Source organism: Anopheles maculipalpis, chromosome 2RL (assembly GCF_943734695.1).
Source record: "Anopheles maculipalpis chromosome 2RL, idAnoMacuDA_375_x, whole genome shotgun sequence".
In the NCBI taxonomy this organism is placed as follows: domain Eukaryota; kingdom Metazoa; phylum Arthropoda; class Insecta; order Diptera; family Culicidae; genus Anopheles; species Anopheles maculipalpis.
Window position 1 is genome coordinate 33,872,342 of NC_064871.1, and position 126,990 is coordinate 33,999,331.

Here is a 126,990-nt window from a genome sequence, read left to right on the forward strand (position 1 = left end):
TTTTTCAAAACATTGCAGGCCCTATTTCGGAAGCTTAAGGAGCCCTGTTGGTAAACAGGGCTTCGCGAATAAGGCACAAAAAACCATGCAACAACAACCAAACGGCAAAAACTGTATGCTTTGAAGAGGGATTTCAGTTTGGAAGCGCTTAAACCAGCTTGCACCGGAGGGAAAAAGGTCACCACCACCGAAGGCCCAAGCAAAGAAATGCGTGTGCGTTGCGAGGCGTGTATTGCAACCATTTATCTTCCGCTTTTCGTGCAACGGTGTGTCATCCTAGCGGAGAAACTTACATCCAAAACGGTTGGAAGTCTAGAAAAATGCACTCGCCGCGCCGCTGTATTTGGCCGACAGATGCATCGCGCGATGCCCGTTTACTGCTCTGCTACGCCATGCGCACAGTGATGCGTGGGCTAAGGTTGTGCACACTTATAGCCGCCGGTGAGCAATGTATGCGCGCATGTGCAGTGAGCAATGAATAATAGAAACAATTTGCATCGTTAATTCACGAACGCGCCGAGAGGTCGCGTCCATTCGCGCACTAAACCGTCACGGGAATGATTTTCTTTGGCCCAGAGGTGGTGCAACAGCGTGTTATACAGTGCAGCCGCGGAGTCGCATCAAGGCCGACTGGCCAACGGCAGCTTTGTACAAGATGAGGGGGGGGGGGGGGGGGGTCGTATGTGTCAAAAATGACATCGACTTATCCTCCCTCCCGACGTCACACTTTCGTCGGTGGACTTGTCGTCACGGGCAGCAGGAATTTGATTTATGTAACATGCGAGCAGAACTGACAATTCTCCCCCTCTCTCAATCACCCGGTGCGCCGCAGCGTCACAGTGCCACTACTGTTAGAATTTATTTGTTCAATGAAGTTTAAGCACAGTTTTATTGTTTTTGCTCATTAGGCGTCTGGTTGTTGGGCAAGAAATCCTAACGTATTAGATCACCTTTTCCTTTCTGTTCGGAGATTCGAGGAGGTGTGCTTCATTCGTCACAATAGAAGTACTTGAAAATAGGAGGCATTTGCATTTAAAATTGGAATGAGTCTTTCAATCAATCTGAGGAGGCATTCATTGACATCAGCTTTTACTGTATGAGGTGGGATATCCCTGGATGTTTTAATTAACTTATTGATTATTCATTGCCAAGCTGAGTTTTAATATTGAGGGAGTACTTATTTTAAGTGCAAAAGAATGCCGTCCGGGATTATGAAACAAGGACAAGGCCACTGCAGCATTCCGAAATAAGCTTAGAGACGAAAAAGCGATACCGAGGCCTCAGTAAGTTCGTCTTTTTCATTGAGCTTCGGTTTGTGCGGATATGGATGATATTTAAAAATGTTTTTCGCAATATATTACTGTTGCTGCTGCTGCTGTTACTGTTATAGCTCCTTCAGGAAGACTTTAACATTTTACCCTCACAAAGCATTTACTTATTGTATTTCGTTTTTCTATCCCTTCGATGGATCTACCCTTATATTCTTCAGGTGTTTGTAGCAACCGAGAAATAGTAGCAACCTCCACATCAAAGCATACATCAATACCCTACAGTGTCCGCTGAAGTTTGTAGAATTGATCCGGTGAACTACTCGCATCAAGCAGAACCGGGTAACGTCGGGACCGGATATTTATAACCTATTCCACAACTCGACAAACGGAAACCCGAGCATTGATTGCATCTGTTAAGTGATTTAATTGTGATTAGAATCTTGCTAAGTGTGGTGATTAAAGTGCAAACCCGTTAGTGTGTATGTTGATAAATGGTGTGCACGTTGAGCGTTTTGCCATTGCAAAAAGTGAATGAAATACATCGATAGCGTTTTTGTGAGTGTGCTCGTGAGTGTAAAGTAAAGGTTGCAGATTGCAAGACGTGCTCTCTGGGTGAAATTGGTCCTTCGTGCAATCGACATAGTGATTCAGTGCAGTTTAGCAAAAAATCAAGCAAGAATTTGCAGGAAACGAAAGCAAAAGCAAAAAAAAACCTCCGGACAGTGATTTGTCCGTCCGTCTGTCGCTGGTGGAAAAGTGGAAAAAAATCAAAAAAATCAAATTTAAAAAATTGATCCTGTCGTAACAGAAAAAAAAAAACACCCGGTCCGTACCGTGCCAAAATACGTTCCTTCGATTGTGGAAGGGTGTGGGAGTGATTTGCTGCAGTCACTTCCGGCGGATTTTCGTACGCGTACTACTGAGCGCGAAACTCCCGCTACCGAAGGCATCGTAAATCCAGCGGTCCAGCCGTTTTCCTGCATCATCGGTTTCGCCAACCGGAACACGCGCCAGATTTTTCATCCGCCCCCTCCCCGAAACCAAGACAAGATAGTTTCGCTCAGCATGAACGGATACATTCGTGGCCAGGCGTCCTTTGAGCATCTTTCTTTTTCTGCCGGTAAGAATTCGCGCTGCTTTCACCCATGCCTTTTCCACGCGTTCTTTCTTCTATTTTCTTCGTTCGGATTTTTTTCGAGCATCACCATTGGAACTTTTGGATATTTTATTGGATTTCGCAAAGTCTCCCGTCGTTGTGATCTTTCTTGTTGAACTTTCCAATCGACGACTTTGAATCGTATCGATTCTGGACCCGGCTACTAGTTTCGTTTGACTTTTCGGGAAAATTGTTTTTGGGCAGCCCAAGAATAGAAGACAGCTGACCGGATATCTGTGTACCACCGCAAGCAAACAGTCGTGCAAAAGTCGACAATAACAGTGCACATTTTAGTAGCTTTTCAGAACCAAGAATCTTGAGCTGGTGTGCACACTCTGGGTGTGTGAACAAAAAGCTACGAAGCTGTGAGACACATTTGATTCCAGCAGCAGTTGAAGTTGTTTTCCGATTTTCTGCACAAGTGCTCCAAACCAGAGATTCAATCCAATTTCATTTTTTCCTGAAGCAAGACTGTTTTCCCAGCGTTCCATTTTATTGCTCTGTCCTGTGGAGTTTGCCAGGATCGGTTGTTTGGCTTTTATTTCACCTTGCGCTACTGAAATACACCAGGCATCATTTGCAATCAATTGACGGGACGACATAATCCTTTTCCTGAGTGAGCGTACTTTTCATCCCCCTCGATTGTATATATGACCGGGGTTCCGGCTATTTGCATGGGGCGGTTTCGGGAACACAACTGGTCCCTTTCTAAATACAAAGACTTCAATTCTTCGATCATCTTCTATGGAAACCTTCGTGGCCCGGGGCAAATAAAACACCTTCTTCATCCCCTCTGTGGCGCAATAAAGAAAAGGAGGAGTCGTTATGCTTTTGTTGTCCAGATGGTCGTCGTCGTCGTCGTCGTCGTCGTACATTTCTCCCCCCCCCCCCACGGAACTGGAGGGATAAAGAGAAGGGCTTTAAACGACGTGACAATTGAGCAATCTTTTTCCAAGAAACCCGCTCTTCCCGTTTGCTCAAAAGCGAGATATCATTCTATCGCCGAACAAGATGAAAGCTTCTTCCTGTGCAGGAGGTCTTCCCAATGCTTCGATGTTTAGTCTGGCATTAGTCTTGTATTTCAGGCGAAGGTATCCAATGTATTGTATCTCTTGGAGCGGGACAAAACATTCTGCACGAGGCAGGGCAAAACAAAACCACAAATATATAACAACACCGATTACCTGGATGAATCCTACCGGGTCAAATACCAGCCAATCGTCCCACGCTTAATCCGTTGCCATGCTGCTTTCCGGTGGACTATTGAATTTTGTGACCCATGTCCTTTCTGCACCCTCCTGGTCCCCCTTCTCTGCAATATTTACGTGTTATTTTTTTGCTCAAACGCTTGTTTGCTAAATAGGATTTTAGGCAGGTCTATAATTGATCAATTTTATTGTGCCTGTGATTACCAGCTTCTGATGATAGACCACAAATTACGTCCCCTCTTCACCACCATCACCCGAATCTGAGCAAAAGTGTACAGATGTGTCATTTTCGGCAAGCTTGGCATGAAAATTAAACATCAACATGATTCACAGCTTTTGGGGCCGTCGCCTTTACAGCACAGCGACGAACCCATTAGCCGATCTTGCGGAGAAGCTGAATGCAGGAGTCCATCTGCCGGGATGATAGTACTTTACTAACAGGCCAATCGTCGCTCGGTAGAGTCAATTTTGGACTTATGCCCGTTAATTTGAACTTCGTTCCGTTTCATTATCCGTTCGTAGACAGTTGCAGAAAATTGGACAGATGTTCACTGTTCTGGCACGTTTACCGGAAAGTCCGGGAATTGTTGGAAAGAGGCAAAAATAAAAAACACACATTTTCATCACATTATTATGATTATGAACGATTAGAAGTGCATACTCCGGCGGAACACACAGCACAGCTTTTGCAAACTTTCAGCGCGATTTTGTGCCTCATTACGGGACGGTCTCTAATCGTTATGAACCGATAGAATGATGTTGTAGGCAAATATACTTTTTCGCTTTCATTGCTAACAGCGAATGGTGTTTTGCTTCTTCCATTTTCTTCGCGAACAGAGCAGTATTCGAAGAAAAAAAAAAAAGGTTCGTGTCGAGTATTAGGTTTCGTTCCCGGGGCAGACTCTTGCAGGTTGTTGATGGAATTTTTATGGACACTTTAAGAAACTTGTTTTGCTTTTGACATTTGATTTTACAAAGATACTGTGAAGCTTCCATCCCTTAAGGCCCTGGCGGTAGGAAACAATGCTGAAACCCTCGGCAAGTCGGAACGGGATTTTTGCGAATCAAAATTCTTTTCTTATTTGCAGCTAAGTGTTGTGTTTTTGCCTTTAACGAACAGCTGAAGCTTTTAGCTTAATGGCTGTCGAATGCTGAAGGAATTGTTTTATTAAGCGAACTAGTACGCGCGCGCTCTCTCTAGTGTCATTCGCGTTTTGGAGGGGTTTTTTTTGGGAAAGACTTCGCCAAAGACTTCGGCGTCGAAATGAATAATGCAATTCCTGAGTTATTTCCCGCCAGACGTACAGTGCGTTCTCAACTGTACACATGTTTGGAAGAAATGGTCCTGCGCGGTCTGATAATGGATGGAAGAATTTATGTTTATTTCTCTTCTGGACGCATTGAATATTCTACGACCGTAATTGATGTGCTTCTTTACGCTTCAATCACTTTACGCTTCACCTACGCTCGCGTCCATTTCCTCCCAACTCCCCCCACCCTAAAGGTCTGCCAAACCCGAACCCTGTTCGATCACTTTCCATGCAATCTAATAGCGATTTAAGCATCACTCTCCGCCATAAAACCATAATCAGTATTACAAAATCAACTTATCTGCCCGTACAGCTATGCGCTTCAGGCCTAGCCCAATGCTAGGGACCAACTGGGGAGTTGGGGAGGGGGGATAAAACATGGAAAACCCGGGAGAGCAAAAGAGACGGAGCAGAAAATGAGAAACAGCAAAGGGCAGCAGCAGCAGCAACATCAACAAAAACTATGTCGAGTCATTCGTTCCTTCGGAATTCACACCGTATACTATAGCGTGGCAGTCGTTCTTGTTGTTGTTGTGCATGCTCAACGCATTGCCAAGGCACGGAAACTCGGCTCAGCACACGCGAAGGGAAGACCCCGAAAGAAGAAGAAATATATACATATAGGAAGAGTGAAAATAAAAAAAAAAACGCCAAGAAAAACATAACAAAATAAAATTGCTAGGCAACCGTGGCTCGAATTTCGAGAGGTTAACTTTTTATTGCCTCCCGCATGGATACACTCCCGTACTACCTACCACCGGTTGGGGGTAGCTAGTCCCACCCGACCGCCCGTTAGATCGTCGGTTTCGTCGTCGTCGCCGTTTGCGCCCGACAAGAAGTAACCCCTTCTGGAACCTGTTTTATGCTGCTGCTTGTTCGGGTTGCTTATGCTGCATCCATCGTCGTAATGTTGATTTCGTTCTCTTCTTATTCAGATGTTATTGTTTTCTTCGGCTCCTCCGCTTGCCCTTTACTTTGCCCAAAAACGGTGACGCGCAAGTCTTGCTTAAAGTTTTTTTTTCCGTGGCGCGTGTGTTTTTCTTAAGACACCATACCACCAGGAAGATCTGTGGCGAGACTCGTTCTCGTATCGCGAGCCCGCTGCTCTGGAGCCGGGTGCGAGCCGTGTGAATTTACCCGAACTATCTTTTCTACTTGACATCGAGCTCCCCAGCGTGGTTCATGGGTTTGAGATAGCAATTCATTTTGGTGTTCTACTGTTCGGCAAAAGTTCCGAAGGTTTGTATATCCTGGTGTGCAAAAGTTTTTGAAGTTATTAAATCATAAAGGTGTAGTTTTCTAATTCATTTATCTCAATTCGTAATTCTTAAAAGTTCTACAATAAATATAGTAAATATAACTTAATTAGCCGGTTAGTTGTTCAACAATAAATCCATTGCATAAATATGAAAATAAATTAAACAGCTATTCACTAGATTTGCTTCTGTGCGTAAATGGAAGCTCAGCTTTCATGCTCTAGCTACCAAAGCACAGTTACATTAAAAGCACTGTGTAAGAAAGGGATTTATGGTCAAAATGTGGAACCGTACCAGAAAGATTTGCCGCCTTTAGACGAGCAGGAAGCAAGCGGCTCACTTCAGGAGACATAAAGTTTTTGAAGCATTTGACCGGCGGCAGAACTAATGCTGTTCTTGACGAATTTATTTCCCGAAACGTTAATCGGCTTACCACATGGAAAGAGTTACCCGGGAAGAGTTCGGTTAGTTGACGTGTCGACATGCGATGACATGGCTGGTCTGTCGCAGGGTGGTTGGAGCACAAGGATACCGACCGATACCCCCGACGTTAATAATAATGTTTTTCATCCTGTGCTACTGGACCGGCGACATGTCATGGTGCTGCTGTCACTACCAGCGAACGAAGGATTTACCCCGAGACCTCAGAGCTAATACCCGTATTACTTATCCAAGAAGCGGTGTAACAAGAGCATGGCACTCTATCCCTTGCATTATGGTCACTCATCTGCCGTAACACTCGAGACAGCTCGTGACAGCTATGGTCCTCGTGTTCAAGTTTCATCCCTTCCGTTGACCGTGGGATTGGGCGGAGAATGGAGTGGAGCCTTTTTGCAGGATGGATGTGTTTTGAAAGTTTTCTATCTTTTGTTTTTGAGCTTCCTTTTGCAGCACAACTTTTTGGAAGCCAGAAGTCCTTCATCTTCCGCTATGACAGCGCGTGACACAAAAACCACAAACCATCGGACAAGGTCGGATTTTGTCGTTTTCGTTGGCATTTTGGAGGTTGGCTGTATAAATTCGTACCGCTTGTTTTGACGAATTAATTAAGCCAACCCTCTGGTGGTGCCAGTAAGGTGGAGCTTATACCTGGGAAAGCTAGTCCGGTTGCGATCGAACCGGTTGCTGGCGAACAGGCTGACTAGCAATATGGACCTTCGTCCACCAATAATGTATGCCGCTGTCTGGGAGCGAGTGGTAAACTTTCTTCTTCGCGCGATAGATCTCTCACGCATACGACTGTGCCAGTCGCGCAAAACCTCCCTCCGTCCCTCTGATTCGTATCTTTTTCATACGTGCGTGTAGGCCTTAGCTTTCGTCCACCGTCTGCCGAGGTACGTCGCAACGATTCAAAACAGTCGTAAAACTCCAACACAGCGGCGATACGGGACGAGCACAAATCATTATAGGGTCTTGGTGGGGCTTTCACACTCTCTGCATTTTAGCTAGGTGCTGATTAAGGACCATAAAAGCAAAAATTTAGGACCACAAAACTAACGAAAACGTACGAAAGGAACAAGCCAAGGGAGGCAAATAAGATGGAAGAAAAGGAGAGACGACGTCGGCCCGGGCTTCGGTGGTGCATAAGCGCTTGGCGTCTGCACATTCTAAGCTCGCCCCAAATACAATCGTGGCCAAGTCAATAGACTTAAGGTTTTGAGATAAATTTCATTGCTGGAGCCAGAATTTTACTGCGCAATGGGAGAAAAGGAAACCAAAACTAGAGTAAAAAATGTCTACCAACATGGATACATGCATTGGGTTTTAGGCTGCACAATGTTTTAACTTGATGTGATGTTTAGGGAGCTTTAAAACGAAATCGCCTCCTGCTCGTTTTATGTTTCATAGCCGTTTGGCTTAAAAGCGATGAAGAAAATACTTCAATTTATTTTCTTGTTTCAAGTTTGTACTTCTATTTATTCAATGCTTTTCAAAAATTACTAAAAGTAGTTTTCGTCATAAACACTCGGTAACGTTGAAGATTTTCAGCTGGAAAAAAAATTACCCATATTCAAATTTGATCCCAGCCCACATGCGTCTCGGCTGAAGATTTATGATCGACCTTCATCAGCTTTCGAACTGCTCTTAATGATTTGCGAATGTTAGCCGGGAAACGCACTAGTGGTGCTCCTTCCTGGGTAACTACAGCCGGCCGGTCCCGTCTACTCTCGTCACCCTATCACGAGCATTATAAGCTTCCCCACCCGATACATCAATCATGTTCCGTGATGTATTGAGAACGTAAAAGAACATCCTATCTAATATCGCCATAACCATCATCCGCCACGGCGCTGTCCTTGAACCGGGATTGGACTTTGGCTTAGCATGCTGATGTTACTGATCATCGTAGCTTCATATTTCGTGCTTGATGATTCTCACATTTTCCTACTTAAAAGTAGCGATTCTTACTACCAATGAACTAACTATAATCTGTATAAAATCGAATTATATGATGGAAAATGAATTTCCTTCTTTAAACGAATCAAATTGATGATTCAACCAGCGTTTTTTTATGCACACTCTGAACTATAGTGGCTCTCATCAATTTACCAAACTTTAGCGACCGGTGGATGCTTACGCACACACACACACAAGCACACAGCACCAGCACCCGTGGCATGCAAGAATCGATCTATTTAAGAAGATAAAGATAAAATAAATATGATTAATTGCACGCTATAAATCATTCAGCCACCAGCGCAAAGCGTGTGCCTTTTGTCGCGTTTGTTGGTAGGGTGAATTCGCTGAGCCCTGGTATCGGTCGAGCGAAAAGCAGGGCACACGCGGGGGAGAGCAAATAAGGAAGTAAAACGAGGGGTCGGTTTTCGCTGGGCCAAATGTGGTAATGGTAATGGAAGAGCGTTTTCGGTGTGCGTGTGGTGGTTGTTTCACAGGAAAAACGTTGCCCGTTGCACGATGCACTTTCCCCCAGATGCTTCGTAGATGCGACGGTGGACAAGATCACATTCTGAGTGTTTTGTAAGTTGAAGCAAAAAGTTAGCAATACAGGTTCGTACTGCAAACAGGCATTAAAATTGTTGCTTCAAAGCCGTATAACATAGTGCGCTCTTTGTCACTGTAGATCTTTTGGAGAAAACAAAAAATACAATCAAAACAAAGCCATGTAAACAAGACACCTTATAAATATTGTTTTACATATTGATTAGCTAGTAAGTAAGGTGCTTTATTAGCTCATCTGTCAGCCAAGAACGATGTGTGGTGTGCGTATGTTGCTTACCGTCGTATATCTATCCGTTGCCTGTCACACTACATTAATCGTGCCTTCAAAGCACTCAACAACTCTAACGAAATTTTTTCCCAATCCCAACCTTCGCCAGTGTTATCTGATCCTGCTGTCTACTCGTAGGTGCTTGGATTGTTCTTTAATTCGTAAAAGAAAGTAAACTGTCGCCTTTTTTTTATCAAAATATCGCCTTACTGTTCTCTACCGAACTTCAGACTGCGCTGGCTGGGGTCGGTGAGTCGTGAGATGAATATTCAGTCATCCAGCCATAAGACAAACGGCACATGAATTACAAGGGCAGAACAGAAGAGAAGATGATGACACCACCGGTCCGTTCGGAAGCGCGCACGTCTTGCTTTTGAATGTTGTTGGGTGCGATCATTTCTTTAAAGTTGACGGTCGTGTCGTTTCTGTTGCTCGTTCTCGAACGCGTCGTGGTCGATGGGAAAACAAAACCCAACAAAAAAAAGAGGAGCTGTTGGTTTCTCCTGCCGGTGGGGCTTGTGGCGCGTTTATGTTGCATCGACGATTACGGGGAGTGCATAAATTTCCGGCTTTTATCATCCCCGAAACTGCTCACGAGATAGCGGAATGAATCTTTTGCCCCTCATAATGACGATAATTCCATTCGCTTCCCCATGCTCACTACCGGGCACGGACACAGCTAGGACACAGGGTTGGGTAGCAGAAGAGTTGGAGTTAGGGGAGAATAAAACAAAAGAAAATTGATGACGCTATATTATCGGCAGGCGCTTGCCGCCGGTATTCCATTAGACGTCGTTAGACGCTATTGGAACGCTGAGAGACGCATGCCAAGTACGGAAGGGGACCGGAAGGAAGGATGATATAGGGCTTTGGAGCGAGAAAAAAGGATACGGCACCGAACTGGATCGATGGATGGATGGCTAGGTTTTCTTTTTTTGCTTCCGCTTAAAGAATTGCCCAAAATAAATCCATATTACTTTACAGCGTGCACACAACACGCTTCCGTGCGTGATCTCGAGATCAATTGAACAGTGCTGCTCCGAAATCGAAGTGCGAGAGTCCCGCTGAAAGCTTAACCATGTTTGTAACACGTGCTATTATTCGCCAAATGTTATTAAGCGCGTGAAAAATACAATCACCCTACTGTGTGGAGGGTTAACATGGGGGATGTTAGCTACGTGAGGCACCTCTACAACAATGATGTTTATGGAGTGCAAAGCGCGTACCCCGGGATTGATATTTTCCTGCTTCACAGAACCCTAGCGATAGCGAGTTGTGTGACACGCAACAAACAGTGTGCCACACTGGGAAGCACAAGTGTGTGTTTTGTCTCTTTTACCGTGTGCCCAGTGTGCAGCATCCGTGTGAAGCTTCGGCGAGAATTGGTGCGAACAATTTATATTAATTGATTTATCATTTTCATTTTATGGTGTGCGATGTGTTGCTGCCCTTCGCGCGTTTCGATGGCGATGGCACCTCGCCACTCTAAATTTTAGTCATTACGACACGCGGGGAGGAGGTTAGATTGGGATGTTTTTAGACTTAACCCCGTGCTTTTGCTACCGTTCGCCGACTTCCTCCTGGCGCCCTTCTCGGGGGTGGGGGGAGGGTTATCCCTTAACGTCAAACTGGACGATAATGACGTACCGCATACCGCAGCGGAAATGCATGGATCGAATACGCGCTTTTCCCAGCACGCCCAGCGCGAAGGTTGGGCGCCACACAACAAACAGCGGATCAGACGAACCTTTCCTGTCAGTTAAGCAATCTGACAGCACATCCCCGTAGTGACAGTTTGCCATCGAATGATGGTGATTGATTTTTCGGACGGTATGTGTATGTGTGCGTGTATTTTAAGAGCTGGCTGAAAATGTGTATATTATGTTGGTAAGAATTGTACGTGTGCAGGAGGGCCCGTGAACCAGCGCGGGTGTGTAATGAAATTATTTAGTCAACGAGCCTTTTAAGCTCTAACAGCCAAGTTCCTGCAGCATTCTCTCGTGCGTGCGTACCCAGCATTGGGGTCCCCGGACACTATCGGGCTAATCAATCACTTTGGAAAATGCGTTGGACGCTTTGAAGAAAAAAAAAAGCGTACACAACCGACCGCTCGTTATCGCGTTTTCCCGCAGCCTGGAGGTTTAAGGGGCCTCTGTGTGCCATCATTAGGCAGGATGGTGTGGTGGCCAGGTGGCCCGGAACGGAAATGAGCCTTAGAACCTCTCGTATCCGGTGGGATTTCTGTGCGCGATTAGCCATGATACGAAGGCTTGCGGTAAAGTGGTGATGTGGTATTAAAGCTTCCTTTTTTTTCTTTCTTGCTGCTACTGCCAACAAAACAGATTAAACATAGCTAGAAATTTGAGTGGTTTAAAGGTTGCAGGCAGGCCGTCAATGTTTGCTTTAAGAGCTAGGTTTTTATGCCTACGAAGTGGAAAGAAGGGTTTTCTTGACGTCCGTCCTTCGTCCCTAAAATGCAAACAAGAAAGATTGGAAAAGCAAATTAAATTATTTTTCTCTTGACCTGATTGTACCACGCCGGAAGTAAACTATTTTACACAATCTGCATTGCAAACAATAAGCCCACATAGGTTGGAATTCCGTTTGATATTAGGAGGCACGAATTCGACCTTAAAATATGGGCAAAAGATGAAGAATTCTATTGTGAATGTATAATCCGACGTATCTTGGCGTAGAAATCTTTTACCTGGAAGTGCGAAATGAACGAACGACTCAAATATTCCGTTCGATTGGTTCCAAGGGTCCCCATCAGGATTGCTGGAACGCAAACGTAGCTCTCGCCATGCGTGTTGCCTTCAGCAGTTTCACGGTGAGCATGATTTTCCTTCTAGTCGACTAGATGACCCAGCATAAAAAAGACGCATACACACACACATACACACACACACACACACACACACACACACACACACACACACACACACACAAACACATGTATCTCATCGATTGGAAATCCGGTTTTTGTTTTGTCACTTGGCGTCGAGGTTTTGTCCGTTTCGGTGAGATCTACTCACGCAAAGCTGGCAACATTGTCGTGCTGGTTCAGTTATCTTGCAGGCGCTGCTCATCTGCAGTCCTCACTGGTTGCTTGCCGAAACATTTCGGACGGTCGGTCGATTGGTCATCAATTTAATGAAAGTCGTATATTTTTTTATCACGATTCTTAAAGACTGGTTAAAGGTCCCGGAGTTGGCGGAAGAGCAGAGAATCTGATCGGGTCAGCAAATGGCCATCGTGGGCCATCCGAATCAACAGGCGACGCGATTTGCAATAAATCACCGAAATTTGACAGTTTCGATTTTGTGACGCACCGTGGCTGCGGGGTGTGTCAGAGGTGAAGATTTCCTTCCCGGAGCGTAAATTTCATTCGAGAGATATACACCCGGAGTTCGTCTGCGCGTGCTTGTGAAGATGATTGTATCATGGGTGTACCTTTAGTTGATGAATGTTTTCGGAGATAAGTGCTTCGATTACTAGAAATAATGCTTTTCAATTTATTTCAGAAGATCCCGGGCCTGTACTTAATTGTGTCCAATATTTTAACTCGAATCATAAATTCTTTGCGGCTTAAAAACGAATACAAAATAAAATGACAAAATGATAAACTATCAGCACCAATTAACAGCGGCATATTACTGCATCACGCATTGACAGAGAGCAGCAGCGTGGAAAGCAACTGTAACACAGAGTATTTGCATTATGGTCATGCAGATGGCACTTGCATTGAATTATAATGGTTTTGAACAATTTATTACCATTCTTGATTCCCATAAATTTACTCTTTGGTTTCTGGTTCGTCCATCCCCACCACACCTCTCCACGCTTTTCTAGCTTTCTAGCTTGCCGTAGTTCCCCCCAGGGAACCTTTGCTGCTAAATGCTCCCGGAGACTCGGAAAACATGTAAAGCTAGCGAAAATTTACGATCGAAATAGGCAAAGGCATTAAAACTAAATTTACTGTCCATTCGTTCTTGCGCCGTTGACAATCGGGGGCTGCTTCGTCCCTTGAACGGTGGTCGGCGCTAGCAAATCGCATCCCCATTTCCATCCAAATGGAGCTGCAATGAATTGACGCCATCATTGTGTCGCCCTTCTCATCATCATTATCGACCGCTGCTGGGTGTATATTGCACTTTCGGGTTGCTATCTCGAAACAATTTCTACCATGCATCAGTAAGCATCTCAAAATTTGGGATATAAATTCTGTCCCGAAAAAAAAACTTTACACCCTTTTCTAAAGAACATCTAGGAGACCTTTCCCCGTGTGGCCGTACACTAGAAAGGGGGCGACTCCCTTGGCGTATAAAAAGGCCGACATGATGGCCATCATCATAATTCACTCAACTGAAATGTGCCAAACGGGATGGCCAAGATATGGCGGAACCGCCGGTACGTGACGTGTCGGAACGAGGGCAAGACCTTTGGCTATTTTCGCACTCCGTGCGAGACGGAACTGCATTCGGGTAGCGTATGACCGTGTCTCGAGTTTAAGGCTGTCTTTCTCCCCAGCGTAATGCAAGCGAGTTTGGTGTATTTCTTCGTTTCGCGCGAGAGCAGGAACTATTCTAACAAAACAACAAGCAGCACATTTGTAATGGTGCCTGGTACCGAGTACTGGCAGGATCCAATCCGTCAGGTGGACGCAGTATTGGGTGGCAACAGTTACTTAAGCACTTTCAAGACTGATGTATTTATTGACGCCCATCGGTACGTCCGCTTGAAAGCAACCATTGTAACCATATTTATGGCGTCAGGCTGCAGAGCAATATTTACAGCGCCACTATCTGTACCGGGCTTGACCCGGCACGCCACAAAACCTCCGGAACGCTAGCCGCATCGGATCGAGTGACGGGCATTAATCATGTTGATTAGATATCAAGCCGATTGCAACGTCTGGAGGAAGAAACGGATGGAGTGTGGTAGTATGGGGCGGGCCAGGTTTAGATTTTATGGCTTCAAAAGTAAAAAAAAAAAGCATCGCTCCCCCATCGCACTCAACAGGCACGAACCAATTTCTTCCAGATCATCCGACACTCAGCCGGGTCTTGTGCTTATTCACGCCACAAGCGCACGCCATTACGCATGGGAAGTTGTGTACTAAATTTGAAATCTGATCCCATCGGCAGCACGACGCGCGCTCTGACCAAGAACACTCGGGAGAAACAGAGAACCTCATTTGATAGACATCCATGGCTCGAAAAGTCATACCGGCGGAGCGCGCCACGCTGCCAATCGGTCGGTCGGTCGGGGTAAAACTTTGACAACTGAAGGACCGTTCCAGGCTGGCTCATCAGCACCCACCATAAAAGTCTCCCGGAATGTCTCAATTCTATCATATCTCATGCATTTCTGCCGTGCATCATGCAAAAGGCAAAGAGATCGACATGCAGACATTCAATTGTACTTGTTGTGTGCGGAGGAGAGGAAAGGTGGAACATTTGTGGAAATGTTTGTATCGTGTCTTTCGTTTGAGTTTTGGTGCTTACATTGTGTGTGGACGAATGCTGTACAGTTATGCACTGCACACAACATATCAAGGCAGCGACGTGTCATTTTGCTTGTTTAGGTCGTTTTTCAAATGTGTTTTCCGAGAAAAACAGATCCGTTTTGACAGGTGTTAGTTTCAACATATTCTTTACTATCGCCCCAGCGTGTGCCCGCCTTACTTTTGCTCCTTCGTCAGTGTTTGTCATGGATTGTTTTCCGACACTGTGTTTTTTGGGTGTTTTATTTTTACTTACTCCGTTTTGTGAGTCTCCAACTTTCACAGCACTGCAGTGCGGGGTGAAATGTGTGCCTTTTTCTCCAGCTGATGACGTTTTTCATCGTTTTTATTATGCTTACGATCAACTCGGGTGGACACCAGTTGTTCTATCCAGCATCAGTAATAGCCAAACGTAAACTTGTTGCTCTTCCGAAACTGTATCTTGTTTATTTGCCCAGCACAATGTTATCGGGCTAATAGAGACTGAGTGAAAGGCTTGGCAGTGTTGGGTTCGATCTGTGTTTGTACATTAAGGTTAGTATATTTGTGTGTACCTTTTTAAACTGCTACACACAGCGTGTAGCATGTTTGGTGGATAAGTTTTTGGTGCATTTGGAGTTGATCCATGTAAATATTGAATTCGTATCTGTCACTCTATTTTATGATCTACGAGGCTGGCGAGATAATATAATTTTTCAAAAACAAAGAACCATTATTACAATATAGATTTCTGTTGAAAACTTTTGGCAAAGAAATTATTGTAAGAGATTTTTGTTCACTCTGCTACCTCGATAACTATGTTTTGCGTCGTAATCAAAGCATAGTTTTCATTTGTTTACTCCCTAGACGCCCTTCTAATGCGTTCCATATGGCGCAGAAAAGAACTGTGAAAGATCATTCCACCAACCGCAACATCGTTTGGCCTCTTTCCCCGTTGGCAATTATCAAAGGCATCGTCGGAGTACCATATGTAAACGCTCGCACTTTAAGGATGTAATTAGTGAAAAGTGTTGCCAAGACGTTAAGAGCATTTCAGAGCAAAAATGAAACTGTTCAAACATTCCTGGTTCTATACATCCATAAGCCGTGCAGTGAGCGTATTCCTTAAACAAAAGGTCTAATATGAAGTAGGAAGCTAGCAAAAAGGCAAGCAAAAAATATTAAGGATCTTAACAGTTTCTGCACCGAAGCATATTTCATGTGGCCAGTGCAATTTCGTACGTACGTACTACGCAACTTTGCACGAATTACGCACTTGAAAAGTTTTTGCACCGTATTTTATCGTTTACATCGCTTTGTGGAATGGGTTTTTTTTGTTGTTGTTTCTCTTTCTATTACATGCCTCACAATGTGAAGGGGGAATTTTGATTTTCCTTTTGTTTTTGCCTGTTGTAAGCCCCTTGTCCTGTGACCTGTTTTTTTTTCTTGTGGGTTCTTTTTGATTTTTGCGTTCTGGTTGTCCAAAAAGTAACAAAAAAGCTCTTATCATCGTACGACAGACGAGTGAAAAATTATTCACCCAATCATGAAGTTAAGCGCATGATTGTGGACGTATGCGCTTCCTCCGGCCAACGTTTTGTTCGATGATTTACAGTTAATTTGAGTTTCGCAAACTTTTACGCCGTTTCATCATGTCGATCATGCGATGTGTTTTTTTTTTGTTGTTGTGTGGCTTCATCTTCTTTTTTATCAGCACTTGAAGCTTGTTGGCGCACATGCGCACAACGCGTAAGATCTTTAAAGTTTGATGACAGCAGCGTGTAGAACGTGCGAAAGATTGAAAGGCATTTAAAGGCAACTTCAGTTCAGTAGCAGTTCTTGCTCAACTTGAATTCTGTGCCTTGTACTTATGTTCCGGAATTGGTGATGCCTGTTCAATGCTGGTAATTCGGAAAGGGCGAGTACTTGCGGTACAATACGATAGACCGTCGGAAGGAACAGCAATGCATAACAAAACGTCGTCACCGGAAGCCGGACGGCTTGTCGGACTGTGACGATATGATGACTGTTGACGAGTGTGTGAGGATTTATGTTTCAAACTCCCGGATCGGGCGGACATTTCGCCGTTTCCGTTTCTGTGCGAGCGCCACAGGACATACGGATTTTCAGCAACAGTAGCATCGTAATGGGGGGGTGGATTGAGAAGCATGGGTGTGTTTGTGTGTGTATAATTAAATCAGAAAGTTGTGCGATTAAATTTCTTTTCCGGACCATTAATTTCGAACGCGCTATCTCCGTGATGGCGGTGGCTATATTTTGAAACCTACTGGGAACTGAAGCTCCAACATCCGTTTATATTGCGACACATTCCCCCATATCTTCTCTGCTTGCCGAGTGAATCCTTTAATCTCGGAATTTTCGCCTTTCGCGCCTGGCAACTCGGCGGTGGCGGTGTTGTACATTCGTTCAAGGGCTTGAGCTTTAATTGCTGTGACGCAGTATGACAGTGGTTGCGACAAAATAAGCGCTCGCGACGGAGCCAGTAATTGGAAAATAATATCCAAAGTTATTTTTTTGCTCCCGTTTTCGCGTGCTATCTTTTGAAACGGTGTGATTTATGTTTTGCTCTCTACTGTTTTGTTTCAAGTTGCTACTCGTTAAAGAGGTTTAACTTTTGGGACTTTTAATATAATTTTTTTTTAATTTCTTAAATATGTTCTATATAAATACGACATAGGAATTCTTTATGAATAACAAAAAATTCCCAGAGCAAGATGCTGTTTACAATTGTTTTAGTTGACTTTTATTTATTTAAATTCATTTCATTCCATTTTCCCAGTATTGAATGCATTTCGCAACCTTTATTGGATTTACGTTCCATTTTTTTTTTGTTCGGCTTTTCTTTCATTATTGAGATGGATCAGATCAAGTTGCGTTGCCGTACCAATATTGCACTGAGCGAATGTAGCTCGGTAGATCGTGATCCAGCCTCGATTCCACTCGCAGGGAAACTCGCACGTGCCCACACACTGACCACCATGGGTAATGCAAAAAAAAAAAATGAACGGGCAAAAAATGGAAACCAAAGGACAGGAACAGGATAAGAGGGCGTACAAATGCTGATGAGGCAAAGGTGGTAGCAAAAGGGCGTTTGGGTACAATTTTGATAATTGGAAAAAAGCTGGTTACTGCTGCGACAGAAGCCATTCGCTGATGACCATCGTTGGATTTTATTCCTCGTGTGTGTGTGTGTGTGTCCCTTCACCGTGTGTTACAGACCGTGGAGGTTTTTTGTTTATTCTTAGTCTTGGGGCAACTCAGCATCCCCATTGAAGTGGCGTTGATTTTTTTTTCGCCTTTATTTGCTTTATATTTTTGTACACCCATGCTTCTTGCCTTTATTTTCATCACTCACTTCTTTCGCAGCTTCTTTCGCATTATCATTGTGATCATAGTTACAAACAGATATTTTGGAGTCTCTTTTTTTGCGGGCAGAGCACATACGACAAAAATGGAGAATGTAGTTATATTTTAATACATTTAAAAAGGCTTTTTAGTTTATTTGTTTTAGCGCTTTATTTTATTGCGTGGTGACCCGGAGCGGTTGTAAGAGATGTCTTCAACTACATAGCATTTTTGTTCAGGTGTAGTTTTGTACCGGAGTGTGCCCATTGGGATTAAAAAGCACTTGGTACAAGTTGTTACACCTATTGGCTGTAGATTCGATGGATATTTGATATTGAGAGGCTTCAGCAAATATCAACAAAAATGAAAACTAATTATAGTTTTGTGTGTATACAAGATTCTACATGGCAGATACTTGTTGTCGTATTTCCTATTTCATTATACATCATCAATTAATTGATTTTTATCCTCTCATTCTGCATCTTCGCAAGAAAGTTGACCATATAATGAAAGATTTATTTCCTCATAGTCTTCCGACGCTATCAATTACTCCCCCTTAACACATGCCATAGATTTTCTCACCAGCATTGCGGTGAATTTGTCATAAAAGTCAAACATTGTGAAAAAGTATCGGTATGCTACGCCCACTCACACCTTCTGTAGTCTTCCCCAGCGTTCTTTCATTAGCGAAGGACAAGCGTCGAATGTGGCGTGGAAAATTGATTTCATCCGCAACGCACCGGATCGCATCCAAACGGGGTCGATTTGGTTGAAGGTTTTGCAGCAAAACTGTGCGCGACAAACAAGCGCAACTTTCCGGTCCTCCGGTGTGAGGAATCGCTAGATACCCGTTTCTGCATCCGGAAGGAAACGGTCGGAAATAGTCGAAAAATTGGTGGAAAAAAAACCGCTCTAGCATCACCGGGCGAGTCTGGTAGCTCTGGCCGTGACATGGATGAATTATCTCATTCCCCTGAACAGCTCTATCGGGCTGTCCTATGCTTTAAGGAAAGTGTTGTAACACACGAAAAAAGAGAACAGACAGTACAAGCGTGCAAAAACGAGGCAACCCCATTTGCAGGGCTGCACAGAGTTCTGAAAACCTCGAATTGAGAAGTTTTATGCTGGTACCGACCACGGCCCCGGTAATCCATCGTTGCAAGGGTTATCTTGGGCTAGTGATTCGGAAGCCAATTCTCTTAGCTTTCCTGAATTCTTGTGATCCAACGATCAAGCGAACCAATCGTTCTAATTTTGACCAAAACCAGTAGAACTCTGTTTTAGCCTTTGTTTTTTTTAGAATTGCCCTTTGCTTCATCTTTAGCTTTTGCTTCCTGCTTTTGCGTTAGGTTTCATCTGGATACAAGAAGGAAAAAAAGGAAAGCGTTAGTGAAACTGTTACGGAATCAATTTGTCCTAGTGCCACCTACTTCCGCCACTTGCGTATAGCTCCGCATGGTTCTTGGCTTTAGCTTTTACTGGTTGTTTGATGCATCGCCAGAACCATCGTCGGGTGGGCGATGTAAGAACACCGGATAAAGTCACATACGCTGTAATAGGCCATTTGTAACAGTTACCGTGGTCTGCTATGCTATTATTACGGTATGAGGCCGGCACATTCTCGATCCATGGAATCTCACATTTGCTCACACAGGTCTCCCGATCATGTCCAACATAATCTCGTTCTTTATGATACTGCCGGCCGTGATGGTGCAGATTGAACTAAAAATGCTCGGCAAATCAGCTAGGCAAAGCCTTGATATCAGGAAGAAGATAACAGAAAACCGTAATCCTGCAACGGCTCGTGTAGAATCACGTCTCTCGGAGGAAAGCAAGATGTGCTTTATTTTTTGTTTACCATATCCTGATCTACTTTTTTTTGTTGTTGCTGCCAGCCATTATGTTGTTCTCCCTTATTAGGCGAGTAAGTCGGGCGTGCAAGCACCGAGACTATAAATATGGGCAAATGTTTGTACATCACGGTCCGTCCATTCCATATCCATTCCAGCAATCGTGCACTACCACTGCTCTACAGAATACGCCCCTCCATTATCCTGTTTCGATCCTGCGATGGGACTCTGTGTTCTTGTAGGCGGCCACTGCTGGCACTGACAGCCATTAATTTGTGATACTTTTGAGATCATTATATTCCACCGGGTTTGGTACAAATATTTTCGCAAATATGAACCAACGATGTGTGGTTGCTTCGTACGTCCCTCGCCGGTTCCGGCGTGTTTGTTTTCTTGGTAAGTTTGCTGCTTTTTTTGTGTACTGTCTCGTCCACTTATTCGTCCTTTATGCGAACTCGTTATAAGCGACTGCCCTGCCATATGGAAAATGAAGGGTCGATCTTATCATGCTCTACGGATTCAACTTCTGTCGATAGCAATAAAACAACAAGAATAAATTCTCTTCCCCTTTTCCTAGCGCTCGATGTACAGGACACGGGGCTATACACTGATTCTGTCCTCATTTATGTCATGTCGTGTGTGTCCTCTGTGCTTCTATTGCTCCTCCATCGGGCAGCATTTTTTTGTATCCCGGTTTTTGTTGTATTGCTTGAATAGTTCTTCTTGGTTTCGCATCTTCTAAGGCAGCAAATTTACATATACTTTTGTCCCAAAAATTGATTAATGAACCTTTTTCTTGGCAACAAAAAGCAGAACCGCCTTCTAGAAAATTATCCAAAACACACCCAAAACCCGCCGTTTGATGTTGCGACGAAATCTGACGATACCTTCCGGTCTTCATATCCGGCGAATGCTTGAACGGTTGAATTTTTCATCATTCCTGCATCCTGCATTGATAGTATTTGCTCTGAACTCTTCCACAGCGATGACACCTGTTGTTTGATCGCAAACCGTCGACTGTAGGCAGCAGGGGAACGTCCGATTTGTGACAGCAAACGAAACCGTACCTACCGCTGCCTCACAGGACAACACTCGTCAGGATATCCGGGTTCGATGATAACGGAAGAACGGTTCACACGGAGAGAGCGAAAAAAAGAAGCTGGCAAACATGGTTGGGCGTGGGTGATTTTGTATGTCCCCTTCTGTCCTAGGCGCTCACGTTCAAATACGGTCGGTCCCCAACATACTGCGCTTCCACCTCACCTCTCTCTCTTTCTCTCTGGACCGGAAACTTTTTCGATCTCAATTTTATTTGTTTTTGATGTCGATTGTGTTGATTGCGAGCGAATTGTGTTGATGCTGCCGTCGGTTGTAAAGTGTTATCACTCGGCCCATGCCTCACTGCAAATGGAGCTCGCAAACCGTATCCGGAGGAAATATCGGATATAAACGAACGAACCTGCCGGTGAGAAAAGGTGGAGATGAAGGTGAGGAAGGGTGTGGTCGCGTGAGTGGAAAATAATTTCCATTCCCATTTACACGTCATTGTGTTTGTTGCTGCTGCTCGGTAGCCGAGTCCTGCCTGCGTCCTGTGGTGTGATGTTTGCCTACCAATTGGCAGCGGCAGTAGCAGCAGTAACAACACGGTAAATATGAGGATTAAATGATGTGATCGTTTTGAGGTAATGGAGAGTGTGTGTTTGTATCCTTTATTTTCGCTTTAGCCATTTCGAACGGTTCCTTTATCAAAATGTCTGCATCTTAATACACACACACACACACGTGATATGCCCGATGATAAATCGTCTAATGATGAACCATCAAGTAAGTTTAGCGTTCCGCTATTGCTGCTCGGTCTATTAAAACTTCCTCCTTTTATGCAGTTTGCTATCATACTGATCGCGTTGTTTTTGCAGTCAGCCTGTATGGGAAAGGCTTATAAGGGTCGCTTTGTTGGTATGGAAAAAAAAGAAATAAATACACGCACACCTAAATAACCCATCCATTTCCTTCGACGGTGGTTCGAAAGTTCGTGAGCGTTCTTGCATGTTTTGGCGTCTGATGAGACATCAAGTTTTTGTCTCTGAAATCATTTTGTACCGTCAATGAATGGACAGTTTTACAGTATGCTGGTAGATGACACAATACTTTTGGAACGGACGTGTAGTCCGTGGCTCGGTAAGGAAACAAAAAGGCATCAGAAATAAGGGATATAATTTGGGGACAAATTCGCTTTTGACGATGACAAGTGGATACAAATTGCAGGGTTCGACGGCGTGTAAATAGTTGATAAGCAGGACGGAGCCGGAGGCGTATAAGGAATTCAAATTAAACATATCTTCTTCCTGTGTAAATACGTTTTTTTTTGCTGAATGTGTGTATTCTCTAGTGACTGTACACTTTCTTTCGTTTTTCACGTACTTCAATGTCCACCTGTATATTGTCCTTTTTTCAGTTCCAAATGTTTTCTTCACCTTCGTTCTTCTTTTACCTTTTTTTGTGTTTTAGTTTTGTTTTTAACATCCCACAATGTTTTTCTTTCCACATGTTTTTCACAGATATTTCACGCGTTCGCGGATAAATCCTTGTGTTCTAGCTATGTAAATGCTGGTAAGCATTTTATTTACGTTTCGCTCTATTTTTTTTATTCTTCCTTTCTTTCTGGAACTCTACTGAACGGACTGTTGTAGCTTGTGGTTTGATTTGCCGTGGTGTTTGTGGTTGGAATATGTTTTGTGAACTAATTCTCTTCCTATTCTATCGTATATTAATAATTAGCTACTTCATGATTAAGTTTAGAACAATCTAATGAAATATTCAAGCATAATCTTTTTCCAGCATTTAATGTTTTTACGGTTTTAGCTATTATCAAATTATTGCTTCGCACGACACTGTATCATCTGTAATTAATGAAAAAATTCGTTTATTTGTTCAATATTTGATTTATTTGTTTGACTTTGTGAAACGAGTACACTGGAAATTTTATTTGCTTCAAAAATCGATAAAACAAACATCCAACGAATATGTAAATCGATTTTTTATATTTTTCAAATTCACCTGACAGTATTTTTTTAGTCTGCGTTGAAAATAGGCAGACACACATTCGCGTTTACTAGAACAATTGAAGCCATCAGTTCAGCTGCAACAATTGACATGGCGTCACGCGGCAAATGTGCAACGAGCACTACAAATCATACCATTCAGCCATTTAGACAAACAAATGCATAAATAAAATGGTCAATCTCTCAGCAGCAGTCACACACCGCTATTGCAAGCAGCAGCGAAATGGTTGTTGATTTTGGGCCGGAAAGCTTTAAACACGGCATAGGTGCACCGAAATGCACTTTTATGTTTTTTTTTTTTTGTGTATTATTTGCTTCACTCCTAATACATGCAAGTTTTCATTTCATGTTGCTGTGTCACAAACATACAAAAAAAAGTAGCTTTCCATTCGGCCATATGTTTGCTCGGCTGAAGATTGCGCACACCAGGCACAAACCGTCAGGCACGCGTTTTATGCTGCCCGGTTGCATTTATGTGGATTTGCCAATTCGCCATGCAATGGGGAGCAGCAACCTGGCTGCTGGCTGGCTTTTTGCCAGGCGTAAATAAATAATTCATATTTCAATTCCATACCGGTATGGACGGTGGCCTCCGTGCACTTCTGATGATGAAAATGGGAACAAACATGAAAGACAGTGACAACCGATGGGAGTGAAAAACAAATTTGAAAACACACCTCAAGGGGACGGGATGTGAAAGGCTGCCCGAAAACAGGGTATAGTCTATTTTTATATGCTTCATTCTGTGCCTTTAAGCCTTCCGCCCCATTTGGACTGAGCGGATAGAAGCGATAAAATGTATGCTGAACTAAGCGCGAAGAATCACAGTACGCAAAAAATAGGAAAGATGAGTTAGAACGGCTTGAAGTGAATTTTACAAATTTTAGAACTTCCTCTTCTCTTAAAGCATTTTTTTAACAATATATCAAATCGGTTCTTTTCGATGTAGCTTGTCTTCCTATTTTCAAATATTTTTATAAAGTTTCTCGTTGGACATGTTGTTTGGAGAAAATTAATTCATTCTATGATCAACATAACCTCGGCTTTGTGAAGCAAAAACTTCAAAAACGACAGAGCAAAGCAATCGCAAATAACCAAGAAAAAGCTAGCGAACGAAGCACAAGCTAGCCAGTATTGCACATTTCGACACACAACATGCTAAATGACGGACGACAGCGCGTGTAAATTTTCGGTAGTATCTGTTTTGCCGGCCACCACCACTACTACCCAACCATATTTGCACCCAAGTTATCTTCAAGTGGCAGCAAGCTTCCCGCGGGACTGATTACTTGCTGGGGAGGTACTTGTACAGCAAAGAACGCAAACGACTACAGGAAGCGTCAAGATAGCCCCCGTCATCATCAGCATGCCATTATGTCTGGAACATTACGTGCTACCCCTGGCGGGCGATAAAGGGCGAAGCATTAGCGAAAGAATGGCACACTCCCCGACAAGTAGATGAGACGAGAGACCGGTTGTTCGGTGAAAATAAGGACATTTGCCTCGAGACTGTGCCCGTGTTCTCTCTGGTGGCGATGGTAGCGAAACATGGGACATCATGTGACTAGGATGCCGTGTACTGTTTGTAGGGCGGAAGTAGTTTACTGCACAGTACGGAGGAAGAAGGTTCTGCTCCGGACATGACGCACCGTCGTATGTGACAAGCGTTGTGTCGGACATGTTCGCCTTGTGCCATGTTCTGTTGTTGCGTTTGAATTTTCTGCTGACGCACAATCACCTCCACAGCATTGATCTTTCATTGAAGGCTTCGATTATTGGTAAGGAACAGTGCCAAAAGAAGTCACCCTCTGCAGCCTAGTGAAGATAGGACATTTTCTGTATAGGGAGTACTTCAACCAAACGAAGTTATTGCTTTCTGATGCGCCAGGAAATGAGAATGCTAGGTTTTGATGAGGTTATTTCTACTGCTCTTCATGCAGTGCTTCTTGGTGTTACATGAAAAAGGCTGGACTTTAACGTGTGTTCTTAGTTGTTTGTGTTTATACTATATAGGTGAGTGTATGCCAATGATGTGGAGAGCTAGAATTTAGTATAATGGATGCGAATTACACAACTTAGACGCAAAGAGCAAAATGAAGAACAAATACGTTTAGAAATTGTAGATGTAATGTCCGTTTTTCGTAACTCCAAAACGTCACAGAATGTCGTCACAGAATGCAGTTCTACTTTCCTTCAGCATATTATTACAAGTATGCCTCAATTATGCCGATCTACCGATGTTTTAATTCGTTGATTTCATTATAATTGACTGTTTTGTAACATTCTCGCTACTTTAGATTTCCCTTTTCCGCAGAATCAAAGGCTGCTAATAACACACATTGACATTGGTAACAAATAGTGTAATGCTATGATGCTAATTTATGCTCCAACCCACACACAACCACCTTCTCCTTGCCCTTCCCCATCCCTTCTTCAAATGCACAACTTTACTGCGCTGGATGGAGCAAGCAAAACTAATGAATAAATATAATGGGAAGTACTTCAAGCGCATTAGAGCTGTTTTGCACATTGCGTGATTATTGGAAAACATTCACTATTTGCGTTTCAACTGCGAATGAATGAAGCGCAACTATGTTGAACCATAAGCCGATGATGATGATGATGATGATGATGAGGATAGCGTTTGTTGTTCTTGTTGTGGCTAATAAGATACCATTGAATGCAATTAGCAGAAGGGCCGTAAAATGTTGCATGCGATTACGATTGTGTATTACAATGCGTTGTGTATCTATTGGCTATTGAAGCGATAAACACAGTGTTTCCATTGGTTTAGTTGTTATACTTTTCCACGCTTGATTTCATTGGAATTGTTCAAAATGTCAAGGTTCAATTGAGTTATTGGTACCAACGAGCAAGTCAAAATTCTGCCATATCGAAATCAATACACCCTGCCCAGCTATCCACAGTTAGCCGGATCGGTAGTGCACCTTGACAAACTTTTCTCAAAGTTCTTTTTTGTTTGTTGCTGCTAAAGCTCTCAGTTCAAAGGTTTGCGGTTGAAAGTTGAAGCAAAACTGTTTGAAGTTCCGACCATTTTTGCTGTTTCCAGCTAACCCGCTGCTCCAGTGCTTTTGGCGTCGGAAGATACCATTTCTGCCCATACCGTGGAGGTGGGATTTTGGAATTTGCATTTCACCCGCTGCGGTCACGGTCCCGGGTTGTGCTGCCAACCTATAAAAGCAACAACAATAAACAGTGAAAAAGGGCACTCGCTCCGGCATGGCGAGCATGCCCAGTTTTTAAAGGCTACCAAGCCAGGGAGCTTTTTTCTTTCTTCCTCCATTTGGCGTTCCATCACCTCTACCTCACTGAAACACCCTTTGGTAGTGGTGGCAGTACTTGGTACGAAAATTGTGCACCCACTGGAAAAGAAAGCAAACATAAATTTCAGTGCTAACCATTATGCAAAAAAAGATAACGGCCCCCAGGGAAGGGAAAGCGAATTTAATGGTCCTCTGTCCCTCCGACTCTCCGAAAGGGTGAATCGTTGTTCTAGGGAGTGGAACAAACAGGGCAATGTGGTTTAGTCACGATTTTCTGCAGTGAATGGCAGGCCGTAGGTAGTGAGAAGATGGTTGAAAGTTCTGGCCTGGGACACTACCAAAGTAGTGTCCCGCACACCGAAGCATATTGGTTTGAAACCGCAAATTTTTGCCATCAGTCTTGAGATTAGTCTGTGGCTTGTGCAATAGCGTGCACAGCTAAGTTGCTTTTGGGCACTGTGTGTTTAATTTACTAATTAAATTAGCTCACATCGTATCGTGCTGTGTTACTCGTAGATAAATTTATGTTAATCATAAATTTATTTTTAAACTAGTTCCACATACTTTATATTACAATCAGCCCAACAACATGGTGCTTTGCTATCGATTCAGATCTTTACATGGAACAATTAACTGTCACGCATCTTTGTGTAGGAAGATTATCAAAAATCCAACCCCAAAGTTTTTCATTGAAGCAAGCGGCATACGAGATGCACCTAAGTTAATACTTTTAATCCTCAACCGTGTCCATGTGTCCTATAGGGGCGAAACAATAAAAAATGCATCCATTGTTTTTAACCTTTTGTGGACAGGATCTCCATCTCCGAACCTAGTACAACAGCCAGCTCGGTTTTGCTTGCTAAAAGGCGAAACCGAAACACCGCGATTGCATCGCACCGTATGGCATCCCGAGGCAATGTTTTGCTTTATTTTCTGTCCGTGTTTTTGTTGTTGTAAGTGCTTGACAGTGCTTTTCCTTGCTGCAGCAGCGCCAGATGATGAAGATGATGATGATTGCAGATAATTCGCAAACATCGCAACAGACGACCGTACGCCCGCACACCCACGACGTTGATGAGCTTATCTACCGTCCTACTTGACCGGCCGCCGCCTCGAATGCAATGGAATTGGGGGAAAGCATGTTGTACGCGGTGGGGGCCGCAAACATTTTCATCCCCGGCAACACCCAGTCGAACGAAAATAAAAGGGTAAAAAACCTGGATTGTTTTCTTCCCCGAGCTCCAATTAAACCTGTCTTGTTCTGCTGCAGTGCAAAATAAAAGGTGTGACGATGGTGGTGGGGCAAACGGTGGGGCTTTTCCCTGTCAGCATAATGCGTGAGTGGGTGGAACTTTTCTTTGAATTTTCATTATAATCCCTAACCTCAACCAGAAAGCCCAGTGTTGCCGCCCATGTCTATACGAGGTGTGCTGTATGTCGCTCGGGAAGGAGTTACCAGAACAGATGGTTGGAAAAACCTTGGCGAAGCACGATTTTGCACGACGTTTCACTAACGAACCTCATCCTCCACCTCCAGCAATCGGGCCACCCTTAGGGCATCAAGCTGCAGGCTATTCTTGGCAGGAAATTGCTTGCAACAGTTTGTTTGACTTTCTACCGGGTTTCTTTGTGGTTAGTGGTGGTGATTAAAAACACGAACCGTAGTCGGCTCAAGAAAGAAACTTGGCCCGTCGTCAGAAAGCCCCGCTTTCTGTAGCTCTGCTGGATGTGTCGTGGACAGGGTTCGATTATTAAAACAAATAATTGATTGATTGTGGGAATTAGTGCACACGTGTTTATGCTTCCTGCAGGTAGAATCTTGAGTTCTCTAGGTAATAATATCAACAGCTCAGCAGAGTTTAGTGTTGATTTGCAGCTATATCGCTGGGGAAGTCATTTACCTTGCCTGGAAAGCAAATGTGTGTCTGGTGCTGAATTATAACTTACTGTTCTGACAGACATGTTGGCGGCGCTGTGTGTAACCTCACTCTTTCGACAGCTGAATCCGGCTGGAACGTTAATGATCGAATTATGTCATTTCCACTGGCTTTGGTAGTAGTAGTAGGTAGCGGCAACAGCAGTCTCCTGGCCAGAGCGTAATTGTCGTTGCATCCAGCTGTTTTTGCAATCAATTTTCTTCCCCCAGGAATGGGTTTCAATCACAGATTTCGGTTTCGCTCGAAGAAAGAGTTCAATGAAAGTACCGAGCAGTTCGCTGCTGACAGTTCCAGTCACCGTGAGAAGCCGGATAACGAGCGTCAGAAATGGTGGTTAACCAACAAAACCCAACGGTTCAGCATGAGCATTCGGACAGGCGACGGACTAAGAAGGTTCCAGATAATGATGGTGGCTTTGTTGTGCGTTTTTTTTTTATTTGTTTGCCTCATTCATTGTTCAGTGTTTTTTCTGTGTTTTTGAATTGTTTCTAGAAGTGCTATCTTTGTGGTTAGCAGAACCATTTTTTATTCTTTGTTCCCCTTTTGTCAATCATTTTCAACGATTTTTTTGTATATTTACTTATGTCGATTGATTATGGATGTGTACCGTTTCACTTATATTTTTGAAGACTTTACACGGAAGTCAGCGTCAGATGAAGCATCACCATGGGGGGGTTGTGCACCGTATCAAGAAATATAGTTCAAGCTAAAGTATTCCGAGTTGTTGGCAAAACCTTTCCAATACAGACGTCACCGACAGGCACTGAGGCAGACTTTTCTTTCTCCCTTTATTGAGCATGATGAATAAATCCTGCACTGAGACGGATTCAATATTGAACGCACAGCCCATCGGTTAACTAAATAATCAAAGTAATGAATTTTGGAGATTTTTTTTCTCCTGTTCGTCAAAACGTATGCTGCCTGTCCTTAGATATATTACACTTCATTTAGTAAATGATGTTTTTTCTTCCCCACCTTCACAACTCCTTTTTTAATGCAATATGAAAGTGTGTCCGCTTTCACGCACTATTCGCTTGATATATTTGTCAGCTCCTTCAGTACGCTTCCCACATTACTTTGAGTGGTGTTTAGCTTAAGTAAAATAGCTTTCGGTAGCTTGCAATCACCCTACTACGGTGGTCATCCAAACTGTCCCCAGGAATATCGTCTTTGTTCCGCCAGGCACTGTTCGTCGTTTCCCTGTCTTTCCTCTTTTTCTATTACCGTCCGTCGGTTCCGCTCGTTAAGCGATCCATTACTTTAATTAAATGTTAAAACTACCCCCCAGGACAGTGTCCAGTGGGGTCTGCTTGGAGTATCAGAATGTTTTTCTCTTTCGCTTAAAGGTGAGTTTGTTGCGAAGGCAAACAGAGCGTCATGTTCCCTTTGTTTCGATGGCAAGAAAATGGGGGGGAAAAAACGATTCGACTGAAGGTGCTCTTGCTCTACTACTAGAACATGCCGAAAATGTCCTAGTCGGACGAGAAAGTGTTTGAATACATTTTCTTAAATGATCGTTATCATATGCAATATTCATCATACTAAAACATAATGAACCTCCTTCTACTTTGCCTGTGTACCCATGTACCCGGGAAACTTTTTAACCCTTCCTGCTGTAAATGCCGTCCAACCCAGAATTAAACAGGCAATAGTATGCTTGTGTTTCTTAGGCCTCATACCCGGGAAACTCGCGCTCTCGGGGTGGGCAAATGGAAAAATTTGTGATAAACTCACGTTCACGCGTGCAAGAAAAACTTTATGCCTCCCAACACCTTTTTTCCTGAGATGCTGAGCTGTGTTTGTTGCTTGCGAAGACATAAATTTCTTTGTCAAGAAAAGAATCCCATCGGCGGCAGGTTCCTATCTTAAGGCACAGCCGTGCCAGCTTAAGTATAACTTCAAATATTTGCACCCAGCGTTAGAAACGGTCGACAAAATGTTGGCTAAAAAGTGCACTCACGCTCCTGGGACACTACGTCTGCGTCTCGGCTGTTGGATGAGAATATTTTGGGAGGGTTATATATATTATCCAACATCGCTGTAACGATATAACTTTCAAGATGTATTACTGTCGTACTCAAACACGTACTTTAAACGATTGCGGGATGGAGTTTAGTGGTGTAAATGTCTAGTAACTAACAAATGGATTGTAGCTAATGTACCCATAAAAGATATTTTGTATTTTAATGACAGTTTTTTCTTTACCCGACATCCAGTTTTGATGAAGTATTTCTCTTTCGATATCGATTTCAGTGTGCCTTGCAGAGGCATGTTGGGCTCTACTGCTAATGGTCGTTTAATGGGCCCTGGTGTTGGTTCATCAACGTCGTCGTCTTCGTCGTCCTCGTCGTCGTCGTCGTCGTCCGCACTGCAACAGCAGTCGCACACGTCCCAACAGCAACACCAGCTTGCCCACCACCCATACTCGGGTCTGTCATCGCACCACCATTATCCGCTGCAGCCGCAACATCCTGCACTTGCTGCTGCCCATCATCATCGGAGCATATGGCCATCGTTAGGTGCAGCCACCGGCAGATCCGCATTCGAACTACAAACCGCAACCAATGGCGAAGGTACGTACATTCTTAATGCAAATTTAACCACCGCTCTTTACCGAGCGCAATAAGATTTTATTGTTCGTGAGTTGAATTTAAAAAAAAAATTAAAAATATAATTGAAGCTTTTGTTGCATCCTTTTTTACAATTCCTTGAGCTTCAACAATGACTATTAATTTTATTTCAGAAAAAAAGGATTTTGAGGTAGTATATCAAAAGTCGATCCAACGTTGGGGTAGAAATTAACTGCCCACATAGTTCAACTGACCTCTGTAATCTCTCAAGGAGATGAGACTTCAAGCTTGAGATGTCTTTAGAAGCTATGTGAGTGCTTCACAATGACTACAAATATTAAACCATTGCTCTTTTCCTAGATGTGTTTTGACTCGCGATACAATCCGACCACCCCAGTCACGATGCATTCGAAGTGCGGCGGATGTACCGGTGTGGGTACAAAAATTTGAATAATTGTACCGCTTATGGCCACACCAGGTGCTAACTTTCACGCCATTCCGCTAGATTTCGACCTTCGCCCGTATCTAAATGGCGGTTATTTTCTTCTTTTTTTATTCGTTTCGTTTCTTCCGATGGGCGAGTGGTGCGAGTTAGATCGAGCGAGGTGAAGGTTTGGCTGCAGGCCACACACCGGCTTTAACCTGTCCAGTTTTTTTTTCCAATGTTCGATGCTCTCGATCCTTTTTGCATCAGCGGCATCATTTCCGTCGAGAATTGCATTCCGTTCATACACGAACCATAACGAATGGACGCTTATTTTCCCTTCCATTTTGCTGTTTTGTGATAGGTTTTTTACTTGTTTTGTTTTGGGCAGTGTGTCGATCGATTGCCTAGGACTTGTTGTAATAGTTCGTTTTTATATTTTTCCCCACCCCAAGTTGGTGTGTAGGGCAAAGTATGTTTTCACCCTCCGCCCCAAGGGTTAAGGCAAATTCGACGCGCGATGATGCAGCAGGACATTTACGGTCCGCTGCATGTTCATTGATGGAAGAAACGAGCGCAGGAAACACTTTGTGCGAGGGTGTAGACAGATTGGAACATTTATCATGGTCTGTTTGATGGGCTGTATGTGAGAAATGGTTCCCCTGCCGCCGCCTGATGGATACTCACAGTCGAATGTACTTTCGATCTTTTTTTTCCAACGGCTGGGACGTTTGGAGTCAGATCGGGTTGGTCTAGTTGCAGCATTTTGCATGTTTATTAATAGTTGCATTAGAAAAGCCTAATTTTTTGGCATAAATGTATTTGTTAAACTGATTTGCATTTACATTATTTACTGAAAGGTGTATATTTCATTTACCTTTCCAATATTTTTATCTGTATTGATGCTGTTCTATTCAAGGTTGTTCTTCAAACTTATTGACCTATTCAGATTCTGATCTTTGTATTATTCAGCAGTTTTTCCCCTTCTTTCGAGGCATTAGAAATGTAACCCAAGGATCATTTGTGTTTTGTGCCGTTGCTAGCTGTAACCTCTGCCCCAAAAGGGAAGTAGCTTCCCAATGGTATGACAGTTTGTAAATTAAAAGTAATAAAACGTGCGTCAAAAGAACGATTGATGGATGGAACTATCATCGGTCATCCTTTTTCTCCCGTAAATCGTTGCATCGGAGACGATTTTTTTTCCTCCCTAGTTCCGTCATGTGAAGGTGCGTGAGATGCGTCCCGGCGATTGAACGAAATTTGTCCAAAGCGAACCATTGCGGGAAGGTATTGGACGAAACGGGCAAGGCTTACGATTAAAGTGATTAGAATGACTGTGATGTTTTCCTGCTCGTTTTGCATGCCACTTCCATTAATCTGCCTGTCGAGTGTGAATCCCGTAGGGTAGTGCGGCGATTCCGACAGATGACTGCGCTTTCTTGGAAGATCCGTCGAAGAGACTGTGGGAAGTCCTTCCGGCGTTACTTTGGCAGCATACATCACCAAACTCGACCGAATCTCTTTCAAGAGGGGCTTTTTTTTCACTCGCTCTCTCCTCTACTTTAGTCACACTTCCGTGCACACGGTACTACAACGATAGATATTCGTATATTCAATCGGCGTAAATGTTGGCGGCAACGTTCGTGCGAGTTCATAAATCAAACACTCTCTTGGGTTAGAGTTAGAGCGACAATATGTACTGTATGTTTCTGGGACGAGGGATCCACTCTCGTGGTGGGGCTGTGTTGTCAGCTTTCTTTTAACGAATGCTAACAGTATGATGAAGAGAAATTCTGTTTTAGCATCGGCAGGCTTTGCGAAAATGAATATTGATGATCTAGACCCAGAAAAGCACTCAACCAAGTCCGGGAGACACACCAGCCCTTGCTAGCTAGTCTGTTGTCACCGATCGTTGTATTTACGGTGCGAGTGCTGGAAGCATTCCACAGCATTTTTTTTGCAGTCATACCGAGCTGCAAGAATACTGCCTCGTTCCCAAACCTCAGCGTACCAGACAACGTCCCTCAAGAGTCATCGATTACTGTAAAGATAAAATTGAATGATCTGTAGCACTTTCGAGACGTTGATTGTGTATGTCCATTTGCTCGGTGCTTTCTTTTTCTTTGTTTTAAATTTCGGAAAGAGCTTAAAAAACCGCACATTTTAATAAAGAAAAAGCAAATTATCCCTCGGGTGAATTGATCAAACCGTTTCACACTGTGCAGCGGATTTGCGTACAAAACCACCGTCCACTTTGTACGAATTTTAATGCATTTCCCATTTTTACGATGTATTGATCGTTGGCGAGTTTTTTGGTCCTGTTTTGCCGGATGATTCAACCTATGTATGCTTTTTTTTGTCTTTGTGGGAGGGAAAATAAGTGTGTGAGATGGAGAAAAATGACGCATTGGGTAAGCAAACGGTGTGTTGTCTAGAAAAAGAGTCCTATTTTCAGGTCTTGCTCCGAAGAGCCACACCACGGTACGCATTCAATGATGATGATCACGATGATGATGATGAAGATTTAACCACAAACTCGATGGAAAACCACAGCCCTTTGCGACGCTTGCGTACGGTTATACGGTCTTTGAGCAAACGGCTGTTTTCCAGCCTCTGGTTCATGTTGCTTGTGGTATGGTTCGACACAGTGGGAATCGAGTTGTAGAACCGAACGGCGGTCGACCGAATCCAATCGAATCGGTGTCCTGTGTTGTCCGATGGTATTTTTTCCATTCTACCCCACTACACCTGAATCATCCAGATGCGTGGTTGTATTTTTTTTTTTTTTTGCATACACTTCTTCGCTTCGGGCCTTAGCAGCAATAATAGAATCATGTCCAAGCAACCAGGTGTGCGCAGAGCTTCAGCAGTACAAAAAACCTCGGTTGGCCTCGAAATCGGTATGAAAGTCGAAGTTTTGTGAGTAAATCATTTTTGTTCATTGATTTTAATACGATTCCGGTGGTTATCTGAGTACGGGGTGATCCTGATGTATCGCTTTTAGCTGTTTCGACCAGCTGCTACACTGGTAGAGTGTAGTGTGAAATGGTCATTTGCCAACCAGAAGGATGTAATTTTGTGGTTACGTTTTTGTGCTCTTGGTCGCGTGGGGTTCAAATCAAGTGAGTGTTGGCTGCAGCAACAAGGTTCGTTGTGCATGTTATTAAGTTTAGAAACACTTGCCGTTAGCTATCTAATGTTTTCTTTTGGGGCTCAATTCACTATTTCCGTCGTTGGGTATTAGCCTCCAATTTCTTAATGAACTCATCACCGGAAGTGTACCTTAATCCTGGACATACCTGGCCATCAAACGCGCTACAGAGCGTTTCCAATCGATAGCAAAAGCTGCCAAGATGTACGGGTCAGAGTGACGAAACGGGTATGAGAAAATCAACCGAAACATCCTGGTTCTGCTTCATGGTAGATTTACGATTAATCGTGTGTCCATGCACGTACCCCTGTGTCCGGGGTATCGTGACGAATAAGAGGGCCTAGATTGTTTCACGATTCGATGACTAGTGCGATTGGAATGCATTCTATTCCCCACCAAGGAAATCAGAAAATATAATCTTCAAACTGCTTTTATGTGTCTTTTTTTTATTTCAGTTTTCTATGTTTTTAAAATATAAATTTCTCATTGCAATATGTAACACATTTTAATTTTTTCCAACGAAATAAACATTTGCTCAGAAAGCAGCGATTGGGTTAGCCATTCTTTGACGTTCTCCACACTCAAGTGGATGAATTGGTTTCGCTTGTTTACCATAACTGACACCGCGACGAAAGCGACCACATGGTTCTCCCCATACGAACTTTAATGTATTCCTGCTTCCCAATAATCCAGCTGTAAATACAGCTAGCGCGGCTGGCCTTATGCTAGACAATATTTTATGTTAGAACGTACACTTAATCTGACTTGGGGAGCTCGGTGCTGAGGAGCAATAGCCATTACGAAGAAACACACAGCCCCCACAGCAGGCAACAGAGCAGTACATTAATTAAAATACGATTTCTGAGGATCAATTTTTCCGACGCTACCATTACGTGGTTAGAGAAGTATTTATACAGCCCTTTGGTACGCTTTTTCTCTAATATACACACATACACACTTGCGCAATATCAGTGCTCGGTGAAACAGAAATAAGCAGCGTCGAGAACATAGGGATGATGCTGATATGTTTCGGTTTTGAGTGGATTATCTGGAGATTTTTGTCTAACCTATTGTCCAAACCTGTCATACGCCGAGCGCTCGTTGCCGAACGGTGGTAGGATTACTGGCCTTTGGAATTGATTGGCTTTGAGGGAGGTCCAAGGCAACCCGCTCGGAAGCCATTCGATGACAGTTTTCATGATGATTTAACATTAATTTAGGATGTTGGGAATGAAGGGTATGGAAGGGAAGAAATCGTGTTAACGTTTTGATGAGATTTTCTCTCTGACTAGCGCAAAATCGTACTCCAAAGCTGTTCCTGTGCAGCACTAATCCCGTGAGTGTGTGTTCGGAAGGGGAGGATGGAATGGAATCGTTGACAGTCCCTATATTAGTTAAAATTGGGAACGAAAGCATTGCTAGAACGATTTTGAATTTTGAAATGACAAACTGATAACCACGGAAGAATTTTATGAAAAACCAGTTGAACAACTGCATCTTGAATGCCTCAAGATTTTTTTTCCGTGGAAATTCATTCAGATGTGATTTTAAGAACTATTGCAATTACCATTTCTCAAAACAGGTCAATGTATATTCGCAAGAAAGCAACAGTTTGTTGATGTTGATATGGAAATTTTATGGATTTACAGAACATTGAGCTTGCTCCAATTTATATCTGTTGAAAAATTGGATTACTGCAGCCTGCAAGCGATGCATTCGGATGCATCAGCCTATTTTCAGATGCATTTTGCAAAGCGATGAAATCTGCAAACAAATAACAATAACCATTTGAAGCAACAGAGGAATTTCCTGTCCCTTTTTTTTTTGGCTTGCGCTTCGTAGCAAACACAGAGAACTGCATTCTAGCTGCTGACGAGTCATCTCAGCTGTGGACCATCCCCCTGCATTTCGATTTATTGCCTAGCATCACGGCTCAACAGCGTAGTGCACCATCACCGCAAAATGCATCCCAAAATGCATCCCGCAGTCGCGAAGTAACGTTTTAGGTCCAACGTAACGGCCATGCTGGCAGAATAGGAACGATTATCGTAAACTAAATAATAAACACTTGTCCACTTGCATCGTTCGTGGGCCCTGTTTTAAGTGCAATCAAACACAAGACAGAAGCAGTGCTCTCCGTTGTGGCAGATTGGGTGTTGCAGTGTTGATCGGGTTTCAGCACGCCAGTCCCCGATAGCCATATGGTGTTTTTCGGTCAACTGCAGCTGCAGTTCGATGCGAATGGGAAATGCATTCGTTGCAGTACTCTGCCATGCAACGCACCGGACTCACTCTGTACCAGGGATGAACAGAATAATCGTTATTCTAATTTTATCGAGACAGTTTAAAACAATCAATCGATTGAATGCAAGAGAGCGAACCAGTGTTGATGGAAATTATTTTATTGATATTGCAAAAAAAATCCACGTATAGATCTCCTTCCTGCAATTAGGGTGCGTCGAAAGGGATTTAAAATAGCAATAAAATTTCAATTCGAAAATCTTTTACAGTAAAATGGGTGTAGAAATAATTCACGAGGATTTTATAGGCTCATTTCAATTTAACACTTGTATATGGAGAAGATTTTGCTTCAAGCTTATTTATTACACCTCGAACTACGTCGTTTTTACCACGTCTTCTGCATACATGATTCAATAATACAAAAAAAGTTTGTTTGTTCATTGCCTATTCCCGATAGGAATAAATTGCCCAAGTTCATGACAGCGAAAAATCGTACAGGGCTTTTACAAAGAAGCGAGCATACGTACTAAGAACATTTCTCATCTCAACACAGCCTCATTTTATTCTTTAAAGGGTGCTGCTGCAAATCTTGCTCTTATGTGCTGCAAATCAGTCTACGGGCTTTCCTTTACGAAAGGCAGCACTTTTTTCCGGTGAACAACGTATAGATTGCGTTTGAAAGTAAGCAAAAAGGACCTCTTCTGGCATCTATTTCCGTACAAAAGCTCCTCTCGAAACGAAGAACGTCATAGGGGATCCTACCCAAGAATGCCTCCTGAGACTAGACGCATAACCCAGCGAGAGGAAGAAAATTTAAATTTATTCACAAACTCGTCTGTAACGGTCGGGCGAAGAAAAGTTTTCCCTCCTTAGTGTGTGCGTAGGCTGGTGTTTGATGAAAGATTTTTCGGCGTCGATGAAAGTCACTTCAATGGAAATGATTTTCATGCAAAAGCGGTAGCACGCCGAAACGAGACGCCAACCAGTGACGCGTCCTTCCGCTGCACGGTCTGTTGTCTCGAAAGGGCAAGAAAGACCATAAAAATTACTGCCTGACTTTGTGCTCCGGAGGGTGTCGACTGATTGTACTGTTGTACGGTGAGATTTTAAATCAACTCACCCTTTGTGTAACTCGAATCCCCTAGCTCCTGGCCGAGAAGCGTCAATAGCGAGTAGAGATTGATTTATGTAAAGCATCCATTTCAGTTGGTGTTGGAGCACTTCCGATGCAACGCCATATTGGCTGGTGGTGGAACACTGGCTGGGCTGGCCAGCTATTGCTCCGATCGGAAGTAAGCAGAAACTTCTTTTTTGCTTTCGTCTTATAATGACTTTAATTTTTCGCGCCAATTTTTCGTGTCTCACCTGTCATGTTATGAGAGTTCGGTGCTGATCAACCGAAACCTTTCGTACGAAAATTTCGAGTCAAGATTTATTGGTGGCAAAGAATTTGGGGCTTGTCCCACAGCGCCGGCAAACCTGTGCGGGAGCTTGAATTTGCCTTCCGCTACTGTGCGATGCGATGACGCTCGGCGTTCTTGAAAGACGTAAAATGGCAAAAGTTCGGCACAAAGTTTAGCGTTCACGTCCTGTACACGGACTGACAGTTAGAAAATTGGAAAAACACCACCCTCCTACTTACAAAGCGAGCTAACTTTCCGGGTTTAGTTTACAGTCGGGAAGAAGTCACATTTGGCTGCTGTATTGTTCCAAAAATTGTTCAAAGTAGCTTCCGACACTCGGCCTGAACACGGCCGCTTGCCGTCGGAAGTACACCTCCAAAATTGTAAATTTTGTACAAAGCACTAACTTGGCTCGCTGGCGGATAGTTTCGGGTTATCGAAGTTCAAATGAAACAGCAGGGTTAATGCTAGTTTGGATCGTGTAACGTCTGTTCTTGAATGCACGCTGCAAGAGAAGGCTTGGAGCTACCTTAATCGAATGTAATGAATATTGATGACACTTCAATCATTTTGGAGCAACTTGGAATGTACTGCTGAATATTCTACCGAATAAAGAAAACAAATGTGCTCGTACAGAAGGTATATCCATCTATTCACGAGTCTTTCTAGCGTGGCGCCCCAGCTTAAGACCCTTATTTACAGTCTCGTAATTCTATTAAGCTTTCAAATAACTGCAGATTTATTCTGTACCATTAAAGGCCTTCATTCAAACGCGCTTAATGGGAGAGTTTCACATTTTCGAGAGTCATTTAAAACACTCATTTAGCGCATTCAGCGTGAGTGTAGAATAGAATTACAGACCACTATTCAAATGCGAGCATTTTTCCCCAAAATTGACCCGCAAAACAAATTTTCAGTATTTTAGATGTGGTGTTTTTCCTGGCATGGTTTTTATTTTTTTGGGTCCATTTCGCCCTCCTAATTCGTCCACGCGGAATTCATTGCACCGAGAGGGCGTTTGATGTTGACGGCCAAAAATTCGATTTCCATACGCCGCGTTTCCGTTTCCAGTCGAGGGAAATCCAAGCGAAGGGCTGGAAAAGCGGAAGAAGAAACGGGAGAATGGGCTGGAAATAAATTTCAAACGGTGCGCTAACGCGCCCAATTGCCCCTTTACCGGTGCTACTGCAGTTTAAGCGTGGTGCATTTCATTTGATTTAATGAGATGATTCCTGCCGGCCAGTGTGTGTGTGTGTGTGTTTGTATATGTTGGGGCGTGGGACTTGTTGGCGTGGCACCTCGTAGTCAATTGGCGATAACGATAACACACCACATCACGAACACGGTGGCCGCGTCTCGTTAGCCAAGCACGTGGACACCACTGCAGGGGCGACCGGATGCAAGGCGAGGTCCGAGATTCGTGTGCTAGACAAAGGGAAAACACGGAATTTGCATATATCGGTTTCAACTATTATCGTACCGCCGCTCCGTTATTCGGAAGGCATTGGCGTGGGTTCGCTTAGCTAAGCGTACTTCCGGCCGAAAGGCCTCAAAACGCTTCCCGTCCCCGGTAACACCTTTTACCTGTGTTGACGACAAAGAACGAGGGTGTGATGGGGAGTGCTGGGTGATTTAGAAGTGGTTCTAAAATAACAAACCAGAATCGAATTCGGTCACTTTATCGAACTCGTAATGAGAGCCGCTTAATAGTTGCTTCGCCACAGTGATGTGGCGTCAGTGGTTTTGATCAAGGTTTGAAAATACTTCAAATATTTGTTCGATTCTTAACCGCATTATACAATGGTGATTGTGCGACTATTATTGAACTGTTTCAATCGATTAAACTCGTTGGATGTTGAAGTTGAACAGTGGAGATACAAAATTCTAAACAATTAATGGTCTGCGTTTGTTGACATTTTTACTTCTTCCAATATTTCCTAATAACCATCAATTGAGCATAACTTAAGTTGGCAAGCAGCTTCGATGCGATTGAGTGATTCGAGAAATCTTCTAATCCTCACCTCTCATAACCAGCAGATGCCAGATGGAAGGCACGCAATCGCTCGATAATCGCCACCAACAGTGCCGTAGTCACGTATCAGCATAATGATGATTCTTCGTTATGGCGAAAGAAAAACAACAAATCTGGCAAAGCAAAAAAGAAACCAGCTACCAAGCTCCAATAATGTAGAGATTTGCTAAGCGCCCTCGTGCTCCACCCCTAGGAAAACACAATCTTCGTGAGCGTGCTTTTCTACTCGCTAGATTGTTGCTTTTTAACCGGACAAGAAAAAAAAATAAGAGTAGGAATTGACCACTTCCGTGACACCAGCAGGGATAATTTTTATTTATTTTCATCGATGGTGCAGTGGAAAAAAATATTGCCTTTTCCATCCCGGGGCCCGTTCGTGACAGCGGAATTGGGAAGACGCATTCCTACCGGTGTTCGATAAAAATGGTCAATAAACTCCATTTGTTATCGTGCTCTAGTTCAACGCGAAGCCCGGGAAGAACCGCCACTGATTTTTCCTTTTTTTTTAAGTCTCCCTGCAGCCGATGTTTTACTATTCCTCCTTCTGTGCTGTGGGTTGTTCGATGAAGTTTTATTTCGCTGTAGTTGGTATGGGCGGAAAAAAATCAATCGCACATTGACGGCCAATGGTAATGGCTAGTGCCTCCGGGGCGATTAGATGAGTGTGTGTGTGTGATCAGGGATGGGAACAAATTCGTCTATCATCGTACCATAATTCATCCGTTCTAACGACCAACTTTTTCTTCCGGCCCAAGTGCAGCGTTGAGACCAAGTTGGTGGTCGCAACGGCGGTACCATTAATACCAGCGAGGGAAGAAAATGGGGGAGTATTGTTGCTGTGTGCGGCCGGTGGAAAACAAACAGATGTGTTTGTGGATATTTTTTTCGCCTCGATTTCTTTTCAACGTGCACAGAAAATACCACACCCTCACTTGCGTGTGCAGAAACAAAAAGGAAAAGAAAACTCGGCACATTTGTGTGGTCCAAATGGGAAAATGCTTTTTAATCATAGTGTGAATTTCCTGGCCACTTCCGGCGGGTGGTGGAGTGTAAATAGAAAAAAAAAACTATCAGCCAGTCATCTTTGCATTCGGTGGTCATCTCACTAGTCTTTGCGAGCGTTTGGTTGCTTTTTCGTTCTATTTCTATAATACTGTTCAGCCCATTGCGAACCGATTCGATCTACAGAAGGTGAAGTGGAAGCCTAAGAAGCGATCCAACTCAAACGGACAGCAAAACAAACTGCGAGCGAAATAAGCGGGGCTCATTTTCAGCTCGATAAGACTTCTTTGCTTACTCGATTCTATTCACGGGGGCAAGAAACAGGTCCACCGCCCCGAACGAAAACTTCTAGTTCGGCAGCCCTTGAATAAACAATTTTCGATTTCAGGGAAAGTTTTTCCCTGTCGTTGGTTTCGTTTACTTTGGCGGGCGTGCAATTGAGTGCAAATTAAATCGCTTTTGCCAAATCCAAGTTGCTGCCGAGAGCACGAGAATTGCAAACCGGTTGGAAATTGAAAATCTTTACATTTAAATCAATTTCTTCGGAATGCTGGAGCTTCGAAAGTATTTACAAGTGCGCATCAAACTTACTGTGCGAATTTTCTTTATGATTTTCATTGCCGTAAACCCGCAATAGTGCTTTAACTTTTGATTGTTTTGTCTCTTAGCAACACTTGCTTATCGCAACCTGATTGCAACATTGCGGAAGTAATTCCATTGTTCAGAAATAAATGAGCTTTCATAAATGCATCTCCTTCATTAGATACAATGTTGCATGTTTCCTATTTATCATTGTACGTTGTGAAGCTAAAAGAACGTTCTGCATTTTACAGAGGCTTAAATTATAATTTAAAAATGGACGCGCAAGCTGGTTGGGGTAGAGGCGAAAAATAATAATAAATGATAACGCCACAATCAGTGTCGCCAGCTTATTGAGGTTTCGGTAATGAACTGCAAACAACCGAATGTATAATCGCACACTCAGGTCCCTATCCGAGTTCGCTGTACTGCAAGCTTGAAACGGTGAAAAAAGAAGAGACGAATAAAAAGCTCATGAAATATTAAATTATATTCCATCGAATACTCTACTTTAAGCTGGATGTTTGTGTTAAACTATGTATTAAAATTAATCTTTGCTAGAATTATATTCATGGACTGCTTTTTACAACCTTCTAGAAATTTATCTATAAAAACAAATTGTTAACAGCGTGTCCTGGGAAAATCTGAACGTCCGGTGACAAATTAATATTATGACAAAAAATGCTCATTTAAATCAGAAAATCTTCGTCCACGTTGGGAACAATCGGGCGTGAAAAGATAATGCAAAGCACAATAAAAGTAAATAATAATCCTCACCTTTTCCCACTTCCACCTACGCTGTCGGTTTTTTTACACCCACAGGCATACCTTGTGTCACACGAAAATCAACCAGCCAACAATTGGCCAATTGCGCAATTGCGAAGCAGAAAAATTTCGACCCTAAAGGAACCAAACTTACTCTGTTCATCGGTGTTGCAAAATGGAAAAAAAAATGTTGATCGTGACGGTTGATAGTGGAAGCGAGGAAGGGGGATGGGAAAAATCATTGTCCCATTCTTGCCGAAAAATTCTACCCAGACCCGAACCCACCTGCTGTACTTTCCCGAGCCAACCGAAACGTGTCCCCTGGACGTTGTATTGAAATGCGGTTAAGGATAATGATTTTTGTGTGCATTTTTTCCGCGGCATGAATGCAGATTGGAGATTCTGCTTCTGTATTTTGTGTGTGTTTTGTTTGAATTTTTGAGTTATGATAATTTTATTCCCGCTTCCACCCACTCGAACGGACCCGGAGAGCCGGGTGGCTCGTTTTATGGTGCCTCAATTTCAATTAATTACAAATATCCCTCTTTTGCCAGCAGGCAGCACATTGTCTGCCGGCCGACTGACTGGTGAATCGCAATGGTAGTGATTCGTGAAACCGAATAATCTCTTTTTGTCACCCACTCACCTCGGTTTCGACATGGTTAAGGACATGTTGTGTACTCATAGTTGCCAGCAGGTAGATTTATCAGACTATCTGTTTTTTTGTTGTTGTTGTTTACCGGTTCAACCGCATTTTTATTTTGGCCCAACCCCACTCTGCGATTCGTATTGCTGGGCAGCGTGGAATCATTTAAATTTCATTGCGTTTTAAATGCTTTATTATTTGCAACCACCCAGCAGCAGCGAGACTGGTAAAGCTGGTAGAAGTGAGATGCAGCCACCCAGCAGCAACAGTAATCATAAACATAAATCGCAACAATCTCGATACGCACCCTGGGAAACGCTGGGATGCTCCCCGAACAAGAGTTTGCCTGAAGTGTGATAATAATTTATTAACGAATGCCTCGTACAGAAATGATCGCTGGCAACGCTCGAGTCGGAGTGAAAAGCTACGCCTCGCACTGATTAACCACAGTTTAATGCCTTATTGTGCTGGTGCGTTTAATTACTATTCGCGTTAAGACAACAACAACAAAAATACATTACCTTTTTTGACACCTTGCTGGTTTGATCACGCTCAAGGCACGCCACAGCACAAAAACGTATATTAATGAAGCTTTTGCAGGCTAATCCTGCCTAGAAAAAACGAAACTCATGCAACTTAACTCAAAGTAGAGAATGTTTCCAAATTGGATAACCCCCAAAAAACATCCGTAGCAGAAGGGAGAGAGAGAGAGAGAGAGAGAGAGAGAGAGAGAGAGAGAGAGAGAGAGAGAGAGAGAGAGAGAGAGAGAGAGCGGGAGAGGGGCTTCATCATGCACTTCGATATTGATTAGAATCGATTGATGAATTGGTTAATTCAAAAGTCTTGTACATGTCTATGCCTCACTTTCTCGACTCGCAATCGCCCAAACAAAGGGCATCGCCATCCTGATGATCATCCTCATCATCATCTTCATCGATTGCATGCTATGAATAATGCATGATTTGGTGCGGGCCAAACGCACGCAAGCAAGAAATAAACTAATTTTCCATCTTTCTTTGGGCCCTTGATGATAAACGCGCGGCGATGCAGAGAATTTGGACGCTGGGCAAAACTCAACAAAACCCACAGATCACTGCTGCATGCAGTTCGCTTCTGCACCGAAAAGCTCTTTTCTGGTTGGAATGTTTCGTAAGAACGGCAAATGTCCACAGACTATCGAAGCGAGGACGCACAACTCCGGTAGCATACGCTCGCTCGCTCTCTCTCTCTTTCTATCTCTGCCCACAACACGGCAGCGACCGACCAACCAATGTTGAATAATCACCCAAACAATCGGGTTTCGTCATTCCAATGTTATAGGCTCCCCCGGTTGAGCATAATCCAGCATAATACATTATTCACGACCATGCCGACCATTGTTGACGGTATATCGGCGTAGAGAAGTACGTCCATCGTCGATGTGTCGCCGTCCGACGTCGAGGACGTACTTCACGATGTTTTCGGTGTATTGTGTGTCGCCTGCATTGTCCCGAAAGTACAACGACAAGACAACGGTCGAGACCCGGCTGCGGGGTCGGTGCGTACACTTAAGGGGGCACAGGGGCTAGGAACAAAACATAAAATTAACCTCTCCATGCCATGGGAACACGCTTGAGGGTGGAAACGCGAGAGCGAAAAGTGTTTCGTTAGAAATAGTGCATGTTACCACCAGCAGCAGTGTGTCCCATTTCGTAATGGATATAGCCTTTGGACGATGCGTAATGTATGGATGTCGCACTAGGAGGTAATCCTTGTTCTTCTTCAATCACGCCAACACTATGCCTTTCTTCTGCCAGTCACACTCGCCAAAGACTAGCCCACAAGAGAGAGAGAGAGAGAGAGAGAGAGAGAGAGAGAGAGAGAGAGAGAGAGAGAGAGAGGGAGCTGATGCATCGTCGTCGTGACTCAAAAGGACATTAATAATGCTCTTCGTGCTCTGCGGCCGCCCGATGCATTGCGTCCCTTAAAGTTTTGCAAGCGAGAAAAAGGATATTGGCAGTAAATGGGTGTAATAAGGCAAGGAGGAAAGCAAAGACTGGACTCTTGATTATTGATTCCTGGTGCAAGGATGATCCATAATAAAATGTGACTGGACTACCCGTCTCTGAACGGTTCGTCATGGCAAAAATAAACGCCTCGTCGTCAGTCGCGTCAATCCAGATGAATGAAATAAGCTTCTTTGCAAACAGAGTACACACACACACACACACACACACACACACACACACACACACACACACACACACACACACACACACACACGACACACTCCAATCCCCCAAACCAGCAAACAAGCGATGTTTCTGTCCTCCTTTGCTACACACAGCGCACTGTCATTATTCATCAGTAGCCAGCAGTAGGCGTCTTCCAATCAACAACTCATCATCAGTATCATCAGCCGATCATCAGTGCCATCATTAAGGATATTGTAGACATGCACAATGAGTACGAAGCGTTTGCTTTCCATTTTTCATCCCTAGGCTCCATCGGCCATGTTTTCGATGTCCTCATGATGATGCATATTAATATTTATCGCTGCACTTGTAAAAGTGTCATAATCAACAATTTATTTCGAAAATTTCCTTTACACTTACACTTTCGCCGTCCGGGCGAGCTACCCTTAGCGGAAGCTTCTAATAGAACTCTAGGAATCGTTTAAGGGAAACACGGTAGGAAAAATAGGATAACGATCAACGGACACCATCAACCTATGCAACAACCCCACCCCAGGGTTGTATGCCGAGTATGGTGAGCGAACCTTCCTGACGACCCAATGTCGATGTGGGCATTGTTTGCCGTATGAAAAATGATTTTCCATTCCCATTTGCTGGGAATATTACCGACCCGGAAACATTTCTTCCTCACCTCATCGATTCGGTACGCAGCGAAATACAGACGTTCGGCACGCAAACGATAGGCGCCACCGATAGGAAATAAATCCTTTTTCTCCATCTTGAATCTATGTTTTGTCGCTTGGTTCGTTCTGCCATCAGTCAACTGTCAGTTTGGAAGTGTTTGCTGTAGGCTCGCTAGAAATTCCCCTATTTTCACTTTTGTTACTACGTTCGCTAGATGATTGCCAGCTACAAGTTTGAGAAGGTGGAACATTTCGCCGCACGAGAAAACTCAATTAATATTCTTTCTTAAGCCTTTTCGATCCTTTCGGGATACTCGGTAAATCAATCTTTTTTTGTGATTCGAAACTTCAAGATCTGTAATATCTTATCTTACTGCAATATCTGCTTATAAAATAGTAAATTATTTCACTTACAATGGAAGTTACACGCTTGTGCTAGGGCAGTGTCCTCCTTCGCTTAGTAGCAAACTTACGTCACAATGTAACACTCCTTTCCATGCTACAAAGTGCTAATCATTTTAACACATACTTCTGACAATCTCAACATACCGTATCCTCCACAATGTTACAATAATATACAACTTAATGCACACTCGCACGGAGGGTAAATGTTTGCTTCGCTTTCCTCGCAGCGAATCCGAGTATAAAGCTGTGGGTGTGATAATTATTTCAACTACATCTCCATCATAATCTGCACGACCACCACTTGCGACTTACTGTAAACACCACCCGGAACCCGGTCCCAACCTGTCCCGGTTTTGGTATTTGCACATCTGTTCATGCACTGTACAAGTTTGCTGCTGTTCCTAGTAATTATGTGAATATTTGTCCAAAGTTGTCCCAATATTCAGTGTCACAACTGTCAGAAGAACGCACGAGCATAGCGTTCGTATCACAATGAGCGGATGATATTTGTTTTACACGTATCGTCCACCGTTGGGAAGTACATCTTCAACGACAATCATCACACCTCGTGGGTGACAGAAAGCTGTACTGCACGCCGCACTACCGTAAATCACACCGTTACCACTATCGCAGTCAGTGCGCCTATTATTGTCGCACAGACACGAATCAGACAGGACTCGACTTCCAGACGGGTGTCCTGCTCGTGTACCCCGAGTATAGGTGTACAATTTCTACAAATAGTTACATCCATTCATCACCTATGGACCCAGTTGCAGCAGGTGAGCTCGTTTGGCGAAGCTGACCATTCGCCCCAAGTCGACCATTTGCCGGCCCATTTGTTGCAACAATATGCGTGCGCGGATGCCAGGAATGCAGGCTTGCAGCGGGAGACGATCGATGGCGTAATGTGTACATCGTTAGTCACCTGGCGCCTCCATCCGGTGTTGGACCGATTACCGAAACAACAACAGAGAGCATCATACAGGCGAAGGTAACACTTGATAACAAGCGCATCAAAGACACAGTGCCAAAGCGCTCGTTGGAGAACAGAGTGTGTCGGGAGGATGGTTATGAAAAGCCAAACCTGATTAGCTGCTGTTATGAGCTCCGATTACCAATGCATACCGCGTCCGGAACATCCAACGTTTCGGGCGATGTGTGTGCATCATTGGAATAAATTAAACAACAATCAAACGAGAGCTCTTCGGTCAGATCTCACAGCCATTAGTGCAATCACTCTCGGTTTGTTTGAACGTAAATTTTCACTAGAACGCTTGCCTTCTTCTGTTGGACGGAGAGCCAGCCTGTCAGGTATTTCCTTTCGGTTGCAACGGATTGCTCTTACCGCTTAGTACTAACACATTTGAGCCAATGCAGCACGTGCATGTGTTTATGTTTGTTGAAACTTGCACCCTACACAGTTTCTACCCAAAAAACGGGGTAGTGTTGTGGTGTGGTGGCCAAACCAAATGGGAAATTTTCCCGTAATACTACTGTCCTGTCTGCGCATTCTGCTATGTTATGCTGTGGTTTTGCCATAAATAAGGCACCTCCATCACGTGGACGGATCCTGCACCGGCGGTGATGGGTGATGATTCCTCCTTCTTGTTGTACTGCGTCATGCCCCCAAAGGCTGACGCACTTTCATTACCCGTTACTTCCCTTGATTAATCCACCCTCCCTGGGACCCACCCTACCGGGTCGGCCTATTTACCAAAATGAAATATGAAACTTTCCAAAACATACCAAGACTCCATCCTACTTGCTTTCCGGCTGGGGTTGGAAATTCATTTCGTATCAGCAATACTACCATCATCATCATCGTCGTCTACCATCATTACGCCGCAACGCAACGACAAACTGTATTTAACAAAACCAAAACTGACCAAGTTGTAAATTTTCTGCCCCTCCCTTTTCTTTCTCTTCATCTCTCGTCTCATTCTTGTCCGCTAGTGTGTGCATGCGTTACCCGAAATGTGGTGCACCGAGTGCAGCGAGATTGCACTTGTGCTCGAAGGGTTGTTGTAAAATGGGAAAACTGATGCGTTGGCTCCGTAAGCCCTGCAAGGCCTAGAGGAAAGAGGGTCTATGCAAACATCGAGAGTAGATTATAAATGTAAATTAGAAGAAGAATTCCATTCCTGTGACACGTTCTCGCCGCACATGGCCCACGGACACTGCACGCACCTTACCACAGGACACAGGCGATTCGTTTTCCCATGGCGATGACGCACGGTCGACAGTGACGGTTCACACAAACATCCATACAGTGTGCAAACTGCAGGTCAGTTGTTGTTTTCGGATCGGCCATTTCTCAACGCTCTCTCCCAAACGCTCCAGAGAAACAAACTAAACCGACCGAAATGCAACGCCTGCTAACGAATCGCGCACGAATCACTTCCCTGCTGCGGGCTGTTGGTCCTTGCAGTCGCAGACGCACTTCCCACAAGCATGCGATGTGAATGCAGTCGATGACGATAAGGTGCGTTCTGCCCGGGAGATGGCCAACACATCGAGAGCCATCTGCAGAACATGCGACGCCAAACATCGAACCATCATCCCTCGACGATCTTTTCCTCTCATTCGTTCTCGCTGTCATTTAATATTTAACCTTTGCTCTGTCTTTGGTTGCCGACTGACGGAGAAGGGTGGCGCATCGGTAATTTCGTGCAAAATATATTTAATTTACCGAAAACCTCCTTTCCCGCCGATGCTTGCATGCTTTGGTGCTTTTTGTTTCTGCTCCATGTCGTTCACAGGATGCAGGCAGGTTCACGCCACAGCTGCAATCACCCTGAAACACCTTCTCTCGGATCTGGTGCACCTGGCACAGTACCAACTGTGGCACATTAGCGGCGGGTTCGTGCTCGTTGCGAGATCAACACCGTCCTGCACGGAGACATCCGGCCGAACTTTGGCACGAGTTTTGCCATTTAATTTTGGTCACACACTCACAGAGACACACAGGTTCTCCAGTGTGATCCGAAGAATGAACTCGGTTGCCTCTTAATGTCTCTAATGCAATAGGAATTTGTGCGTTTCGGGTGTACGGTGTATGAGATGCGTTATGCATCACCGTATGCGTTACCAATCCGGTCTGGGGTTGAACAATCATCGAGTCAGTCGTACATTCCGTTCCGTCGAAAAGCTCGAACGCGGTGACAAACATTAGCGAGTCGGTCTGATCCTCCGTCTCATTGGGCGGTAGTGACCTGCATCGTCCGATAAGGTCCGCCAGTCCGCATACAGAAGCAAGCAAACCGAACATATTCCACGTTCCAGGCCCAGGCAGACAGCCTGGGCCAGTAATCACGTTTACGTGTGTTTTCGTTTATGAGTGTTGCGTTCACCATTCAAGCCACCGTGCCTAGAGACAACACGAGACATTTCTCACCAACAGTTGGGTTTTGGGTGTGTATCTACGGAGGGGGTGAGGCTCATTTGGCATGATCCGGTGCGCCCTTCACTGGACGCCTGGGGGAAAGAAAAAAGAATAGCCCAAAACTGCTCACTTGCTAAACCTAGCTAGAAAGATGCATCCGTTGATACTGAACCCCGTTTCCCTGTCAGGACAAACATTTCGTGTGACACTTTTTCGTGCTGTTTTTATTTCCGACTAGCACTAGCGTGGCGCACATGTTTTGCAGCTGCAAATGCAAGCGGCCCCCACAAAGCAGGGGACTTGCAAGGGAGAACAACATATTGAATCTGTTTTGTCGTTTGTCGTTAGCATCACACGCACCACGCTTCCGATGCAAAATGCATCTGCAATAATGAAAAACAAATGAAAAATCAACAAGCATCATCCTCATTGGATTTTGCTGCACCGTTCGCGCACCATAGAAAATGGAACTTCTTTTTTTTTTTTTGGTACACACCGTTTTTTTTTGTTTCAGTCAATCTAGTCGTCGCATCGTAGGACTTTGAAGACAGCGCCACTTCCCACGGTACTTCAGCGGTGGTTGTAGGCTTGTTGCAAATTACACACCAGCATTGCACTGTGAGCACTCGACATCGCTTGGCCGGGGACGGAATTGTGCTAGCTGCTACCGGTGACTAGTTTGTAGGTCGAAGTCCCTTCGAAACTAGCGAAACAGTCCGTTGCACCCGGACGACACCGAAAGCTCCAATTTTCTGCAAACACACACACACACACACACACTCGCCCAACATACATTAAGAGCGAGACCTTTGGGTGCGATCGTTGCTTGTCTGGTGGCAAAACATTAGCTCAGCTTGATGCCCAGCAGTGCATTGGAAGGTCTCCTCGGGTCTAATAAACACGACCCACACGCTATTTGTTGGGAGTGTGTTGTGTAGAAAAATGTTGCTCCCTGCAAATGAACCATTCCCTTCGGGTTCGGTCTAGGACTCGTATCAGACGGCAGTCGTAGTAGAGCCATTTTATTACGGATTCAACAGCATTTAAAATGGAATATTTAATCCGCAGACACCCGATGGACGCGCATCTCATGCATCCCGTACCGAGCTGTACAGAACTGTCCCCGGAGACGGAGAGGTAGCAGCAGAGATAGATGCAGCCAGTTTGTTCTGTTTGCATATTAGAAATCACTTACTTGGTGAGGCCGCTGGGTCGATTGAAGCCTTCTCCAGGATACACATCCGTACATCCGCTTGAATGAATTGAATGCTTGCTATTGAAAGCTACAACTCCCACCGTGAAACGTAAATTTGTACCTCAAATTGCAGTTATTCATTGGACGGATCTCCACATCCGTTCCGTTTGTATTTACTCTCTACAGCCTTCCAGTCCTGCAAGCAACTTTACAGACACACACTCGGCTTCATCGTTTCGCAGCACTGCTAGTGAAGGTAGTTTCCCTGGGCGGAATGAAATCTTCCGTCCATCCGGTTCTTAGGGCAATGTTTGTGAAATTCTTGATGCACCGTTGCCCTGCAGCCCTTATCCGGTGCCGGGCTAATTTATCACATATCGCTTCATAATTCTGCGAATATACGTCGCTCGGTGTGCAGCTTGCACATTCACTGTTGCGGCACGTTTAATCCTCGACGGAACTGCAATTTTCTCCCTTTCAACTGTCCCCTCACCTAACTTTGCTGCTAAGCAAACGGTGAAAATATGAATATGCAAATTAACAATAAATAATATATGTTTGTCTCTAAACTGGATCTTAAGCCTTCTGGTGGGGAAAGACTCCTAAACCCGAGCGCACAAACAATCGTGGATGTTGCATACATTTTAACTGACCATGTTAAAGGTGGCTGGATTGCATGGCGCTGTTATGCAAAACTGTGCATACCTTGGCCTGGATAAATAATTAAGAGTGAAACATTTTCCAATATTTTTTAGAAAATTAGTTTAAAATTTGTCTGTCTTGACATTTTCAAGAACAGACAAATAGAAAAACTCAAATTTTAAACTAATTTTCGTTATTTTTGCGTATCTCCAACTGAATAATTACCCTGGCGTTATTACCAGAGTCTAAATTCATCGACATAATCTAATTCTTCCATGCGAAAGAATCTATCAAAAAAGGTGTGAAACACAATGGTCTCCCGATGAAAACGTCTCCCACACAGACCAAAATTGCGTTAAATCTTTGGAACTGCTTAAAATGCCGTCTGGTGTATGCCTTTAAAAATGACTCATCTGAAACAAAACATAGTGAAGTAACGAAGAAAAAAAAAAACGCTTGCTGCCCCGCACGTGCCCTCGTTTCGGTCTGTTGCCTGTGCTGGTTCCGTGTTTGGTGCAGGAACTCCCTCTGCACGCAGTACCAGCTACAAGCGTTGACGATGAGACGTCACTTCTTTTGCTCGGGTAAATTCGACAAGCGAGCCCAGAATGTTGCTGGGGAATTCTTAATTTTCGGCAATGAACTTCCCACTGACTCTAGGCCTCAAAGGCAGGTTGACTGCTCACCGGGAGAAGAAAACCCGTAAGACACCCACGCGGTTTCACTTTCGGCGGGCGTGGAAAAGCGGCCTTCTGTCGGTGTAGAGGGAAGGCAAGATTTAATTACACGCCCGATGGGAAGGGTTATTACTTGCGTCTTGTTGCCTTGTTTATGCTGCTGATCACCGGTTTCTTGCATTTTCCTGTGTCTGTACTAAGTTAAAGGGGTCGCCAGGCGGGACGTCGCTTTCCGCTTTGGGCACAGTATTTGTCGACAAAAGAAGTCTTAGTAGTAGTGAAGCTGACGGTTTGTAATGGAGCGTGCGTCTACAGGCAGGTTGTCGGCATGAGCCAAACTGTATGTTGACGCTATATCCGGTATCCAAAAGCAGGTCTTAAGTTTACGAGCACTAATTAACTGTGCCCCTTCGGCAGGATTTCTGTCCAGTAAATTAGATTGAGCGTAACTTACAGACGATTGATGAAATTTTGGAGCAAAAGAAAAGGGTGATGCCTGCTTACGAAGCCAAAATCAATCACTGACATAATCGTACGGAACGTGACACGTGTTTGTATGCAACAACCTACAGTGGGAACTGTGCCATACGCCAATTTGGGTAGGTCCTGTTTTTCTCTTTCTTTAATTTCTTCTAATTATCCATCGCACGGTCAGTGAAAATGCTTCGAAGCGAGAAACAGCGAGATACCATCCTCACTTGCTGCACTGTGTCGCTGTTGGTCCGGTCGGCATGAAGAACATTGTTTACATGCTAAGCTATTTAATTGTATGCAAATTGAGCTTGAATTATGCTTTCACCGCTCGGTACACTAACCATCCCAAACCGGCACATCAAGCCAATTTCCCGATGTATCTCCGTCGGACTATTTTGCGCCATCGGTTCGATTCGCCTCCTTTCACTCGGCGCATTGGAAAATGCAGTCCTCTCTTCCCCGCGCAGACTTTGCCGGGACCTCGTGAGAACGAACAGAGGGAGTGTTTCAAAGTGTTTCATTTATTCATAAACTGCAACCCCGCGAACTCGCGGCTTTGTGCAGCTGAATGGCTTTTCGAAGCCGAAGATCATCCAAAAAACATGAGCTTTCCATGGGCTGAGCTCCAACCGGGGTCGGGTGGGGTTATTGCTGCGGTTTTTCCTTTCTTCTCTGCCCGCTATGCCAGCTGAGGGTCCATCTGCACTCTTGGCGAAGATGTTCGGAGGCGTATGTTGGGCCGATGCGCGGTACCTTAGATAATGTAGCAAAATAATCATAATTATTACCCTTGTCCTACCGTGTCAGCCAGCCACCCTTTTTTGCTGGACTTCTAACCCCTCGCCGTGGTTAGGAACGAACCGAGCAGGCAGCAATCTGGGCCAGCGAAGGCTGTAGCCGGCCCCTCGGCTCTGACAGAATGGTTGGCAGACTCGACATGACAAGGCCTCCGCGTTCGCTTCGCTTGCCGGTCCGCTGGGGGATTGGGCTAATTATTTATATAGTCTCTAATTATTAATGCTATTGTTATGCCGGGACTCGGGGACTCCATCTCTCGGTCGTTCCATTCCGCATTGCGTTACGCTGGGGACGGTGTTTGGAACCGGTGATTGGCTGCTGTTGGTGATGGGCTCGGTCCGCCGGTACGTACTTTGCGCTCACGTACAACTGATCGTCCTAGGTAAGCGTTTTGCTCTTGTGCAGGATCCGATTCGCCTGTCTAATGGCTAATCTTCACGTCCACTCCGTGTTGATTACAGCACGCCAGGATCGCAGGGTCTCGCTTGCAGGTAAACAAGCGGGATAAGCCGCCCTCCCACTCCCAGAATGGCTTGCCATTAAACAGCTTCCAATCAGCCAGAAACGATTCAATCGATTTTGCAAATAGTTTGTGCAGTCGCTGCTTACACATGAGGCGCGCTTCTTTCACCCCATTGCTCGCGCGTGTGCCTAATGAATCGTTTCCGCGCTTCAACCACTTCCGACCCTAGTGTATGGTAACGTACCGGGGGCGTCCTGGGCTCTGGGTGGGAGCAGCAGAACACAATAAAGAAGCTTTTTTTTCTATCACCTAACGCGCCACTCTTCATTACAGCACACGTCGGTGCCCTCCAGAGTAGATTCAATCGACTCATTGTCAGTTTGCTGCGAGGGTGTACGATTAAATCCATTCAGCCGCGTTTCCCTATCGCTTTTCAATCCGGGGGAAGTTCAAGCTAAACTTATTCAACTCTGCTAGCGGAAGCTACACGCTAGAACTAAGTAAGGTAAAGGAAGAAAAAAATATATATCCATATACACCGATAAAATACACACCACCTCTTCTGGCTAGGGCTACACGGGGAAGAAGACTAGCACCAGGGAGGAAATAATTATGAATAATGATGATGGTAGCAGCGATGGCCCGGTAGTGGAAGCACTTTTATCGTTTGCAAATCGCCTCCCTAGGTGCTCTTTACAGCCCTGTCGAAAGGAATGTGCCCTAACCGAAAGGAATATGGAACCGTCGAAAAGAAGTATACACGTAAATCGAATATAGGAAGTCAAAGTTGATCCCCACTGCTGTCGATGGGCATTCAATTGTACAAGCACACGGGCCTGGACGATGCTTGGACGATGCTAGAAATGGACGGAATAATTTTTCTCCATTCGTTCCAAGCGTTTCTCAACATCGTTATCTCCCCACCATACTCACACATCGCCAGCTCCCTATCAACGCTTTCTCATTTCCATTTCCACCACGTTTGTTGCTGCCTTTTTATCGCTTTTGCATTCAATCTCTTCATCATCATCGTTCCGTGGGTAAACTGGCGATCGCAAGCCCCTCGCGCATATTTGGTGTGCCTGAAAATAAAATTAATGAGGGATTAAGCTATGACTTCATTAATCAAATTGAATGTCGGGCATTGATTATCGCCGCAAATGCGCATCCCAAGCGGGCGCATCCTCCTCGCATTCGGTGAGCGCTTGTGATTTATGGAACATTTTTATGCTTGCCGCGCGATGCGCGGGCACGGGCAGCGTATTAATTCTACATATTGGCTCGATTCCCATCCGATCTATCCGATCGCCGATGATGCCTGCATAACACTGTTGTTTGGCAGGGAAAGGAAATGGAACAAATCGAATCGTCATTCGAAAGTGATATTGATTGTTTTCCATCATCTTAGCTACATCCCGGTTGGATGGGAGTCGGAGGATTGATATCATCCCGAGCAGACAGACAGCTTGGCTGACACTAATCTGAAACATTTAAGCTGCAACGTTTAAGCATTATGATGCTATTAGTATCCACCTCCAAGGATGGATCAATTTTCCCGCCCCGAGGGCGAACGCTCATCAATTGGGACAACAAACTGCAATCGAATTACACATCGAGAGAGAGAGAAAGACAAGGAGACTGTTCCTTCAATTCGGTTTCATCGTATCGTTTCGATATCGTAGCATTTTTCACGTCCTACCTATTTATGGGGGGGGCGGTTGTGTTTGCCGCGTTGGTCGTTTTGTTTTTCCTTTTCCATCTTCTATTGATTTGCGTGTTGCCTTCATTTGTACTTGCGTTGTTGTATTGTTGGGTGTTGTCAAAGCCGGCGATAAGATTAATCGTGAGTCATTCGGAAGAACAATAACGATCCGTCGTAATTTGCTTGCTTCTTCTGCCCGTTTATCTTGTTCGAAGCAGCTTCACCAAAGTTGCTTCCTTTGCTTTTTTCCTGCACACGGGCACGCAACGGCCATTCAATTATATCCGGCGATTCACATGTCTTTCGTCATTTCTGCTAAATCCAGCCTAATGTCTCTATCGCCTCCATCATCCCCATCAACGTGGCAGTTAGCTAATGTACCAGGGCATATTCGTGGCCAAGTGTTTAGAGCGTTTGTTGGAGCGGATTCTCAGCGGCCAAACTGCTGCTGCTCCAACCGAGCGAGACCGAGTTATGTTTACGCGTGTTATCCGCTCCCGCACGGCCACACTTTATTGACGCAAGTCGGACACCAACACCACCATCACAGCCGCACTCGTAAAACGTGGGCTAGCCGCGGAAAAATGTAATGTTTAGCCGTTAGAGTGAGTTTTCACCCCTTTCTGGTGCAGGCACTCTTCCTCCCGGCACCGCCATTTCTGAACTTGTAGTAAAAAAAAATCCTTCACCACAAACAACGCACGAAAAACTCGCTGGACAAACGCAACGTTAAGACATTAAACAGCGCACCTCGCATGCACTCTCGGGCGGCAATGCGCGTACGCCTATCCGCGGTAAAGGTGTTTACGACTGCCCCTTTCGATGGGCGGACGGGGTTGGGCACACCACCCAAAAAAACAAAGCAACAACACCAGCAAAACAACAACAAAAAAATCCCTCAAACTTCGTATACTTGCGCGCCTCTAATTGACATGCACTGGCGTGTGTTAGTCTAGCGAGTTTACGAGTGAAGTTCCCATTTTACGATTAATAAATCAGCCGATAAGCCGCCAAACGAGCGTAGACGAATGGAATTTCCTGTTGGATTATTCATAACCACAAACCTTCGCTGCGGTAAACGAATGGTCCCAAGACTTAACTACAGCTATCCGTGTGCGATGTACTCATGCTTGCAAATGAAATGACCACCACTGGCAGTGTTTTTGTCCCGCATGTCGACGTCTTCGTATGCAGTTTTGGGCGAAAGTTCGTTCGATCGATTCATAGACGAGTGAAGAATTTGATTACGAAAGTGTACCACCCTTGCCCTTGAGCATCGTCAATGTGTATGGCCGGCTTTGCCGAAACAACTTTTAATGCCAATCCGAATAATGTCTCATCGCGTAAATTATTCTTTACTACAGTCTTAAAATGGTGTCGTATAAGGATAAGCAATTAACTCATCATCTCCTGATTGCATGTCGTTGGCGCTCTTATCGAGAAAAACAAGCCAACAAGAGCTTGATATTTGCAAAACAGATAATACCTTGTTTTTTCGAAGGCTAAAGACCAACACGTTCGCACGGAACTAAAAATTCACCTTCGCAACTCTGAATAATTTATTAAATTAGTGCGCTATAAACATGTTCAGCTGACATTTCGCTGATATGTTCGACGACATCCATCCACTCTCGTTTTCTGTGTTGGTGAATGGAAAAAAAATATCGCCGTAGTAAACAAGAATGCTGCATCCTTTTCACTCGATCATAAATTACCTCCCGCTTTCGATGAATGTATGCCAACCGCGTGCGTGCCTCTCCATGCCCGAAAGTAGCGCAGCACGGGCCAATATATAGAACTTTCTTGATTATCGGTAGCTCCTCACTGTCTGCCACGCACCGTTGATCCAAAATGCAGGTCTCCGCCACTAGCGCGCACTCGTTAATTATAACACGGCTCCGAAGTCAACAAAATCAACAACCGGAACTACATGCCGAAGCACGGCCGTATACAAACATGCTACATCCAGGCACGCTCCATACCGGGTGCATGCGTCCAGCCCGGGTGCAGCTACACGGGTTTGGCACGGGAAAACAGGATCACAAAACTCGAGAGTTTCCAATAAATTTTCCGTACTCCAAATTGAGTTGTACGGTAATTACGAAAGCCATTAGCGCGAACCGAGCGCGGTTTGCGACCGGTCTCGGCAGGGTGGAGGAGGATGTTTCGTAGGCTTTCCTGTCCTGTCCGAGACTGTTCGCCGCATCGTAAGCTACCCGGTTTTCGGGGCGGCGGCTAGGGCGCATCATAGTTACGCGCTAGGCTGGTTTTGGTAAGGTGTACGCCCAGTTAAAAAGAAAATCCAACGAGTTTTAGCAGCTGGCAGCCTAAAGCTAGTTCCTGCTGGTATCAAACTTGTGCGATAGTATGTCGCGATCGATCGCTTTCCGCGCCGGCAACTCTGTCCTGTTGCGTGCTGTGCTGTATGTGTGTGTACCGATGGTAATTTATGGCATTTGAACGAAACCAAATAACTTGGCACGCTGGAGCAGACAACTCTTCCTTAATTTAGCGAAGAGTCCCGCTGCTTGATGGATGAAAGGTTCTTTCATCGATAAATGGAGGTACGTGCAAAGTTTTAATGTCGTTTTTTGTCCCGAATGATGGAGGAGAGCAGATTGATAGAACGACGGTTCGATGTTGATAAAACCTTGGAGAGTGAAAGGAAAGGACCAATAGAATCTATCATCCTGGTATCTATCTTCCAACAGGGGGCAATCTTTTATCCCTCTTATCGCACACCGTCAATCTTGAAACGGTCCTTTCGTTTCCATTTTCGAATGTGTTATTTTCTCCTTTTTATCAAGTCTGCTTATGGTATTGGACAAAAGGGGTTTTTTTTTCAATTTTCCTTGATTTTTTAATTCCATTTACTTTGATCCTCAATTTTCTTCTAATATGCTTGGTTGATTTTTTTTTCACTTGACGCTTGTTATATCTTGTACAATCGTAATTGCATAAAAGGGTGTATAAAGGGCTTAGGTAGCTTTCTGTCAATGAACAAGAACGTCTCGAAAACAGTTATCAAAATATTGATATTATTATTGCTACTGATGATATATTTATGTTTCGTTAACATGCTTGAGGACATAGCTCAATTACCTTACGAACATGGTCTTAGCAATCAAGTTTCGTGTTATTTTATCTTCCAACTCATTTCTTAACCCTAGAGATATAAGATGCTAGTCAAAAGACTGTAACCATAACCGAAATATTTTCTTCCTATTCTGACCGTCCGAAAAGCGGGGCCCCCTATGTGTATGTGGCATAAACTTGTGGCTTCGACGGAGCTTAAAATTATTATCTACAAGACCGAACTGACAAAAACAAACCTTTGACCGCACTCCCAATAGTGGCCACGTACCCGTACCATTTTCCTGTAGAAATAGTTCCCTCTGATACGCCCGTTTTCTTCGAAATGTGTAAGGAGAAGTAAGATTTATTATAAGCCTGCCGACGAACCGAACGACGTTAGACGTTTACGAAAATAAACAAACTTCTCACAAGCAAGACACCGTTCGGTTCGGTGTTCTTGTGCGAAATGGTCGCCTTGGCTCTAACCCGTTCAATCCGAATAAAACATATCAAACACGTCGCATTAAGGGTGGTGTAAGGCAGTAGTATGTGTGTGTTGAATTTGCATTGAGCTATCGGTCAGAAACCATGCTGCCGTTGATAAGGGTGCTCCGGAACAATCAGCCTCACCGCTGTGTGTCTGGAGTTGTGTCATCAGCCGAAAGACACGCAAACCTTGAGATGCTTGGGGTTTTGTGTCACGGAACGGCTTCTTCAGCTGTAGCTCTCACCATCAAACAAGCAGAAGCTTGTTTCTTTATCTGGAAACTCAAATTTTTATTGTTCTTACTCGTCCAGCTAACCGGTATTGTTGCGTATGTCGCCAGGAACTGATATAGAGACCCATCCCGGTTCGACTCTACCCGCGCACCCCGTAGTGGATCAATTTATCCGTAAGCGAGGCTGCTTTTCGTGTCGAGCTGTCGGGTGCGTCCTGGTCCGGCAGTATCTCAAGATAAACAAAACTTCCGGGAGCTAAGATAAAGCGGTTGGCATGGGGATCGCGAAGGGGAGATCTATGGTTCTACAAGACATTCTAAGAACCAGACGATCGTCTCGAGGTGGTGTCGTAAAATTCGAACCACCATCAATGCGTGTGTGTGTGAGTAGTCCATTCTACCGGCAGTTTTGTTTTCATCTTTGTTCGCCCGTTTCTTCACCCGAGTATCATTTTCAATTTCGCTTCACACTGGCTAAATGCTGATGAGGAGGAGAAGATGCTGGTTCAAGCCTAAGCAATGATGTCAGGAGCAACTGGAATTTGTCCATCCTTGGCTATGTCACTTCAAAATCCTTTTCATGTCCTGCTCTCTAGCGGTGCTACCGTTATTATTACATGTTTTGACGCAAAATTTTGTGCGCCTGGTGCAGAACGTTTAATGTTGTTTAAACCCGGAGTATACGATAGTAGGAAAGATGCATCTCTTCTGTTTGAAAGGGCTACCCGTCTTGACATGAAACACTGTCAGCTTTCTAGACTTAGCAACGTATTCGTAAGTTTAAGAATGAAAGTTCTTAGAATGCTCTGTCGTGTGTTGTAGCGTAATGTAGATGGAAAAGAAATTTCTCCCTTTGGTTCCTTGCTGGTCGTCTGGCTACTCCTAGATGTTACGAGACAACCACGAGTGCAATAACGTCGAGCATACCCTGTTTTCGTATTGTGGCATTAGATAACATTAGGCATCAGATAACTTGAGACCTGACTTGAAATATTTTTCATTCAAGCGAGTTCTAACGAGTCCTTGGAAATGTGGATATTAGAAGTATTTGGAAAAATATTCCTTTACATTTATAAACGAGTGACCACATGACTGTAAGCCAGATGAAAAAAAATTGCTCAAACTTGTTCCATTGTGTAACACTCGCTCAACTATGCTGTCAAACCCGTTTTAGTTGGGACAGAATGTGAGATCACCGTAAAATTCCTGTCCAATCCTACATCCACCCACCGTTCTATGACTTTCTGCATACTTACCCGCTTGTTGAGAGGCAAAGAAATCCACCCGTTCTAAACTTCTCACCGTAAATGAGATTTTCTTAGTTCCGGTTTTTGCTCCTTTATTCAGAAGAACGAAAAAAAAAAAATCTCCAACCAAAAGCTTCGGTATGCCTTTGCTCTCCTGTCAAACGCAACCGGGAATTTATTGGTTTACTTTGGACGACAAACGCGATTCCGCGTACACCTTTCACACCACCGCTGCAACGACTCCCTCATCTGGCTATACAGCTTCCATCGAAAGATTAATGAATGCCAGAAACAACCGGTCAAGCGGTAAAACTTTCCCGGTGTACTCGATGGCTGGCTGGAAGTTTTCAACCAATAAGCAAAGTTGCACACGAGAGCACCCAAGTCTCTCTTGGAGAAACTTTGCCGCTCCCCGGGGCAGCAGAGGAAGTGGGGTGCAGTAAGCAACAAAAAAAAAAGGTGTACCAACGGCAGTAACAGTAGTAGAATGCTAATCGAAAATTTTGACAACAACATCCCTTCTTCCACCTTCCACGGTTGAGCGTAGTGCACTCCAACAAGTTGGGCACCAACATTCCCTACGTGTATTGTGGGAATGTGCACATACACAGAAACACACTCACGAATTATTGTGGCGTTTGCATACTTTGCCCTTGCGGTGAGAAACTCAAGCCCCCGCTCGGGGGCTGTAAATCACCTCCAATCCAATATAGTGAAGCCAACTGCACGGCTGTTCCTTGACTAAGCCGCGCTCGTAGGGTCTGTGGCACTGCAGAACACCAGATCGCCTCGATCTGGTGGCGCTTAATCTATGCACGTTCCACCACTCATTCGCTCGCTCTCCGCGAAATATAGTCCTCCACTCCCCAGGCTTGAGCAATTCTGCAGCTGCCGGATCAAGCAACTATTTGCAGTTCGTTATAAATTATCAGTACACCAGTCGACACCGGCACCCAACACAGCACAGTTCTGGAACGTGTAGGCCGATTCCGATGCCGCACAGCACCGCAAAAGCCTTTTTCGCCACGCAATGGGCAAACGGTTCGCAGCTCGTATGGTGTTGGGAGCCGTGTTTGCATCTCCAACGCGGCTGAAGTGAACAAGTTTTTGGTAAATCGAATCAGCAAATGCTTTACTTTTGGCTAATTTTGTTTGCTGGCTGGCGTGTTTCAGGCTTTCGTTTTGATATTGCATCTAATTTTTCCACAATCTTTCACTCGCGAGTTAAGCACAATGTTTTGAATTGGGGCATTATAGAAGCAGTACACAGTAAACCAGCAATTGAAATCGTTCTCTATTTAGCGTCTGGGAAATAAAAACATAAAAAGCTCATCAAGAAAAATGGTAGCAGAAGCTTTTTTTTCGCTTTTATCTTCGTATGAATAAACCAACTGCTTCTTATACCGAGCAATACATGCACGAAGTGTACTCTCTACGGCAAACAGCACAACCATGAATGAACGGCTCGCCTACATAAGCGTCCTTTCAAAAAAGTTCATAATCGTGGCCCAGTGTTCTACAGCCGAGCCCAAAAGCCATACATACCCACGACGAATTCTGAACTCCGGTTGCGGACCTAAACCGTCCGAAAGCCTTCCCTTAAGCCCTACTCACCAGAAACACAACGGGTTCGGAAAGGAGGTTTCGTCTTATCATCCATCTCATTCCACACTGGGGCTTGGGAAGGCCCAAGGGGACCGTGTATGTTTTTTTTTTCTTTTTTTGCTGTCCTTCACAAACTCTTTGCGAACGCCATCGTTCGTTCATTTATTTTATCGTCTACTCGTGGTGGCCCTTTTTTCTAACGCGCCATCCATCGTTACGGGATTCGTTCCTGCCGCCCGCAAATGTTCGCCTCACGAAGCACACATCGGCGTGCTATAGTCCGTGACATGCATTCATTGTCCGGGCCGGAATGGTGCGGCTTTGGGTTTGCTGCTGCTGCCCGAGCCCATCGGATTTCCAGCAAATCCCTTTCGCAAACCTGCCGACCTCACTTGGCGGCTGCGGCGACTTTCGGAACCATGGCACTGTAGCCCTCCATGAAGAGATTGCCGCTTCGCAGATTCTGTTTATGTGGTGTGCCTTTTAGAATCGGAATTTTCTTTTCCGCTTCACATCCTGCTAAGTTGCAAAATTGGAGACGCCCTACTTTAGGGAAATGCTTTTCAATCTCGAAGCTTATATGTGTCTACATTGCTTTTATTTTCTTTTAGCGGTACAGTGCTATTATCTTAACGTTGCAAAATTCTTAAGACAGCAGCTTGGTTGGCGGATTGCGCAAGCTGGACATCTAATTCAAAATTTTAATTGAAAAATATTGACCGTATCTCGAGCTATTGATTTAATCCTTCCACCATCCACCATCACAGAGTATCATAGTTCTAATCAAAACAATTATTTTTCCTGTTTTCTTTACAGTGACGGAATCACTTTTTGCCGCCGGAGGATATAATACACCTCCCGCCAGCTCACCATTCCTTCCCTGCTCACCGTTAGAGCTTGTGGCCAAAAATTTCCACAGCGCCGGTGCTGCCCTCTCCTTCAGTCAGGTAAGTGTGTGTGTGTTGAGTAAACAAATTTAATTAGGAGCACTTTATTTTATTCCGTTGCGTAGTACCACACTCGAAGTCAAAAAAAAACACACCAAAAAAGAAAGAAAATCTTGTTTGTACGCTCGGTGGAGTTCAATTTACCTCAAAACTTTGGGGAAGGAAATCCTCAACCGACGGCTAAAGAATTTACCAGGGCATCCCGTCGAGTTTCGCACGTCAATCACACGATGGCTTTTCATTCGCACGCGCTTTTGGCGTGGATCGTGGACCATGTTTCGTCCATAGTTGGAAAAGGCAAACTCCCCCCCCCCCCCCCTCGCAGCAAGAAGATCGATGACGGGGTGTTGTTTCGTTTGCTTACGAGAAGAACACTACGCTCTGCTGGCGTGACGATTGTTTCGTTGTTTTTTCTTCTTCCATCTTCCCCTTTAAGTTTTTTTTCTTCCTCTTTTCTTCGCTTCACTCCCCGGTGCTTGTCACTATCGACCCCCAGGAGCCGCCCAACCCTTCACCGGGATCCTTAAGACGAGAAAAGGAAAAGTGTCATTAATCAAAGCCCCCGAGCCTGCCACGGTTTTTCGATCACGTTTGGACAGACTCTCGACGTACGGTGTCCAAGCGGAACGCACACATTGTTCGGTGCGGTTCCGTTGGATGTGACGGTGTGCGTACGTACCAACAGGGTGAACATTATTGTTGAGCTGTGGAAACGGCTTCCTTCCCGCTCTGAGCAGAGCAGAGCGCAGAAAGGTGCCATGTTTGTTACGGCCTATTTGACTTCCTTGGTCTTTCGGTACGCGACGCTAGTAGCAACACCAAAGCTTCCCAGTGTGACGAGTTTCTGTTTAAACGAACCATTTGCCTATAGCTACGAAATTGTTGTCTACTGACAAAATATTTACTACGCTACGGATGTGTTGAAGTGTCCCGGTGTGAATGATTGTGAGACACCGTGTTAAACCCCGTCAGAACCCCGTTCATTCGACACAGCATTTAAATGAGCCTCGCAGGAGGAGATGTTCCATATGCTAAGCAGTGTGCTTTCTTCTCCCCCCCCACAGGCAAATAGCAGCATCTTCGTGCAGTCACAAACCGACTTTATCAATGGCACTACGGCGGTCGCGAAGAAAACCGAAACCTGTATCGGACGGTGGGAGCACGGCACCATAGAACCATTACAAATTCAGGTATGGTCTTATTGTGATAACTCCTTTCTTCTCATCAAAATGTCTAAGCTTTCACACTTTTGTGCAACTCAAATTATCTGCAAACGCGCGCATTTATGAAAAAAATCTAATATTGCGAACATTTCACATGACTCCAAAGTCAAAACTGTTGTACTCAAAACCATCGGTTGTTTTACCACATTTCTACATTCGCTACATTTAATTCACAAAATGTGTTTTAATTGAAATAACCAAAGCACTTCATATGATGAATGGTTGTAGCGTAGCTACGACCATTTGTCTTCTCTATTTCATTTCGTTTTCTGTTCTCATATACTAAGTGTTTCATACGATTGGAATGTGTATGTCAGTATGCGCGTGATTATCTTGTTGTGTTGTTTAATATACATTAAATTCGACCATTGTTTCCACCGCTAATCGAAAAGGGTAAAAACATCGTCTGATAATATTCTATTCCCATACTCTGAGCTGCAAATAGACTAGATTGTGGGGAAAAATATGCTGGTAAATATAGATAAAATTCATTATTTCTGTTGGAGATTGGAGCGACATCTACATCAGAATAGATCAGACCCGCTGGCACTATTTGACCGCAGTTTACCAGCATATCACCCATCGGGATAATTTTAAATATCGCTATCTGCAGTTGGAATTCCTTTCACAATGTTAAATGAATATTATTATCATTATTCTATGCTTCATTTATCAAAAACTCATTAGTTCAACAAATGTTCCTGTGACTGCTTTTGATCCATTCATATCATGTAGTTCATGTGTTTCTGAAATATTTCTCCCCATTATCATTTGTGTTTGTTTGTCTGTTCGTTTGTGTGTTTTGTGTGGGTTTATTTTCGTTCTGTGTCCTTTAATTTGCTTTCAAATCCACCGTGTTTTGATGGCAACCTCGAGCTATAACAAACAAACAAATGACATTCGTTGTCATGTGTTCGCACTCGTTCTCAATGCAGGTTCCATCGAACTCATTTTTGCCAACGGCAACCACCGGCAGCTTCGCACTCAACTCTCCAGAGAGCGCCAGCTCCGGCGAACCATTGCTAACCGGCGGTCATCAAACCGTCGGTGACAAGCTACACCCCGCGTACTACCGCTACCCATACAAACCGGACGAAAACGGCAACCATTACGACGCGTTCCTTCGCAGCTACTGCATCGAGCGTGAATACCATCGCGAACAGTTGCTAACGTCGGTGGAGCCGTGTTGCAAACCGAAGCATCACCTTCCACTCACCGACGTTCCGACCGAACCCCGTCGGGACCATACCGAACAGTCCACCTTCGATCGACGGTTCGACTCGACGGCACTCCTCAGTCCGACCTCACCAACAACATCGCCCTACGAGTACTGTAAGCTTAAGCGCAAGCTACACTCGATCCTGCTCGAAACGGGCGCCCAGAACGGTCACCCGCCATCGAACGGTACCGATGATCGATCGCCATCTGGGCTGCTGCTGCAAACGTCACACACCCCACGGCAACCGGCTTCCGGTTCGGAGCAACGGCACCTTGAAGCCACACCGGCGCCAGAGCTCACGAGCGCACCGCAACCTGCGTCCGTTGATCGGAAGCAGCAGTGTGGCGTAGCGGCAACATTCAACCATCCACCAGCATCGACGCCAGCGAGCGAAGCTGTCAATCATAGGCCACGGCGTCGTTGGGCAGCATTACATTCGGCACACGCCAAAGCGAACGGGTCCGGCAACGGGAGTGTTCCAACACCAGCGCCGACAACGCCCGACCGTAGCCCTGCTGCTGTAGAAGCTGAACGTTGTGACGCTTCGTCCGGCGATTCTTGCCGACCCAAGTCACCGGGACATCAGCAATCGGTGGCGGCGGCGGCACTACGGGCAGCGCAACGTCTTCCCAAGAAACGACGCTCGATACGAGTCGATCGGCAGGAGGAGCCTGCCAACGGCAACAACCGTGACACGGACAGCAAAACCGTTGTTCACGTAAGTGTTCAATCATTTAAGGACGCATTTGTCTCGCTTTCTTGTGTTTGTCTCGCATCGCAGTAAAATGGAGATCAATTGGCATTCAAAATTGATGCAGCGTGCGGACGAATCTATCATTCGAGCTGGAACCGAAAAAAAGTAGTATAAAAATAAGCAATACATAAAGGCTAGGTCCTACTGCTCGCTGCAGAAACATCGACAAACTTCACGTTAACTGTCTGATGCTCTCAACCTCAAAACCTAATGCAAATCAGCGGTCGTGGAATTTCGCCTTGTAGATGTAATTAATGACTCCCAGTTTGCTCTTTGTGTGTCTATTTATGTATGTGTGTATGTGTTTATATGTTTAATGTGTACATGTTTTTACGTGTATTATTTTTACCAAATTCTGCATCCTCACTGTTCATACTTCACGAATGTTTTATGCTGGGCGATAATTCTTTTATTACCCTTAAATCAAGACTTTTCCCTCGAACAAAAGAAAGAAGACACTCCACACAAATGTTTGGTAGGAAAATATGTCTGCAAAGGCTGCCATTTCCATTCTTAGGGCAACATCTCGTTAAGGAAATTGTAGCAATGTGTCCAGGGTGGAATTGTTTTTCGCGTGAGTTTGAGCTCTGCTTTGTGTGCGTTGTTTTATTTATTAGTGCATCGTTGCGTCGCTCCCATTAGGGATCGGCTGTGGCATCCGGGGTAACCATACAGGGCACCAGTGTGCATTTTTGCAATGTTCCCAACCCTGGTCACAATTATAAATTCACAAACGAAGTGAAATCTTAAGAGGCGGCCTCCCTGCCGTGGTGGTGGTGTGCTGATGGTTCGCGGCTTCCAATGGGCCGAATACCAAAATGTTGCACCCGGGAAGCAACATGCATGTCATTGCAATTGCCACTGTTGCAGTTGTGGTTTCGGTGAGCTATTGCAATGCATTCGAAAAAAAAACCGTTTCCTGAGAATTGCGCATTAATTCTACCATCGATTCATTACATCCCGAAAGGGTTGGTTGGTGATGATGGTGGTCTTCAAGTCAGAAGCCACATTCGTGCTACTTCAGAACGGGGGGGGGGGGGGGGGGGGGAATTTATTTTATTCCATGTAGCTTCACAAAGGAAAAGCTCTATACTTCCTCACTCGATTTCTACAATTTCGTATTTCATCCGTTCGTCGAGTTTTATTATGCACTCTCGCTCTCGCGTATGCATTTTACAACTCTAAGTAAAGTGTCATTCGCGAATCCATTTGCCTTCCCCCATGCCACGGTTACGATGGCTGACCGATGGGGAGTTGGTTGTTAATTTTTTAATTACGTTCTTCGAATAGCGAGTCGCGTACACGTCAAAGAAAAGAGAATGGTGTAGCGCTGCTGCTGCTGCTGCACACAGGTTTTATGGTCCCAGAATGTTCAAGCCTCATTGACTATTCTGTCGTCCTCTTCGGTCGGTTTGGGGCGTGCTAAATTATGAAACCGCTCTCGTGTTGGACCCGTTGACATTGGATCGTGATCTCAGCAAAAAAACGGCAGCTGTGTTTCGCGTGCAATTGCAACCATGCCGAGTGTGGTGGCCACAGTTTTGTGTTTGTTCTGCTGTAGTGCCGCTACATTTCAATTTTTTGTTTTCCGTTTTCGCGCGAAAAGTCATTGAAAGTTGAGGTAAAAATGATTTCACCTGTAATCGCAAATCTTAGCAGCAATTCCCCGGTTTTTTTTTTTTGTGTGCAAAGCTGTATTGTTGCATTGCGCCATAAGTAATGTAAGCTGAATCTCACGATCATTAAACCGCGACCGTAAAGCCAATGGTGATAATGCACTTTAAAAGCATGACGGATTAATTCAATCTTTCGTGTAATGCTTTGCTTCTTCTGTCGTGTTGTTTCTTCCTTTTTTTAGTGCATCATATTCGTCTGGGGACGTGTTGTGGAGAAAGGCAGATAGTGTTTTGTTTCTCTATAAAACAAAAAAAAAAGCGCACACACTGAACCTTACAAATAATATACATTGCAGGAAACCTTTTTGGGGTAAAAACTGTATAAGAGTTTGTGATTGCTGATATCGGGTGAGTTTGCTGATTTTGATTGTACTGGACAATGAAGCACAAACAAAACAAAACAAAAAAGTCACCCTACCTTAAGATAAAATAAGATTAAGGTTTCTGGTTTTTATCACTCTTCCTTTATTGCCTGCCTGGTTTTTTTTATCTTCATTTCATCCCTCTGCAGTTTGGAGTTGTTGAAAGTACGGTTCGCCATCGTGTCTTCCGGCGACGGTGATTTTGATTAATTATTTATAAGCTGTTGCTAAAGAATATGTATAAATACAAAAAAAAAAATCCAACCAACCACTAGTATGGGTGGCGTCGTGATCGCGGAAAGAAAGTTATCCACCCCGCCCATTGTTCATGTCGGGGAGGTCACACGTATACCGTTTGTTTCTCATTAAATATGTAAGATTCAACGAATGGATTGTATTTATGGTCATCCAAACATTTTTTTCTCTCTGTGGGGAAATATTAAGGTATTGGGAAAACAGGGATGGAAAAGGTTTTGCCTGGTACAAATGAATGAATAAACTGTTGCACTAAATCAGATATGTCAAACATACGGTCTTGAAATCTTTCCAATCGGACCCTGCACCAATAGAGGTGTTCTAATAGGCTTATTTTTCCAATTTCTGTGGCAAATTATAGCATCAAATAACAAGTCTTATGTTTATAAATTATTCATTTAAATCAGTTTGAAGGCGAATATCTTGAACACTTTGTCGAATTTTATGATGCCCAAAAAGTGGTCTTACCGAGAGAACAATTGGAGAAATTGTGCGCACCTTAAATATGGAAACCGCGCTCTTAAAGGGACTCCCTTTATATTCAATCACAACGTTCATGTATTTCCATGTAGTCCGCAAAAAATTTTTTTCGTTTATTGAGTTTAATATCCCAGCTCTAAAACTCGAGCTCGAACTTTACTTAAATTGTATCAGCTAGGACTTCTCCGCTGCTTTCTCAACCCACCGTATCGAACACATTTTAATAAAAGTATGCTTCTCATCCCTTTCCAGATCAAACGTGAACCGTGTCAGGTGTCGGAAGTGACAACGTCAAACAGTTTCGAAGCGTCCACCAACACGACCGCCCTGAATGCCATCATAAAGCTCGAAGCTTCCTCTCCGAAGGCTCTGACCGGTGCCGGTACTACCGGTAACAGCAGCAGAGCCGCCAGCAACTTCTCCAGCAGCTCACTCACACGAAGCAACCTGCTGACAGCCAGCCACAGCGCCAGCGCTATCATTAGCAACGTTACCGTGGGTGGTAGCAGCAGTAGTGTTGGTGGTGGTACGAACATTGGCACCAGCGGAGGGGCAGGTGCCAGCGCGAGCTCGAGCAGTGTTACCGCCACGATGGAACAACTCGGGTTAGCGTCGGCCACCAACAATCATCCGCCCGGTCCGACGACGGCCACCGCGACTCCATCCGGCGCCCAATCCATCCCAGTCGGCATTGCTGTCGCCCGCCAACGGTTACAAGAAAGTTCGGCCACACCATCGCCCCAGCTACACCAGGGCAAAGAGCTCAACCGGTACGGTTTAGGGCTGGCGAGTGCTGCCGCGAATGGTGCTTCACTAAACGGTACTGTCGGTACGACGGCTGATTTAGGTAAGTGTCAAATCAAGCAGAAGGTGAAGGAAGCGAAACAAATTCTTCAATTTCTGTTTCTTGCACTGTGGATAAGTACGATTCTAGTAATAGATATCTTAATGGGAAGCAAGGCACACTCTCACACTCCATGCTTTCATGCTCCACCATTCGCCATTCATATTTCTGCTATCGCATCAGTACGGTCTTCACCCAAGGAGCCAGCCCGTACATGCTCTTCACCGGCACACATAATCCTCATTATCGATCAATCATTCATCGAATTGTTTTGTTTTGTTTTCTCTTCTCTTCTCCTGGCTTCCCTCTGCCGCTTCATGTCGCTCTTCGACTCGCTCGCCTGTTGCGTGTCTGTTGCCGCGGGCACGATAACGATGATGACGATGATGCATTTTCGTGCCGGGCCCCATTCATATGCGCGCACCGCACAACACAACCACACGCGGCAACAACGATACATCAAACTCCGAACGCAATTCATCGCGGTTGCCCTCACCCCACCACCGTGACGCCATCCACCTTGCAACGGCACGCACCAACACACATCACACAACGGTGACACGCGATCGGCCCGATCGGTTGTAGGCTGCGCAACGCCCGGCCTAAGCCAGAACATGTTTTTCACCGGCACCAACTCCACCATGATACCCCTCGCACCGGACGCGGTCGCGATGGGCGTGACCAACGCGGCGGTTCAAAACGCCGTCCGCACACCACCCGCCCTCTGGCAGTATCCTGGTAAGTAAGCGCACATTCGCAGGTTATAATTTATCACACGCAAACGAGTGCGCGAGGCCACGGTTCCTCCGTGTGGCTCGTTGCTACAGTTTGTTGCGCTGAATCGAAGTGGTCGGCCGGTCGTGTTTGGATCGAAACGGCGAGGATCGATCGGTGCAGTCTTGCATTCGGGTTGGAGCATCGTTTGCTCCTCCCATCGGGGTACGCGCCAATCGGCAAACACGGAACGATCGAGTGAAGGACCAAGCGTCTCCACCTTCTTGGGGATCATGTATGCTTTGGTACAAAATGTTGCTCTTGTTTCGTAAAATGGTTCTAAATTTTTCTACGTTTTGACTAAAAAAAAATTGACGTGACGTAGTGAAGCTTTAATTTGATATATTTTATTTCAATGTTTTTCAATGAATAGTTATTAAAAATTTGCAAACACCACTTTAGAACAAACAACCAATACACCCCAATGCTATTTACGTTTTAAACAGAGAAAACGAATTATTCACACCTTTTAGTAATTTGCATCTCAAACAATCTGCTGGGCATGGGCGCTCGCGTCTGCGTGTGTGTGTTTCGGTACGTTCAAATGGTCACGCGAAAAGAGCACCCAACAGCAATAAAAATGCAGCACAGCGTGCGGACAATAAAATTGTAATTAAATTCCCGATTCAACCGCGCATGCATCCATTTGCAGGCAGCGGAAAAGGCGTATCATGAATATGTATGACCATTTTGATGGACCAGTGGGAGGTACTGAATGTAGGTTAGAGTGATCTCGTTGCATTAAATCTTCTTGCATTAACGAAAGATTTCATTACCTTGCTAAATGCACCTTTGCTCAACAGTGTGTGTGTGTGTGTCCGTCTGTGTGCTAGTTGTAGCAATTTAACCCATTTATTCCATTTAGCATGTTGGTGTGTGTAGTTAGATTTTTTTTCCTGCTCCTCACAGCTGCGAAATAAATTGCGTTAGACGTAGCGACGATTGGAAGAAAAAATATTCGCCCGTATTCGAAATCCCATCGTTTCGTGTGTCTTTTGGGGTGGAAATTTATTGTTGCACCCGCGCCACTCATATAGATTCCGACCATCCTCCCCAGCGCACAAATATTTCGGCTGCAAGTTTCCAGTTTCGGTTCGCTGTGTGCCAATCTACATGACATTAACATATATTTAACACAACATTTAATCTGAAGGTGGCAATTAATTACATCATCAGAGTCGGCGCTTAGCTGTCGCTTATGATGATGATATGGCCATGCCCACACACACACACACGCCGGGTCGGCCAACCATCCGTGTGAGGATGCTGTCAGAGTCCAGAGTATGTTACGTCTATGGACGGCCAAATGGCGATGATTACAAACTGCCTGTTACGGTCGCAACCCGGGCGGCATTCAATTGCTAACGTCGGATGAAAATAGTATGTTTGATGGGTATAATATTTGCTGCTAGAATTCAATAACACCTTCCAATTTCGTCCACTCGTAAACAAGAGCGAATGGATGGTAAAAGAAAAGGCGACGCGAAGAATACTTTCTGCCGGTATCATTATTTCATTAAGAAAAGCACTCTCTGCCTCTCCTCCATATCGCTTATTGTGGTAGTTTTTTTTTTTCGACTCTGTAAAAGTACGAGAACCAGCATAAAAGTTTTATGCACGCAATGGAAAGCGTGTTTCGAGCGGCAATCTAATCTAAAGTTAATTAAAATGTTGCCTTCACATGGGAAGAATAGAATGCATTTCTATGCGCTCGTTGCCATCGTGCTTTTTAAAAAGCGATTCCAAATTATGCTTCCAACAAATATGTTTTCTTGCAAACTTACTCTGTACAAATTATCCTCGATGCAGAGTATACAATCCAACGTATCGTGAATGGTTAGAAATGGTACAAAAGAAACGCTAGGCAACGCTTGGTCCACTTGAATTCTATAGATCACGTGTGGTGGTAATGGAAAGAAGCCGTTTAGCGACGTTGGATGTCAATTTTGCTGAGCTCAAAACGCGTGTTATCGTACATATAGCAACGTTACAGTGAATAAGAAACTCCACTACGTCTCTATGTGTTATTTCTGTGCGAACAAATCTCTTATAATTGGAATGGTTTCAACATTTGAAGTATCAAAACCAGCTGGCTGCATTCTCACACCAAAACGCTCCAACTCTCTGGTGGGACAATTACAAACGTCAACGTCGGCAACGACGGATACATTTCGCACAAACCACAAAATGATTATCCTCCGAATTCGTGAGGGTCACATCGATTGACGCTGATAAGATTTCACTTGCCGTCAAATGTACCGTCTCCCCTGTTTGTGTTCTGTTGTGCTTCCCGTCTGCCACCACTGGTCCACGGCCACATTGATTGAAAAGATTCGTGCTGTATCGTTGATAGGGGTGGAAAAGAATTGGAAAAAAGAAGCAAGAGAAACACAATATGCACCCATTGCACGCTGCAAAGCTGTCACTCAACCGAGATTTCATTAATTTTCATCCATTTAGAACCCTGGGACATGGGGCAAACGAAGCCATCCAAGTACACCCACCCTCGCCTATGTCACACCACTGTAACAGGGGCAAAACGAAAAGCCTTACACCATTGCCGTGTATGAATTTTCTTCGCTAACGAACGAAATCGCAAGGGTTCCTTTTGTGCGGTGCTACGCAAAGGGTAAATCACATTTGCACCCACGTCACCCATCTGCTTCGGACGCTTTTCCGCGATTCCTCACCCAAAAAGGTTAGCACACACGCACACGGGTTTTTGGTGTTCCATTTTACAAGCACGCCGAATGTGCTGTTTGATGCAATGAATGAGCGTGTCTTGTCTTCATCCTCACCCACCACAAAATACGCCTGACAGCCGGTTTTGACCGATCGGAGAGGAGAGGGTGTGATGGAACGAGTCAGTGCGTATCGAAGACAATTATCCACATCATAAATGTCACATTGATTTGTTTCGATGCTTTGCCGCGTTCGGAGAACGCGGTGAAGGGATCGGTTGGACATCTCGGCGTGGCGCTTTTGCTTCTGCGTGCAAAGAGTGTTGTTGATTGAGCGAAAATGGCACTCCAGCTGGCGTTACTTCATTAATCGTCTAATCGACTAGCGCTATCACCTGCACTGTCACGAAACGTGTTAAACGACACATTAAAACGATACTTTATGTCCGGGTCCGAGGGGTCAGCGCCTAATGGAAACCGCTTCTGCCGTTAGCAGATTCAAAAAAAAAAAAAAGTTCACAAAATCAGAAACATTCAATTGTGGTTACAAGTTGTGGGAAAACAGTGCTCTCAAAGTATGATCATAACTCTGGGGAAAAATAATCCAACTTAATTGTGCTGACGGGATCGTCAATTCTCGTGTCTTCATTTATTCCAGCTTTTGGGTAGTAATTCGAAACGTAACTTGAAGCTATATTGTTAATGGTCGTTGGTCCTTCCTTCTGCTGCCAATATTCGGAACATAGACAAGATGCAAAGGAGTAAAGGAAAAAGGCATACCCACGTAGCTACGTGGTTTAAGTAACTATCTGTACTTTCAGAAGAACGTTTGCCAAATTACCATCGACCGCTAGGTCCTATCTATCATACTATGGCTCCACTTCTTCCGGGATGGCAACGCTATATACCACTGACGGCGTACGGGATAAAGTTTCATCAATATGCCATAAAACATTGATTAGCGAAACGGCCCCGTTGTGGGAAGAGTTTGTTTTAAATTAGATTTTTTGTTTTGCTGTCACTGAATGGTCGAAAATCTCCGGCTATCAGCAAGCCAACGTTTTATTGTAAAATTTGGGACCGATCTCTCCGTCCAAGATTGAAAACGATAAAGGGCTTCAGTACTTTACTTACAGGCACACCCAGGTTCAGGTTCATCCATTCCGAGGTTCGGTCGGACTATCAGAGAAGAACTTTTAACAAATACACATAAAAAAGTCCCTACAAAAAACATATTTGATCGTGCGATGACAAAGCTACGAATGAGACGCGACGCGTCGACCAGTTTCGAAGCGAATGGGCAAATTAATCCTTTATTGGATTGTTATCCCACGTTGTCCGGGAAACATTGCGCCGTGGTGTGCGTGTGTGTGGACTGGTGGAACACAATAGAAAGAACTCATCACCAGCGAGCCAGGACTAATAAAAATCGTCCCGCTTTACAGCAATCCGGGGTTTTGCGACAGCCTGTTAGAACTGTTCTTTTGCCTTGTGCTTCAGCTGCAATGAATTCGAAAAATTTAGTCATTCCAATGAAGCTGGACGGGAGCAGGGAGGGACATTATAAAATGCTGAAGTGTGAGATGCAAAGCGAAAGTGGACGGCCACCATTGTTTGCTGGTCACGTCTTTTAATGAAAGTTTAACCTTCCTGGAGAGCTGTACTGTGGCAGGATTGGGATGGGAACACTCGAAATATTGTTGTCAATGGCTTCGTCAATTAAAACGGTGGTGAACTGTGGACTAGATGGTAGCTTGCTGTACTAACTTCATTCATGCTCGTTGCGAAAAGAATAGGAGTAACTTTGTTTTGGCACGTTCTATTAAAAGTGGTCAAGAAGTTTCTTATTGGACATTTTTGTGCCAGCAGTTATTGCATTTTTTCGGACGGAAAATTCACTTTTCTGCTGGATATGATGATTTCATTTCAGCATAGCGTGTACCAATAGAATTTTTTTTAATTTCGTATTGACGGTCAGGCCGTATTCCTTAAAATCTAATCTTATATCTAGCTTAACAATTCATTAAACTTATATCCTATTTTGAGTTTAGACGTTTCCTTCTCCCTCAATTCAAATGCACCTTATCCCAGATATGGTTTTGATGTTGTTGTCCTCTCTTTTTCCAAGGGGTCAGCGCCTCTTTAAAGCATCGTGCCGTGGACACTAGCAACTGGCTCCCAAGAAAACCTCCTTTGTTGCGGATAGTTTGTGGTGTTTCGACACTCCATGTTGTTGCAAGCATTTAGATGTTGTGGTTGGCGGCCCCACCATCGGCAGAACGCATGAGTCCGAAAGCCACTATAACTTTGTGAAGCTACAGTAGCACCAAACTCACGTATTCCACAAACAGTAATGCCGCCAGTCACAACTTCACGTCATCCAAACCTAATTCAAATGTTTCAGTGATCTAATGTTGTTGCTGGCGACCCTGACGCCTGCAAAACGCAAGGACAGCCACAATAACCCTGTACGGTTACTGCAGAATCGAACCGACAATCTACGGGAAGGGAGAGGGGATGGGAACAAAGGACGATTCCCATCTCTTTGGCGAAGTCAAACAGAATCCGCTTATATTCGTAGTTCTTCTGTCCCAGTATATCGCGCATCGGCACCGCCTGGGACCTTCCTGATGCCCGAACGGCTGCTAAGAGTCCGGGTCTAGCCGCATCGAACTCCACACAAGACCAGAGGAGATGTGGTCAATGTCGTGGTATCCGTTGCTACAGCTACAAACCTTGGAGTCGGCGCTACCTATACTTTGAAGATGTAAAATCATCGCATAATGGTTCGACATAAATCTCGACATCATACGAATAAACGCACGATCTACCGGGAGCCCTTGAAACCAGGGACGCAGGGAAACCTGGGGTGAGATGGAGTGCAGAGTATCGACCTCACAAAAATGCTGCCATCGGAGGCACCTCGTTTGGCCAAGGAGTCTGCTTTTTCATTGTCGGGGATTCCGCAATGAGCAGGCAGCCATAGTATAAGCGATATTTGGAATGCTTTATTGAACAAAGAGCTTAGAATTCAGTATTTTTTGTATATAAGTAATCAGAGCCTTTTAATGCCTCGAAGGATTTCAGTGCTTCGACAACGCTGAGGCTATCAGTAAATATAAAATACTGATCCGGAGGATTCGCGTTTATAATGAGCCAGCCAACCAGCCAGCCAATAACAGCCAGCTAAGCTACATAAATAGAGCATGGCTGTCTAAGCTTATGGAAAGCTTCGGTGCATGTGTTAAATACACCGAAGCCCGTGCCCGCCTCCGAAGAGGATCCGTCTGTTTAGTAGTGTTGAGGATTTGGTTGGCCATACTTATCCACAAAAATGCTGAGAACTGTCCTCCAGCGAAGATCATTTGGAATGTTCTTCGTGTCCTCTTGCATGGATGTAGACTGCTAAAAGGGAATTGTAGAACTCTGGTAAAGTGGCGCGGTTTATTGCTTTAGTGTTACTAGGGTTTACCTGGAGAGATACAAAATCATGATATAGCTTCATGATTTTGCACTTAGAGCCTGTCTCTAGTAGTGATTTCAAGTTTTCAATCACTAGTGTTGGGGTTGGATACTGTGGATCTCAGTATAAGGCGAAGCGATAGCTGCAAAAAAAAACTTAGTTCCAGTGGCATCACACCGGACATCCCTTCTAGGGACATTGTATGAGTAGATTTCATACTGCCCAGCGCAATCCTAAGAGAACGATATTGAATTCGTTTCAGTTTTAGTATGTGTGTCTTGGCTGCCCAATGGAAACAGATGCATCCGTATTCTAAGACGGATAGAATCGTTGTCTTATACAGTCGCAGAAGGTCTGAGAGATGTGCACCCCACCAGAACCCTGTGACTGTTCGGAGGAAGTTGATTCTTTTGGCTCACTTTTTTGCCATTTGTTCTACATGTGATCTCCACACATTTTTAGTGTCAAACCAAACGCCTGGGTATCTAAAAGTTTGGGCAATTCTTATCCTGTTGCCATATAAAAGTATGTCAAACTTCGGTTGGAATAAATTTGCAAGCCTGTTTTTCGTTGTGTCGTAGTGAAACGAGAAAACAAACTTTTCAGTTTTCTCTGGCGAAAGCTCGATACCTAGGTTGTTTGACCACACCTGTAAATTGTCAAGTGTAGTTTGTAAAGGACTTTGGAGACCTACGATGTCGTTGCTAGCGACTGAAACAACACCGTCGTCAACCAATTGCCTTAAGGTGCAGTTGGGCGCCAGGCAAGAATCTATGTCGTTGACATAAAAATTGTACAATATTGAGCTCAAACCAGGATCCTTGTGGAAATCCGAAGTAACTGGTCCGTCTTCCAAGTCCAATTGAATTCTATTCTTGTTTGAATTTGTTTGTTTTTACAAATTGTCTGATTTTTACATGAATTGAGCATTCTTTAGATACTGTAAAATTCCACCTTTGAGAGTGCACTTGCACCGAAACCTCCGAAAGCCACATCAAGCTTAACTCTCCTCCAATTTGCAAAAAAAACCTTTGCAACCATCGATGTAGTTAACGTCCTGAAAGTGGCTCATCTAGCAGCAATAAAGTGATCCATCCCAAAAAAAAAGTATCTTTTCCCGGTGTGCAACAGCAGGTGCAGATGTATACGTCGAGAGTAGCAGTAAATTGACGCGCGTTAAGGCAACGGCTTGGCAATAAAGCCCCGGCATCATCATCAGTGCACGTGCCGTACCGTGTGATCCGTTCACGATAAACCAATCCATCGGGCAAAGGAAACATCAAACAATCTTCCGCCCGTCTTTAATCGGGCCGGATTTTTGATGCTGTACAGGCCGGGCCGCGGATAATACGCACGCAAAGCATGGGAGCACGGGTGGGTCCGCGGTGCGGAGGACCAGCGGCGTAGAATAACCAATTAAGTGTAATTGGAGGCAGTTACACACTGGTACGCTCTCGAGCCAAAGGATGCAGTTGGTACGCTCGTTCGGTGCTTACGATCGTTCTTTCGGGCAGGGGTTTTAATTGCATTGCCTCATCGTTCATATGCTGTCTGTGCTTTTTGCGACCGTTCTTCGTAATGCTCCACTCCCCCCACACGAAGGATGCAAATTATTTGACAGTGCTGAAAGTGAAGTGTGTGCTTCTTGGAGAAACACCAAATCCCTATCGCAGCGATGCAATAATGTACAGCGCAAAACTGTGCAATCGGCTGCGGCTGATGGGGGCATCAAAACTCTATTCTCTTGCACTTTCACAGATCCATTCGGAAGAGGCTTTATAAAATTTGATGGCAGCACAGAAGATAAAAAAGCACTTTAGCTTGAAAGCCCCAAAAATAGTTACATCATTGCATTGCCGCCATTGCCACAAAGAAAAGGTTGCCCTGGCTGGCACCCCCGCCGAATGGATGACATTTATTGGATTGTAACTACACGCGATAAAAGACAAAGAGACATAGGAAAGACCGTGCCAGCGAAACCACCGGACACGGAAATGATGTCCCTTTTTGGCGCTGGCACCTTAATGGCAGAAGCCTATTTCCGTGCAACAGGAGAGGCTCCCAGCCACTGTCAGGCATCGCGGGCATACAAAAGCGGGTTGGAATGCTTTTTTTTTTGTTGCTGTACTTTTATTCTTCGCATCGTTACTGCACTCAATAACTATATCTTTGGAGTAAAAATTGGAACCATTCCAGGGCTCGGCCAAGCCGCACGATCATAAACGTCGATCGTTTCGCCCATAGTTTTCCCATCGAAAATGGCTAATGATTGTTGTAGAAGATGGTGAAAGAAAAAAAAATGTTTTTCGAGCGGCCCTTCAAAGCGAACAGCAGTTCAATACCATTTTTCTTCTCTCTGCTGTAGCGCACTAACTTTATCTGATTCGGGTGCACAATTGTCTGGAAAAGTTATAGTTCCGCGCGTGTCCATCCCGCCCTCCATGCTCTATCTTAAAGCTCCCGTTCTTCTTTCGCGCGTTCGCCCGTTAAACGACTAGTTTTCAACCGGAGAGAGATCTATACACTTTTGCCAACGGGAAACGGATGCAGAAAGCGTTCAGAGAAGAAGAAGGCCTTTTCGAAGAAGACGAGCTGTGCCACTAATTTTTATGATGCTATCTCTCGTCCGTTTCGATTTCATTCGAAAACCCCCTTTTGGAAAAGAGTTGTCCAGCGCGTTGTGGTTGATGTTTTTTAGTTTTTTTATTATTGAATTGCTTCAATTCTTCGTCACACCATGCCGGTTCGAGGGGCGCAAAGAAGGATGCATGGATGGAAAGCGTTTATTTTAAAAGATTTTTATGTCCGATTGTATTATATCGTGTTTGTCATGGAGTGAAGCAATTATTTTTGACCAGATTAAGATTTATTTTAAATAATAGCTTTTGCTCAGTTTGTAAAAAAACGGGCTTCAGGAATGGAATTGTGGTCCATCCCAGCTGTCAACAGCAATATTTATTCGAGGCTTAATGCATAACGATAAATGCACTGCCGCTTTACACTATCAACTGCAATCCACCAGCAATAAGTCCCCATTTCATTACTCACTAACTAGTTTGGCGCTGCTAATGCACCACCTTCTGGCACGGGGTAAGGTTAAAAAAGGAACGACTCACTGTGCAAATTTACCCATACGCTCACACCAAAGCAGCAGTCAGCATAAATTAGTGATTTATCCAATGAAATATTCATACTAGAGTTTGTGTGTGTGGAAAAATCCCCCGGCGTGATTCTACTAAATGCAAAACTTTATCCTAAGCCAGTCCGGTTAAAGGCTGTGCGGATATCTAACTCACTACCCGTGGGTATCTCTGATGCTGATTTCGCTCCAAAGTCTACCGAGTCCGTGTGTAAAGATAATTTCCTCCTCACGGTGGTGTGTTTTTACTTGCGCTTTTTTTATCGCTTTGCTTTAGAATGTTTTTTTTTGTGTGCTGTTACCTTCTGTCTAATTTGGTTTTTGATGGCCCGACGGTCTAAGCGTACGTTCCTTAAGCTCCGATTAAAAATCCCATTAGATCCGGTTTTCCTTCCCTCGCCAAGTGACAGGTTCCGCGCGTGTTTCACACTTTTTGCACGAGAACTGGGAAGGAATTCCCGGCCGACTTCCTTCCACTCTTCATACACCTCAGCTAGGGAGAAAGATGGAAAAGAGAGCGGAAGCAATTGGAGGACATTCGCTACTGCAAAGATAAAAGAGTCTCCCGTTCGTACACAAGGACCTGCCTGTTTTGTCGGCGGGATAAACCTTCACTTAACGACGGATCGTGCGTAACACCGACCGACCGACCGGCCGTCGTTGTCTCTTGGTCGTGTGTGCCTGTGTGCACGATTGTGTGTAGTGTTAGTGTGCGATAAGGGCTCAAATTTATGAATTGAATTCTAATGAATCTCCGACGTTCATTTGCCGCGTGCGAAACACGGGTAAGCCGGCAACGCGAAAAAGCTCACACGCGTCGCACACACACACACACACCGACAGGTGCTTTATGGCAGGAAACTATGAGATTGTCATAAATTGGCACGCCATCGTGGCGTTTTTTTTTTTCTTTCATCTTTTGTGTTCATCGAGTCCCAGATAAGAGGCGCAACAATAATAATAATTCAGCAACGGTGGTGTGCAAAATTCTACGCATACTAATTTCATTTACTCGCAATATGCACGCCTGCACACGAACACAATAGCTTCTTAGTTAGGTGTGATGCGAAGGATTGAATTCACGCTCCTCACTCTGCATCGTGATATCGCGCAAAAATGCATCGATTCTAGTCGTGCGTAAAAATTCAAATGGAAATTAAACCGTCCTATCTTATCTGGGCGTTATAAAACAAAACAAAACAAAAAACCCGCACGAAAAGTGTCTGTTCGATTTTTGCATCCTTTTATTTGAATACGCAACACGGAATCCGTGAACTGTGAAGCAATCAAATGGTATTCAACAGACAGATTCAATTATCCATGCATCATGCATAGTGCACTATCGTGTAGATGTGAATGGTACGAATTTTTAGTACTTTCATTTTCATCTTTCATTTGCCACTGTCGACTGTACTGCTGTGTGCTTTACGCACCTGATGAAATTAAAATTGACTACAGTCTGTCTGTGTCCATTTACGCTCTCAGAACTGGATGAGTTTGTAGTTTTATGTTACGATAAAAAGATCCCAACTGAGGCTTCAATAATATTCGAAAATGGAAGAAATATTCGCTTCCTATGAATTGTAATTTCCAGTGAAAAAGCATAACTATTTTATGCAATAGGAAAAAGGCCTTTCTTTCTTTTTCACCCTCATTATGGATATACATTTAGATAATATATACATCGGACAACCAACTTTACTCAGCAGCATCTTGGTTGGTTTGCTATAACAAAGTTACAAGCAACATTTTACAAAACGTCAAAATGCGTCAATACGATTCTGTTTCAAGTAAAATTTGTGTGGAAAGCAAAAGAAAATTTTCCCTTAAACAAAACACATAATAAAAGCGGGAAAAACGAATGACAGATTTTTGAGGCCTACTACATCGAGCCCTGCCTGATGGTGCAACACACACACACACAAACACTGCTGCAACGTGCGTTGCTTCGACGATGAAATATGAACATGCTGTTAATTTTTTTTTGTTTTCTATATATATTTTTATTTCCCTATAAATAATTTATTCGAAACACTCTTGCCCCTTTCAAACCTTCACACGGCTGTGCATGTGTGTTTGTGTGTGGGTTTGTGTTGCAGCGTGTACCAGCAAGCATTCACAAATTGAAAGCAAAAAAAAAAGGAAAACAATTTAACAACACCATTTGTTAAGAAGAAGAAGAAAAAAGGCCAAACAGAAGAAAACAACCTTCCAGCCAGCGCAACAACAATTGTATGAATGTGTGTTAGTGGGAATGTCAGATCAGTTTTTTTTGTTTTGGTTTTTTTATTTAGGTTATTTGTACCATGCGTTGCCAGCACTTCATTTCTTTCTCTCCTTGCACCAACTGTAGATTTATGACCTAACCGGGTGTGTTGTATAAAATGCTAACTAAACTGTGTTTTTAGACATTGGCTGTAACCCTCCGTCTTGTGCACTGGCCTTTGCTGCAATGGTACAAAAATGCTGGAAATGAATGAGATTCCTTTTTGTTTTTAAATTCTTCCATTAAAAAAACACAATTTTATTAACGTTTTTTCCCCCCCTTTTAAAAAGGATAGAACAAAAACAATTACTTTTACCACCTGAAGCAATGCAATAAAGTAATATAATGAAGAGGCATATCAGCACAGTGCAAGCAACCGCAAAAGATGCAACAGTTTTTTTGTTGTTTTTTTTTTGGTTCTTTCAATGAGCCAAAACCCACTTCCCAGAAGCCAAAGAAAACCGTGAAATATGTAGACCTATGTGCTATAGTGAAGTAAAAGACCGCGGGAGAAAGGGTCTCGAAGCAAAACAGCTGTATGATTTTTTTTTTGCTGCTGTTATGCTACCTATTTTCAAAGTGTCATAATAGACTCAATTTTTCAAATCAGCTTAACAGAATGCAAAAAAAGAAGGTTTAGAGCAAGGTATAATTAATAGCGGATAAAACGCGAGTGTTTGAGGAGTTTTTTTTTTTTTTTGCTGTACCGCTGCACCGCCTCTGTGCTAGAGAGAAGAGGAGGCACTCAGCAGCAAGAACAACTGCAGCGAAATCCATTATGCACGCACACATGCACTCTCTGCATCATCGCCCCGGCACCGACAAGCGCTGCAAGCTGCTGCACAGTGCGACAGTAAGAACACACGTATAGCGCAGCAACATCGGTCAGTCAGATGGCGCCCGATGACGGCCCTTTCGAGGCGGCTAGTTTTTCTTCATCTGCCACAACAGCGCGATGGCTAATGAATATGCTAATTTTCGCGCTAAAAAGTAGTACCTTGAGCGGTGGGCTTGAATTTGCACAGCCCCTATCCCCATCGCCTGTGCATCTAATCTTTGGCCAGAGTGCGGCTGTTGTGTGTTGCTCGATAGCCGACCGATCATTGGACGTCTGGTGTATTATACATTTCTGGAACACTGCTGCTACTGCATCACATCGGACACGACGCGATGCCCTACTCTCTTGCGGATCGGCACGCATAAAAACACACAAATACACATAAGGGGTCATACTGTTGTGCCTAAAAGACGGGCGACTCATTAACACGTCCAAGTTCTCCAGCTACTGTTGCCTGGCTATCGAAACCTACAGGTGGACTGATGTTCAGAAGCAGAAGCTATTGGCAAAACCAAAAATAGCAGCAGCAAACACAACAACAAAAAAAAAGCTGGCAAAACCACACTCACGACCTCTATCAGCTGGGTGTGTGTGTGCGTGAGGGGTGGGCAGTGGACGATGGCGCTAATTAAAAATCGGTTGCTGCGGTTTTAGACTCTTGCCACACACGCTTCCCCAAAGGCCGTGATATCCGTGTGGCCGCAAGCTTCGCCCTTCGTCCAGAATCGCTTCGTCGGAACGCGTGAAAGTGCTCACACAACAGTGTGGACCTGAGCGATTGCAACGGTGCGTGTGCAGGATGAGTATGTAATTATACGAAAGAGGCACTTCTCCCTAATCATGTTTCGTTTCGGCAAATCGTTACAGAGAGAGAGAGGATAGAAGCGCCTTGATAGTAGGTTAATTTTGCATAAAACGCCAATATTCACGCAAAGCACTGAGGAGTTGTGGAGTGAAGAGTTTTTTTTTATAGGGAGGCATGCAATTTTTTGTGCATCAGTAAATATTGCGAGCTCGTTTCAATGAGCAAACAAACAAAAAAAGCCGCACTTCAAGCCTGGATGTTTTGCAACCAGTTTCTAAGCAGCAGCGTGAATGTATTAATTTTATTCTATTGAACATATTTACTAATGAAGCAACAATAAAAAAAAAACACAGCTTCAACCAGAAACAATGGAAAGACTATTGCAAGGTTTAGAAAGTGGCAGCACGCGACGAACACCACCCCCAGCGTATACGCCAATGGTGTGATGCAACGCGGAAACGAGCATATTCAGTGGCGCGCGAGACACATTGCGATACGCGAGTGAATGCAACCCTCGGTGCGTTTTTGTTCGACAGCCGATTCGAAGGGTTTTTAGCTCCGCCCTCCGGGGGGGGGGGGGGGGGGGGGCCCTGAGCGTCGACCAATCGGCGCGCGAGCGTGTCTTGCCGAAGTACGCTTCGTCCAATCCGGTCGTACGACTTCGGTTTCGGTTTCGGCCGCAAGTAATTCCCAAACGCCATGCAACACCTCTGCTCATGTTTGTGGCAGCTGGTGGAGTGCTTCGGTTTAGTGAGATGTTAAGCTTAAACTATTTTTTTTTCTTACTCTTTAAACATTTAACATAAATTTCCTACCACAACCATCTATACTTTGTGCTTGTTGAGCTATCAGTTTATGATTTATAATTTATGCATGCCATAAATCCGAGACCGCACTCTTCAAAACGAACGAACAACCCAAATCGTTAGTGATGAGCTGTCTATAATGCCGACTAGTATTTCATGATTGCGTTTGATGCTATGAAATTTTAGACAAGTGCCATCGCATACAATAAACTCCAAATGTCCTTTATTCCAAACCGAGCGACCGAGCGCACGGTCGGGTCTCTCGAAAAATTATATTGCCGTCCTCTAGAACACCCGCTGCCTGTGTTGGCTTGGCTGGTGCAGAATTTATGGCACTCATTTTTATTACAACTTACACCGGCCGGACGGACCGAACCGTCTTGCTTGTCTTCCTTCCCCCGATTCTAATCCGGTTGTCCGATCCGTTGTGAGGATTTATTTTAAAATTCGAAAGAATAAAAAAAAAACCCCCCATTTCAGGAAGGTCCCGTGGTTCCGATCGCGGGTTGCATTCCGAGCGGTGGTCGTGAAAGATTATTTATGACATTATTGGTCAATAATTTCGATCCGCGTTTCTCCACTCGTTTCAGCTCCCGTCCCCATGGAATCGATGCTACCAATGCCCCCGATACCGCCCGTTGGGTTCCAGCTAGTGCGAGATCCCACCACCGGCCAGATACTGTTCCTTCCAGCGGCTGCGACAATCGGTAAGTGTACTAGTCCATCTTCGGTGTATTAGTGTGGGATGGAGCAGAGTTAGCGATTATTGTTATAGAATAAGTGATAAAGCTGCTAGAAACTTGCATTAAAGCGTAAGGGATGGATTTGATACGAAATATTGGTTTAATAGCTTCATATTCCGCTTAGGTTCTAGGTGACACTTGTTGATGACTTAATTAGAATGGTTTTGAACACCAATTTGCTTGGCACCTAGCGTTTTTTCTTACCATTTTTGGGTGTTGGGTATACGGTTTAAGGGGTAGCATTAAACGTAGGACTCAATTTGGTAAAATCATTCTATTTGCAGGGCTATTAATCAGAGTACAAATCAAAATGTTATTATGTTTTGTGTGTATGTTTTTTTTTTTTATTTCTTCTATTCGATCAAAATACCATTTAATTCCCGCTTTGTATCGCTTCTACTTACCAGTATGTATTTTTCTTTCTTTTTTCTTTCTTTCTTTTCCTATCTTCATTTCTTCGATTATCGTACGTACGTTCGTTTGTCCGTTCGTTCTATGAATCGTATCTGCGGCCTGTATAACAAATTGAAACACATTCGAACCAAAAATCGATCATTCCGCGATGTGATAATGTTTTGCGAAACGTGATTCGAACAAAACTCCAAACAACACACCAATCTCACCAACAACACACCAGCCAATCCGTCAAACCTTCTAGATAAAATCTATATTTCTTGTATAGAACCATTCCAACAAGCGGTTGTGTGGCCCTCCTATCCGCAATCGACCGCATCGCTGCAGTCTCAGCATCTGCTCCTACCGCAGCTTCCGCCCCAACAACTCCAGCCACCACCGTTGGCTCCGTTGCAGATGCTAAGCTCAGACTATCTGAGCACGGCCAGCACTACGCTCCATCAGGTATGAGATTCTAGCAAAATAAGTGGCTTTTTTTGTCTTGTCGTTTGGCTAACCTAGCGCCAACATTGTATTTTATTGTCTTACATTAACAGCAACACACCCAAACGCACCACAGTACACGTTACCTTGCCTTGACGTCCGAATCGAATGGCAAACGTTCGTCCCTCGCAAGCAGTGGCAAGCAGTCACATACTACGGCCGGATCGTCTAGTACCGGACCCGCTAGTACCTGCGGTCAGCCGACGATTCCACTCCCAATTCCTGCCTCGCATGCATTTATCAAAATCGAGGATTGCTCCACCAGTGCGGGCATCTCCGCAGCGTGCATGGGTGCATCCACCGGGTCGACCCATCTCGCGACGTCTCTGTTCGGTTCGTTGACTGATGTGGACAAATCGAACGCTTCGGCAAGTGCATCTGCCACGAACTCACTAACGAACGGGGCTGGACCACATTCGCACCTCGCACTACCCGCGCCCAGTGAACTAACGCCGCAGCTACTATTCCAACCGGCCAATCTAATACACATCACACCACACCATCCGGCCAAGTCGCATTCTACCGGACACACGCTTTTGGAGGCATCTTCTGCAAGCGGAACGCTCAGCACATCTGTCACCAATCCTACGCCACCTCCATCGGCTCTACCAACCACGGTGTCTTCTGCACTGTTAAGCGGATTGAGCGGTCAATCGACGAATCCTAGCAGCCATCCGCCTCCGTTAGTAGCTTCGTCGGTTCCTGCTACAACCTGCCTAACGCCTCCACCAGACACTACAACTAACCTGCACTCGCAAACCGATGCCACCAACGGCACGACTATGTCTGGGTCGGAAGTGATCGAACCGCCGGAAGTACAGGACGCCAACATACAGACGGATACACCCATCATGAGTGAAGATGAGACAACGCAACCGCCCGATGGTACTGATACGGAAACGACCCTCACCGAGGCGGCCACCATCATGTCCACGGAAGCGACCCTAGCGTCAGCTTACCGTGCGCTAACGAGCGAACAACCCCTGTGCCATAGTACGCTTATCAACAGCAGTGGAGATTCGGCCATCGAACCTGATATGTCCACCTCTGCTTTGCTGAATGCCACCAGCACTTCCAACTGTGATCAGGTCGACATGGAACTGGAGCCGGCCAACAAAAGTGCACCACCAACACCACATCCTCAGCCACTCGGTCCGATGCAAAATGAGCCGGAAAATCTTTCCGTTGCTGCTCCTCCTGCTGCATCTCCCAGCATCGTTGGAGGCCAGCAGCGAAGGGTGCCGAAACTGGAACTACACTCACCTACTGGACCGAGTTCAAATACGAATGGCATGGGCTCATTTGCTGGAGCAAGAACTGAAAAGGACGCAGCAGGTCCAGTCACTCAACAGGACCATCCAGTCGATCTAAGCGGTCTTGAACTGTTGTCCCATAGTATAGAAGTTTTCCAGAAAAAATCATCACTGATCAAGAAGGAACCGATCTCACCTCAGCTTCCAGCAGATCCCTCCTCGGTTAATGTAGTGCCATCTTTACCCACAACATCGGCTGCCCTGTGTCCGGAGCCAGCAGGTCCATGCCAACTCACACCACCGATGGCAGTGCCACCCGTTCCCGAAGCGTTTCTACGGACCGATGAACCGATGGGTGGACTGAATCTTCTCTGTGCCCTTGCAGAACAACGCTTCCAGGAGGAGGGTATGTTTAACAAAGACTCTCCCGCAACATCAAGCAGCTCGGGAAGTAGCAATAGTAGCGGTAGTACTTACAGCAGTAACACTTCGGCCAGTAGCGCCAGCAGTACCGCATCACCACCTGGATCGCCACCAAATTCATGTGGCAAAGCCATAACATCCCAAGAGCTACTAACAGCGGGATCTTCTACGCACGGCAATCTGACAACACTGATGATGTCAGGAACGAACGGAACGGAATCAATTTCTCGCAAGCGCAAGCACCACAAACATTCCAAAGATTCGAATGGTAAAAAATCGAGCAAAAAATCGAAACACGATAAGGAACACCGGCGTGCGGAGAAGCGCCGAAAGCAAAGCTCGGACGGCACATCACCCGACGGGGAAGGCGATCTAGATGCGGAGATTAAGGAGAGCCTTACCAGGGTAAAGGCAAAGCTAAACCGCTGCAACTGTAAGGACGGCGATGAGAAGGATCACCGGTGCTGCCGTACCCAGTGGCCGACAGCGAACGAGCTTTTCAGTGTGATCGAGTCGGACATGAAGGAACGGCTAGAGCGGATAACGCGACAGTGCGAGGAGAAAAAGCGAGAGCTAGAGCAGATGAGTACGGCTGCAGTGGCCAAAGTGAAACCGTTGGCCAACAGCAGCATGGTACGCATTCCGGATATGGGGAAAACGTTTTTCGGCGGTTTTGGGACCGTTACAACCGCCGGTGGTATGCTGAATACGTTCGGTTCCGGCAGTGGCGGTAGTACCGTGCTTGGACACGGACTGGGAGGACCAAAGTTCAGTACAATCCCAGCGCTGTCGCCCAACTTTTCGTCGTCGTCCAATTCTACCACGTTCGTGGAGTTGCCAAAGCTGAGCTCAGATACGGATTCGAGTGGCAAGCGAGAGGATGATGATGCGTGCTCTATGGAGCGGTTGTCTTACTCGAAGCGTAAGGGAGGTATCCCCAAGAAGCATGACGAACTTACGCTGACGGAGACAATTGTAGCAAAAAAGCCGAAGAGTCTGGTAGGATATATCCTCGCGTCCAAAAACACACGGGACAGCAGCGTTAAGGACGCGGCACACCAGAAGACGGAGAAGCAGCACCACAATCATTGGAGCCATGTATTGCATCAAAGCGGCGCAAACGGAGCTCCAGTTGGATCTCTGGGTCTTACCAAACAACACCATATCAGTGAGTCCAAGTTCAAAAAATCACCTATTCATTCGTCCAAGTTTGAAAGCACAACAAGTGACGATACGAGCAATCTTTCCGATAGCTCACTGAAACCACAGGTGAAGATACGCTCGCCCGCGGGTGGAGTGTTTGCTTTCGAGGACGAAAATAGTAAACCCTCGGATGCGGCCTTTTCGATCTTTGGTGGTAAACCGTCGATCTTCGACAAGGTAAAGACAAACGCCACGGTTGGCCATCAGGTCGGTTCACTCATCGGACTGAAGGTATCGCCGGTAAAGGCGGCCGTCGTAACTCCGCTGATGAAACCACAACATCATTTGGTGGGAAATGGAACGCCCACCAATGGAAATTTGGTCGGTGGACCTATAATGAAGCGCAAGAAATCTCGCAGCAAGGATCGCAAACGACGCAGCTCGGAAAAGAAACGCATTGATCAACGATGTCTGCTAACTAGTGAGCATCTGGGTAGGGATAAGACGCGTGTGCTGACCGCGATGGGAGGGCTATTTTACGCCGGATGTTTGAGCGCGGTACAACCTCCAGACATCTATGCAGTGACTCTGGATGGAGAGCGTGGAAATCGGCCCCATATCATGTCCCGGGAGGAAGTATTGCGTGATGCGGTAAGTAGAGCGAACCCTGCAGTTTGGCAATTCAATATTTGAAACGATTTCAACTTGTTTTCGCTTTCATTGCAGATACTGGAAGTGGCACCAAAATCCGTAGATGACATCATCCCCGGAACGCGTCTCTGTGCGTACTGGAGCCAACAGTATCGTTGCCTGTATCCAGGAGTTGCCGCCGAACCTGCCTCACCCGATCCGGAGAAACGTTTCGTGAACGTGGAGTTTGACGATGGAGATAATGGAAAGATCGCCCTCGAAGACATTCGCTTCCTGATGAGCGACTACCCGATAGTCGGTAAGTGTGGCGTGTGCTGGAATGATGTCCCTTTTCTTCCTATTTCACGTTTGGACGTAATCATAACCTCAGACTCCCAGTATTTTGTACCCCCATAACTGTAGATTTTCCCTTTCCTTTGGAGTGATAGTGCGGATGCTGTAACGATCACCCTTTGTTTCGTGTGCATTGAGTTAGACCTAAGTTTTGCCTCCGAACTCACCGATTCTCTGTTCTGGATACAGTTGCTTCACTGCAAATCGAACAGCATTTCATGTCCGGCCTGTTATACTAGTAGTACTACTCCTCCTAGGACAACATTGATGTGAAGTGAGATCGGCAGGTTAAGTTATCAGTTTTGCAATGATTCTGTTTCGCTGCATGCTCGCTGCAGTCGTCTATCACTCTCGTCATCTCACACGATATCTCTCTGTTTCTCTTTCTCTCTCTCTCTCTTTCTCTTCCTGTGTCCTCAATTTCCCGCGTCCTCATTCACAAAAAAGACCGTTTCTGCTATGGTGCGGAGTGTTGAGTTTCCTTCGATATGGGAGAAGGGAGTTTGGTTTTCGTTTTAAGTTTTATTCTTTACATTGTTTTCCTTTTTTTCTTTTTCTCGGGTTTTGCGTTTTCACCAACCAACCAACCAACCAACCACCAACCAACCAACCAACCAACCAACCAACCTGCCACCTCTGCGTGCCATATTCCTCGCCAACTACTACCGCCTGACAATTCGTTGTGTGTTGTGTCCCGTTGTAACGTTTGTTGCGTGCGTGCGTGTGCTTGTGTATGTGTGACAACCCAACAAAATAACGACCAACGACGACGCCAAACAACACAACGTATTTCCCAACTTTTTAATTCATATAAACCGCCGACACAAAAACCACAAAAAAAAAACACACACAAACGTAAAACGAACAACACTCCAGAATACGATCCCAATCCTCTTTTATCGCTAGGCAAGCGTAAGCGCCAGCCAAGCCATTCCGAACCGTGTCCACAAATCGGAACGCTCGGTCCGGCTTCGATAGTACCGCTCGCGGTCACCAGCCAGCCGATAGCCCATCCGCAACCCGCAGCCACGCCACTCACCGCTACCGTCACACCGATGATCTCGTCACCGCTTGCGGGCGCTTCGACCATCAACAGCTTCGCGCTGACAACGGAACGAGCCGAAAAGCGGCTACACGACGAAGCTTACCGGGAAGAGCGACGTCGGCTGAAGAAAATTCGCAAAGACAAATTGCGCCGATTGGCAGCAAACAATGCGGAACTGGCGGCAAACGGTGCCGGTGCTGCCGGAGTTCACAAGCACAAGAAATCCAAGTCGAAATGCTACGACGAGTTGTGCAAACATCGTAAGCATAAAAAGCGACGAAAGCATAAGAAACACCACCGGGAAGCGGTAGCACCATCGTCACCGGAAGGAACGGTAGCCGACGCCACCGGGTCGATGGATGACGACATTTCGCAGGGCGATAGTGCGTCACAGACGGCCGGACAGTTTAGTCCACGGTCCTCGGTACAGCAAGAGGGGGGCCCTACGTTCAGTCCGGCTGCAGAGAAGGAGGACAACCTTACGGAGGAAGAAGCGAGTTCTTCCGTTACGGAAAGCTCCGGATCATATTATGTAAGTTTTCGGTGATCCAGATTCTAAGTTAAGATCGCTTATTAAGCTTTCTCTTTTTGCGCACACTTCTATTCTAGCAACCCCTGAAGAAACCCTCGACCACGGAGCGGAAGCCTTCTACCGATCAGCAGAATGGGAGTAAAATTGCTGCCTTCCTGCCGGCGCGTCAATTGTGGGCATGGTGTGGCAAGGGTTATCGTCGTTCGGCGGGTCGTGTAAAGAAGCAGTTCTACAAATCGATCCAGCGCGGCAAGGAAACCATTTCGGTTAGTATTATTTGGATGGTTCACTACATTTCATAATTTAGTTCACCAATTCGTAAGCCTTTTCGCTGATATTTCGAACTAACGAGCTACACTGAGCGAAATCAGAATAGCACCCTGATTCTTGGTAAAGAGATGCATGAATTAGAACAGAAAATCTAATCCTGCTGCATTTTCAAGACATTTTGAGTGAGTACATCTGGTATTCTTTCGAATAATTGCAATAAACAGTGATTTTGTGGCCAATTTGCCAGGGTATACAATTCCAAGAGTCCTTAGCATTCAGCAGTACAGCGTCACAGCTCGTCAAAGTTTTCCAAATGTTGCTATTCATCTCTCGCAAGTGGATTGTTCGTCACAATAGAAGACCATCTATATCGTTTATTTTACAATTTGTTTTTCTTTCGATATTATATTTGAAGGTTGGTGATTCAGCCGTATTTCTCTCGACGGGACGACCCGATCGGCCCTACATCGGACATATCGAATCCATGTGGGAAACGTCCACCAACAACATGGTGGTACGTGTCAAGTGGTTTTACCATCCTGAGGAAACGCAGGACTGTCCCAATCTCAAATATCCGGTAAGTGTAGGACCTCAACCTCTAAAACAATCCCACACTCACACACACACACACACACACACACACACACACACACACACACACCCACAGAATTTTTAATCTAACCGGTTGAATGCATTCATTCGTTTTTTGTAGGGAGCTCTGTTTCAATCACCACACGAAGACGAAAACGACGTCCAGACAATATCCCACAAGTGTGAAGTGTTGGAATTGCGCGAATACACCGCCAAGTTTGGCGCTGATCCGAAGCAGTACACCGCGATCTACGATAATAACGACACGTACTATCTGGCCGGATATTACGATCCGACGGTGATGACAATCAAAATGCAACCAGAGATCGAAATTTTGCCTCCCAACGAAAGGTGGGTAACTACAAGCAGTAGTAGTACTTCAATAACTCCGACTACTACGCCGAATTCGACAGTCGCAGCTAGCACAAAAAAAATCGCAACGTCCGGGGTAACAGCTAAGTCACTCACCGGTAGCACTAGCAGCAGCAGCAACGGTAACACCAAAGCAAGCAATAACGTCGGTCACAGTGTCGTTTCTTCTGCTTGAACAGATTTCCAAGCCAAGGCAATCGTTCCTCAAAGCAATGCGTTGGCAGTAAATGTACATAAAACGGTTCGCTCTACAAGAGCACACCGTCAGCAACAAAGCAACAGACAAATGCAAACTAGTACCGAGAGACATAACAAAGCTTAAACCATACAAATCAATCTAGAACAGTCACTTTGCAAAAGTGTCCATAAGTCGTCTGATAGCTTAGAGATTAAGTGGATAAAGGAATAGAGTTAACTTTAGTATTCTAGTGAGTGTCAGGACAGTGTTCAAATTCGATTTGAATTTCACCCATGACTATGTAGATATGTAAAATAGTTTCTTAGTTGCTAGAGATCGCAAGTAATAACACTCCTAGCAGAGAATGTTGGCATTTTGGAGATGCGCCACGTTTCACAGTGGTGCCATTTTCATGACAATTTATTTATTCACTATCCACGATACCCACCATCAATCTTCGTTCTAAAGTTGGAGCGTGTTGATGTGTAAATAATTAACAGACCATGAGAGAAGCAAGAAAACAGAAAGCAAAAGCGAAAATCCCATCCATTATCTAACACGATGATGGTATTTCTTAACAATCAATCAGTAGAGTTTGAATGTCTATTTAATAATCGTACCAGAAAAAAAAACTGAGAGAAACATTGAAATCCCATTTGCAACGACGCATATTACGACTGATTCGGATAGCTTAACAAACCTTTAAACATGAAACAAAACAAAAAATACTAGGACTTGATGAAAATGCAAATTTGAAATACATCCATAGAGAGCACACAACAAGCAGCAACTGTGTCCAACGAAGAAACTATATTTTTCTACACGATACCAGTATATTTATACACCTTAAACAGATACACACGATGGGGACAAATTGACGGGCGAGTTGTTGTAGTACGGGAAGTTTTATTGGGTGATATCTTTTTCTCCCAAATACGGGACGAGGAATAATGGAATAGAAAAAAGCATGATTTTGTTCGTTAATGTTTGCCAACATATTTCGGCAAAAAGGGGGAAATTATCATACAAAGAAGAAACAAACGGAAAATTAAGACACACTTTTCGGAAGAGCTTTTTTGGAGAAATCAACAATACCTCTGCTATACAAATTTATAACAAAAACAAAAAAAGGAAAACAAAATTTTTAAACAAACAAAAAAAGAGAAAAGAAATGTGACCTATAAAAGTGAATGAAACAGTGGGATAATAAAGAAGTGGGGGGAAAAAATATGGAAAGTAAATTACTACACAAGACAAGTTAAAACTGAAACCACCAGAAAATTTGTGAGGCCAGGAAACAAAATTAAAAAAAAAACACACACACACACACACACACAAAAACGCTTCAAGAAATACCAAGGGCTGTTTTGTTTCTTTTGCTACATGTGAAGTGCAATATTTCGTGATTAAGGCACAGGCCAGGAGGAGTATGAGATGAACTAACGACAGTGAGTTGGGATGTACTTGTTGTGCGTCATTTAATTTAAGTTCCATTCAAATCTCGCCAATCGAACAGTTGCATTTGGGTCCAGAATGCATACTGAGTTAGACGAGTCAGACAGAACAACCTATATAATAGTCCATTCAATTGTTTGCGGACACAAGTATTTCACCATTTTGCATGTGTATGACATGGGACACTACAAAATAATAGTATATACAGCGCTACCGTATTCAACCATTCTTTACAATAGTATAACCAGTACGTAACTGAAATTAATGTACACGAACACAAAAGAGATGATCAAACTCAACTAACAAAGCAAATCTGCTAAACCTTATGCGAAACTAATGGGTTCCTAACGACGCACTCTCTTCGCTTACAGCAGGCAGAGAGCTGTAATTTTCAATTTCAGCCGTAAACTTGTATGAACCAACTGCCCTTTCTGGCATGTGTTATTTATTCGCAAACCTCCAGATGTTGTACGTGGCGAGAAGAATAATGTATATAAGTTTCTGTGTATATGAAGCCACTTTGTTTCTTTACTAATTCGTCTGCCATTCTACTGTAAATATTTCCCTAATTGTATTCGAGTGTGTGTTTAGTAGGTGGAAGAACTCACAGCGCCCACTTATACAGAGATGCGCTACGTTTAGAGTGTATTCGTTTAAAACACCCGATTACCGAGCTTTTATTTTGAATAAGAGTTAAAATTCTTTTTCCTACTGCATTATTACGATTACGGTTCCAGGTTTGTGTAAAATATAATACAATACTAGCTGTGAAAAGTGGTCAGAACAACGATTGCATCTGGTCGACATTTAACGGATGGCGTTTCTCAAGGTGCGTTTGTTTAGATGTAACGGAGTTTCAGAAAAAAAACACACAGCTGAAGAAATAACACACACGCAATAAGATTTTTTATTCTACATGATATGATGATGAAGATGATGAAAATTCGATTCCCGATAGTGTATTTATTTTCAATTCCGAAAAATACAAAAAGTCATCCTGGTTGTAGCTTGATTAGTACACAATTTTTTACTCCTTTAGATCGTTTTATTTATTGATAGAACCTCAACCAAATAAACAAATTCCTATTCTTTGCTTTTTCCCATTATCAAACACACAAAAATCAATACAACGCTCTCGGATGTGTGCTGCCGAACAAATGCTTCCACGAGCTAGGCCCTCGGAAGCCGTACAATTCGGGCACCGACAGCAATGCATCGCCGATGATTGAATTTAGCACGCTTGCGAGCAGTAGCCCTTCCCTCGTGTTGTCACCCTCCGAAACGTACATAAAGAGCACTACGGCCGGTACACTGCGGACAGTGAGAGCTTCCAGTAGCTTCGATGCAAATCCTCCTCCATGTATAACACCTCCTGCATGCTTTGAGCAGCATGCTATCTTCAGATGCTTGGCAACCGGCGTTTGTTCGTACAGTTCGTTTGCAACGTACCGGTATTGATGTATGCCGGACTTTTCGTGCGAGAAAGAGCTGGCCAGAACGACCACTCTTGACAATTTACGATCACGCACAAAATCGCTCAACTGGTCCAGGAATGTCTGTCGGAGTGGACCAACCAATGGTGCACGTATCTGCAACACCAGCACCCTGTCTGTCTGCGAGATGTATAGCTCGGCCGTAGTAGTAAGCGTGTCGTTGCTGGTGTGGTCAAATGCTGGTGCACCGACGATGGGTATCAGTGCCGGGGACCACAGCATTCCGATCGGTTCGAGTCGCAGCGTTTCGATAACGGCATCGACAGCAAGCTGCGGAACGTTTCCCACACTAACGGACGGCACAATAAATGTAAAGTTGGTAAGATCGATCTCTTCTTTGAACGAGAACATGTTTAGATGTTTATGTGCGGCACAATCCCGAAATTCACTACGAAGGAACTATTTGAACGTCGAGAATGAGTTGACTGTTTTGTTTTGTTTTGTTTGCTGCCCGGCTTAGCGGTATGACAGAAACGCTTCGCAGTTACAAAACAATCATGCAAAGCCAGATAGAAGCTCAAGCCGGCTTGAAAGGTACGAAATCAACGAAAATGGTTCGTCAACTCATTATAGAACCGGCGACGAAGGGTTGTAAACGAAAACGCATTGCGTTTTATAGCAGAACACAGATTGTTTACATTTTGCTGCTCACAAGTGTTTTGCCAGACTAAACGGGTTTCTGTTACCTTTGCCTCGGAATTAGTAGTAATTGTACACCGATCTATTGACAAAATCCACTCTAAGAGAGTGTATCCAATCTGCAACGATGGTGGACGTGAAAAAGTTTAGTGATATCGACATTTACGGCCTGCTGGAGGTGGACATAGCGGCCACAGAACAAGAGGTTTCGTATCGCATATGACGAAAGGAATGAAACCATTCATTATTATCAGTCTCGTTCTCGTTCGTCCGCTTTTTACAGATCCGTAAAGCCTACCGTAAAAAAGCGCTACAATGCCATCCGGACAAAAATCCCGACAACCCAAAGGCAGCTCAACTCTTCCAGGAGCTTTCAAAGGCGCTGGAAATTTTGATGGACGCTTCCGCACGCTCTGCCTACGACCGACTGCTGAATGCGAAGAAAGCCGCCCAGCTCAGAACGAAACAGTTAGACAGCAAACGGCAGAAGCTAAAAGCCGACCTAGAGGAACGTGAAAGAAGGGCAAAGGAAGTGGCCACCGGAGGCTACAAAACGGCGAGCAACAAAACATCCGAAGAATTGTTCCAGGAAGAATTCGAACGGCTGCGCAAGGAAGGCTCAAAGTTAATACAGGAAGAGCAAGAGCTTATGCGCCGACAGCTCCAGGAAGAACTACGCATGATGCAAACGGCCAGTGTACCAAGTTGGGATTCGGCACAGCACCGGATTAAGATCCGTTGGAAAGCTGAGAAGAGCGATACCACCAACGGTGGCTATACAGAAGAAATCTTGCGCAAATTTCTCTCAAAATATGGTGATATGGTTGCGCTCGTGATGAGTCCACGAAAGAATGGAAGCGCATTGGTCGAGTTCCGCACGAAAGAAGCTTCCGAGATGGCGATGTCGTACGAGAAAGGCCGGCTAGATAATCCTTGCACGTTAGAATGGATCGGAGAAGCACCGGCACAGGGCAAATCGAAAGCAAAAGCCGGTGGTGGTGCTGGAAGTACCATCACAGATCGAGACTATGAAAGTTTAGTGTTACGACAGTTACGACAAGCAGAAGAGCGGAAACGATTGATTGAACAGATGATGAAGGAAGAGGCCGAATCGGCAGACGGTGAACCCGTACAGTAAGCATACATACATCCGGAAGGATTTGTTTTCTTTGTCGTGTTTTTAAATATTTTATTTGACTATGAGCCGAAAGAAGGATGCCGACCCAAAACGGAATCTTTGGGCAACTTGATGTGAACTAGGGCATATAACAAGGCAATCGATGACGACGATATGCAAATTACTGTGTTTGCTCACTAACGGATCGTCCTTTTATAGCGTCCTCGACCAGCTGGATCAGTTGGGGCAGCTGGTTAACGTCTTGGCGGGAAATCGCTACCTGTTTCTCAACAAACCGTACGTAGTGCATGACGTCCTCCTGCAGCTGTAGTCGAATTTTATCATCATCCGTGGGTGCTACGCGATCGGTAGTGTTTGTGGTTGTCGTTGACGCCGCAGCCGTTCCCGAGCGATCGCGAAGATTTTTTAACCGTCTCAATGATTCTTCCGTCTTTTGTACGGAGGTTAATACTTCGTCGATCATTTGGTAGTATCTGGAGGAGAAAGAGCATGAGTTTCTGGCGATAAAAATAACCACATATCGAAAATACTTACTGCACTGTCACGTGGTTGTAGACGGCGGTTAGGAAATCGCGCATCGCTTCCTCTCCGATGATGGTCTCATAATTCTTCCGGAACGTACCAGTTGGTGCTAGGACCTGCTCTACATATGAGCAGCATCGGCTCGGTACGTCACGATTCGTCTTCCGGTACAGTCGCGGAATGTCACTTACTTGCCGGAGCTGTGGTATGCTGGCCGTGATCAATTCCTGCACAATCAAACGCTGCAACTGAGAACGCCTATCGCCAAATATCGTTCCACTTTCGCCGATAACCGATTCAAGCTCAGTGCGAGACGTTATGCTTGGGCCCTTCTCCGCGACAAGGTTCACGATTGAAGGAATTTTTAGTTCGATGTTTCGTAAGTCAGAATACATTGCTACCATGAATCGGACTCGTTCCGTTCCATCTTCAGAACCACCGTCCTGTTGTTGCTTTGGAGTGGAACGGGTCACTTCTCCACACCATACACTAAGCCGTGCAAGAATCTGCAGCGTGAGCTTAAGGAACCGATGGAACAGCTGTGGCAAAAATATACCATCCTGCCAGCATCGCGATATGGCCGTCAGGGCTACGGAAAATTGGCCTACATTAAACTGTGATGCGGAAATAGTTTTTGCCAGCTGCCGTTGCGAGGCTGCCGGTTCATTGCAGTTAGCCTCCAGCTCGGCACCAATCTCCTGGAACCGTATCTGGTAGTAAACCGGCAGATTCCAGCGCAGTTGAAAGCTGCGATACTGTGCGTGTGCCTTGAACTGGGCCACATCATCCGCATCGTCGATGATCAGCTCGATGCGCTCCAGAAACTCGAGCGTGCATTTATACTTCTGATAGAAGGCATCCGGATTACCGGGAGCAAAGATGGATGACATGTTTGTTTCCATGCGTCGCTCAACTTCCGCCCAAAAGCTGTTCACAATGAAACTGTAGCCCTTAACCTTTCCGTTGCGTTTCGTTAACTGGCACAGTTGTTTCATGTGCATCGACACAAAGTCCAGTATCTGGTTGTAAATACCGGTCAAACCTTGTGGAGAGTTCTGCAGACTCGTTTCCGAGATGACACGGTTCATAAAGGGAGCTACAATTTCGCCACGAAAAACTTCCTCCGCCGTGCAGCACTCATCCAGCGTGCAGTATATACGAAGACAGCGTTCCAGCTCCTTCGATTCCGGTTGGTTCAGTGCATGCAAAAAGTAACTTTTTAAGCGATCCAGCAGCTCGTTCCACAGGTCTTGGGCGAGTTGTCGCTTGCTGTCATCGAGGAAGCTGTGACAGAATTTACTGTTAAATTGCAGCTGGATCGACTCAAGTGCCGCTCGCTCAAGCAGCGTAGCATCGAACGGATCTTTCCTTTCGCTCAGCAACAGCATGCCTTCTAGCTTGTTTAGCGAAGCTTGCGCCCTGCCCAGACTTTGAAGCGATTTTTTGTACGACCGTAACAGCTTTTTCTGCTCGAGACAGCTGGCAATCTCGCTCATACTGGCCTCTAGTGCGCCCTTCACCTGGTCTACCTCTTCGCGCAACTTTTTCAACGGTCCCTCGATGGCACCAATCTGCTGATCCAGCCCGATAAGGTTCGCCGAAAGATCGACAAAGTCTGCGTAATCCTGATTGATCAGTTCGATCATGGCTGATCGGAGCACTTTCAGATAGAGGCCCAGATCATCGCGGATGATTTCCAAACTGCCGGCATTTCGGTTCTCGTGCAGAAACTCATCGACCGAGAACGTTTTCTAGAAACAAGCACAACACAATGAAAATGGGGCGAGCTACTAAACTATCGACACCTTTTTTTGCGTTACGTACCTTCATGAATTCGTTCTTGTCGAAGCATAATGTTGCCGGACCAGCCGGTAAGCTAAACAGCTCGCCACCGCTGCCGATCTGCGGGGCTGGCTTTTCCTCCATCGCTAGCAGTCGTTTTCACTCGGGTGCGTTAGAATACGAAACATTTAGGACAAAACACAAGCCACAGGACACAAGCAAACTTGAATGTTGGTGGAAAAACAAAATTTATCAATTTACACCATAATTGTGTGTTTTTTTTTTCCTCTGTTTCCTTTGACACATCATCAACAACACTCTCACTATGGACGTTTGTGGGTAAATGTGTTGGCCAAACAAAATTAATCATTATATTTTCTACACAGAAATAGTTTTGATGCAGCTTAAAATAAAACGTTTTAAACTAAGTGATAAATGATGCTTAGTGCTGTAGATGATGCTGCTCAATGCTAAATGATAAATACTCAATCCAGAAACGTGAAACTGAATGATTTTTGTAGTAGTAAACTCAACGAATCCCAAAGCCATAACATCAGGTAACAGTAAAGTGTACGAGAGCATGACGAATATCTAATGAAAATGAAGAAAATTAATTTTACTAGGCTATTTCACCTAATTATGATTGTAAGAACTTGATCAGTGTGAAGAATTTGTTTTAAATTTCCAAACCGACATCATGCTCTTTTGACGGAATTTGTCATTAGACGTGTAAGCGCTGCTTGATCCGCTCTTGCACAGGGCGAGATGTTTTGATTTGTCAATGCAATTAAATAATTTGTTGTCATTCGGTGCATTGCGACGTCTTCGTGGATTACGGATTGATAGGGAAACACGGACGAGATGTTATTTAAAGTAAAGTATTCAACGCACTTTCAGTGACTCGCTCGCAGATCAAAGTCCTCCCCAGGGGTGCACTTTCTTCCCGAGATAGTTCTGGGCGAAAAGTTGTCGTAAAACTTAGCGGTCACACATCATCGGCATCACCACTGCTGCCGCAAGTTGGTTCCGCAAAAGAAAAAGATGAAAAAAAACAAAGACATTCTAGCATACTGCAACGGAGATTGTGATATTCGCCGGAAATTTTGATTATTGTACTGTGTGTTACAAAGCGGTAAAGAAGGCGGTTGTGTGTACCTGATGTCTGTCGATATCACGGACCATAGTCGTGCGTATTGATTGCGAACGTGCTGATCGCTATTCAGATTCAGCTACGGTGCTTAGCAGTCTGGATGGTTTAGTATGACGCACCAGAATCGTCCTACCAGCATGAATGTTCTGGAAAGCGATACATAATAAGGGTACGCATTTCGAAGCGCCTATCGTGAGACGGACAAGCCCGAACAAGAGTGATCTGGTTGTTTGGTTGTCCAGCGATAGCATAACAACCATCAAGACAACAGCGAGTGCGAAAGAGATAACGAGCGAGAGTAGTGGGTGCATCGATCGAAGGCAGAGGGTGGCCCGAGCCAGTGCGGTGTGTCCCGGCAGGTATAGAGGTGAGTGCAAGAAAAACTGTCTACTGTCACAGTGACGTACTGACGTCGTTCAAATCCTGTGTTTGTTTGTAGGAACAGGTTTATCCCAATCCTTCCTATCCAGCGAAGAACCCTAAGGAGAGATTAAAAAAAGGTGGACAGAAAGAGAGTGGGAGATAGAGAAAGAGAGAGAGAGAGTGGGTAAGCAGACGCATTGGTCCACTGAACCAAATTTCAGTTCCATTTGTCGTCAATCGAGCAGGAAGACCAAACAGCAGAATTGAACATGAAACCGAAGCAACCGTACGGAAACTCGTCAAACGTGACGAAAATACTAACCGGTCGAGCCTACTGGGATATGGAGCATGTGCTCCGGAAGCGGCTGCGAACGGCCCCACAGTTCGTCGATAACATCGAGCTGGAAGCGGAACTGCGCGGCCACAACGGATGCGTGAACTGTTTGCAGTGGAGCGATAATGGGCAAATTCTAGCTTCCGCATCGGACGATTTCCATGTGATGCTGTGGGATCCGTTTCGTCACAAGCAGCTGCACGATCTGCTGACACCGCACGAGGGTAACATTTTTTCCGTAAAGGTACAACGCTATATCTGATTTTTATACTAGTGTGTCAAATGTCAAATATAAAATTACATTCGCATCCGCTTCCGCTTCCTCCCTTCCAGTTCCTGCCGAAGCGAAACAATTCCCTCCTGGTTACCGGAGCCGGCGATTGCAAGACGTACGTGTTCGATATCAACCGACAAAATGATACCCCGATCCGGCACTGCAGTTGCCACGGGCAGCGCGTCAAACGTTTGGCCACCTCGCCGCGTAATGCACACATGTTCTGGTCGGCCGGCGAGGATGGGCTCGTGCTGCAGCATGATATACGCCAACCGCACGTTTGCCGCGGACAGGATGCGAACGTACTGATCGATCTGCGAAGCTACGTGTACGCAGCGCCGGAAGTGAAATGTATCGCTATCAACCCACAGCGTCCCGAGCAGCTAGCTATTGGTGCAAATGATATATACGCTCGGCTTTACGATCGGCGGATGATTTCACTAGGCAAGGTAAGAAGAGCTTGCGAAGAAACGTGGGGCGAAATTAATGCATTTGAATTAATTGTTTCTTTCCACCAGCTCGATAAGAGTACGAATGTGGTAAGTGACGCTGCTTCCAATGGAACTACGACGGAAAGTATCCCGCGGGATGGTTGTGTGAAGTATTTCTGTCCCGGGCATTTGGGTAGCAAATATCAAGCCGCCCATCAGTTGGGTGATATTTATCAGTACAAAGCAGTCACTTACCTCACATTTAGTCCGGATGGCTCGGAGCTGCTCGCTAACATGGGCACGGACCATATTTATCTGTACGATGTTACCCATCCGCGGCATCCACTGGTAAGTCATGGAAGCCCGTTTTTGCAACCAAACCAAATGGAATAAGTTGGAAACTCAAATTTTCACTTTTCTATGCACTAGTTTCTAGAATTGCCAAAGTTCCCGAGTAGCCCACCAAACGGCAGTACGAATGCGAGCGAATGTGGTGGAACAGAAGCACAGACATCTGTTGGGACCGAGAAAACGAAACACAAGTTCCCGCCAGATGTGGAGCAGCTGAAAAAGGAAGGCAATGCAAGCCTAGAGAAGGATCAGTTCCTGCAGGCGATCAATAAATACACGCAAGCGATACAGAAAGTAAACGGGAAGGATTGTGCGATATTTTACCTAAATCGTGCAACGGCTCTGATGAAGCGAGGATGGTAAGTGTGGCCAAGGTGTGGGGATTTGTAGCGAAATGACAAGAATGCTTCTTCTACAGGTACGGCGATGTGTATGCTGCAGTTCGCGACTGTCACACAGCGTTGCGACTGGATCCACACTACGTGAAAGCTCATTTCCGGTTGGCCAAAGCACTGCTCAAGCTGGAAAAGCTAAAGGAGGCACTGATCTGCCTAGAAGAACTGATACGACGGTTTCCTTCGTACGCAAAGAATCCCGGCATCCTAATGCTCGAAAAGGACATTGGGATTGAGATGGAAAAGGCAAGCCAACGGTCAGTGTCCAGACGAAGTTCGGAAGTTGAGAACGAAAGTTATGCTGAAAAGGAAAAGGTGTGTATTAAGATAACGGCAATGAAAGCTGTTTCGGGTGTGCTAAACGTTTCCGCTTCGTGTTTCAGTACTGGCGAACGTTGGCAATGGACTATGAGCAGCGTTATATCGGTCATTGCAATACGAAGACGGACATTAAGGAGGCAAATTATTTCGGTGATTCAAATTACATCGTAGCCGGGTATGTTATCCCCTAATGGAAGGTGACACGCACTTCCACTTTCTAATCACTTTGATTCTCCAGATCCGACGATGGTAACTTCTTCATCTGGAACCGACACACCGGCATCATTCACTCCATCTATCAAGCGGACGAGCTTATTGTTAACTGCGTGCAGCCACATCCGTTCACCTGCATGCTGGCGACGAGTGGCATCGATCATGAGGTCCGGCTCTGGTCACCACAATCGCCGGAAAAGCCGGCCATGCGGCGGATGACAAATGTCGACATCGTGGTAGACGACAATCAGACCCACATGCAGATCGATCCGTTCGATTCGATTGCACCGGACCAGGCGATCTGTCGGGCTAGTTAGCTTCTGGCGCAACTGGTATGTAACAAGCGAATGAGAGCCGGTGGTTTGGGGGCAGGCAAGCAGTTGACTACATAATGCATTTGTTGTACTTACAGATTGGCAGTATCATTCATGTGATTAAAGCTAGCATTAATAAATTATTCGCTCGGGTTCGGTTTCTGTAAACGGCTCCGACACCCACATGGCAAAGGAAATCATGCTCAGTCTGGGAGTCGTTGTGGTCTACGACAATTCATCAACCACTTCCTGATCTTCGTTATGATTAAAGCGGTTGTTAACGAGAGGTATGATGGTAAGCTGTGAGCCGCACGACAACTTCTATGTGTTCGAGATGTATACTTCGATCATTGCGGAATTTTTTAAACACCCGGAACAGCAAAAGTATGGTGGGTCGGTAGAGCAGAAGATCTTTGAGCCTCGCCTGGGGACAACAAGCAAACTATACGTGTCCCCTCCCATCTCCTTCCCTCAAGCATCTTCCATCGTCCATTTGTTTTGTTATTGAATCTTTCAAATCACAATGTAGTGGAAAGTTCTGTGAAACAAAAAAAAAAAAGATATATTTTCAGTAAGAAGCATATTGGAATATTTAAAGCAAACTTAATCTGAAACTTGTTAGGATTCGAATCAAGCAAATCTACAGCCTTTCAGTGTGATCTTTTCTGTTTAATATGATCGGTGATCTTTTAATTCAAACAATTTACGCCTCGTTTTCGGCTAAGTATCAAAATTAGGCTTTTAAATCGACGAGAAATTCTTCCCTCATCTTCTGTTGTTTTTCTGTTGCAATGTTTCATATAATGATCGCTTTCGATCGATTCAATGAAATCATGGCATTGAATCTAGCAATGTGAGAGAAAAAACAACAATATTTAACGTAATACGATGTATGGCGAACGAATACTATAACGAATAAACGCAAAGTTCCACATCCGAACAAACGGAAATTGTTTGGTGAGAAATATGTTACCAAAAGAAAATTTTACGCGTTTAGTCTTGATTTAATGTGGCAATTAAATTTCGGATTGAGTCGTTACTGTAAAAGAAGATTAAATATGTGTTACAATGTTGCAAAACCAGCCAATTTCGGGCGATGGAGAATGGAGAATACTCTCGATAAGTTGAAAGACACAAACCGCAAGAAATATCCGGCGATACAATGAAACGCTGCGTTATACCGATAGGCCGTAAACCGACTTCCTGTAACTTTTGCTGACCGCATAAGCCGCACTGCAGCAGTGTACAGGTTTGGTTAAGGCATAATGTCTTGCCAGTGGCAAATTTGAAAGGAAGTCGTATACACTTCTCGCCCTTCGATTTCCTTCAGTGTCGTTGAAACAGATCAAACTGTGTAAGTTGAACGGGCTGAAGTTTTAAAGTGAAAACGTATGCGTTTGTTACGCGCTGTTGGGATGTTAGTTTGCGGGCCATTATGTGCCTGTTTTTTTTCTCTCTCGCTCTCTCTCTCTCCCTCTTTTATACACAAAAGGTAAAAGACCGAGAAAAGCAAAGAAGGATAATCGAGACCGGTGGTTGACACACAGGGCACCTCGAAAACGTTATAGACCTAGACGATTCTTCGACAGTAATTTTACTAGCGTATTCCTCTTTACGCCGACACGGTTCACGCTACACAAGCAATGTGGATATCTTACCTGCTGTTTGTTGAAGCTTCATTTTCTCCATCTTTCTCTGCGCTTTTCTCGGTTTCTTTCAATCGTTTCTTTGCCGATGTAATAGATTTTAATCGCCATCGAATTAATCATTCGTCAGAAAGATTAACGGCGAATGATGGCGACTGCATGCGTTGCCTGTTCGTCTGCAGAAAAATCCTGCGCGGTTTGCGATAACAACTCACCCACCGGTTTCCGGGTCCAATACTTAAACAGTATGCCTGCTAGAGCGATGGAAGTACATTTGAATGTTTGTTCGGCAAAACGGCATATTATCTGGGTACCCGTACCGCCGAGATGTTTGGTCTGCCCTTCGATTCGCTAACCTTTCGAACGATTGGTTTTAGCCATGGTGCTTGTAACACAAACAGCAGCAGCTTTTTCGCTTCTTGATAGTATTATTTCGGACCTAAGTTTGAAGATCACGATCGTGGTTGAGCTTTGTGGCTGTGATTTTTATCAGAAAGGGTATTGTATTTTGAGTCTTTTAAAAACAACACCAACATCACGCCACCATGACCCTGAATTGGCATGAAGTACATGATCTCGTTGAATGTGTGTAGCGCATGATGTTTCCATGTAAAGGAATCTTTATAAGAAAAATTATCATTTGATTTCGGAGTGGGATGTTCGGCGAAAAGAAGCGTGTGGCAAAGACGAACCCAACAGTATGCAGAACGTCCCGATCAGTCCAGTAATGGCCGAATCATAATGGATTTTCCACGGGAATGCTTCTGGCAGAATTTCTTGGGAGTTTTTGGAAATTCAATTCAGTTCCCTTTAATATTAAAAAAAACACGCTGTAGAGGTCTTTTTAAAAGATATTTAAAGAAAGAAACAAAAATGAGAAAGAATAATAAAGAATACTTTTTTTTTCGGAAAATAATTCCATTTTCTATGGGAATGCTGGGATTTTCCTACATAACTGGGTGAGGAGGGGGAGGGATCGAGTTGAAGTGTTTTACAAAAATGTGTGCGGCTTAAAGACGCATCCAACGGTATGCCGCAGCCCAAGATCTGGCCAGGAATGGCCGAGTTATCGTCAATTTTCCACGGGAATGTTTTGGTTTTTCCGCAATAACAAATAAGGGAGCGGAGGGATCGGGTTGAGGTGTTCTAGAAAAAGGTGCGTGACCCAAAGACCCATCCGACGGTATGCCGCATGCAAAGATCTGACCAGGAATGGCCAAGTTATCGTCGATTTTCCACGGGAATGTTTTAGTTTTTCCGCAATAACTGGGTGAGAGGGATCGGGTTGAATTGTTCTACAAAAAGGTGCGCGGCCCAAAGACCCATCCAACAGTATGCCGCATGCCAAGATCGGACCAGGAATGGCCGAGTTATCGTCGATTTTGCACGGGAATGTTTTAGTTTTTCCGCAATAACTTGGAAGGGGGGTAGAGGGATCGGGTTGAGGTGTTCTACAAAAAGGTGCGCGTCACAAAGACCCATCCAACGATATGCCGCATGCCAAGATCGGACCAGGAATGGCCGAGTTATCGTTGATTTTCTACGGGAATGTTTTAGTTTTTCCGCAATAACTGGACAGGGAGCGGAGGGATCGGGTTGAGGTGTTGTAGAAAAAGGTGCGCGGCTTAAAGACCCATCCGACGGTATGCCGCATGCCAAGATCGGACCAGGAATGACCGAGCTATCGTCGATTTTCCACGGGAATGTTTTAGTTTTTCCGCAATAACTGGGTGAGAGGGTGGAGGAATCGGGTTGAATTGTTCTACAAAAAGGTGCGCGGCCCAAAGACCCATCCAACAGTATGCCGCATGCCAAGATCGGACCAGGAATGACCGAGCTATCGTCGATTTTCCACGGGAATGTTTTAGTTTTTCCGCAATAACTGGACAGGGAGCGGAGGGATGGGGTTGAGATGTTCTACAAAAAAGTGCGCGGCTCAAAGACCCATCCAACAGTTTACTTTTCAAAGCGATCGGTCAAGGGATGACCGAGCTATCGCCGATTTTCCACGGGAATGCTGCAGGTGGAATTTCCCGGGAGTTTGTGGAAAATCCCCTTGAGTCCCCTTCGATATTAAAAATCACGTTGTGGAGGGCTTTCCAAACGATATTTAAAGAAAGAAACAAAATTGTGAATAAAACTCTTAAAATAGTAAGACAAACTTAAAATGGATCGGAAAAATATTTGTCATGACGGAAAGAAATTATTTTCCAACCGGTTTTTAAATTTCCATTTGCTACCTTCGCGGATTCATGCTCTCCTGTTACTCCTGGTCGAATTTTGCCGCATAAAAATGTCCCGATTTTTGCCACAAATTTCCGACCAGGAGTAACAGGAGAGCATGAATTCGAAGAGGTAGCTCGGATCGGCCGAAAATTTCCAAATCCAAACTTAAAATCCAAATTCAGTTTTAAAATCCCGAGGCAAAATTTAAAGTTGAATTCCAAACTTAAAATTTCCAACCCAAATTTAAAACTGACTTTGGAAATTTCCAGGCGGCACGTGCTGCCTCTTCGAATTCATGCTCTCTTGTTACTGCTGGTCGGAATTTTGTGGCAAAAATCCGGAAATTTTTATGCGGCAAAATTCGACCAGGAGTAACAGGAGAGCATGAATCCGTGGAGGTAGCAAATGGAAATTTTAAAAACCGGTTGGTAAATAATTTCTTTCCGTCATGACAAATATTTTTCCGATCCATTTTGAGTTAGTCTTTCTATTTCAAGAGTTTTATTCACAATTTTGTTTCTTTCTTTAAATATCGTTTAGATAGCCCTCCACAAAGTGATTTTTAATATCGAAGGGGACTCAAGGGGATTTTCCACAAACTCCCGGGAAATTCCACCAGCAGCATTCCCGTGGAAAATCGACGATAGCTCGGTCATCACTGGGCCGATTGCCTTGAAAAGTATACCTTTGGATGAGTCTTTGAGCCGCGCACCTTTTTGTAGAACACCTCAACCCGATCCCTCCAACCCCCGCCCAGTTATTGCGGAAAAACCAAAACATTCCCGTGGAAAATCGACGATAACTCGGCCATTCCTGGTCCGATCTTGGCATGCGGCATATCTTTGGATGAGTCTTTGAGACGCGCACCTTTTTGTAGAACACCTCAACCCGATCCCTCCAACCCCCGCCCAGTTATTGCGGAAAAACCAAAACATTCCCGTGGAAAATCGACGATAACTCGGCCATTCCTGGTCCGATCTTGGCATGCGGCATACTGTTGGATGGGTCTTTGGGCCGCGCACCTTTTTGTAGAACAATTCAACCCGATTCCTCCACCCTCTCACCCAGTTATTGCGGAAAAACTAAAACATTCCCGTGGAAAATCGACGATAGCTCGGTCATTCCTGGTCCGATCTTGGCATGCGGCATACCGTTGGATGGGTCTTTGGGCCGCGCACCTTTTTGTAGAACAATTCAACCCGATTCCTCCACCCTCTCACCCAGTTATTGCGGAAAAACTAAAACATTCCCGTGGAAAATCGACGATAACTCGGCCATTCCTGGTCCGATCTTGGCATGCGGCATACCGTCGGATGGGTCTTTAAGCCGCGCAACTTTATGTAGAACACCTCAACTCGATCCCTCCACCCTCTCACCCAGTTATTGCGGAAAAACTAAAACATTCCCGTGGAAAATCGACGATAACTCGGCCATTCCTGGTCCGATCTTTGCATGCGGCATACCGTCAAATGGGTCTTTGGGTCATGCACCTTTTTGTAGAACACCTCAACCCGATCCCTCCGCTCCCTGTCCAGTTATTGCGGAAAAACTAAAACATTCCCGTGGAAAATCGACGAAAACTCGGTCATTCCTGGTCCGATCTTGGCATGCGGCATTCCGTCGGATGGGTCTTTGGGCCGCGCAACTTTATGTAGAACACCTCAACTCGATCCCTCCACCTCCTCACCCAGTTATTGCGGAAAAAAACTAAAACATTCCAGTGGAAAATCGACGATAACTCGGCCATTCATGGTCAGATCTTGGCATGCGGCATACTGTCGGATGGGTCTTTGGGCCGCGCAACTTTATGTAGAACACCTCAACTCGATCCCTCCACCCTCTCACCCAGTTATGGCGGAAAAACCAAAACATACCCGTGGAAAATTGACGATAACTCGGCCATTCCTGGTCCGATCTTTGCATGCGGCATACCGTCGGATGGGTCTTTGGGTCACGCACCTTTTTCTAGAACACCTCAACCCGATCCCTCCGCTCCCTGTCCAGTTATTGCGGAAAAACTAAAACATTCCCGTGGAAAATCGACGAAAACTCGGCCATTCCTGATCTGATCTTGGCATGCGGCATTCCGTCGGATGGGTCTTTGGGTCACGCAACTTTATGTAGAACACCTCAACTCGAACCCTTCACCCTCTCACCCAGTTATTGCGGAAAAACTAAAACATTCCCGTGGAAAATCGACGATAACTCGGCCATTCCTGGTCTGATCTTTGCATGCGGCATACCGTCGGATGGGTCTTTGAGCCGCACACCTTTTTGTAAAACACCTCAACCCGATCCCTCCGCTCCCTGTCCAGTTATTGCGGAAAAACTAAAACATTCCCGTGGAAAATCGACGATAACTCGGCCATTCCTGATCTGATCTTGGCATGCGGCATTCCGTCGGATGGGTCTTTGGGCCGCGCAACTTTATGTTGAGCACCTCAACTCGATTTCTTCACTCCTCGCCCAGTTATGGAGGAAAACTAAAACATTCCCGTGGAAAATCGACGATAACTTGGCCATTCCTGGTCTGATCTTGGCATGCGGCATACCGTTGGATTTGGCTTAGAGATTCGCATATTTTTGCGCAACACCCCAAGTCGATCCCTCCACCATCTGCCGAGTTATTATGAAAAACCCCCATTATTTACATTCAAGATCAGCGATAACTCGCCCAGTTATTGGTTCGATCGTAATGAATGACCTACCGTTGGATGTGTCTTTGGACCGCGTACCTTTATGTAGAACACCCCAACCCGATCCCTCCACCTCCTGCCGAGTTATGGAAGAAAAAAACCCAGCATTCCCCTAGAAAATCGACGATAACTCGCTCAATTTTTTACCGATCGGAATGAATGTCCTATCGTTGGATGCGTCTTTGGGCCGCACACCTTTATGTACAACACCCAAACCCGGTCCCTCCACCCCCTTAACCAGTTAAAACTGAGTTTTCCTCAAAACAAGTATTCGTATCTTTATGTTAAGTTATGTTCAAAATTGGCTACGGAATTGTGAAGTACGCTCGGGAAAACGGTTAGAATAATTATTAAGGTTGCAACAAAAAAAAAACTCGCTGTGGAGATTTTTATACAAGAACCTTAAAGCAAGAACAAAAATGATAATAAATAATGTCAAATTAAAAGGCCTACGAAATTTTCAAGTAAAAATATATATGAATGACAGAAACAAAATTATTTTATTTTCACTTTTCAAAGTTTTATTTGCTTACCTTCTTGCCTGGTATGCTCTCCTGGTACCTGGTACGCTGTACTAGAATGCTCTCCTGTTACTCGAATTCAGTGCAAAATTTCATTCAAACAAGATTAGAATATTTTTCTCTTGGGAGGGAGAAAATATTTTACTAAAAAACAAAATACTTATTATAACAAGGCATTTCGTCCATGTTTTTTGTTTGCTTGTTGACGGTGGCGGAAAGGGTGCCATTGACAAACTCAACCGAGTTGTTATAGATGAGGTTCGTACTGCTCTGGCTTGGTGTTTGGTGGGATTTACCCATCTAAGACAAAAGGCTTCGGTGGACTTCGGCGCGTTAAAATCGAACCTTAACCGTTCGGGTTTAAGGGTCTACAAAGCTGGGACTAACTAGATATATACTTTGTCCAAAATGGAATTCATCAATTTGGTTGGTCGCGTTCGAGAGAAAGCTTAATAGTGGAGCCACTAACAAGTTTCTATGACCTAAAGCTTTCTGACGGTTGTGAGTAGTCCTATCATAAGAATGTCACCAGGAAACCAATTCTGTACAATCTTTTCAGATTGTCCTAATGAGACAGAGTAGGCTTAGTAGACCCTAAAAAGGTTAAGGTGAAGGAGTGCATGAACATCCAACAAAAAGGCCTGGACTTTCGATCGACAGACGACAGACTTTAAAATCCGTTTCGGTTCGCGTTGTAGTAAAAAATATGCCTCTCTTTACTGCCCTCAATCAAGGAAAGCCCTGTCATCAAAACCTGCGCACCACGCCCGAGGCATCCATGTTACCAGACAGTATCTGCCAAGACACTGCGCTGCCGAGAATGAGCTTCTAGCACAAATACAACCGCAATCGTTTAAAGGGCAAATTGCAGTTTTGGTGTTGCGCCAGAATTGAGTAAATGCTGTGCCAAAAACGTACAGATACTTACACACACATACACACACACACACACACACACACACACACACACACACACACTGTGTTATTAAGTAATATTTCCGGCGGTTTACCAAAAAGGGCACCCATCCAAAAGTTCTTTTTTTGCTGGTTAGAATTCGGTCCATCTTTCCGTTTGGTGATGCAAGTGTTCGGCATGGAAATTTGCCAGTATGCCCTCGAGCGGCTTTTGCTGCAAAGTACACGTTGTTTACGCTATTTGTGGTTTGCATCACTTAATTTACATAACTATGCTAATTTGTGTGCTGCATTCTGGGCGTTCGAGGAACTTTTAGCAGCTTGTGAAAAAGGAAGAAATCTTGGTAAAAATTTGCACGTTGAAAGTGGCTATTTGAAGCGGCGATGGGTTGGAATGATCTTCTCTTCGACAGCAAAAAAGCGATCGTAGTTCGGCCAAAAACCAAAAAAAAAACAAAAGAAGAAAAAACGAATAATCGAACCCATCCCATCCATCCGTTCGGATTTTTCAGGTTCGGAAAGCGTGAGAGAAAGGGTAAAGTTGGAAAATTACACCGAACCGATTATGCCGGTGTCCGGCAACAGCATCCCAAATCAGCGTACAACCACAAGGGCATAAAGCATAATCACACGTACGTTGATGCTTACCGGCGTTCGAGAGTGTTGAAAAATGCTTCTTAAATGGATTCCCTTGGCGTGGCTTCTTTTCGTCGATCGGCAGAAACATTAAAAAAAAAAAAACAAGAAAATGTTTAAAACATTGGCCAATTCTTTCTCCACACACACGCACTCGGCTCGTCCTTGTACCACGCCAATGGTATGAAGAAGTGAACAGAAAAAAAAAACACAGAACAGTTCTTCGTGGTTCAAAACCATGTCCAGCAAGGCTTGGACGACACTATTCGTGCCCCGGGAGATCCGAGATCCGCACACGATGCAAAAACCTCAAAGGGCAGCACACAAAGAGTCTGCCTGCCCTTGCACAAACAAGGGCTCGTTCGCTCCCTTACACCCTGCTCCCTGCTCCCTTGAGCTGTTGCAAGGGTTCGCCCACCGTTCGCCCGAACGGATCGGAAGCTGCTGACCATGTCCTGCTTGGTTGTCTGCACGTTCCCATGGCCTAACTACGACGCTTGTGGTGCGCGCTAGCGTGTAGTGAAACCAAAACCGTCCGAGCCTTGACGGCACTTTAAGGAAAACCGGTTTCGTGCTTTTTTTGCCTCATGGTCCGTTTGGCTGGAATTCCTTCGTACGGAGAAGAAAACAGCGTGAAGAAAACGGATTTCTGCACTCGCCCTGCCGGCAACGCCACTACGTGCGCAAGGATGGCGCAACTGGAAAAGGTCTACGTGTGTGTGAGTGTGTGTGTGTGTGTGGAAAAAAGGGAAATCACTTGGCTTTCGGACATGGCAAAGTACCGACCAACCAACTGCCCTTTTGCCCTTGTTTTTTTTTCGCAAACCTTTTTTTTTGTATTCGTTGGTGTTGAGTTCTGCTCTTGCTTCGATGTTCACGCGATCGTTTTACCCATTTCGTCCGTAGTTTTTTTTTTATGATCTTGTTTATAAATGGCTTGGTTTTGTACAAAATTGCGTCACTGTGCAGTTTTGTACCTCAACGTTATTCATTCTTACAAAAAAAGGTTCTCTTCCGCTGCTTAAATGCTGCTTAACAGAAATCAGAAAGCGAGCATGAGCTTTGTGGCTCTTTGAGAAATGGAAAAGGAAATGAAGAGAGCTATTTTAAACTTGTTTATACCTTTTGGGCACGCAATAGAACAATCATATAGTCACGAAATTTGAATAATTACTTTAAACCTTTTAGCTTACTGTTTAGAGACTAATAGAATCGGTGAGGCTGTTTAAAATAGTCGAACAGCTTAGATGCTGTTTAATTATTGTTTACTATCGAACAATCAATATAATATATTTCGCACACTTTCACGATGTATTAACGTTCGGTACGCGGAAACTCCAGCTCCCATTGGCAGTCAAATCTCGCCAACGGTGGTGGAGTTACCAGGCTCCGGAAACGTTCTACCCTGAAGCATTTGGTCGGTGCATCTTACCATTCGCAAATCGTTGTTTGGTTTGTTTCTGGCCGCTGTGGGAACCATTCTTCTTACCTGCTTTCGACGTGAAAGCGAAATCGGCAAATTTCAGATATGTGTGGCGTCATCGCCGAAAGTCACTGTCCTCTGCTGCCGTTTTGATGAATTCATTGCTGCATTATCCGGTGACGATGTCTCGAATGCAACCGTACGTGATCGCGGTACCAAACGCGGCAAGATGTCTGATCTGTTTCGATGCACTTCCTGTGTGTGTGTTAGTGTGTACATCGGAGGGAGACACTATTGATATTCGTGGAATTCTCAATTCGAAATGAACATTGTGTGTCGGAGGAGCTGATCGAGGCTGGGAAGGAACAAATGTGGGAAATAATAAATTGGCAAGTAAAATATTTTTTGAGAAGCGTGATCGACAAATCGATTCACATTCCACAACCATCCTGCGTTGCTATGCCCGAGGTCACAAAATGGCTGCCTCACCATAGGGTCCACGCAGGGCGTGTAAATTAGCAACCATTTTCAACCGCGGCTCGTTACAACAGTGTGGTTGAAATTTCGCTCATACCGGTACTGGTGTTTGCCCTTTCCGATCCATTATTCCCTGTTTTGATGAAGAGTCTTTAGGTGTACGGTGTGGAAGACGCGAATCGTCCGTAACGCGGCATCAAGGTCCCATTTATTTATTGCACCATAATTTCAGGCGCCCGATTCTCTTGACTCTCGGCAATGTATGCTCAGACGGCCCGATGGCTGAGTGGCTGCGTGTAGTATGATCGATCGATGCAGAAGTGTTTCGAGCGGATGGTGCTGTTATCAATTCGGGCCGCAACTTTGTTGCAATGTACGCGTACGGTGAGAAGATTAATGGGCAGCCCCGTTCGAGATGCAACGCCGTGTTGCGCACAATCGTTACGCTTTCGATATATGTTTCGTATGCAGTTGAAAGATAATACAACCATGGCAGGGTTTATTTAGAAGCGTCAAACATGGTAGGTAGAGATTTTTCATATCCCGTTTTAATCTCTTATCCCTTTTATTATTAGTTTGGATTGAAACATTTTAGAATTGGTTAGGGATCAGTCGGTGGAAAAGTGTCTAGAATCGCTTTTAAACGATCATTGCGGTCTACCAAATCTTTATTCCTTGAAATGGACGCATCAACGCCACTTGCTGTGGAAGAGAACCGCCAATCATTGAAATTTTTATAATGGATCAAGTAAATTGTTCCAAGCCTTGGACGGCCATCTTTAAGGCGAGTTTTTAAATAGTATATTCTCGATATTAGTAACAGTTATTGAGACTTCAATCTCCTCACCTGGAAGGTTTGATCAAAATATCGAGATATTTTATTTAGTGATATGCGTTTAGTGATCCCGTCCAAAACGGCTTTAATGTGGATGGTTGAGATATGATCAGTGGTCAAGAACAACTCCACCTCACGGCCAGACAAACTGACTGTCTTTGTACCGTAGTTTTGTTTTCGTTCCTTTTGTTGTTCTAGAGTTGATGGTTGATAAAGGTTGATAAAGCATTAGAATAGCCGGAGCAATGAAGAGTTTCAGATGCACAACCTCATCCGACTTTAACACACATTACATCAGTTTAGCTATGCTGTTTCAATTGATAACACAATTTCTTGTTATTAGAAAACACCATCCGATTCCGCACTTTTTCTATACATTTATGATGGCTATGTTTTGCATTTAGCAACAAGAGAAACGTATCGCAAACTCTAAACGGAACACCCGAATCGCTCCGAATCTAAGCCGATGACCATGATCAAGGTATGATAAATGGTGCCGAAACTGACGGGTTTTTACATCAATTGCGGATTGTCTGATTGATTGAAACAGCGTAGCTAAAGTGGTGTAATGTGTGCTTAAACCGGATGAGGTTGTGCATCTTGAATCTTACATTGTTTAAGCTATTCTTATGCTTGTTCTATTGACTGATAAACACTGTAAGGATAATGTTCGAAATTCATAAGTACTAGAGGGCATTAGCATGATATTATTTGGTGGTGAGGATCTCCATCTATTCGTAGAACTGAATAACTTTTCCAAGGATTTCAGCTATCGTGAGAGTTTCTAATATACAGTCACTGAACAGCTACATAATTTCCAAAATTTAAGGAACTCCCATTTCCTAATTAGGTTGTTCAAGGTCTATATCTTCATTTGATGTTCATTTAACAGAATCAGTTTTGAAAATAAAAATACTTTTGACAGATAAACGAAATAAAGCATGCTAATGACGGTGCGTAGCAGAACGCTAACTGCTATGTTTCGTCAGCGTGCCCTCCAGCGTTCCAGTTCCACGATAATGAACACCAGACGCACGCACGCACGTACTCCAGAGAGCACACCAATGATGATCAATTCATTAGCTTAAGAGGCAACCGGAAGGCTCACTGTTTCTTCGCAAACAGTCAAAAAACAATCAAGCAAACGAAACATGGACAAGCAGCCGTACCTCATTGAATTGAAGCCGTAGTTGGAACAGAAAGGGAAGACATTGAAAGAAACCCCTTCAAAGTGTTTTCCATGTGTCGCATGCAGCAGTACAGTACATGTGAATCTTTGAAGGAAGGAAAAAAAAAAAGTTCCCGACGCACACCATACCGAATGTGTGACGCGCGTATGCATAATCGCACCGATTGCACCGGTGCCTCGGCTGCAGCACATGCACAAATCCCTGCTATTCCTGTACGGGACACGGGCATGAACGATTTGCCTGCATGCAGCGAATTTCGCTTTCATTTGGCAATAATTTAGCTCGGTCGCCTATTGTGTTGGCGCTCGTTCCCCGGTTTTGCTACCAGAAGTGCCCTTGTCAAAGTGTTTTATGCCTCACACATGTCATGTTGCCGACATCGCTTTTCTTTTCATTTTCCATTAGCAAAGTTAAACAAGAGCGAACATAACACAAAAGCGACAACAAAAAAAAAAATCATGCAATCTATGTCTCTGCACCTTTTTAACACGCACACACACACCGCATGAACTATCGTCTGCGTGTGGTACATTGAAGTGCATTTTTCAAGTTCACAGTCAACCATTTTGTCAACCGTTCCCGGGATGGCGTCCCATGATGCGGAAGGAGACAAGAAAAATGCTTCGTGTTGGGTTTCATTTTGCTTGCACCGTGAGCGTGTACTTGCGTTCTCCTGTACAGTTTCGGTTGGGAATGAGTTGGGGATGAGTTGGGGATGAGAAGAAATTTGTGTATTCTTTTTCCGCTTTTCTTTATTTCGTGGTCGTGTCTACAAGCATTTTTTGCGCATTGTTTAAGTATTTTCGCTCCGACTGGAGCGATAAGAATGCATGTTTTTTTTTTTTTTTTGAGATTGTATGGTATGACACGTTTTAAGAGGTTGTAAAGGAAAAATATGGATTACAAAAATGTGAAACAACCTTTTTTCATTCGTGTGTTTAGAAGCGTCTTGTAGAAAGATTTTTCTAGGACACAATTTAAAAATAAAATTAATGTAAGCATCAACAACCAGGCGTCTCCATTGTATAAAAATTTTTAATCCTTAAATGCAATTTATACAGCATACTACGAGTTTTCAAAATGTGTCCTTTTTACGTGCATCTATTATAATTTTTTTTTGTATCATTCTGCTTCCACATTTACTGACATTAATCGACATAAAACAGAGACTAAGCGAACGAAAGGAAATAGCAGAAAATGTGAAACCAAATCAAAGAAGAACACATCGGGAGTAAAAGTGTCGCATAGCAACTGCGTGGTTTCGGCGATCGTTCGACGAATCGTTGGCGTTTCCTTTTATAGACTCCCTCTTTCCTTGTGTAGGTTGAAAAACGTCGTGCAGCCTACCAACGGCACCATGCTCACCGGTGCAGGATCGCGCAGAAACGAATCAGGACTCTGCGATCAGGTTGAGGTGATCGTGATACAGCGAGCCAAGAAGAAGGACAAACTACCGCGTCTGAAAGTGGCCACGAAAAAAAAGCAAACTCGAACCAAGAAGCGAAAGAATCTCGCAAAAAAAAAAACTGGTAATATTAATGCAGCCCTACGGCGCGCGGTTCGATGGTGGGTTCTTACGCTAGGGAGGGCCCATTGGTGTTGGTGGTAGTGCATACACATTTATATGATTTAGAGCTGGCAAGGCCTGGAGAAGATGCCGATGTGCCCGGGAATGCGGGAGAGTGAGGGAATTTTCGCTGTTCGCTTCACTGCACAAGACGGATAGAGATTGGATGTTCAAAGAGCGTTTGTGGCAAAAAGGGCCCCAAAAGGGAATGCACGATCGATCGGTAGGTCGAAACGTTTGTTTTTGAGATTTCAAGTTTTTAAAGTTTGCAAATGAAGATATTTTGCAACATTTTTCATCTTTGATTTACCAAATTTTGAAGTATATGGCAACCTAAACGTCATAATGTCTGTTGACAGATGTTTAACCTGCTTATGTATTTTCGTTATATCAGTTCGAACCAACTCTATTGCTTTGAAATTCTAAAGTCAGCCACACCACCACTTTCGCCTTTCAGATCTCTTTCCCTCAACAAAACGGCCCTTTTTTCATGTTTCACCTCATGAATTCTTCAACTCTGGTCTCCTCTTTCGTTCATTCGTTTCATCAACGCCATTTTTAATACCTCACCCTGGTACCGCTTCTTGAACATTGCATAAGTCTGGCTCGATTCCGTGCTTGCTCGCCTACATCCAAATTTCCTTCACCCATTCAGCCCCAGTCAAGTGCGTCGGCCATAACAATTGGCGTGACTGTGGATCCGAAAGGAAACAAAAAAAAAAAAACTCTGGCAGGAACTCGGTGTGTGCGAATGTTTGCGAAACGAAACGCATCATCAAACGCGCGTGTGTGTGTGTATGCATATGACGTGAAAGGAAATGGGAAAAGAGAGCGGGAGAAACTAAACGGCATTCAAGGGCCCAGACAGCAGAACCGGAGAAATCCAACCGCCATCCGTCGAAGGCTGTGCTGCACTCGCACAAGAAGCGAATCTTTCCACCCTTTTTTGCGCCTTGGTTGGTGGCCGTCTTTGCAGTGTTGCAGTCGCAGGGCTGTCTGGTTGCTGTTGCCTTTTTTCTTTTCTTGTTTTGCACTCTCTTTTTGCGAAAAGGGAAATGAAACGGAACAGAAGAAGCGGGAAAAGGGAAGATAGCGGGGGGGGGGGGGAGGGGGAAGTGGGTGGGGGAGAAGGGAATTCGCTCCAAGGAACGGATGCACGAATGCAGCCGATTCTGCGAATTGACGAATATATCGGTTGTCGGAGCGAAACCCGCGCGCGTTGTTCGTCGAGACAATAAAGTGACCTTGACTCCCTATAATTATGGTCTCCAGGGCGTTGGGAAGTTGTGGGGCGATTGTGATGTTGCGTTGGTTTAGCCCGTCGGTGAGATTTTGTGCATCGTGCTGGGGCGTTCTTGGCGCTTTTGCTCTTGTTGGTGGCATGTTGTTCGACAATGTCTGGCAGCCTTTAGCTCTCCAGCTAAGGGATGGGAATGGAAGTATAGGTAAGATTTCCTACGCCGTGTGGATTGTTCGAAAAGGGCTTATTTGAGAAGGCTTTTTGGAAAGATTCCCTTTTTACTTTAAGTTCACGCCAAAGACAGACCAATTTTACTTAAGGACACAATCAAAATAGAAGTAAATGAGATTCATCTCTCATCACAATGCAGTGTTGAAAAGTCGTTGAGTCGATGATTTGCCACTGATTTATGGTTTTAAAAATCTTGGAAAATGAAATTCTGCAAATTGAAACACAAAATAGATAAAGACTTCCAACATTTGTAATAAACATGTTGAATTTAAAAACGCTATCAAGCCATTTTTCAACGTCATAATTATAGCATTCATTTTAAATGCTGCTTGGTTTCACCAATTTCTTCTCTCTTCTAGACACAGCACACGACTGTTAAAACAGGCCCCGTCTTTATGTGATCTTTAATCAAATCGGCCCAATCCTCGAAACAACCCGATCCACAATATCTTAGATTGGCAGTCCTTAACGAAGACTGACAGCATGCACATCGAGCACACGGAAACGTCATTAAGCGCGTCGGCAGCTGCATCCATTCTGAGCTTCACACTGCAGACGGCCATTTCACCGTCATCGCCCAGTCGAGGGTCGAGGGACGATTAGCGAAATGCCCACTTACTACTTTATGATCGGAACCGGAGGAGTAAGACAGACCAGCACCGAAGATGCGATTTCACAGCATCAAGCCACTGCCGATCGAGTCAGTTGGGTCAGTTGCAATTCCCATTTTGAACCGGTTTGCCGAAGCCACCACCAGACGTTTGACCGGTCGTCCGGTTTTGCGGAGTTGTTGGGCCGGTGAAAGAACCCAAAATGCATTTGCATCGTTCAAGATGCATTAGTTCGGTTTGCTCGCTATTTTTTTGTTTGCTTTTGTTGGCATTAGTTCAACAATTCAGCTGCTGGAAGCATTGGTGTCTGGAGAATAGCTTGAGATGAGATAAATGGTCCCCGAAAGGTTTCGAACCGGGCCAGAAAGCTTTACTCCTGTATCTGGGGCTGGGTTACACATGAAGAGTGCATTCTTTCGGGGGCTTTTGGAGCCAGCTTGGGTTTTGTGCACACGCTCAAACACATCAAATTTGGATTTGACCTTCGGGTTTGGATGCTTTCGTATCCTGCTGCAGCGAATCGTCCCCCAAACAAAACAAAAAAAAAGGAAATCTTTTCTTCGTACAACGGACAACAAAAAAGGGTTGAACTAAGCAGTGGAGCTGTCGAATTCACGATACAAACTATCCAAGTTCCCGGGATTTTATGAGTTGTCTGGACGAGCGGTTCACAGGAACGATGTCCGAACTCTGTGCTGCTCCAGGGGTTCCGGATTTGATTGTTTAACCGGCAAATAAACATGGGCGTTTTATGAGGCCTTTGTGCCTGTGCACGGCTAACATCGTCTAGACATGAAGCCAGCCTTCGTCCTACATTCGATCCGTGGGATGCATGGAGCGTCCATTTAGTGGTTCCACTTGCTTTAAATTCTACTCCACGGTAGAATTTGTAGTAAAAAAAAAATGCTTGTTAATAAAGTGGAGATGTCCCAAGCTTTCCTAGGCAATAAGCAGTAATAAAGTTTGAACGAAAGACAGACGCACAAAGACAAACAAAAGACCACGAAAGGTGAGCAAACTTTGTGCTAGAGACAGCAACGTGAGAAGATGATTATCGGGGCAACAAACACGGTGCACCATTGCATCGGGTATTTGCTGCCAGTTCAATAGACTACCATCCTCATGCATCGGTTAAACATTGGACGACGGTTCGTTTCGACTCGTTCTTGCGGTGCGGTGCGGTCAAGCGAAGAAAGAAAGGAATCATCCGGACCGGTCGTGTGAAGCCCTGCAAAGCAGTAAAACTTCCAGGCTACGGTGTACGGATGTAAATGACACTTTATTTGTTTCTTCGTATTTATCCTTCCACTTAGCGTGTGTAACCTTCGAAGGGTTCAAAAACACATACTTGGCACTTTTTCTCCATCATTCTTTATGATCGGAGTTGTGACCCCAAAGTCCGTAGTAATATGTGCAAACATCAGACTTACACAAAGAGGTGAAAATTAAAAGATATTGAAAAATATTGAAAACATGAAGAAAAGTTCGAAAAAAACTTAATTAAATTTACAAATTAACTGAATTACTGTTACCTTCCAGAACGAGCTGGACTGAGCTCCACAAGCGTATGCACATCCCTTTAGCCGTTGGCGCACGTTAAATTACTTTGACCATGAAAATTAAACTTCACACAAACACCAAACCAGAAGGGTTTGAGATGCAAAAAGAGAAGGACAAAAATCACAAGCCATGTTGTAAAAAAACCCACACATACACACACACACACACACACACACACACACACACACACACACAAATTGATGGAGCCCTTTCGCTCCGAAAGAACCATTTCGCTCATTTACCATTCATGCTTTTGCATTGCGATCAGCGTGTGCAAAACTTGCCCATGTCCCTCGATCATTGTGGACAGCAAGAAAGAAAGAGAGAGAGAGAGAGAGAGAGAGAGAGAGAGAGAGAGAATGAGATAAAATAAGAAGGGACGTGCATGATCACCAACGATCCTCGTCCGGTTCGTCTGGCAAGCGTGACAAACAATACATGTTGATGATGTACGAGGCAGGGGAAAAAGGGTTGATACAGGGTGGAGAGAGCGGAATGGTGAAGCATAAACCAAATGCTCGGGAAGAATAAAATAATGAACGAAGGCCGGTCCAACATTCATGGTGCAGTTTGAATGGGAAAATGGAGAGAAGAAATTGAAGGTGAGGTGTCCAGAATGTGATTCGGTTAGGGGAACATAGAAAGCCCTTTAAATGGTCCCCAGAGGGTTGAGGGAACCAAGGAAAAAGGTAAGTTGGCCTACTCATACACGTACACACACACACATCCGGGAATTTATTGTTTCATAGAGGGAGTGCAAAAGTGTGAGGTGTATGTACACCCCATGTTTTTGAATTTCGACAGTTATTTTCGATTACTATGGTGCATCGTAACATAAGTACATGATTGCATTGTGCTCGGCGCTGCCAAATTAGCTTCATTTTCCATTCTCCGTTCTTGTTTTTCGATGTGGACAGAATTGCAGAATTGCATTAAACAGTTTATAATTCGAATATAAAATGTATAACACGGATTTCATTGTAAAAGTATTTACGATTCATTTCTAGATCGAACTCTAATATGCGTACAATATTGCCAAAGCAACTTAAAAATAAAAGAACATTTCCTCGTTGAACTTGTTTCATAATTCTTGCTTTTAATGGAGACTCAACATTTCTAATGGAGGCCAGACATGAAGGAAATTTGTTTTTTTTTTTTTGAGCTTGTAAAATTCTTTATGAAGCAAGAATTCAAATGACTTTTTACTAGCGAGCGTGTACGTGCTGCACTTGGCCTCATGATACCATGGCGTTGGCTCTCTTTTAGTCTGCACGATCGTATGAGTCTCCCTTGTCTTTTGGTTTTTATTTTTGTGCAGAATTTCGCTCAACTCCGCACTGTAACAAAACGTGCCCCAGCCGTGGTATTGCCGAGCGAATGCCGGATGTGCAGTACGATGCATACGATACTTGCACCACACACGATACGATGGGGTTTCTTTAGCGCTGTTGATCGAGGAGCAGAGGAAAAAAAGCAACGTCCAAACTGCCACGCAATTCTAGCAACTTTACTTGCCCGAGATCGTATGGCAGGGATAGGCACGGAGGTAGGCAAAATGTCGTTAGCATTCCATTTTCCATCACCATCATGATTCGTTCTCATTATTTTTAGGATAGGGGAAAAAGTACTTTTGTAAGTGCGTTTGTTGCTTATTTGGGTCGCTGTACTGCAGGGAGGTTTTAAGCACGAAAAGCGAAGTAACTGATGCTTCAAACAGTGCAGTTAATGCCGAAGGTATGCGTTTTACATTTATCAGGACACAGAAGGGAATAAATGAAAAATTTTAACGCCATGTTTTTCCTCACAAGTGGAAAAATTGAAGCTAGAAGCTTTAGAAATTGTTAATATTTTTTTAACTGTTTCCACGTGGAATTAAAATTGCAGTTTGTTGTCGAGGAAAAGGTTAAATAAAAAGAAAAAAATAATAAATCCATACACACCTGAACAGCAAATCACACGATTGTATGCCACCAAACGGCATCAGTTGAGGCCCATCTAAAGCAGGATTATTGTTTTGCAACAAAAATCTCCTGTATGCACTCATTTCGAACGTAAAACCTCAATTTCACTGTGTTTGTTTGCACTCTTCAAGATTGTAAAAGGACCAACCGTACTGCTCACAAACGAAAAACTTCACTAACTGGGCACCGCTCAGCGCTTCTTGCACACTTTGTCCCTAACGTTTGGGTTTGAAACGAGCGTCTGGACGCCTTCTAGTGACGCGCGACGCACTCCAAGCTGGCGTTGGTACTGGCTGGCTGATTTGGCGCTGGAGGTTTCAGTTGTCCGGATGCACCGGAGAAGGCTCCGAGTTTTTTAAACCTCATCCTAGAAGATCCACCACGAGACTGATCGTAAAAATTGAAAAATCTCTTATGCAATGGATCGCCCAAAACGTTCTGCATGCGTGTGCTCTGCAGCCTGTGCGTTCCCATTCCCTGGCTGCGAATGGGTTTCTCCAGGTTCCCGAGCAGTGTGCTTTGCCCGTTCTACCCGTTCTACTTCATTCCCGTGCAGTTGTGTGCGTGTATGTATGGCTTTTTTTTGCATTCGTTTTTGCAACTCTTTGCTTCTCTTTTCGTTATGTTTCGTGTTGCTACTTCCTTCTCTCTTATGTTTTCATGTTTGTCTTTCTTTTTGTTCTATTTTTTATTGCTCCTATACGTTTCTTCCCGTTTTTTTTTACTTCGTATCCCTTGTTTGCTGTGTTAAACTTTTTTCTTCGTTCTTCTTTCAACCCGTTCGAACCCTTTCCCCGCTCATCGTATAGCGCCGTCTCGCTCGCTTGCTGCTCACGTTTTTTCTCTTTTATTATTATGCTTATTTTTTCTCTCTTTTTTGTAATTTTCGTTTCGAAATGCAATTCTCTCCTCCTCGTCAACACAAAACACGCTCCACCACATCCTTCGGACGCAGGGTGGCGAGTGCGCCCGTTGAATGTTTTATGTATTTGTATGTGTGTGTGTGTGTACCGGCATGTATGTGGCCATTATGCCTACCAGCAGCAGCAGCAACGTTGCATTTATGTTTGTCGAATGCAACCGCCGCCCATTAGAAGGTTGGCTGGGTTGGCTCATGGCTGGTGGCATCTAAAACTCCCCTTCCAGCTTCCCCTTTTCCCGCCCTTTCAATCCCTAAAACACTGGAGGGTATTTGTATCCCGCAAATTGTGGCCGAATGAATCAACTACTTCCTTTTTGTCAAGACATTCGTCAACTGAGCGTATGTGTGTGTCTGTGAGGCTGGTGAAAGGGGAAGCGGAGAAGGAGATGGTGAAGATTGTTGCGAAAAATGTCTTCAAACGAATATCCAACATTGGGTAGCGGTCCTATCGTTCGCTCTCCGATTTGACTTCCGGTGCGTGGTGTAGGGTCTAGTGAGGTGCTTAACGAGTAAGACAAAAAAAGAATAAACTCACACAAAGATACCCATATTCCCCAAAGCACGTCCTAACCCTCGCTCTCAATAAAAAAACCCTTTTTTTGGTCGTCGAGAGTCACAACACCTTCGCGTCAGTCTTCCTGGATCAGGCAAGATCCAATAAAGGGGCATAGCCTGAAGAAGTACACACAGTCGCGCATATATCCTCACACACACAGATCACTCACCGGTGCGCCTCTTCGAGCTTCCCGATTGTTGGATGCAGCTCGTCGACAAACCTTCACCCTCTCCTTTCCTACCTCAAGCACCGCTTTACGCCCTCCTCTTACTTATCCGTGACAGCATCGTCGGCGTTCGCTTTGTGTCTGCAGCAGCATGTGTTTTCTCGATGGTTTTTTTTTCGCTGTACTGTTTTCTTCGCTCATTGTTGTATTTGCTGCGGCCCCGTCCTTGTCGCGACGGTACGCGACATTTTGACCATGCGCAACCCTGCGCAAACCTGCGGGACGCACGATCGCAGAAGGGGCCGGAGGATATCGCCTCCAAGTGAGACAAGTGAAAGAATAAGAGCGCGATGGCGTGCGCGCCCGTTCAACGGTCCCATGCTGCATATTCCCTTTTTGGTTTGGTTTTCTGCAAAGAGCTGAGCGAAGCGGTAGAATACACTTTGCTATCCACTTTTCAATCAGCGAAGCGGGCGACAACAGCAAGCAAGTCCCTTATAGAAACTTAAGCTTTGCGTTCTCGCAGGTCCAGTCGTTTAAACAAGAATAGGTTAATCTTTTACGATTAGTGAGAAAAGAAGAGATTATTACTGCCCCATTGCGAGCTGTCATTAGAAAGGCCTGTGTTAAATCACCATGGATGGGTCTAAATATTGGTAACTGCAGAAAATCGAAAATATATATCTGAAAACCTTGAATTTCTCTTCATCTTTCTTCATTTAGCGTCCAAACGAAAGCCCTAAATGAGAAACAATTCGAAAAACGGGAGAAAAATGGGGGACAACATATTTATCAAAAACCATCACAAAAACATGGACCTCGCTGTTCCACCCAAGCAAATACTGGGCCTGTGGAATGAAGTGCAACCATAAGTGCAGTGTCTACAGCGTGCACTTATGGCATGCTCACATTCGCAAAGGGCGGGAAAATCTTTGGCTTCCTCGCAGCTCATGTTGTAGACTTGCGGGTCGAACGGATCGAGAAGCGGGTGGAATAGGTGCTGTA

General features: G+C 44.6%; 5 protein-coding genes across 5 annotated transcripts; 3 read left to right on the forward strand and 2 right to left on the reverse strand.

The window, feature by feature from the left end:
* The first annotated feature begins 2,259 nt into the window (after nt 1–2,259).
* LOC126556574 (protein winged eye) lies at nt 2,260–93,431 on the forward strand. Its single transcript, XM_050211893.1, has 16 exons — nt 2,260–2,391; nt 22,690–22,741; nt 30,668–30,987; nt 63,285–63,415; nt 64,480–64,605; nt 65,574–66,575; nt 69,637–70,231; nt 70,814–70,966; nt 85,591–85,707; nt 86,381–86,601; nt 86,694–90,110; nt 90,186–90,408; nt 91,320–92,020; nt 92,098–92,286; nt 92,706–92,867; nt 93,003–93,431. Exons 3-16 carry the CDS (start codon nt 30,684–30,686, stop codon nt 93,426–93,428), a joined length of 7,767 nt encoding a protein of 2,588 aa, XP_050067850.1. The 5' UTR covers nt 2,260–2,391; nt 22,690–22,741; nt 30,668–30,683; the 3' UTR covers nt 93,429–93,431.
* A 2,576-nt stretch (nt 93,432–96,007) lies between these two features.
* Nucleotides 96,008–96,730, reverse strand: LOC126558922 (proteasome assembly chaperone 2). Its single transcript, XM_050215012.1, has one exon. The coding sequence runs from the start codon at nt 96,728–96,730 to the stop codon at nt 96,008–96,010; it is 723 nt and encodes a 240-aa protein (XP_050070969.1).
* A 401-nt stretch (nt 96,731–97,131) lies between these two features.
* On the forward strand, nt 97,132–98,180 carry LOC126558613 (dnaJ homolog subfamily C member 17). Its single transcript, XM_050214658.1, has 2 exons — nt 97,132–97,223; nt 97,302–98,180. Exons 1-2 carry the CDS (start codon nt 97,146–97,148, stop codon nt 98,154–98,156), a joined length of 933 nt encoding a protein of 310 aa, XP_050070615.1. The 5' UTR covers nt 97,132–97,145; the 3' UTR covers nt 98,157–98,180.
* A 136-nt stretch (nt 98,181–98,316) lies between these two features.
* On the reverse strand, nt 98,317–100,662 carry LOC126557245 (conserved oligomeric Golgi complex subunit 2). The gene is made up of 3 exons (XM_050212952.1): nt 100,503–100,662; nt 98,691–100,429; nt 98,317–98,629 (listed from the first exon to the last, which is right to left on the reverse strand). The coding sequence occupies exons 1-3, from the start codon at nt 100,602–100,604 to the stop codon at nt 98,317–98,319; spliced, it is 2,154 nt and encodes a 717-aa protein (XP_050068909.1). The 5' UTR covers nt 100,605–100,662.
* A 1,573-nt stretch (nt 100,663–102,235) lies between these two features.
* Nucleotides 102,236–104,813, forward strand: LOC126557374 (WD and tetratricopeptide repeats protein 1). The gene is made up of 8 exons (XM_050213120.1): nt 102,236–102,551; nt 102,641–103,030; nt 103,100–103,360; nt 103,442–103,722; nt 103,782–104,073; nt 104,142–104,254; nt 104,318–104,624; nt 104,705–104,813. Exons 1-7 carry the CDS (start codon nt 102,243–102,245, stop codon nt 104,607–104,609), a joined length of 1,938 nt encoding a protein of 645 aa, XP_050069077.1. The 5' UTR covers nt 102,236–102,242; the 3' UTR covers nt 104,610–104,624; nt 104,705–104,813.
* Nucleotides 104,814–126,990: the final 22,177 nt, after the last annotated feature.

Bases quoted from the DNA above. Each gene is read 5' to 3' on its own strand.
- LOC126557374 (XM_050213120.1), top strand. From the start codon at position 102,243: ATGAAACCGAAGCAACCGTACGGAAACTCGTCAAACGTGACGAAAATA. The intron at 103,723-103,781 runs GTAAGTGTGGCC...CTTCTTCTACAG, and splicing joins GCTCTGATGAAGCGAGGATG to GTACGGCGATGTGTATGCTG. The intron at 104,074-104,141 runs GTGTGTATTAAG...TTCGTGTTTCAG, and splicing joins GTTATGCTGAAAAGGAAAAG to TACTGGCGAACGTTGGCAAT.
- LOC126557245 (XM_050212952.1), bottom strand. From the start codon at position 100,604: ATGGAGGAAAAGCCAGCCCCGCAGATCGGCAGCGGTGGCGAGCTGTTT. The intron at 100,430-100,502 runs GTACGTAACGCA...GCTTGTTTCTAG, and splicing joins ACAAGAACGAATTCATGAAG to AAAACGTTCTCGGTCGATGA. The intron at 98,630-98,690 runs GTAAGTATTTTC...TTTCTCCTCCAG, and splicing joins TACAACCACGTGACAGTGCA to ATACTACCAAATGATCGACG.
- LOC126558613 (XM_050214658.1), top strand. From the start codon at position 97,146: ATGGTGGACGTGAAAAAGTTTAGTGATATCGACATTTACGGCCTGCTG. The intron at 97,224-97,301 runs GTTTCGTATCGC...CGCTTTTTACAG, and splicing joins TAGCGGCCACAGAACAAGAG to ATCCGTAAAGCCTACCGTAA.
- LOC126558922 (XM_050215012.1), bottom strand. From the start codon at position 96,730: ATGTTCTCGTTCAAAGAAGAGATCGATCTTACCAACTTTACATTTATT.
- LOC126556574 (XM_050211893.1), top strand. From the start codon at position 30,684: ATGTTGGGCTCTACTGCTAATGGTCGTTTAATGGGCCCTGGTGTTGGT. The intron at 30,988-63,284 runs GTACGTACATTC...TTTTCTTTACAG, and splicing joins AACCGCAACCAATGGCGAAG to TGACGGAATCACTTTTTGCC. The intron at 92,021-92,097 runs GTAAGTTTTCGG...CTTCTATTCTAG, and splicing joins AAAGCTCCGGATCATATTAT to CAACCCCTGAAGAAACCCTC.